This window comes from Strongylocentrotus purpuratus, unplaced genomic scaffold (genome assembly GCF_000002235.5).
Source record: "Strongylocentrotus purpuratus isolate Spur 01 unplaced genomic scaffold, Spur_5.0 spur5_scaffold_6, whole genome shotgun sequence".
In the NCBI taxonomy this organism is placed as follows: Eukaryota; Metazoa; Echinodermata; class Echinoidea; order Camarodonta; family Strongylocentrotidae; genus Strongylocentrotus; species Strongylocentrotus purpuratus.
The window spans coordinates 58,361,742-58,505,920 of record NW_022145612.1 but is presented as its reverse complement, the minus strand read 5'-3'; the positions used below and the strand labels follow the sequence as shown (position 1 = coordinate 58,505,920).

Below are 144,179 nucleotides of genomic sequence, written 5' to 3'. Positions count from 1 at the left end.
CAAATATTTACTATTTACACTTGTAATAAAACCTGTTTTATGATCCTTTTTTGTGTATAGCTGTGTGCTCCTTGTAATAGCTAGATTTTATGAGGTATTCAATCTAGGGGCACACGTGTAAATTTAGAAACTCCTAAATACTAAATATTTCAAACTATAATAGTAATAAGATAAAGAATGATCCTCTCAGTGAGACATACATTTCCTGTCAGCAAGATTTTATAGGATGATCAAGTAAGGCTAATGTGTTCATAAGCATTCTAATCCATTGATATCAAGGATATTTTTGTGTTTCAAATAATACACAATTACATGCAGAATTAGAGCGTGCGTAGTGTATTAATTGAAATGGTAACTTTTAAAAGATAATTGTCTTTTGAGAGCCAGAAGGCATTAACTCAATGTTAAAGCACACAAGTTAATAATGCCTGGTTAGCTCTCAGCAGATATCATAATACTGAATGATGTGAACGGCATAATATATCATGAATCTTTCATTTATTTGTTGTGACTCATCACGCTGATCCGTCTCAATGAAGGGAATGTGTCGGGGAAACGATTTCTAGCACACTCCGTCACCTATCATGCTGTGAGCATTGTGAATGAAGGTGAGCTTGGAGTATTTATTCTTTCCATTGATACATGAAATAAACAGAGATGATAAAGGGACGGAAAAATATAGATGATAATCATAGAAATAGTGAAAGTGGTAAAAATTGTAAAATGTTGAATAGCGTAATGGAAGTACGGTTTTTCACAATACAGTTTCACATCCATTATAAAGAAAAATTTACTTTAAGTAAATTATAATCAAATTCATAATCAAAATATAATTGAATTCATTCCAATGAAATACAATACAATACAGTTTCAAATCCATTATAACAAAAAATTCACCTCAAGTAAACATAATTGAATTCATTCCAACTCAATATTGATACTGTAAATTAACATACCGGTACTCTTATAAGTAACCTAGGAAGTGAAAATGGATTTGATCTCTTAAATTAAACCTGGGATTAAGGTACCTCTTTGGAAATTCCATGGTCAGACTGAGAGGCCTTTATCACCATGTTGTTACACACATTGCAACAATGACTGCAGTTCATATATCTAGTATCTAAAGGTCATACATTAAAAGTAATATGTGAACATATATTTATATATAATGAATGGTTGGCTCTGCATTGTGAAATCATGATTGTTTACATGTTGGTAAACAAGCTATGAATAATAAACTTCAACTCACTAGCTTTGCAATAACAAACACTAGCTTCATGCAAACAGCAAAGTGCGCATTTTAATGTACAGATGGCCTTAATGACTGCCATGACCCCATCTGCACTTTCGATTGTTTATTCAAGAGATACACTCTTCATCACATAAGCGATGATGAATAGTGATTGCAATATATGACGTATAACAACAATCAAATATTATAGTAAGAATTAAAATCCAAGGAATTGCAGACATTCTTTATACATGTTAAACCTTCTCCACAATTCTGAAATGATATTCAATTCAATGCCTATCTATGTTGATAATCTCAAAGCAAATCGAGGTGATCAGGATAACAATTGGGAATCATGGAAGATAAGTATGTTGTAGATGAGAACATTTGTCTTCATATAATTTTTTCAAAGCAGAATGATTGCAACGGATCCAAACATGCGTAAGCATGATTTCATCCATGATATAGATGCAGAGAGAGAGAGGGTGATAGAGAAAGAGAGAGAGAGAGAGAGAGAGAGAGACAGAGAGAGAGAGAGAGAGAGAGAGAGACAAACATAATTTTTTCAAAGCAGAATGATTGCAACAGATCCAAACATGCTTAAGCATGATTTCATCCATGATATAGATGCAGAGAAAGAGAGAGAGAGAGAGAGAGAGAGAGAGAGAGAGAGAGAGAGGGGAGAGAAAGAGAGGGAAGACAGAGAGAGAGAGAAGGAAAGATAAATAGATAGACAGACAGAGATGGAAAGTGAGGGCAAGAGAGAAAGCTTGAGTGAACTCTGAAGGCTTCCATGCTTCATTGGATCCTATATAGGCGAAGATGTAATCAAGAATTTAGCTTCATAAATAACCAGGTCCTGCTAGGTAGCAGCCTAAAAATATCTTGTCAGTAAATTCAAATTATTTATGATATTGCTCATGAAATAGTTCCCTTGGAAGTAAACATATCATAAAACAACGATTCAAAATTCATGTATATGAGTGCACTGTCATTTTTGGTTAAAAATATTGTACAATTCAGCCCCCCCCCCCCCCCATATCCATCATATCATTGCCATATTTTATGTAGAATTGCATTACATACAGTTAACTAAGTTATTCATACAGTTATCAAGTTTTGTACTTGTTTAAGTATGTGAAAAGTTGATTTGTCCCTACTTATGTTTCTTGAGCATGTGGCATATTGAAGCTTACATCTAAAAGTATTCAACAAAGGCTCTCATTCAACCAGTCCACCTTACAATCTTCAGTTACAAAAAACACCACCCCCCCAAAAAAAAATTAAAAAAAAATAAATAAATAAAAACAAAACAAAACAACAACAACAACAACAACAACAAAACAAATCAATCAAATTTATGAGGGGTATGAATGATTTAGTTGTTAGCTGTATATGTCAAACACCATATATTTTGTAATGGAAAGTGCAATCTCGTACTACCCATATACTCCTGCTGAAGAGTGTGTAATCTTGAAACGTGATCAGAAATGTTAATCTATTCCCTGCCTATCCTTGCATGTCTAATGGTTATACCGTGAGATTAAAATATTATCCAAGTCGAGAGATCCTTCACATTGCAAACCATCAGAGGCATATAAAAACACGAGTGTTCATTCACTTGCCCTTCATTGCTCATTCACTGACTGACATGAGAATGGTCCTGTGCTATTAGATTGTCATTTGAGCTGGAAACGTGAACTTAAAATTGTGAGATTGGTTTTGTGTCGTTTGATTTTAATGGTAATGGAAATAGATTGAATGACTGTGAGTGTTATCCATGCATTGCTAATCGGAATACATTCATTTATGTCTCAGTGAAGGCCTTGCTCCAATCAGATTATGATGAATTTAATCTCACGGATCGGACAATCTGCACAATTCACTTTGACAGGAGGATAATTCTTTTATATTTCACTAGCAGATGAAAAATAATTCTATTATAAATACTTATTGATTAAAATATTAACATTAACTCCAATTTTTATAATAGTGTACATATTTATCATTATAATTGTTATTATAATTTCAAGCAATTACTGTTTACCATGAAATACAGCTGTTATATCCAGCAAATTGTAGATAAGAAGAACTACAGTGTTATTTTGCTCTGATTCGTAAAGTCATATTCAATTGGTTTTCAACATTTGGGCAATATTTTTGATGCTCTTTCGAAAAATGAAGTTAAGATTGAGAAATTCTAAAAATAGATTTTTATGATGTCACAGCTTCATACTCTATAGAGGTGATCTCAATGAAATTGATTGAGACTGCAAATTCTAATAGTTCATGACATTTTAGCACTATATGCTCCTGCATGCTATAGTTTCTGAATTTATTATTTTTAAGATATTGTATATATACCATTAACTTGATCACCAAAAATATGTAAACTTTAAATAATGTTCTTTCCAACAACCTTGAGTCATACACGTAAAAAGTGATTAATTAATAACCTTTTAAACATCCTGTGTAATTTTGTTAGTCAATGGTAGTGTGGAGTCATGGTTTAAAATACTCCCTAACTGCATATGCTTCAAAAAGGCTACGAAATGCAAATACCTAGATATGTTACATCTAAAATGTGGAGTTTAATGCCTTTGTTTAAATAGTTCTCTAACGATGGGTATTTCCTTTCTGACAACCATTTAGTTTATTATGCTGCCGTCTACTAAAAAGTGAAATTCAAAGCCTTGACTCAACATACTTGCTCTCTAACAGCGGATAATGTTCTTCTTTGACAGCCTGGAGGCCGAGCGGGGCTCCCGAGAAAAAAAAGGCACAAATGTTCTCCCGGAAAAGATAAAATGTCTGCATCTTTTGGCGTGACCAATTTATTTTACGGGAGATATAAATGACAGGCACCATAGTATAGGTTCTTGTAATTTAGTTAAGTGCTTTGGGTTGAGTGATTGAATAAACTATTCTCTATCAACCTTTCATGGTGTCTGATGTTTGCTGTTACAGACAGCTCACATGTTTTGTTACAAACAACATGAAGACCACTCCCCAAACAATGCAAATTGATTAATTTGTTTTTATAGGTGAATGCTTTAAAAAAGAGTATGCACTTTTGTAGTATTCATACAAACACAAAAAAATGTAGACTTGATATATTTCTAAAGACCTGGTAATACTGTATTTGTAATAGGTTTTAATAGATTTAATGTCCTTTTCCAACATCAGACCATGTTATTCTTGCCAATATACATTTCAGTTTTGATGGAGTTTTGGCAAACATGTTTATAAAGCAAAAACACTTTGTGGTTCTTGCAACAATTCTATTTTTATTCTAAACGTTCTTGCAGAATAATGTTATTTATGCAAAATCAAAGTTCATGTTTCTATAAGAAGATTGTAAAGTGATAAAAGGAAAAAGAGAGAAAGAGATAAAAAGGAGAAACAGTTAGATAGAGAGAAAGAAAGGAGATACAGAGGGAGAGAGAGTGAGAGAGAGAGAGAGAGAGAGAGAGAGAGAGAGAGAGAGAGAGAGAGAGAGAGAGAGAGAGAGAGAGAGAGAGAGAGAGAGAGAGAGAAGGAGGAGGAAAACAGAGAAAGAGAGAGAGAGACAGTCGCACACCTGCCCCAGTGTATTATAAATTGTTTTCCTTAAGAATTACAAGGGTAAAAGTAATATGACATTGTAATTTTGTAACAAATTTTCTAATTTTTTGTTTCAGTGAAATTTTTACTCTTTGCTACATTATGATAGTTAGTTTCTGAAATGACAATTGTTACAACTGCAATTTTGGTTTCTTAGAGAATTTCTTTTTAGACAGCTTATATAGCCTGTAATTTGTGAAGAAGAATACTAGAGCAGCTAGACCAAGAATTCATCAAATTTAAACTTGTTTTTTCAATATAAAATGAAGTCAGTTCAATCTAAGGCTTCTTGTAGAAATCTTGTGTTGAAAACTGGTTTCTCTAATGTGATATTTCTAAATTGCCAGAACAAATACAATAGGCATGACCATAACACATTAACCTTTACATGAATAAACATTTCAAATAAACAAAGAGCCCTTTCGTGCTTGTAAGCAAAGTACCCCTATTATAGCATAGTCAAGGCTCATGACATGAGCTTAGAGGTAGAAGGTGTTAACTGAGCGCACTTAACACGGATTTAATGCCCTCCTAGATCTCATGGCAGACAATATCTCCCATGGAAGATAAACATACCCACTCATCTGCAAGCATATACATGTTTCTCTCACGACAAGCCAATATATATATCACAGCCTCAGCTCAGGTATATATATTACCGGTCTCCTCAAATCCAATTTGATTAAATCGCTTGACACGGTTTGGTCATCCTACGTGATCTGTCTGGTTGAAGTAAGCCAGCTCCCAGGAGACGAGAAGAGAATTAAATCACACCTACTGAAAGCCAGAAGGGCGTTAACTTGTGTATTTGAACATAAACTAAAGCCCTTCTTGCTCTTAACAGACAAATTGATGGAGAAGGGTTAATCCTATTAAAGCGTTCAGATTTATCTGTTTGTGAAAATACTATATTTTTTATTCATTTCTAAAACCTTCCAAATCGCAAATGGGAGTCCTGTTTTTCTGGGGAGTGGTGTATTGTGTTTGAGCTTTCCCCAGATTAATTTTCTGTAAAACTGCTTGCTCTTAAAATTAGAAATTTATTGATGAGCAAATGCTGACAGAGCATATTTATTACAATCCTATTTTGCTAGTATTTTATCTTTGTAAATCATATTATTAAGTCTGCAGGTTGTCTTTCTTTTCCTGTTTTGATAAGGCAATCTAAAGAGCAACAAGGATGTTGTTTATGCTGAAATTCCTTCATGAATGAATCTTCAGAAGTTGTGAATCAGAAAATGAAGGAGCATCCCCAAATTCTCCTCCCCCTCCCCTTCCACTTAAACATATTCCTGAGACACATCCGAGGACCCACTCCTGGTATCCATTCACAGGCTCATCGCATGAGGGCCACTTGTTATCCATGCAGATGCTAATATCTTGTTCCTCATGTCACACATATCCATGAAAATATCAATGGATTTGAAGTTTTTTGGGGGGCCCTCAATTTCAAGTGTTTTGGAGCCATGATGACAATGTTTCTCTTTTAATTCTCTGTTATTGATCATTTTCTGAATACTTTTTGCTGATACAATATCAGTTTCTATGCTACTTTAAAGGCGATCTATAGGTTGGTTAAATGCTTCAATTCCTTAATGATTGATACTCTACATGGTGTGACTGAAATGTCTCTTATGAATCAGGAAAAAAGAGAAGTATCTCCAAGTTCCATTTCAATGTGTCCTCCCTCCCTCCCTCCCCCCCCCCCTCTTGACACACACCAGACATCCATTCATGGATTTGTCACACGAAGGGCCTCTTCGTTATCCATTCAGACGCCAATATCCTGTTCTTTCTCTCACGCACGTCCTCTTCCATAGATCAGTCGATTTCTAGTTTTCTAGAGCCTTCAATGCCAAGTGCAAGCGTAGTTAAGAGCCACACTCACACTTTTTCTACTGATATGGCGTCATTTCACAGTAAGCTGGGGCCCTCTCACATATGGATTGCTTTGGAAAGTTAATCCAGAAGCAAGCTGTATGTACATCTTTTATTACTTAACTCTTTCAGTGCTGTAGGCGTTTTTGACCACCAAAACTTCTTTTACTATATCACATATTGTGCAAAAAAGCTTGTCTTCCTTCGTGAAAATTCAAAAATAGTTCATGAGTTTGATGTACATTGTAAATATCAAGAATAATGAGAAAATAGCACTAAGGTTGAAAACTTGTCCCATAAAATTGTACACATAGTATACATGATTATGTAAAACTTGAGAAAAGGAAAAGTGGAAATATGCTCCCATATCAGTTCTATTGTACTCATTTGTTATCATTGGTATTGCCCTCACACATTGATTATAATTGCAAGTCACCCTATCCAAGTTTCATTAGCTTATAAGTCTGGTACTGACAGTGTCATAGGGTTGCTCCAGCCTCCAGCCAATGAGGGAGTACTGGTGTGATGAAGGGATTGGGGAAGGGGGAGATGGGCCGGGCACCAGGAATATCAGGTACCGGTATATGAAATGAAATGCCAGAGAACATTAGTGAGGGAGGGTACACGAGGGGATCATGTTATCTTCATTTTAAATTTCATCCAGTCTTTCTCTCATTCTTTCTCGTTCTTTCTATTTCTATCTATCTTTTTCCAATTCTCTTTATTTGATTAGGGGGGGGGGGGTGACATGTGCCTCCCTGTCCCCTGAACCTCTTGTTCATGTAGGTATGCCACTGGTACTGACTAGAGATATCACACAGGAATGAGGCTCTCTCACAGGTCTTTAATAATTAATTATTGCTTTGTGCCCCATAGAGTGATGCAGTGATCTAATAAATACTGCATGTAATCAGACTGATCTAAATGAATAGGGGATCAATAATGGTTAATCTGACCTGCTCATAAGGCCCCATTCTCACATAAGGCAGTTTAACTGTTGAAAATACACTTTAGCAAAATAAACAAGATTCTTTGCCCCATAATCCATTGATGTGCAAATTGATGTTTGCAGACAATTTTTAAAAAATTCTCCTTGTGCATTAACTTACATCCAAAATTTTCCCAAGCTTTTTTTTTGGACTTTTTTTTTACTGCGTCATGCATGCCTGAATGGTGGTTATAAAGGGATATCGGTATTGGGTGTCTGTCTTTCATCATGTAAAGTACTGGTATGAGAGAATGTCTTTCTTTTGTTGAAATATCCCCTAATTAACTAAGCAATCAATATCATTCTAATGAGAGGGATGTAAAACCTGTGCAGAATTGATGGACATCACTATGAGAGTGGAAGTAATCAGGGCAGTTTTATGGAGAGAGATAATTACAGTGATCAAGAAAAAACTGATATTCTGTAATTTCCCTGTAGTGAATGTGAGATATAGCATTTGAAATACAGTAAACAGGATTTTTCCTCTTTTATGCACGAATATTAAATCTTGAAACTTTTTTTTTTTATTTGAAGACTAATATAATGATATGAACAATCTTAAGGTTGTCAACACAAGCTGTAAATGATATTATTTAAGGAGGATTTGAGCAGTAGCTAGATTTTAGTTACAAACTATTTGGCCCGAATTCACAAAGCAAGGTTTGAACTCAGACCAAGGTTTGAGCTCAAACCTTCTTTTGTTTCGCCAAACCTCCTTTTGTTATTTACAAACCAGGTTTGTGTCGTAATACGGATAAGGCAGCAATAAAGAATCTTTAGAGCAGCTTGATGGTAGGTTGGGTGATGAGCCCATTTATTTGCAGATCATCAGCATAATATCAGCGGTAAAAGAAAACCCTGTAAATCAATCAGATATGCCAAACATAAATACAAGACAAGTATTCTTATCAACATATATCTGATAGTATATATCAACATATATCTGATAGTATATAACAATGTGGGCGAGGTAAACAGACAGTAAATTATCACACTGTTGGTTTACATTATTACATAAACTGTGGCATTAATATATTCTTCATCAATGATAATATAATAATTAAGACAATATCATTGTCTTTAATTAACACATATTATATGAAAGTACATATTCAAAATGCATTAATAAACAACATTATACCAATTAAACAATGTGTGTATTAAATCATATCCTACCCAAGGTCTCTGAAGCAACAAGCCGGAGCAGCTCCCGGCTCCCAAAAGACAACACAGTCCCAGCTAGACCAAACTACAGCTTCCAGCAAACCTCGCTAGCATGTCGTCTATAACAAATCATTAAAACATCCTTATAGTATACTAATAACATATTATATAAAGTAACTCACCAATTAAATTATCATACAAAGATTCCATGGGCGCCGCCATCTTTATCACAATATTAACACCATTCGCCCTCAACGGCGAAATCATTACAATCAATTATTCACACACTAAAAACCACTAACCATTTAAAAGACAATTTATCTAAACATCATATAGAATAAATGTAATAACATTTATTTAAACGATCAACGTAATTTGATTAACTAGATACCATATCCCTATGAAGACATACTATTCTGACTAACGGAAGTTGTCAAGTACAAAATCAAATACATTCTCCTTCCAAAATAATCCTTATTTTCCTCTCCTGAAGGACATAAAAACATTTCATAGACATGTATCAAAGCTTACAATCTTTACTATCAAACTGACATTTAAAGAAAACAACTTACTTCTTTCAAAGGTGTAAAAACGTAACAAGGGCGTTGCACACTATATACGGCCCGACACATGCACAACCTCCTTCGCCCATGACAAGATGCAATGTGTCCCTATGTATCTGCTATGTCAGGCAGATTCCCGCGCCCACATATAAAGGCCTATCACAATTCTATAAACAAAATATCCTTCCTCTTTTTGCTATTCTTGTACAAACACCTTTTGAATGAAGTAAAAATTAGTTATTACACATTATATGCAATCTTATTCCTTTTTTACATAAACTCACAATATATCAATTCTTTCTCAAGATACCAAAACAAACTTATAAATCGAGGAACTACATTTCATTCACCGTATTTTTAAACGGCAGTTTTATGCAAATTATACAAATTCATTTGCATAAGAAAAACACGTATAAATCCAATTTCCTACATTTGTAAATAACAAAATGAGGTTTGGCGAAACAAAAGGAGGTTTGAGCTCAAACCTTGCTTGGTGAATTTGGGCCTTTCTGATGCAAGTCAGTGAGGATAAAATCAGTCAATGTATTATTGATGTTGTGAGCTTCATATTTCAGCAATTGAAGAATGTTAAAAAAATCATTAAAACTTCTGAACACCCTATATAATTGAAGCAGAGAGAAGAGAAGAAGTGATAAAGGGAAAAAAGCATCAAACATTAGAAAGAAATTTAGAAATCATAAGTGCTGATTTCACATTTCTATTATGTGATGAGAAAAGGGAAGTACAAAAAATGGTCTTGCTGAAGAATAGTCTTGCTGAAGAATAGTCTTGCTGAAGAATAGTCATCGGAAGCAAGTGCTAGTGTGGAAACCAAATGAAAAATCTCATGTAATTTGCTTCTTTTTTGTGGTCATAGCTATGCTCTCTCATGTCTCATATGTTGTTGCTTCATAGCCAGAAGACATTAACTCTATATAATGAAGGATATGACTAACGACCTTCTAGCTCTCAGCAGACAGTCTTTATCACTATGATGATATTACACCATAATGAGATTGCTAGCCTGAGGTGAAGGCAAAAATAATCATCTTTTGTTGTCATCCCTGTGTTTCTTATGCACCAATGCTAACTGTCAGACTTTTTCTAAGAAATGAGAATGTGGAATTCATCTCATATCTTCAAAGACATTATAAAGTTTCAACCGTAGGCTCAGTTCTAAACTGCTGTATAGCCTTTTTTTCTCACAAAGTGAAATTTAAAGCGAATGTGACAGACATATGTATGATTTTCTTTGTTTTTGAAAGCCATATATCTTTACATTGTTCCAAATAATCTGCGTATTTGGAGATTTTTAAAGATAACTCAGAACAAAATGTTGTACTTCGTTACTATCATGACTCTTTTTATTACTGTATATTGGATTTGATTGCTTAATGACTTAATATGTTGAAGATATTTTGTCTCATATATCCAGTTTGTAAAAGATAATATGGAGACATTGTGAATAACTATTGTGCACCCCTATCTCTATACAGGGAACAATCATCTTCACAATCCTCACATCATAAACCTCATATTCAAGAAAATAATTGTTACTCCTTGAGATGGCATTCCTGTATAAGCTGGAAATTTAATTCCTAACCTATATTAATTGTAAGAGATTTCTTCTGAAAATGACAGAAGGAAAAAACCTCCCATAATCAGCTGATTCACTGCATGAGAATGTTTCTCAAACCTGCAGAAGTCTTGTCCAAATTAGGTTAACAAATTGTGGGCAAACAATGGCTGAATTTTAAGTTACCATGCTGCATATCAAAGATACTGAAATGGAATTTATGCTCTGTGGTAGCATGTCAGGCAAGATTGGCTAAGCATATATGAAGCATCATGCCTGGATTAACAACTGTTGAAAAGGCACAAGCAATCAGTGGATGTTTGTATGTTCAAAACTTATGCATTGAAAAGTACAAATAACTGTAAATTAATTTTTGCTATAAGCCAAAGACATATGATATACATGTGTCTACCTATTATTGTGAACACAGCTTTATCTGTTGACCAGATCAAGACAATCCTGAAGTCCCATTTATTTTACGAGAGAACACTTGATTGTATTGGCTCATCTAGTCTTTTTTTAGTGATTTTGTTGTTGAAATGGCTCAAACATGTGGACGATATGTGCAGTGGCTTGTAACTGCAAGGAAAAGGCACTATATAATATACCATTTCCATTAGATTAAGGGAATTGGATTGGATACTATATATTTTTCATTAAGTAGCCTGCATAATGATGATATCCATTAATATTGATTGCTGTCGGAATAATATTTCATGATTGCTGGATTTAACGGTGATAATGGGATAATTCATACGTAGGACAATGAACTAGCAGTGTGATACATTTCAGCTTGTGCTCACATAAAATATTTGATGCATTCAAAAGATTTATCCTAAAGGCAACATGCCACAAATGGAACTATTCTCTATGATACAGACAAAATGGTGGAAGCTTTGGTAGTCTGCAGTCACAGGCCTTTTACGGTCACAGACCTTTTACAGTTGACATGCTTATCAGTGTTTGAACTGTGAGACTACTGCTTGTAGACTGCTGATCTTCTGCACTCCATAGGCCCTGTACTATCGCTGCACATGACACAGCGAGAGACTGACCAACTCGGGAGTTAGGCTAAGCTATAAGCTATATAGGTTTTTTTTAGATGTAAAACAGAGTCTTTGCCAGCAGCCTAGAGGTTTAGGGGCTTGGATATCAGATGATACCTTATTGCATGCCTCCTCCTCTGCTGTAGATTTAGGAGAAGGAATGTAATATCATTAGTATCGTTGTGTATCGATATTCATGTCTGTGCTTCCAATAATGGTATATTGATTATATTCTCTAACTAGACCATGAAGTCATATTACACACTGTAATGCTTGTAATGTTTTCCCTTCTCTTACTGACACAATTCTTGACACAATTCCTGATACAGTTCCTGATAAAATTTCAGACACAGTTCCTGAAACATATATTTGTGCCTCAAATGAGACACTTAGCATTTTGACATTTTCTTGATATTACTGGTTCTTTATACAAGTTGGGGGCATGCATTACTTCTTCTTGTTTTATGATGGGCCATCTAAATAACAGTTTTAAAAGTTCTGTGTATTTTTGCATGATCTCATATTTTTCATTGCAAGAATCCATAAATACCACAAGTAGTTGCCATGGTAGCTCACTGTTGGCAATTAAGATGCATAACGTAGGATGGAAAGTAGGATGGCTATTGGGCCCCAAAGACCAATAGACACATGAGTAATCTCTTCTTGTAAAAATTAGGAAGGTATAGGATTCTTAGTATAGAAATGTCTTCTTGGAGTGATGTAGTATCTGACAGTAACATTGAATACAATTCTGCTTCATCTCTTTAGGGTCATTAGAAGATATCTGAGATGTAGTTACAAAGTTTAAGAGGTCACACCTTGAAAATTTCATAGTATCATAATGGTTATCTAATACTTAGCTCTTTCACTCCCTGTGTCTGTCATGACCGAGGGAGGAGGGGGACTTTTAGAGTACTAGTACCAGTACCAAACTAATTTGTATATCATATATTGGATGTTATAGTTTAAAGTTAGCATGATGTATATTGCCTTATTGCATGAGGATTTATTACAATATTCATGTAATCATCGCCAATCATAATGTTTTAGGCCCCCAGTTGTTGGAGATATGAATGATACAGTATTCTTAAAAGCAGATTGATCTTTGGGATTCAGCCAGAAGTGTTTGAAGAAAGAGGGATAATGAAAGTAAACAGAAGATTGGAAGCTGAAAGTGATGCTTGGGGTGGAGGGAGTTTGAGGGTTGATTGCTTTAAATGTAAACTTTGATGAGGCAGAATCAACAGGTTGTTACAGATTCTCTAAATTAGCCATTGAGGAGGAGAGTATACAGACAATCTTCCCAGTCAAACATAGATCTAAAAACTAATAAGCTTGAAGGATTCTAGAACATTCTCCTCACACTTGAATACATAGCTAGATTAACACTAATCTGCAATCAGGTCTTGATGCAAACCTGATGCATCCAGAGCCCATATTTACCCAGTAATCTATACATGCTCTTTTCAGTAGCACCGATTCCTCATTGAGATATAACCACTGCTTCATTGTGCCGTCAGTTGATAAGAGCAAGACAATTATCTGCAGGAAGTCGGCCAGGAAATTGGATTGCACCGGAGTGAAAATCAGATATGATTTCAAGCCAGAAGCCTACTAGAATGGTATATACCATGAAATATTCAAGAAGGTTGTGTGGCCTGTATATCGCCCCCTGAGAGGTAGAAAGGTGTTATCTCCAATCCCTAAATAGACAGTTATGCCCTTTTAGCTTTTAACATGTGATATGAAGTTTGCACAAATTGTAACTGGTGTATGAGATCGTGCCAGTAATATAAGCTATATCCGTATCAATATAAAGGTTTCCTTGTGGAAAATTGACAGTTGTACATAGGTGGCCATGCAGTGAGCTGTTTTGAGTGTATGCTTTTCAAGAAGGTACCGTCTCTAGAAATGAAGATGGATCATGAAGATGATAGTAATTTAACATGGAATTCATACATTAGACAACTTTCCAAATTACTTATGTAACCTTTTCCTATAAATTTTGAATGTTTCTTTGATTAATACTCTTTGTTAAAGATAAAGATCGGTAGTGGTAAAATTGCGGTTCAAGGGTTTGGGGTGCAAAATATCCATTCGATATTGTTTAAATATTGCCTTCAGAGGTTTAGATGGCAATACTTAAACCTAAATTTGCAAAAAAGCAGAAATATATGCCCAAATGTTCAACGTTGAAGTGCATTTGCGATATCTATCCAGGCCGGATTGATATGATAATTTACCAAATATATTAATTAGTAGGCGGTTTCCCGGCAAAAATTGCATCATCACATATTAGTCAAATCATATTCTTTCACATGATTGTAATAAAAGCTTTCATTTCATTTTTTGAGAGGGGGGCGTTTCCAAAATTGGTCTATACCTTTCAACTAACATTCTTCCATGTAGAGATTATCTTACGGTATCTAAATTTGGAGAAATTGCATTGGTGTCCGAGCAGTATCACAATTGACCTGGGCCCCGTTGCACAAAAATTACCATTGATGGTAACTTTGCCCTCAATGGTAACTACCATGGAAACCTTGATTTTGATTGGCTGTTGAGCCCTGTTTCTATGGTAGTTGCCATGGATGGCAATTAGGTTACTATCAATGGTAAGTTTTATGCAACAAGGAGTAGATTATAAAAATGAGCTACATGCTATGTTACTGGTAACTTTGAATTTGAGGGGAGGGGGAGGACGAGGATGTTGTTAATGATGGTGGGGATGATGTAGTTGTTATGTGATGCAGGAAATCCATTATAATGAATGTCATTTTAACCTTATAATATTTCTGTGTAGGAAGATTGCAAATAACGAAATTATCAAATTCAGAATGGATATATTACTTTGGTTTGCTTGTTCCTTTCCCTATGATTAACTTTGTTATCCTGAGTGTTCAGACATGTATAATTTAATCATTATAGTTGGCCTACCAGAGTCCAAAGTGACACATAATTCAATACAGAAAGTCCAGCTATTGCATTTTTGCTTGCAACAAGGGGAGCTAATGTACTAGAAATACTCATTTGATCATTTTCTGCCTGGCTTGTGAATGGATGCAACTTTTTCCTGCATGGAGAGGTATTCGATATCAATCCATTAAAACCGCAGTCGGAGAGGTGGATCGAGGGCAGAAGTGGAGGGGAGGAGAAGTGGAGGGGAGGATACATAAGGGGTTGGATAAAATGTGGGAGGGGGTGGAGTGGGGTTGGTAGGGTAGAAGGAGGCATGTAGAGGTATTCAATATCAAGCAATCAAAATAGCAGTTAGTGAGGTGGAGGGCAGGAGAAGTGAAGGGGGTGGGTTGAAATGTTGATGGGGTAGGGGATTGAGCAGACTTCGGGGTTTATGGAGAGGTATTCAGTATCACTTTATTACAAAAAAAAACAGAGAGAGAGAGAGAGAGGATTGCTAGGAAAGGTGCTGATTCAAACTCCAAATTGAATTATAGTATACCAATTATAATTCAGTCAAAATGACAATAATCAGAAATAACAAGAATTACGTACTTACCTATGCTTTTTGGGGAATAATACAGAGATGAAAATAAATTACATTTCTTGTAATACAAGAAATGGTTTGGTTTTGAACAGGGTGTTGAATGAATTAGAAAGGGGGTATGGAGAGAGAATGGAGTTCTTCTTCAGTATTTTGCAGTACAGTTTATATATTGAGTTGTGGAGGTAGATAGGGCATGGAGAGGTATTCAATACCAATCAATTAAGAAAGCAGTCAGAAAGGCTAGTGGATCGACAGGAGAGGTGGAAAGGGTTGGGCTGAAGTGGATGGGGTGGGGGATTGTAGAAGGGGGTATGGCGAATCAATATTAATCCATTAAAATAGCAGTCAGAGAGCTGGGGGTACAGGAGAGAAGAAGGTGATTTGTGTGAAGTGCATGGATGGAGTGGGTTGGGGGATGATAGAAAGGGGTTTGGAGAGGAACCAGTTAAAGAGCAGCCAAAGAGATGGAGATCTAGAGAAGTGGAGGGGGAGGAGTTGAAGTGGGTGGGGTGTTGGGGGTATGGAGTGTTTTATTTCAACATCAATCAAAATCGTTCAATATACTCTAGCTGTACATATACACCAGGTATAAACAGAGTGAAGCTAGTAGAGATGGAAGGGGTTGGGTCGAAGTGGATGGGAGATATAGGGGATCTAAGAAGGTTTAGAAGGTTCGAGGGGGGAGGGAGAGGTACTTAATATCAATCAATGAAAAAAGTAGTCAGAGAGTTGGGGGAGGGGAGGGGTAGTAGAAGTGGAGGGTTTGGTTTAAAGTGTTTGGGGTGGGGGGCAATTGCATGGGTAGGGGATCTTTGAAAGGGGGGGGGGGGTATGTAGAGGTATTCAGCATCAATGAATGAAAATTGCAGTGTCTGGAAGGGAAGATCCCATGATAATAGGAGAGGTGGTTGGGTTGAATTGGTTGGGCTGGAAGAGGGGAATTGTGAGATTAGAGGATTGCAGGGAGGTATTCAATATCAGTCAATTAAACAGGAATCACAGAGATGGATGGAGAGAAGTTGGGAGAGTTGGAGGGGGTAGGTTGTACTAGATGTGGAGGGGAGTGGTATTGAGGAGTTTATAGAGTGAATGAAGAGGTATCAATAAAGAAAGCAGAATAACTAGAGGACGGGGTATGAGGGACCAATGAGATGGAGGGGATGTAACTGATTGGGATACCAGTGGATTGACAGGTTGGGGGGGGGGGGGGCAGCGGCTAGGAAGGAAAGACATATGATACAGACACATGTACGAAAGCTCTCTGCTGCCTCAATTTAGCGTGGATGTGCTCCAATGGGAGATGAGACAGCCAGACAGTATTCAATCAATGTTGAGATGGATTGAGGCTGTCTGAAAATCTGTTTAACAGATGAATACACTGGATGTGGAGATTTCTGCATTGAATACATCCAATAATTATCTTTGTGAATGGGTCACAGTCTCATATGAATGATTTTATTCAGACTGACAATGAAAAATCACAACTGGTATGCAACAATAGCCCAAATTCACAAAAGAAATGAATTTTAAGCCATCATTCAAATCACAGTTTAAATATACATAACTGTATGTTCTCATGTCTAACGTGAAATAATACTCTTTGTCTATATGCTTTTTGTCCCCACTGGAGGTTCATACAATGAATTAGATCTTTGGTTAAATTACTCCTCCTTGACTTCTGTACTTTGAGTGTGTTTATCTCTTTGGATAGCAAAATTTATTGCATGTTGCATAATATTCATATTGTCAAATACATTTGAATTAGAGAATTTATATCAGAATGTATGTTAACAATCGTCTAACATAATTATGCTCTGGTCTCTATTGGCCTGCGGTCATTTCATAACACTTTCCATTCTTCTAGCTTACACCAAGGGCCTAACACTATAATTTATCTAAACCTAAACTTAACCCAAAAAGAGAATCATAACTTTAATCTTAATCCTTATCCTGTAATTTGGACCCCCCCCCCCCCGAGTGGATCCTGAATTAACGGGTTAAGATGCAATAAAGCAGGAGAGATTATGTGTTAGAATGATATCTCAAGTATAAAGCTTGGGAGACCTGTCTCATTATTCTCTGCAGTATTCAAGAATTTTCTCTCGTGTCACTCGTCAACCACCTTTCTTCTGCACTGCACTGCTCTGATGAAATATGATATAAGGAACCTCTAATGATATATCTTCTGTTCCATTGATAGAAGTCTTGCAGTACGTATTTCATATGAAATGCATTGTCTGTTTGAGGTCAGAAGGAGGTTAAATCTGTAAAAGAATATAAGATATTGCCCTTCTGGCTCTACACAGATGGTATGATGATCATATTTCATTTCATTTCAGTCTTTGTCTGGATGAGGCAGCAAGTCATACTTATTCTGAGTGCTTGGAGAAAGAGCAATCATTCAATGATATATACAATCATTAGAATAGGGAATGGCTATATGACGAATGGCTTTATATAGAAAATCATGAACAGAATATCCTCTTTATATACATGTATTAACTGCTGAGAGCTAGAAGGGCATTAACTCAGTGTAAAGATGTACATGGGTTAATGCCTTTTAGGCTCTTAACAGACAATATATCTCTTTCCTTTTATCTATATATGCTTCTCTTTGTGGCATTTTATGGAAAATATGATATGAAACTTATTGTATGTATGAGTTTTCAACAATAAAGTCAGAGGTGCTTCGGTTGAAAAAAAAAGGTTGTCTTACAGAATTGCTGCATCGTGCAAGGCACACTGCAGTTATAAATGAAGGGAAGTGAGTTATGAATGTAAATATAGAGAAAACAGAGAGTTATGTTAAGATATATATATATAATATATATATATATATATATATATATATATATATATATATATATATATATATATACATATATATATATATATAAAGAGAGATAGAGAGGAAGAGAGAGGGAGAGAAAGAGAGAAAGAGAGAGAGAAAGAGAGAGAGAGAGAGAGAGAGAGAGAGAGAGAGGGAGGGAGAGTAAGAAAGTTCTGAAGGTGCAGTGGAAATTCAATAAAAGAACATACAAAGTCTCTGATGAAAGATCCTTTGCACATTAATACAGTCTATAATACAATTAAGAGCCAATTATTTCTTATAATGTTGAATTTTTTGCTTCTTAGATGTTCATAATTAATTACATATGTTTTATAATTGGGGAATATGTAGGATTCTAAAAGAAAGCAAGTACATTAGATAAGAAAGTGTAATGATCATAATGAACCATCTCCAGTAAGTTAGTTTTAAATGTCAAAGTTGCTGGCATCTTCCCTCATATCATACTCCATTAGTATACATCTTCTACAATACTTAATTTTTAATTTTGACATGGCCAGCTCTATTATGAATGCCTTAACCTTGAGTGCTTTAATTACAATTCGGAAATTAGAATGATATTTCATCTATCCATCCGTGTATCTGATGAAAATTGCCTGATTAATAATGGTTTGAAGTGTATTGCTCGTTACACTGCCATACTATTCACTTATTGCCAACATTGCCATCTTTACTGATTACATTTTTTATCTGTACACTTCTTGTAGGGATATATCCCCAAATATAGACAATCCTTAAAACTGAAGGCCAACAAGATTGGTGGACCATGAGACCATGTGCTGTCAGTGTCTCGACTGCAACCATAATTTGTACTTTACATGTTTGCATTTATTAAGATTACACTCCTTTTTTTGTACACTGTTGCACATTGAGTTGAAATAATCCTGACATAATGATTTATTCTTAATAGAAAAGTTTATATCTTTTCAGAAATTTATTGATCAATCTTTATAGATCATTAAAGTTCACAGGAGATATAAACTTTATATATCAAGAAAATCTTATAGTCACAATCATTTCATGAAAAGAGGTGAGGAAAATTAATTACAATATAATGGGCATTAGTGTATTTGTCAGTGGGAACACCATTTATTTCTTTGTTATATTGATGTCCTTGGTAGGTATTAATTATTTCAAATTGAATGAAAGTGAATATGTTGGAATCAAACTTCATATTCCTTAATGCAACAAGCATCTGATAGACAGGCACACAGCTTTTAATTATCATTACGCTAATGCTTTGTGATTTAAGAAGGCCCTAATCTAATGAGTGGGGGAGGGGTGGAGATCGAGTTATGATCGATGCTCATAACCTACTAACGACTCCCTGAAGTAATCTCTCCCCTGCTAATTTAGGTCATCATGATGATATTGGAATAGTCCATTAAGCACTCTAGATTCATTTTGGAATCACTCAATTATGGCAATCTTTATAATGAAAGCTTATGCCTGGATTACATTTGGCCTGCGATTAGTCTACGGAGCCCGTATCCTGCTCGTATCCCCTTTTCCGTGCGGCCTCTGTGCGGAGGCAGGAGGCAGCCTTGAGTTTTTCGTATGGATTCACGGGCTCCGCAGCCTTTACGATTTTGTTTCGCGAGAAGTTAAACAAATTTGAAAAATCGTAAGCCCGTAGCCCGTATACATGTCGTAGGTGGCATTGCACAATCCCCGCACGGGCATTGCCCGTAGGCCTCGCACTGATTGTGCAGCAAACGTACGATTTTTCGGTGAACATGGGGGCAAAAAAAATTGTACGGAGATTGTAGACTCATGGGGCATTCGCACTGCAATTGCACAGCTATCGCAAGGTTGCTGTATGGTCACCGGGCCTTCTCCGCGCAACCTTTGCACGGAAGCTGCACGGGCTCCGTACGATTTCCGTGCGGAGGCTGCGGAGACTGCACAGCTACTGCATGCAAATTGCACGATTTCTGTACAATCTCCGAGCAGCCTCTGTATGGATTTGCCCCGGCCTGCCCCCGTGGGCCAATACAATAAATTGCACGATGCTCGTAGATAATGTAAACACAAACACCGTAGCCCGTAGCCTTCTACGATGTCTACGAAAAATCGTAGATTAATTTATCGTACGGCGCCTGGGGCAAATGTAATCCAGGCATAAATAAATGAAATGACATTTCTAAATAGACCATCAATATCACAGATAATAACCAGCTTTATTGAATAGTAGACTAGTTCTATGCTGTAAAATTATTTCAAAAATACATTAATATAATGAAAGTAATAGTTTTCTTTTAAATGGATTTTACCCTTGCACACATGATTCGATGCTATCAATGGTAAAGTTGTGGGGAGCAAGACCGGCGTACCAGTCGAGTTGAACTGGTTGCAGTTGACAGTTCCTTGTAGTAACATTTTGATGTGTTTTAAAGACTCCAAGGAATTTTTGTGTGTGGAAAACCCAAGAAAGCTATCGGTATCTGGACCTACCTAATTACCAATTCACTCATCAGCCTCAGGTTGTAAATTTGTAATTTGGGCTTTACAAGTCTTGTGAAGTGGAGCAAGACCGGCATACTAGACAAGTAAAACTGGTTTCGGTTGACCAACCAAGGCCTCAGCTGGAAAAACATCTTCTTATTAAGGTGCAGTCTTGTCATGTTTATCATGGAAGATACACGTAGCTTGAATCAGCAATGACTCTGACACAGGAGTTTTAGGAGTGGGCTGTAAATGTTGACATATTTTATGTTTTGTTCCTTACTAGGAATCCATGGACTGACCAAATTAGGGCTGAAATAATAATGTAAGTGCTTCTTTTCATGTCAAGAGGAATTAGGCTTGTCCCAGAGGTCATTCCAGAAATAGCAATTTGGCAGTTATGAAAAGGTCAAGTTTTTTTCTGACTCACACTGTACTGCGACGTGATTATGCGTCCACAATATTGTAGAGGCATGGAGGTAGTGGCTATTTCATTTCATTTGTATTTGATTTTTTTTTTATTTGTATGTTGCAGAAGAAATAAATTCAATTCTATTCAATTTGTTTCCTACAGGGAGCTTAACATCATAGTGAAGTGTTGCATGCATGGGTGATCATCCTGTTCTCTTTTTTTAGGATGCTTTTAATTTGATGTTCATTCATTTAAGAAAGGGTCTAGCATGTTGATACAGTCAAACCTATAATGCCCCAGGGAGACACCAATAATTCTAGACCTTTTTCTTGAATCTTATCATACAGTGGATGAGGTACAATTGTGTTATTTTATAGTTCCAAATTCCAAATATCATTATTAATTATTCTCAAATTTCAATGGAAAGTAAAAGTTTATGCATCTGAATGGTTCCTTCCTAAAATTCTTCAAAAGGCACAGCATCAACGTCTGAAGATAACACCAAGCTTAACACACCTCTTGCTCTCCGGTAGGTCACTGGTAAACATTTATCCACACCATCACAGGATAATGTATATTACACATGGAGTTCAAATTGACCAATACCTCTTTATATCACCTTTGAAATTAGCTAGCTCACACAGATAAGTCCATATTTGCCAATGAATTGCAACATTTCCAGTAAGAGAGAGAGAGAGATGGAAAAGGTACTCAGGGACCAGATAGTAGAGACTGTTTATATATGTGCACTAAAATGTTCCAAAATTAACTGCTTATTTCATACACACTTTTTATTGACAGGCATTCAGTAATCATTATTGGTACAAGTACAACCCCTCCCTATTTTCCATTATCTCTTTCCAGAGATTTAATTTGACCCTGTTTCTAAAAAAAAATTAAGCACATAAAATCCAGCCTAACCCCCGATTTACCCACTGGTACTCGATAATGCAAAATGTTATAAACCTTCACTGTATTAATATTGATTTCACGATCATTGTTCATTTCAAAATTTGATTGATGGTATGGATATTAATAATAAATCTGGTTCACCTATTTCATTTAATCAAAAAGTGCAATACCTAATATTTGATTGAGGGAGAGCAAGAGAAAGATATATATATAGAGAGAGAGAGAGAGAGAGAGAGAGAGAAAGAGAGAAAGAGAGAGAAAGAGAGAGAGAGAGAGAGAGAGAGTGGGAGGGGAGAAGCCAATCGTAACAATTGGCATATTGTCATGTTTCCTGTTTTTTGTCAGAATGCCATAATATCAGGGCATCTTTAAGTTTTTTAATCACAGTGAGCCTATTTTACACAATAACCTTGGCCATGTTTTCAAATGTCCGTTACTCAAACTAACTATGCCAGTCAGCAATATAAATCAAGCCCTCATTTTTTTCATCATTCAAGCACAGCATTCTACAACTATAAAATCCATATTTGAGCCCTCTTAATTAGTATGCATTAAAGGCTACGGGTAAAGAGTGCCCTAGCTATTCTAATTGAGCAGAAATTATCAAGCAAATACTGGCGGCTCATGTCTGCCAATCTGTACCAATTAAGCAGCTTGAACATGCAGGATTTGGGAAGACTAATCAAAAGTCTGCTACTAGGTTAAATCCAGGATTGGTGGATGCAAATTTTAAAGTAGGATATTTTTTTTAATTTTTTTTATTTACTAATCAACTATAATATGTTGGCTCTTGTAAGCTTTGTATTGGATTCAGAGATTATACATAGCAATGGCAGATCTAAGATTCTTTGGTCAGGTTGGGGGAGGGGGAGGGGGTACAAACATGAGAAATCTCTGACCAGCAAAGCAGTTATTGCATGATCAGGTGCCTTTGTTTGAAAATGAGACGTTGGAACAATGTGACTTGCTATGTTCATATCTAATGTAGATGTATATAATTGAGTCATGAAATCTGCAGTTGCATTTTGGCTATTCTTTAAGAAATGATACAGTTTTCTAGCTATGTGTGCTTGCATGAGGTTCACTAGGCCTATCTACATGATTAAAGACTTAGAAAAAAAGAGCAAAAATAAAACTGATGGATGCCAATTTAAAGAAAGGAAGCTCATACCTGCCAAACCTTACAAATAATCCGGAATATTCTGTTTTTCTGGATTTTTAGGACCCCAAAATCCAGAATATTCTGTATTTTTTAGAGTTTCAATTTTTTTGTTTTTGTTTTGTTGTTGTTGCTTAAGCCAAATTAAGCTTGTTTTATCATGTGCCGTGATGTGAGAGTTTATGTATTGCGTGCGTTGAAGGGCTACATGATTGAGCAGCAAATTTGTATTTGCATTTTTTTGTACAGATTTATCGCGTATTGCCAGTTACACTGCCGCTGCATGTGCGAAAGGCTGTTAAGGGTACAAATTTCTTCTTTTCGAAGGCATACCGTGCTAAAAATTCCTAATTCTCATTTTCAAATGTTGGCAGTAACTCATGGCTTCCTAGATTCTAATATATGATGGGATGTTTGAATGCTGTGACTCAGTACATTCAGATCTCATGTAGATGTTGAATTGAGTTGTGAAAACAGCAGGTGTTCTGAAGCTACTCTGTGTTGAGGAATGATAGGGTTCACCACACATGTGCACTTTCATGAGATTCAATGGATATATGCATAGTCGAATAGCATCAACCTGCTAATTGCTAGGTCCTCATGCTTCTAACTTGAAACTGACTCTTACAAAGTGTTGGAGCATGGACTATCACCACTAAACTTAGTGAGATGTCATACTTTTATATGAGTCATATGAGTTAAGCAGGTGTTTTTTGGCTACTTTCATGCAGTGAATTGAGTTAGCCACTCATGTGCTTTTATGAGGTTCAATGGATATGTATAGCTATCAGATTAAACCATTGATTGCTAGCTTTTCTCATACGTTTAGTGTGATTCTCATAAGGAACAGAAATTTAATTACCGGAGATTCTATACAACATTTGATTTATTTTACCCCCCCCCCCCGATAGTATACCGCATCTTCTGCCATCTTGGCTTAAGACATACATAGTAAACCTGCCCTCTAAGGGTTCAGATGTGTTTATTAGGCAAAGTAGTTTGTGGTTTTGAATTCATTTGACCATTGACTAATGTGATAATGCAGGAATTGACTGGAGGCTTCTTTCTATTTAAACACATTTATCTGAAGATGCACCAACTGTGTAGTAAGTGAGAATGCATCTCTCTGTCTTCATCCCACCCGTTTTTGTGATGTTTTGATCGTAAGCAGCTGCAAACACACCGTTTTATTTCCTTCTCACCCTGTGGCAGTGGTTTAAAAGAACATAGAATGCTTAGCCTTGGGGATCTCCAGGTCTGTAGATGTCTTCTTGGAAGCTTTGTTCACACGTGATGATATCAACTGGTCAAAACACCGGTTGATGGGCACGTGATCCGGCGACAAGTGCTCCGCAGTGATTTCCTACACTATTACCAAATTCAGAACTGCAACCGTTGAACAAACATGAAACCTAACTCTTATCTTAATCATAAACTAATTCTCAAATGTTTACACCGTCCTTCTACTTTTGACAAAACAAACCCTGGAGTAATTGGTGCTGGAGAATGTGTCAGATCATCAAAACACTACCATAATTAAAGGAGGGGGGGGGGGGGAGAGTCGTGTAACTGAATAGCAAATGGATATGAAGAAAGTATCAAAGTAGAACAAGAGCCCCAACTCTTACTGACATATTTGCATGCTTTAAGATAACAACATATGAATGCTACTTCACCGACATGTAAACTTATCTTACTTTAGTTACTGTAGTATTTTAACAGGTTTGAGAGGTTTATTTCTGTTGTATGTGAACATGGATTTAGCTTGTTGAACATGATGGTCTAGTAATCAGTGTTACTAGGGCAGCTCTAATGTGAATGGAAACAAGTGAATAGTCGAGGGATTAAGGTGTTGGGAGAGCATACGTTGAGGATGGGGGAGGGGAAAGGGATGAGGGCATTGGAAGAGTTTATGGTGTGGACGGGAGAGGGATGAGGGATTAGTAGGAGAGTTTTTTGTGGGATTCTGGGGAGGGATGAGGGTATTGGGAGAGCTTATTGTGGGGTTAGTGAGAGGCTTAGATGTTTGATGGCTCAAGATGAGAATAGTTAAACCTTTACTCATGAGAATCTAGGTGGTTCCTGTGTTAAGCCTATGTTCTTAGGAAAGTTTGGTAGTCAACAGGTTTATATGAATTAAGATTACTTCACAATGGCATTAAATATTGATTTTGGGGTAGTAATAACCCAGGTGTAATTTGAAATGGGAATAGAAGATGGCAGGTGAAAGTGAGGGCAGAAGATTATAAACAAAAGCAGAATATGATAGGATATACGGAGGAAGCCTGGGGCTGAAGAGGAGGGAAGGACTGATGCTTAGAATTATTTTTATTGATAGAAAAACAGTTATTTCTAATTAACATGGAGTAAGATATTGTTGTACATTTATATTGAGCAGCCGTTGATATTCCCATCCCCTGTAAATTTAAATGTTAGGTGAAAGTATTTCAACATGAAGATAATGTGTGATCTACCCTTGGAAAAACACATGCCCAACTTTGGGGATTGTGTTCAACATATATTAAAATATGATTATGATTTGGTAAACCATCATTCAAATTGGGTATAAAATTATTTTAAAGTTGGTCAGACAAACACTATACTCTCATTTTCTGCATTTTTATACCCAACACTTTTCCCCCCGACAATCCAGTCATTAATGAAACACTATATACGAACATAGTTAACTAGTATGTAATGAATGAGGCTGGATGGCACTCCATCACAGAATGGTGCGAGACAAGAGGGAGGCGATGTCTTTCACCCTTTCAGTTCAAGCTCTAAGGGCTATCTAGGGAGGGATACGGGCAATATACAGTGAGCGAGGCACGTTGCATACTCACACTGCTCCTTCCTGGGCGCCTGCTATCGCCTCAGGCTTAGATCATGACCTGACATATCAAAACCTTGCCTCGGAATGTGAGTAGCATTGATTCAGGTTCGTAGAAAAGAAAGTCAAAGTTGAACATGTCTTGTAGGAAGAAGATTGTGTATCGTCTGCTGGGAGCCAGAAGGGTGTTAGCTCTTATCATTGATGCAGCATTAATGCCCTTCTTGCTCAAAACAAAGTGGTCTTCTGAGAACCAGATAGGCATACACTCATATATCCTAACATAGAGTTGATGCCCTTCTGTCTCTCAACAGATGATGATCTACCTGGAGCCACAAGGTATTAACTCTTATTCTTGAAAAAAGACATTCTATGAAAATCACAAATATGGCCAATAATTTATCACTAGAAACCAGGAGGCTTACAGATAACAATCCTAACAAACTTAACACAAATAAAAGCAACCCTCAAGTATCTTGATTTCTCAATAATAAGAATTAAATTGATTTTAAACATGAACACATTTCGTCGCTGTTTTCACGAAGGTGACGGTAGTGAAAAAAAATTGCATTCACTTTGCGTGACGATTTTCCTCACTACCGTCACTTCGTGAAAATAGGGACGATTTTACACTATTTTACACTATTTTAAAATGGAAGTGATGTTGGTAATTATAATCCCTTCTGGCTCTGAACTGATGATCTGCTGGGAGTCAAAGTAGTGTGAGCTTATATCACCTTGAACACAGAGCTAATGCCCTTCTAGTGCTCATCAGGTGAATTCTTCTCACAATGTCAGGTTGATTCTTTGTCACACCAACAGGACTGAAACATAAACGACAACACACTAAACGAAAATATTACATAACGTCTATGGTCAAGAATCGGTCGGTTTGGAGTTGATCTGAAGTCGGTGTGACTGAGTCATTAGTGATTCATTACATGTCAGGATAAATGTAGGGAGTGATTACATAACTCTATCCTTTTGGGAATGTAAAAAGCTGTCCCTAGATATCTCTCTTTGTCCTTCATAATTAAATCCTTGTTTCCATTGCTAATGTTATCTGTGAAGTTTTGAATTTGAACCACTACAATGCATTTGAAATGTAGCTTTTTCAAATGATTTTGATACCTTTCCTTCTTTTAAAGCTGCCAACAAATTGGATCAAGAACAATAACAATTCTGTGTTGATTTATTCATGAAATGCAGCAGACCCCCTCTGATATGTGTTCATAGTGATTGTACTATTTTTTTAAACTAGGAAATAGATCCATTTGGGGATTAGAATTTAAGTCTCCATTTATTCATTTATTCCATAGGGTGTTTTTCAAAGCAAGCATCAATTTCAAATTGTAAGGTTACAGAAACGCTATAATATTGCTGCCTTGAGCATGCCATTTGTATGTGGATTCTATACCAGTAGTGCCAATGGCAAGGAATTTAAGAAGTATGCATAACGAGAGAGGTGGAGCAAGATATTAGGTAGAGAATCCTAGATTTGTAAAGAGTGGCAGTGTGCATGCGTACATGTGTTTTATTGTTTGTGTATTAGAATCAAAATGAACTGTCAGTAAAACGTAAACGAGAAAACAGAGAGAGAAAGAAGTAGAGAAGATAGAGAGAGAAAGAAGGAGAGAAGACAGAGAGAGAAAGAAGTAGAGAAGACAGAGAGAGAAAGAAGTAGAGAAGATAGAGAGAAAGAAGACAGACAGAGAAAGAAGGAGAGAAGACAGAGAGAAAGAAGTAGAGAAGACAGAGAGAGAAAGAAGTAGAGAAGATAGAGAGAAAGAAGACAGACAGAGAAAGAAGGAGAGAAGACAGAGAGAAAGAAGTAGAGAAGACAGAGAGAGAAAGAAGTAGAGAAGATAGAGAGAAAGAAGACAGAGAGAGAAAGAAGTAGAGAAGACAGAGAAAGAAGGAGAGAAGACAGAGAGAGAAAGAAGACAGAGAGAGAAAGAAGTAGAGAAGACAGAGAGAGAAAGAAGTAGAGAAGATAGAGAGAAAGAAGACAGACAGAGAAAGAAGGAGAGAAGACAGAGAGAAAGAAGGAGAGAAGACAGAGAGAGAAAGAAGTAGAGAAGATAGAGAGAAAGAAGACAGACAGAGAAAGAAGTAGAGAAGACAGAGAGAAAGAAGGAGAGAAGACAGAGAGAGAAAGAAGACAGAGAGAGAAAGAAGTAGAGAAGACAGAGAGAGAAAGAAGTAGAGAAGATAGAGAGAAAGAAGACAGACAGAGAAAGAAGGAGAGAAGACAGAGAGAAAGAAGGAGAGAAGACAGAGAGAAAGAAGTAGAGAAGACAGAGAGAGAAAGAAGTAGAGAAGATAGAGAGAAAGAAGACAGACAGAGAAAGAAGGAGAGAAGACAGAGAGAAAGAAGTAGAGAAGACAGAGAGAGAAAGAAGTAGAGAAGATAGAGAGAAAGAAGACAGAGAGAGAAAGAAGTAGAGAAGACAGAGAGAAAGAAGGAGAGAAGACAGAGAGAGAAAGAAGGAGAGAAGACAGAGAGAGAAAGAAGTAGAGAAGACAGAGAGAGAAAGAAGTAGAGAAGATAGAGAGAGAAAGAAGGAGAGAAGACAGAGAGAGAAAGAAGTAGAGAAGACAGAGAGAGAAAGAAGTAGAGAAGATAGAGAGAAAGAAGACAGACAGAGAAAGAAGGAGAGAAGACAGAGAGAAAGAAGTAGAGAAGACAGAGAGAGAAAGAAGTAGAGAAGATAGAGAGAAAGAAGACAGACAGAGAAAGAAGGAGAGAAGACAGAGAGAAAGAAGTAGAGAAGACAGAGAGAGAAAGAAGTAGAGAAGATAGAGAGAAAGAAGACAGAGAGAGAAAGAAGTAGAGAAGACAGAGAGAAAGAAGGAGAGAAGACAGAGAGAGAAAGAAGACAGAGAGAGAAAGAAGTAGAGAAGACAGAGAGAGAAAGAAGTAGAGAAGATAGAGAGAAAGAAGACAGACAGAGAAAGAAGGAGAGAAGACAGAGAGAAAGAAGTAGAGAAGACAGAGAGAGAAAGAAGTAGAGAAGATAGAGAGAAAGAAGACAGAGAGAGAAAGAAGTAGAGAAGACAGAGAGAAAGAAGGAGAGAAGACAGAGAGAGAAAGAAGGAGAGAAGACAGAGAGAGAAAGAAGTAGAGAAGACAGAGAGAGAAAGAAGTAGAGAAGATAGAGAGAAAGAAGACAGACAGAGAAAGAAGGAGAGAAGACAGAGAGAAAGAAGGAGAGAAGACAGAGAAAGAAGGAGAGAAGACAGAGAGAGAAAGAAGTAGAGAAGACAGAGAGAGAAAGAAGGAGAGAAGACAGAGAGAAAGAAGGAGAGAAGACAGAGAAAGAAGGAGAGAAGACAGAGAGAGAAAGAAGGAGAGAAGATAGAGAGAAAGAAGGAGAGAAGACAGAGAAAGAAGGAGAGAAGACAGAGAGAGAAAGAAGTAGAGATAGAAGAAGAAAGAATAGAGAAGAAAGATATACTCACACTCACACCCACCCACTCACATACACTCACACCATGCACAGAGAGAGATAGAGAGAGGAGGAATAGAGATAGAAAAAGAGAAGTATTTTCATTTTAGAGTTAAGAATAGCAAGATGAGAAGGGGAAAGCAAAATAATTGGAAAGAGAGAAAGTGAGAAAGTGGAGATGAAGAAGAGAACGAGGAGACGGATCAGGAGGGACTAGGATGGAAAGAGAGGATTAAGGCACCGGAGAGGACGATCAAGGAAATGCCCCCTTTTAGAAAAGCAGAGGCCTTTTCCATTGTGTGTCCTGCATGCTGATGATGTTTTGCAGGTGGGTCGATACCATGTGCCCTTGTTTTTATTCTCCAACGGTGCGTCCGCTCCTGGGTGTTTGGTAAGTAAATGCCTCTCTGGACCGACGATAAGTAGGAAATCAATGCTGATTATCATGTCAGTCACCCTACCAAAGGCTTGCCACGAGATAACCACGCCATCCGAGATACTGCCCTAGCTAGCTTCCAATTTGCAGCTTTTCTCTTCTTTTTTTTACCTCGCATGATTTGATTGTTGGAGGGAAAAGAAGGATTTATTTACAATGTATACTGCCTAATGCATCATTTTAGTATACTCCACCACGCAAATTGGGCTTAAATTCAGTTTCAATAGTGATAATTTCACTGCAATTCACTCAAGAGCAAGTTAACCATCTCATGTGGAATTGGCATTTGTTTTAACTTTCAGAAGTTGTTACAAGGTAATGTGTGGGTTGAGAGAGTATTAACTTCTACTTACAGTTGTATTGTTCTACTGCTTCAATTGATATAATTTGGCCTTGCAATGGAAACATTTCAACAGCGGTAATTGCATTTCAATTCGCTGGACAGTTTAACCTTTTCATGTAGAATTGGCTTTAAGAACTTGATTTGAGGTAAATGATGGAGTTCATAAAGTATCAATATCTATCTACATTGAGATGCTTTGTTCTACTTCATCGACTGATTGAAATCTACCATGTGATATCAACATTTCATCAAAAATAACTGCATTGCAATTCACTTATGAGACCATTTGCCTGTATCATGTAGAGTTGTTGATAACTTGAAGGACTTATTTATTGGTAAAATGTAGGTGAAGAAAGTATTGATTTCTATGAAAATAGCATTGTTTTGGACTCTTGCACCAACTTATTGAATTTTACAAGCAATGTCTACACTTAAATAGCAGTAACTACACAGTAATTCACTCAAGACACCATTAGCGTGCATCGTGTAGAATCATTGATACCATCAAGGACATCACATGCAAACAATCTTTTTGTTTTGTACTCTTGTATCAATTTATTGAATTCTCCAAGCAATATATACACTTAAACAACCCTGATTCCATTTGATTGCATTCACAAGACTGTTTACCTGTATCATGCGGAATCGTTTCACATTAAGGACTTATTTTGAGATAAAATGTAAGGTTAGGAAGTGTCAATTCCTACTAAGGTTGTGATGTTTTGTTCTATTGCATCAATCTTTTGAATTTGGACATGCAATCTTTTGAACTTGGTGATGCAGTTCTGGGGGATCCACAAACTACAAGCACTGCTTTTTAGTGGATCCCCCCCCCCCCCATTTCCTCAGAAATTAATATTTCTTGTAATAATTTTATTATGTGTAAAGCATATTTGTATACTTGTCAAGATGAAAATTGAATACGTACATACAATTTGTTCATACTTTCTGTAATAATATCTGTAATACCTTAGTTTATCTTTCTGTTTGAAAGGAAATAAATATGTATTGAATTGAACTGGATACCACCATTTCAACAGCTATACTTGCATTTAAGTTCACTTACGAGATATTTACCCATATCATGGAAAATTGACTCATGCTATAATGTTAAGAACATGTGGGAGATAAAAGGAAAGGTTTACAAAGTTTCAGTTTTAATTAGATATGGTTGAATTCAGCCATGACATACCTTTCCATGACATTTATTTGCATCTTGAGCCATTTTTACTCAAGAAAAAGTTTAAGCTTATGCATAATTAGTTTATGTTATAGATAGATAGATCTATCAAATATCATATCCAGAAATATGAATTGCGATGATTTTACAATGATAGAGTGCATACCATCAAGGTTTATCAGCATTGACAGAAAATAACATATAAATTATGACAATATTTGGTATTACATGTCAACTTGTTTTGTCTAAACTAATATGAATTTTTATTCGCTTTTCTATATGATAATGTAAAAAATGAAATAAGGATTTATTTTGGGTTAAAATATACATTGTTAAAATGCCTATTTCTACTCATGGTCATTTTATTCTGCTACTATCTATTGTAGACATGTGTATTTGTCATCGCTATTCATGATGTCATGTTCTGCTTTCAAAAGATTTTTATACTATTGATGGAGAAAATAGTTGTGATACATCAAATATGGGACTTTCTCCTCGCTGCATAGCTCACCATTGTGTTTGGCCTTGCTATTGATGTTTTCACCTTGCTGCTTTTGAGGTTTGCGAAATCAAGATGGGACAAGGCACGCTTTATAACGTCTGTTTGGAGCAGAAAGGGCCTTAACTCATATACTTCAATACAGAGTGAATGCCCTTCTCGCTCTAAACAGATGACGAATACAACCAGTGTTCATTAAGGGCACCTTATGTATGTATATTCCTGAGTGCCTGTAACATCAATACCTGCTCAAGGTAATTTAATTTCCAGTCTTGTCATTTGATATTTAATCCCTTTCCTTTGGGAAGGGAATAGATCTTGTACTCTACCAAGGTGAATAAGAGACATAGGTTGTCAAAGGGTTAAGGGTAGTGCCACTGATTTGAGATCCATGCACAAAGCTAGCACTAGCACGCTACAAATGTTGAGAGTGTAGCAAGGTTACGGATACATATTCCAATTCCTCAAGATATTTGTATTATTGAACCTCGTTCAGATAAACAGTGGCAATCTGCAACATTAAAAAAGAATTATGATGATGTGAAGTGTAATATGCTTCATAATTTCTGTCTTATAACACAGAGCCTAGTGAATACACATATGACCTTCTTTGTTTTTGTTTTTTGTTGTTACATATTTGAATATGCCTTTAAGCTAGATTTTGAGAATTACTTGCTGAGAACAATGTTATAATGATTTAAACATGTTATCCCATTTTCAATTTTCAAAGTTTGTTTTCAGGAAACAGAAAATCCAGACACAAACTTTTGATATATTTGATGTGCGCAATATATTTGAACCTGTTTACAAAATCAGTTTCAATCTATCCACATTGGTGCTTAGGATATATTTGTTGGGGTGGGGTCTATACAAAGGTGTGTAATATACAATTAAATTGTTATTTGGAGGTCTCAAATGATGAAGCAGACAGCTTTCCAGCTTTTTGAAATGTGTTATTTTCAGCGTGATGGCTCTCGCTATATAGCGGACCATGGAGCTCCATTATGTTGACTACTAAAAAACCAGACTAACCTAAACAAGTTTGCCCACATGCTAATGAAATAGGAATTAATGGAAGTGTATTAGGCATTTGACAGGTAGCTGTGAAAAAAGAGATAGGATTGTTGTCTGGCAATTGTGACGTCTGTAATTTTAAGATGCATGCTCCAGGGACAATTGCTTTTGGGTCAATAATGGCCCGGTCCCACTGGCCGACGGACACAAAATGTATGCATAAAGGACACAGCGGACAAGCAAAATTTTTGGGGTGGCTCCATCCGTTTTCATCCGCTCCAGAAATGGACAAAAATTGCGAAAATTTGCGAAAACAGAACGGAAAATAACGGACGTGGGTAGTATGTAGCGGGGATGTTAAACGGATGTTCATCGGAAGCCTAGCGGATGGAAGTGGATGACAGCTTTGAATACTTTATATACGAGATGCATACGCTTACATCCTTTCTATGTACCTTATCTTTCCTCCCTCTTTCCGTTTTCAGCTGCAGCAGATGTGAGTTGCGATGGTGCCCAGAGGATGCAGAGAGGATACAGCGGACGTTTAACGGATGATAACGGACATAGAATGTTTGTTGCTCGTATTTGTCGCGGATTTACGTCGTACACGGCGGAAGTTCATCCGTTCTAAAAGTTTTGTGCAGCTCAAAACTTTTTGCGCGGATGAAATCACAATGGACGGATGCTCGATGGATAGAGCGTATAAAACACGTATGCAATGAGTGCACAACGGATGCAAAGCGTTTTCCAATGGATGGCAAGATTTTTTACGTTTTACATCCTCTTTGCATCCATAAGTGCAGTGGGACCGGGCCTTAACTTACACTAACTGAATTCTTAACTTCAACCATGGGCAAACAAAACACTAACCTCGCCATGAAGCTAAACCTTACCCTATACCTTGTCAAAAATAAAGTAAAGTCTAGATTTTACTAGAGCACATGATGGGTCTCCGGCATAGGTATGTCATTGATTTAGGCCATTTTTACATGACACCCCCCCCCCCCAATATAAATTGAAACATTGAATCTCCTTTAAAGTATTTGATTTTCAAATTTGATGTAACATATATGTGCTAACCACTGTCACTACATGAGAGTATTTCCCTTTCAGAAGCAGCTAGAGTAGACATATTTTCACCATGCCCAGATGTGGTATTTGCGTATGAAGGCCGGCTCTAGCTAGCATGTGGTTGTCCATGAAGCTCCATCATGTATTGACTGAGTAAACTAGGGTATCCTATATGAGGCCGCCTACAAGCTACATGCTAATGAGATTATGATTATTGGAAGCCCATGTCCCATTCATCACAGAGCTGTGAGAGGAGAGATAGAACAGTCTGATGATAGTGGCACCATTAGGTTATTCATGAAGTCCAATTCCCCCCCCCCACCCCACCCCACCCGTAAAAAAAAAGGACTTTGAAATGTTTTTGAATCGATCTCTATGAAACTCTTTAGTCTTTTAATACCGTAGTTCTTTTCCAGTCAATGATAATACCTTCAAAGATTTCCGTAATAAAGATATACCAAATTTGTTCTTCTTCAATGTGGTATATTACCGTATAAAGGCCTTAGGGTGTGGTAGAACATGGAGTTTAATGGGTTGAATTTGCAAACCAGGGAATCCTAAATGTGGCTGCTTTATACATACTATAAATTGTGATTATTGAAGGCATGTAAAGCTTTCACCATATAGTTGTGAGAAGAGAGATAGGGTAGTCTTTTTTAAATGGCGACCTAATTAGGACATTAATGAGGGCATGTTCCATTTAGGACAACCCCCCCCCTCCCCCAGAAAAAAAAATTAATTGAATATCTATGACATTTTTTGGTATAAGTTTTTAAGCTCTAATCTAGGCAATGACACTACATTGGAGCATTTCCCTTTAAAAGATCAAATAAATATGTTTTCACAATGTTGATATGTGGTAATACTCTATAGGAAGGCCCTAGCTTGTGGCTGACCATGCATGGAGCTACTTGTATTGATTTATCAAACTAGGGTAACGTAAATGAGGCCAGCCATATGTTAATGTGCTTATTTACCATATTGGTATAGCTGTGAGAGGAGGGATGGGACGGTTTGGTCACTGTGGCATAATTAAGTCATCGATGAAGATGCCTTAGTGGAAATTGTAAACTCTTTACATTTAGCTTGGAAAAATTTCTGCTGAGAACTCTTACAAATCATCTTCTCCAAAACCTCTGCATAATTTCAAACCCTTATGTATTTGAATTCCATAATTGTTAGAAATAATAAGCTACTAAGATTATTAGAATCTGCAATGGTTATAGTACTGAAACTAAAAGATTGTACTACGAGTAACATATTTTTAATTTTCCAAATTTCATTTTTCTTTCCCCCTTCTTATATAACTGACTTAAAAAACATTTTAAACATCCCCTCATTAAATACTAGAAATCACATATCATATGTGTTAGGCATAGGTTTTCCTATGACATTAACCCATTGGAGATGATATGTTTCTTGGGCTTAGTATTCAATCAGTTAAGCATTCAAAGTGGTGATCTGTGTTCCTCATTTCTTGTTCATAAATCCATTTTTATTTCCAAGGACACTTCACAATATCAATCAGACTTTTACATGGCACTTAACAAATCCCAGACGTCCCATTGCTCTGCCTGCAAACTGACCACACGAACCTGCATGCTCGGCAATCTCGACAATCTCGACAAAAGGCCAGAGCGTTTTGTAGATATGAGATTGAAGTGCGTTCAAGATCTGAATCAATATTTGCTTATCCCCAAATGAGGGAGCCATATCTTTAATGTGGCCTAGCTAGCCCACACACGGGAGACATTCTTTCAGTGCTGTTTATGAGGTTGTCAAATAGCAGATTTGACTGAAGAGGAATCTGTATTTTAGATCATGAGCAGCGCACTTTTTCCTCATACTACAGCTATTGCGTTCCAAGGGTATTTTATTCAGTGATTTCTTATTTGCCTGTTTTCTTAGTTTTAGTTGATGAAGAGTTGATAAGTAACATGAATGGAACCCATTATCTTTCCCCACTGCAATCAGTACACTTAATCAAGGATTAATGCTGTCTATTTGGAGCCTGAAGGGCATTCATTCATATATTCACAGAGTTAACACCCTTTTGATTCTGAACCAATGAAAGGCATACATGAAGATTAAAAGTAAACAAACTAGTATGGTGGATTAGGTTAAAGAATATATTTTTCACACATTAAGGTAATCTGAACAACTTGCATACATATCAGCTGCTAAATAACACTGGAAAGATTTCAAATCATTTTAGACAATGTATACTGCAGAAATACATAATCTGAAAGATTTTCTTAGTTTGTGGCTTTAAATTGTGAACCGTACCTGGTTTGAGTTTCTGTTTCATGTGCTGAGGGTCTAACAGTTAACTGCACTTTTTTAAGTCAAGTTAGTCTCATAAAGTATTAGCCACCTTTCCGTCTTCTGATATCTTCACATAAGTTCTTTAATTTGATTGACTTTCCCTTGCATCGTACACCTATAATAATAAGTCATCTCCAAATAGTATATGCTAACTGCACTTTTGTCATAACATGTCCAAGATTAGTGAAAAGATAAGTGTGTCTATTCTGGTATTCACCCAACCCCCCTTTCCAGTTTGCAATGGAGGTATGTCCATATCTTACATAGATAGAATGAGGTAACCTGCACATATTATCTCTTAACTTTAGATTTGGAAGATCTCTAATGTTTTGTTCATCAAAACTTCGCATTCCTCTTTGTTCCATTCCAAATCCCAGCTTAATATAACACCCAATATTTCGCTCTAGTTTTTGAAGTATTTTCAAAGTATGTTCACATCTCATATAGAAAGCATTCACATAGTATGTGAACTTCAATATTGTGAGATGATTAATGCTTGGGATTATCAGAAAGCTGACATATCCCTTTTAAAAGGCTGCAATGCATTGATTCTTAATTTATTTACTATTCATCAAGGACTGGGTACATAGTTCTAGTAGATCTATTTTTATCTAAATGCAGTTTTTGGTTGAGAGAAATGTATAATTTAGATTCAGGTATGCATTTTTCCTTGTTTTTTTTGCAAATACATTCATTTCCATTTAGCTTAATCTTAATACAAAATCTCTGAGCAATGAAAAACAAAATTCACTAACCCGCTTAATACTAATTTAGTGATAACTTACAGTAAGAGTACATGATTAAAGTACATGATGAAACTCATTTCCGTTAACTCAATATCACTTTTTCTTTTTGTAGAAAACTAAGCTTTGAAAGATCCTTCAAAGAAACAGTTTGATTTCAATGTAATTTGTATACGATGTATACATCAATAAACTTGTAGGTAAAGGAGCTAAGGATTTCTCATTTGAACTTTGGAAAAATGAATGTTATGAAAGGGCAATATATGTCTCTAAGGTTGAGTTTTGTGACCACCTGCGTGAAGTTATTGATTGAGAATCTCCGCTCAAGGCTCATTTCATTCTGCTAGACTAGAGTGGTGTTTTTGTTTCATGATGATGTTCTATGTTCAGGTTTCTCATGTCCTTGTGTTGATGTACCTGTCCAAGCTGTGTTGTAGTAATATTTATGTGTGTGTCAAATAAAGTGGCATTTACTTTGTGAGTTCACTGTATGTAGGGGAAAATTGAACATTGTTTGAATTTCAGTTGGAACTGCCTGTAGAAATTTATTGATTTCAAGGTTAAGCGTATGGGTTTGGCAACATATACTCTTCAACAATTGCTCTGTGTTCAGTGACCTTCATCCATTGAATTCCTAACGCCAACTCTGAACCAAACACTATACCTTACTCTAACCCTAAACCTACACATAATGAACCTAATCACAGCTCTAAACCTTTATCTATGATGATACAAAGCAGAGGGCAGTTCTTGCCAATTCATATGTCAGACACCACTATCTGGACAAGTTTTTCTATTTCAAAATTCTAAGGTAGCCCCCCAAAAATGTAGCGACACAATAAAACAAAAACATCAGGAACATTTTTTAAAAATCCTGAATGTGCAATCATTATGAAGGTATCCACATCATGCTTGCTTTTGACAAACAAGGCGGTAAATGATCAATCACAATAATGCTGAAACAAGGGTAGATTTTACCCTTAATAGAAATGGTTTTGTTTTGATAGATGACTGTTTCTGATCTTTCTACCGGTATCAGCCGAGTCCTATCTGTCATACTCCATCCTGTCATATCATCCACACAGCGAGTAAGATGTACACCTCTTATATAGTTGTCTACATCTAGTTTCACTATAAGAGGTAGATTCACACTTTTTAAGGATCTGTCATTTTAGATTTTATTTTCAAGAGTGAATTGATGATAATTTATCAAGTACATACAACATCATCCAAATATATACGTGTATACACTCTATGTATTCAATCTTGTCCAATGTGCATAGCAGTTATTAAGACATCTTTATATATTCACTAGATCTTGGCTTTGTTTGGCTGTGTTTGGGTGTGATATAAATTGTAGTGCTTTTGGGTTGTGTTGGGATGTTGTGTGAATTGTCAAACAGAAAAGCCATGTATTTGACAGATATAAAAACACTATTCACATGAGAAGACTAGTTGCCGAGCCTGTTTGAAATTTGAAACATCATATCCCCCTGGTATTTGCCTTAGGTGCTCCTGATGTGACTACAACATCATCCAAATATATAAATCATGGATAAAACTGTGTACATTATGTGTTATATAGCATATAATGATAACTTTGTATAGTTCTCCAGCCATGAATTCAGTATATAGATTATATCAATGGTATTGGGATGAGTAGATTAGTTGCTCTGCCTGCATGGACATCTGAAATGTCATCTACTATTGGTATTAGCCCAAGGTGTTTTTATTAAAGGGCGCACGAGGTGAGCTGGGTGAGCTTAGCTTAACCAATCGGCTGATATTGATCACCTGGTCAACCACAGTGCTTCGTATATAACCTCTTCAGAGCTAAACATAACATCATTTTTAAAGCCTATGTTGCTCTCAACAGACAATCAGAAATCTTGATGAGATATTTTTCCAATGAAGACCTTTCCCCTGTCCCCTGGCCACTTCTTATGTGGGTGCAGAAAAGTTGTATGTGGGATCATCATTTTGTATGTCTTAGACCTAATATTCTTTACAGTCTTTGTATAAATGATAACAATCAGAGCAATAATATTAAAGATAATGTCAGTTAACTATAAACTATCTTGATAATGGTCTTAATGATAATGATTATTATGATGATAATGATTATGATGGTATCTTATTTACCCATAGAAGCCTCTTCCTTAGGGCCCTGCAATCACTTAAACTGGTCAAAACAGTAAACCTCTGAAGAATAGCACTAATAGGGTTAAGTTGAAAGGTAGATGCACAGTGATGGATAGGTAGCTCAGGACAAAAAAGACCAACTCACTTAGATACCTGGGTATGACAGGCCTGGCACTGTGGCAGTGTTTCACTTTCAACTAAGTAATCCTAGCGACTCTAATGCCTTGTCCTCAAACCATGAGATGGATGGCCATCTTTGTGTTCTGTTCTTAGAAACCAGCTCAAGGTTCTTCTTGATATAGCTCCTCCAATGAACCCACTGTTGGCTTTGACGCATACGATCATACTTTCAATGGTTTTTCCGACTTCATTTGTATGTGTCGCTGCAAGAGGGTGATTCTGGATTATTAGTGAGGAGATGATTTTCAGATTTGAATGTGTTTTTCTATTTTGCTATATCGACACTTTCAATGAAACCGTCGATAGAGTCACAGTTCATTGATGATAAAGAAAAAACCTGTATATAAAGACTGCTCAAGGTAGACAAGAAAACTGATCTTTACAGGCATATTTTCAATATGTAGAGGTTTTTATGGGAAACTAGTGTGTAAGGGAGATTAATGCGATCTTGTGGTCTGTCTGTACTGTTGGTCACTAAAACAGTTTTGACTGAATGTAATTTCAAATAGCCAAACTTGCTTTATACTTCTTTAAATATTGAATGATTTAATTACCTTAATGATGGCATTTACGTGGTTAAACAGAAAGGTTAGATCTACCATGATGGATAGCTGTGGACGAAAAAACAAAGATGGTTAGAGTAGTGGGTATGAAAGGTAGTTTACGTCCATCTCTTAGATCGGCCGGATGCCCTCCTCCTCAACTCTGTGATGAATGACCATCTTCCTGTCCTGTTCTTAAAGATCATCTCTAGAGTCTCTCTTAAAATGCTTTTAGCTAGGTTCTGTGCGGAGATAGTTTCATTTGTCTTGCTTTATTTGCCAAGCAATGCAGAGGCTGGTTCTGATTTTTAGAGTGAGATTCACTCTCGAAAGTAGAAGGCAGCCTGACTAACATAAATTTCTTTGCTGGATATGATTTTGTCACCACAGTTTAAAAAGAAAAGGACAAAAGTTACTAAGTGCAATTCTCATTATCAATATAGGCAAACACTTAGATTACACGACCCCCTTCAGCCCCAGCCCCAGCCCCTCAAAAAATAGGTGGAAATGCATGAATGGCTATGGGGTGATTGCTTTGTATGTTAAATTGCTCTCCTGAGTTTTAGGAAAATGGTAGATTTTTTCAAAAAACAACTTAAAACCTACCTGTACCACTCTTCTTAAATTGTTGACAGTCTAAAAGACAGCGCCTTGTATCCTTTGGAAAAGACGCCATATAAATCCAATTATTATTATTATAAATACTAGTTGATATAAAATTAAATAAATTTGATTCAAAACCACTTACATTTGATTAGTAACCCATTATTGTATTGTTGTATATAAAGGGGGATGTACGTCATCAGGGTAACCATCATTCCTACTTGTGACAGCCTAAATGTTTGTCCACACACTTTATCTTGCATTATGGTTGCAGAGGTAATGTGGTCTTGCGTAAAATCATTCTGATTGGATTTCTTACATGTCTTCTTACATGGAATTATCTTGAAGCGTGATTCAAATTCTGAGAGCTACCCTACTAAGTATACTTCAAGGCATTAGGAGATTCTAAGTAATGTATCTTAAATATTAAGGAATCCTTCCAACAATCCTTGACACATTTCTTACAGTTTCATGCAAGCTGAATACTAATGCATCAGAATTAAAAGAGGTGCACTAGAAAATTTCTTATAGATTATTCACACAAGAACGCCCAGAGGGACCTAATTGCTCGGTCAAGTTTGTGGTCTCAATATAGCACCCCAGACCCTGTTAGGATACAAATTGTATCCAGTGATTGATGCATAGACAAACGTTGACAGAACCTACTATACCTATGTATGGTATGTCAGTCTTTGTTTAACCTATGTATACCTTGTATACCAAAATCAGAGATGATTATGGTGATCATAGATTGGGTTAGGCTTGCATGTTAAGGACTTGTCCAGAAGACGAGGTGCTCTAATAAGACATTTCATATGTGTACATGTATATGTTACGACAGGCTAGGAATTACTTTTTTTTATGGGGGCGACTTTTCAAAAAACCAAGGGGCTACTTTAAGAAATGTGGGGGCTACTCTTGACAAAAAGGGGGCTACTTTCTTAAAGCCATATTGTAAGCCGTAACAAATTTTACAATAAGTTGTGTTTTTCCTTAGCCATCATACCACTAGCGACTAAATTGGTACTTAATATGTTATTTAGTATTTTTTCTGTTCCAAATTTTTATCAAGGACAATGCAATCCCATCAAAAAGATATATCTAATTCCATTTAAAATTGTGTAATTTACAATTTAAAACCATTAAATGTGAGTGATTATTTTTTACTGTTGTCTCACATACCGATATATTTGTTATAACAAACAATAAAATCGGAGAACAATAATAGAAATAGAAATATATATATTTTTTTTGTTAATTGAAGAAGAGATTTTAAGTCATTAAGCACCTCCATATGAATTTTTAAAGGAGCTAGTGGGGAGTGGACAAACACTTTGATCCCCCTTATACATTTTTCATATGTTGAAAGTCAGAAGAGCTTTGACTCTTAGACTTGAACAAAAATTAAAAGCATATCATGCTCACAGCTGACATTTCATGAACTTAGTGGCGCCATAGGGTCATACACAGAGAAGCCTCAGACAGTATCAACACTATTTATCTTCTTGAACATGGGAGAAAACTTTTATTGATCCCTCTAAATAGATGCAGAAACCAATAAATATTTAGAGGCATATAATTGGAAGACGCAAAGAGAAAGTTTAACAAGCTCCTGTCCATTGATGTAGCATGGCACCCAAAGGGGCGCCCTATCTACATGATGCATTGCCGGTTGAAGCATTGATTAAAAATTGAGAGAAGGGCATGGACTGAGATAGACAGATTGCGTCTACTTCGTCAGACGGTAATGAGATGATGGCTTTTCGGATGAAACTCATTTGCGATCAGTCTTAATAAAAACCGGTGTGGAATCCCAGAAGAGTGTAGCTTCACACCATACATGAGTACATTTGATGAGGTACTTTTTGAAATGTCTCGACAGTTTACTTGCGTAATGTCTGAAGCAAGCCTCACTTTCGTTATGTCCTGCTGTTGTATTTTATCTTTTGAATAAATCTTTTAATTTCAAATTTCTTACTTTAATCATTTAGAGCATATTGCATTAGGTAGCTTGGTAAGAACCAGTCATGAGTTAGGAAGTTAACAACATTTGTATTGTTTTTTACGTAAAGAAAACAACAAGGGTGCAGTGGTTTGATCGCTCAACTACTCATGCACAATTTCTGAAATTTGATAGTTTTTTCATATGATGTCAGACAACTATATAATCAAAGATTTGAAGGACATCAAAAATGATATCAAGTCATAAGGCACGTTTCAATTATTATAACATATAACAAGACAGACTGTCTCGGGATATGTTATGGTAATTGAAATGTGTCTTATAAAGTGTTGATGCGAAGTATAAGCTGAGAAAGAAATTCTCAGCAAATACAAATCATGAGTTTCTTGGTGAAAGTTATGGAGTATATGGTTTAATTAGTATACTTAAAAGGGGAATAATGAATCATATGCCTTCAATCATTCTTTGATCACCATTTTCTCTGTGAAATTTTACAAGGTATGCGAAGGTATCGGTCTTTGTAAGTGAGCAATGCTGGATCATATGACTTTCTTGGTGAAATTCATGAGGTGTGGGGATCCATACATATACATGTTTTTTATTGAGAGGAACATATAAATAATTGGCCTTCAATCATTCCTTAATCATGTTTCGTGTGTGAATTTGAGCTATTAGGGGTCGATTTTTATCCAATTCAGAGAGATATGATAGATCGTTCACCTTCAATCATTCATGCCTTCATCAACATAGTGTTTATCTTCTCAACATTCCTGTGAACAAACATTGTTGATTAAAAGCACACTTGAACAACTTCACCAGGGAAGTCACTGTGAAGAAGAAAACGGCCAGCTGAGAAAACCTGCAATAATCACACCTCTTTTTATTTGACAGTCTTCAGAGGGAGCCGGTCTTTGGGATCCCGCTGGCTCTTGAATTATAAAATGTGGTTGCTGGCGTTGTGTCATACAGGTGTTGGATGAATATTTCTCCTTGATTTTCTTTTTTTTTCTTTCTGTTACTGTGCTTCACTTGTGATTAAGCTGAAATTGTTTTAAAACGGGACTGTACAACTTTTGCAGCTTAAAACCGTCATGAATTGTTTAATGTCAGCTATGGCAAGGAACTGCCTAAACTTTCAAAAGTTCTGTGCGAATAAAGATTCATGGTTTTGCAGTTGTCTCATTGATTTGCAGATATGTTGTTGTTGTTGCACTTGGGATTTAGGACATGGAAATTTAACTTGTTTGACTACATAAGATGAAAATGTTGATAACTATATGGAACTTAGATAGCTGTCTGTTAAAAGCCAGAAGGTCCTCACCTTGTTTACCTCAACACAGAGTTAAAGTCTTTCCAGCTCTGTAGATATAATATATTCATTTGAAAATTGCATAAATGTCAATTTGTATAAAGGCAGAGAAAAGTCTTTGGTGGAAGAGTTTAACATCTTAGTTAGATAACACCAATGTCTGTATGGTTCACCTGGTGCAGACTGTCATGTCTCCACAGTCCATTGCTTCATCTTAATGCCCATTCACACTTGACACTGTAAACTCACTTTGGCTAATCCTGCAGCAGAATAAAATGATGTAAGCATAGTTGGTTATTCATGTCGTGAAGTTTTTGTCACATGGTATCTCCTGACTATGGATCACAAGGCACTGGGTTGAAGCGAGGCACTGACATCCTTTGGCGAGACATTAATCTACATTTGCCTGTTTTCACCAAGGTGATGTAAATGGGTACCCTGTAGGAAGAAATTCTTTGAATGCCAGAGGATTATATCTTGATAGCGTTGTTGGTATATACAGCTAGGGGTAGTAGCAGTAGTACTAGACTTAGAAACATTAGAATTAGAATCACACCACATACATATCACAAAATATGTGTAGGTGCCTTTATTGTGTACATCTATGTTCTTTTAATATCCACTTACCATTCATTTACATATAAAGTGGTTTTTAATTTCCTGCGCAAAGTTTTTCCATTGGTTTCCTGCACCAAGTCTGAATAGGGCCATAGTGCTGGTAATTTTGAGGAACCCATAGGTGACAAATTACCGCATGCCTTATTGGTTGGAGAGACAAAAACCAATGGTCCATGGCAAGTTACGTGTCATATAAACATTCCAAGGCTGTAATGCGCTGGTATGTGGACACTATCACACTATGTCAGCTCGTTACTTTGTACAACAAAACATGAACCTTGAGGTGAAAGAGTGAGGAGTCCTGAAGAAGAGCATGTTCTCTCTCGCCATTAAGCTGTACACTGTGTATTGTTAAAACATTGGAAGGGGGACTTGCTTTAAGACTCTTGATGACTGCATATTGGGCCTTTAATATATATATTTTTAAAATAAATTTTGGTATTTCCTAGATATATTCCAAAGAAAACATAAATGTAGCAAATATGGAAGGTATAAAACGAATTTAGAATCTATTTGTATAGATGTAATTTGCAATGTGATTTGCTATAGAATTTAGTTTAAGTACATGTGAGGAGACAGTGAGCTTAAGACTTAGAGAAAAGACACAAGGCGAGGATAAGTAATTGGTATCCATATCAGAGAAAGAAAAAAATATTCGCTTGCAGAGCTTCAATTACAGATGATAAACAACTCCTGATATGAACATACATTCCTGTAAAGTGTTTGATTGCTCCCCTAACAAAAATACTCCCCATTAATTACTTGGTTTCTTCTCAGTAAGTCAGTATACTAATGCTTTTATTTTTTTACTCCAAAACTCGTGTAATCCATCTCCTTTTTAAAAGGAGAATATGGGCTAATGGCCATTTGTTGTGGATGCATTGCGCAATTATTGTGTCATTTGAGAGGCTGTAGAGAAGGAGGGTGTATTGGTCAAGTGGGAAAGTGAGATGCATGCTACATGGTTTTGTATTTTACAAACCAAACTCACAAGGTAATCTGTGAGGATTTGATTATATTCTTGGTTCGTGGTAATATGCCATAAAAAGGTAAAAGGCAAAGTCATGATAGCTGCTGCCTGGAGTAATGAATCATCTACCTCATCACCTGACCAGTTCTGATATGTATTCAGAGAAGTGTGCTTATTGAATTCACTCTCTTTATGCCAAATCAAGATTCTGTCTTGTGAGATTCACATGACTGTATAGTCTGTACAAAATCATAAAATGGTATTAGGAGGGTTTACAACTAATGGTTTCTTATATTGAACTCTCTTTGTTCAAAATTCTTTCAGTCAAAACAGCATTTTAATTTATTTAAAATTCTTTCATTGCCAGTGCATTTCATAATAAAATGTCTATTATTGTAAAAGGTAATGACAGTTTAACTCATCCTGCATGTAGTGATTATGTATATTTTGTGCCTTCTCAATATCAGTTTTTGTTACTCCATATTGGAACATTCATAGCACCTGACAAATCATATTTATTCTTTTGCCTACAGGTATCTCAGCACCTTTAGGAAGGAGAACATTCAATGTGATACTTCCCCAGGGTAATAATCACCAGACAACACTAAATTGGCAACACGTCTGACTTATGTTTCTACTAGAGCTCATCTAGGAGACACATTCTATGGCATAACATAGCTAGGCGATGAACTGGCGATGACACACCTGTATACAACCTAAATGCAGCGATATTGAATGATCCAGCGCCTCTCAAACAGAACTCTACAGTGCAGGTTGGGTCTTAATTTGATCTGAATACACCCAGATTTGTGGATTTATTGATGAGCGTTTCATGTTACAAAGAGTCCAGATATTTGATTTAACCATCTGATGAATCAGTGTTGATTTCTTGCTCAGTGAAATCGCTCCAGCTTCACTCGCAGTCAATAGTACACTCACATCTGAGATGAGAGGAGGAGAGGAAAATATTCCTTTTGAATTAAGCTGAAAACCTTGAGAGGGTCTGACTGCAAGCTGTCTCCAGGGACCAAAACGTCACAGACAGACAGAGAGAGATCATTGTATGTCTACCAAGTACTTTGGATGGGAATACTTACTGAGCAGTAAAGCACTTCAGTCAGTACGTCCCAAAGAGAATTCTATATTTTAGCTGAAAACCTGGACATGTACTCCAGGAAGCCTACTTCATGTTTGTTTCTGTTTGAACAGCAACAATAGGATCACATGATTGAAATCGATACTTCTTTGTTACAAATGTTTAAATGGATTAGTTACGTAAAGAGCCAAACCTTAATACGTTTGCAAAATTCATGAAAACATCTCAGTGATACAATCAGATAATTTTACGTCGGATACAAAGCTTATTGCCACTGTCTTGCTTTACAATGAAAACAGTCTGCGCGACAACGAATCGTATGTTGAGCCATTAGCATCTTTAAGATTCAAGTGTCTCTTCGATTGATTGGAAATAAACCCGTTCGTCTCGTCGCTCTCCCACGCCTTACCCATTCCCCAAAGGATCTTTTGGATTTACCAGGATCTATAATTTGGATATATCACAAATTTTACACCACAGCTGCAAGACAATCAATACCTGTTTTCTTTTGAGGTGCAGACAGTGATAAGTTATCACTTATATCAAGTTAGAAGAGAAAAAGCGTTATCTTACTGTTCGTGACCAACAATCGCATTTGAAAACCTTCTGATTGATGTTTTCGTTGCTGGAAGGTGATTAGGAATAAACGTAGGTGAGCTTGGATTTAGTTGTCTATTTGATTGATTCAAAGAGAACTCTTTACGTCGTAGGGTTCTGATCATTGTATACATCAGACCCCTGGCATCAGTTGTAAGGAAGCCTCCGACAACGATCCCGAGCAGTGCATTGTGGGATCAAGTTTCTTGATTGACATCTTGCAGTTTAAATCACAGAGGTGAGTTTTGGCCATTGCTTTTTTGCTTTTGTAGGTAATGAGTCATCGTCTAGAGGATCGGAATATTAAATGCTCCTCAGAATATTTCTCTAGATAAATGGCACACAAAACATGCTGTTTATTTAGGCATTTAATGACAATAAATATTGAACTATTTTAATGCATTTTTATGCCTCCGCCACCGAAGGTGGTGCCGGAGGCATCATGTTTTCGGGTTGTCCGTCCGTACGTCCGTCCGTACGTCCGTCCCGTTTGACCGTTATCACAATATCTCAAGAACCATTTAAGATTTAAACTTAAGACTCGGGAATAGTATTTATCACCATAGGAAGACGATCTGATTAGATTTTGGAGTACGTAGGTCAAAGGTCACACTTCACAGAGGTCAACTTATGAAATTCCTTGTATTGAGTTTGTTAGCGCGATATCTCAAGAACCATTTAAGATTTAAACTTCAAACTTAAGGATAGTATGTATCACCATAGGAAGACGATCTGATTAGATTTTGGAGCACGTAGGTCAAAGGTCAAGGGTCACAGAGGTCAACTTATGAAATTCCATACATTGAGATTGTTATGATATCTCAAGAACCACTGGAGATGTAAAAACTTCAAACTTAAGGATAGTATGTATCACCATAGGAAGACGATCTGATTAGATTTTGGAGCACGTAGGTCAAAGGTCAAGGGTCACAGAGGTCAACTTATGAAATTCCATACATTGAGATTGTTATCATAATATCTCAAGAACCACTGGAGATTTAAACTTCAAACTTAATGATAGTGTGTATCACCATAGGAAGACAATCTGATTAGATTTTGGAGCACGTAGGTCAAAGGTCAAGGGTCACAGAGGTCAACTTATGAAATTCCATACATTGAGATTGTTATCATAATATCTCAAGAACCACTGGAGATTTAAACTTCAAACTTAATGATAGTGTGTATCACCATAGGAAGACAATCTGATTAGATTTTGGAGCACGTAGGTCAAAGGTCAAGGGTCACAGAGGTCAACTTATGAAATTCCATACATTGAGATCGTTATCGCGATATCTCAAGAACCACTGGAGAATTTTCACTTCAAACTTAATGATAGTATGTATCACCATATCATAATATCTCAAGAACCACTGGAGATTTAAACTTCAAACTTAATGATAGTGTGTATCACCATAGGAAGACAATCTAATTAGATTTTGGAGCACGTAGGTCAAAGGTCAAGGGTCACAGAGGTCAACTTATGAAATTCCATACATTGAGATTGTTATCATGATATCTCAAGAACCACTGGAGATTTAAACTCCAAACTTGTTTAAATTGCTCTATGGCGGAGGCATCATTTTCGACTGCGCGCAGTCAAAATTCCATCTAGTTCCATTTGAGTTGGATTTTACAAATTTTAATGGAAGGTACATTCTTGTGATATATATGTTTATGACTAAATGTCAAGCAGAGGAGAGAGAGAGGGAGGGAGAGAGAGAGAGAGAGAGAGAGAGAGTGTGAGAGATAGAGAGAGAGAGTGAAGAAGGGAGAGAGAGAGAGTACGGAGGGAGAGATAGGGAGAAAGAGAGAGGAAGAGAGGAAGAGAGATAGAGAGAGAGAGAGAGAGATGGGAGGGAGAGTAGATGACAGAGGAAATAAAAGATATAACAGAAAATTATAGAAAGAAGAGGTGGAATCAAAAGTGAGGAATAGATACAGCTTTAAGAAGAAATAAGAAAATTGATTGTAGAAACTCGAGAAAAATGAAAAAAAGGGAAGAGAGATTATTGGAGACCTAAGATTATGGTGAAAAGAGGGAGAAAGGGAGGTATGTAGAAATATACTAGAAAAATAATGTAGAGAATGATAATAGCATGTGCTTAAAGGGTACTGGAGAACATTGACACTTTTTCACATTCTAAAAGGTGGGAGTGAGCCAGAAATGCATCATGAGATATGTGTTTATTGATCAAGCACTAGATTTTGGACAAAAATAGAACCCCTCCCTTGAGGCATTTATCCAGTAAGTTCACATCTTCCCCTGAAGTACAGTGTACTATATGTGTTTTTCAGATCACCGTCCATTAAACATGTCATTGCTTAGTTGATACCTTTACATGTTCATATTTTATTGAACGGTTTAGCTCTGACTTTTTATAGAAATTTGAAATTGTTTGAAGGTGTTGGAATTATAAGCTCAGTGACATCAGTGTGTTTGGCTTCTATTGAATGACTACAATTTTATTTCTGAATTGAATCAAAATGCTTCACGATAAATGTGATGATATTCTTTCATCATAAAATTTGGATTAATGATTTTAGCGGGGTTCTTTTAAAGAAAAGAAATATGTATGAATATTCCTATATTGCCGGTTATGATTACATTTTGGATTGACACATAGCATGCATGAACAACAAATTCTGATTGTTTAAACATATTTGTTGTTGGAGATAAGAAAGGTGCTTGCTTTGGTACATGGCCTGTGATAAGCTTTGATATTGGCTGTAAGCTAGATTATCACCAGTGTCCTATGTTACTAAATACTTCTGTCTGTACAGATAAGAGACTGTGAACTGTGCAAGAAGCTTTACCATTAGTAGGTAGAATATAGGGAGTTTGTTAAATGCCGAGGACCTAATAGCATGATGTGCTGTATTGTTTTGAGCATGCACAGTTTAGTTGGATTGTCTGTTCATTTTACTCAAGTGACTGCAGTTTATTTTTCTTCGCACTTCTTTTTGGACTGTGTAGTTCTAATAAATACCTCTCTTAATTTTCAATGTAACATAAAGGAAAACTTCAATAAATCTTTGTATATTTTTTTTTTTTACTTCTTCCATGCTTGCCATAGATATAAAGCTTGAGGTATTTTAGAGCACTTGTTAAAAGAATCCTTTATGTGCTATTTTATGATAGGATGTGAACATTTCTAATCATGCTCAAGACAAAAAGTAAGGCTCTTCATAACTTGATTGATTTCAACTCTGACCTTGCACTTTACAGACCCCATTTTGAGACAAACCTAGTAACAGCCAGACAACAATGATGAATTACCTTCGCCGAAGATTCTCTGATCCCAACGCGATGACCGGCCTGCCCGACGGCTACTTCCAGAACATTGGCCAGGAGGAGGTTGTTGAGAAGCGGACGGCCATCAGCACCTCCAACAGCCCCACCATGCCAAGGAGAGACAACAGCATGGGGTTCCTGAGCTCCTTGGCTCCACGTCAAGAGAAGGGCAACCAGAAGACATTGTTGGTTATCGATGACCTCCACACAGACTGGTGAGTAACCTGATCTTAGGTGCAGTGCAGCCTTGAGAATGTGCAGTTGTAGCAGGGAAGAAGTCACTTCATTCTTTGTATATTAAAAAAGAAGAAATTGAGCAATAAGATCAGATAAACCACCCAGCCCCCAGAAAACAAGAATGTCTTTTATAAACAGTATGATTAGAAGTAGCTGAGACTGTTACCTTTCAAAATATCATTCCAATCCTCTCTTCCAAAAACAGAGACTGATAAAAAAAAGTATTATATACTTGCATTGCTCAAAATCAAATGTTAGATTCCAATAAATTCGGCAAATTGACCCACCCCAACCCCCCCCCCCCAAAAAAAAAAAGAAAAGCAAAACAAAACAACAACAACAACAACAACAACAGAGGGATATGTTGAGAAAATGCAAGGAATAAGAGTGTAATTTTAATTCTAGAAAAGACTTGCTAATTAGTGTTGTATTATTGGGTACTTTAATTGCAATCTGTCTATGTGTATTGTCACTCAAAAATGCCTGAGCTAGGTTGCATGTTTCTAACCTAAGATTTTCACCCAGAATGTCATAGTGATAATGCTTGTTCATGTGTAGGCAGACTAGTGTTTTGAAAAAAGGTGTTTCCAAAAGCATTCAATATTTTCTTTTGTGATATACATTTTAAGGTTTTGTAAAAGTGTTAAGTGATTTCTTATAAAGACATTAACTTTTAGGTAAAAGTGACATGAATTAAGAACACATATTGTTGTACAACACATTATATATTAGATGACTTCCATTTGTCAGTGTAGCTTGCAACAGGGAACAAAATCCAACAACAAAAAAAGAAGAAGAAAGAACAATGCTTAAAATCTTTGTAATCGTCTTTAGGGAGATTACACAGAAACTCTGCAGAATCATCAAATTGATCAAATTGCTCTAAACCACCGTAAGCACTTTAGTTTCTCCTGAATGTATTAAAGATCATCTCCCAAAATACACATCATGAGCTATTCTTGTGATGAAAAGCTGAAGATTAAATCCTTGGGCAGTGTTTTTGAAAATTCTGTTCACATATGCCGTAGAAACAATGTTGTTTTTGTAGGATTTCTGTGTACTAAATGGATGGCAAGTGAGGATGAAAAAGGAGCTGCGTCGCTACATACTGTAGGTTCTATGCGTACTCACTCATCCGTAGGTTAGACAATATAAAAATGTGAAGCGATGTACAAGGTGTAGGCTTTAAAAATTCATGGTAAACCACTGGAAATGTGAACAAGCCTTAAGGTGGTCTCAATTTCTTGTTTTCCAAAGCCTACAGCATGTTCTATTTTAAAAACGTATTATGAGAATATTGATGATAGAAGGATCGTATGTCTGTTTTCGTAATATAAATAGCCATGAGCTGGTTAATTCCATTGCATGTCAACTATCTTTTACGCACTCATTATGACAAACTGATTGCTTTGTACAGCTAAAAGGGAATGACAATCATTTTTGAGTGGAGTAATATGTTGGTGTTTTTTGTTTTGTTAAACAATTGTATTAGTCCTTCTCCACATGTATGGTGACCTGTCACATATATATAACAAGAATGAAAACTTGTATAAAATTGTGACATATTACTCATTTCATAATCGTACTGAATAATAGTTGCCAAAGAAAGTATATATGACTTGAGGGCTATTCCATATATCCTTGAAAACGAAATAAAAATGCTGCAAGCTTTGCTTTATTTGATGTTTGACTATTTTAATGGGGACATCGCTTTTTATATCAGTGCTGCACAATTATTTTAAAACTAGATATTGAAGTAATAATAAATACAAAGTTTTGTGATAAATAAAGTAAAAAGTGGACCATTTTCTCATTTTGAAAATGATGTTCCCTAAGGTAGGTAAGCATTTCACTGAATAAACCTAAAGAATGAAATGTGCCGACCAAATCAGATCTAAACAATGTTTTAGGTCTAGTTTGTGCAGATTAGGGTCACATGATCCGCAAATCCCTTTACATAAGACATTTGGGGTTCCATCACAAGTTGTGTTTTATGCATTGGATCGTATAACACGATCGACTACGCTTGTTTTCCTTCCCAAAAGCCCACTCCGTAATGTGATTTAGGCCAGAAAGTAGGGTAAAGGGTAAACAAGAATGGAAAGGAGAGAAGCAGCAAAAAGAAGAGAATCTACAGGAACAGAAAGTGATTTAGTTTGGAAAATTTCAAAAAGAGCGCACCAAAACTAGAAGCTTTAAGCGTATGTGTCAAAAATTGCAGACAAGTGCCATTTTAATTGAAATAAAGACACCTTATCTAATTTTGTTTCAGGGGCACACAAACATATTTTAAATCTACTGTGTATTTTACAGGTAAAGCAACCCCCCCCCCCTCCTATTCTGCCAATACAGCTCCCAACTATAAGAAGGTAAACATTACTTTCTGAAGGGAAAGAAAAACTACTTGATGCCAAAATAAAGTTCTACCTCAAGAAGCAGAAACAAAATCTTCTTAGTGTAATAAGTAATTCTTCTAGATATTTGAGCCAAGATTCCATGATATCACAATGCAGACATTCCACATAAGATAAGCTAAGAAATGTTCAATACTTTGAACAAACAAAATATAGATATTTCTGTCCAAATATCTTCAGGTTACACTTTTTTCTTCCTATTTTGTGATGGTATAGGCTGGAGGGAAGATATCTGAGAATGATATTGAATTTCCTAACATTGCTTGAACCTGATTTCCAATGTAACTTCTTCATATTGACTTTTCTCTTTGCTACAGGGCCAAATATTTCAGGGGGAAACTAATCCATGGAGAATATGAGATAAGAGTTGAACAGGTAAGAAGATTTTGATTTCATCTGCAGGTCAAAGGTCAGAGGGATGGTAACCCTTTGCCTATGGGTACTGGGTGGATTCTGTATTGAATATATGGGAAGGAGAGAATTCAGTATTCAGTGGCTTAAATATCAAAAAAAAAAATTGTACTAGTCCTGTGATTGCATTGTGAAAGGAGTTGTTTATAAGTTTCTTGGGAAAGGGTGATTATGTAGTGCATGAACATGATTGTATATTTGGTTTTAGTATGATTAAAATTACAAATTGAGCTGATCTTGCTGAAAATTGCATGCAGTGGAAAGCACTGCACACGTAATGTGGGATCTTATAGGACATCAAGCACATTCAGCATCAAAATCAGGTCCAAATTATAAAAAATCAATCATTATTAGTTTTATGTGAAATATATTTGGGATATTAAAACCTTTTAAGAGCATTATCTGCTACTATGATGTTCATCTATTCAGGAATCACAAGAATTAGTAAACCCACAACTCATTTCCCAGCTCCACCAGAACTCAACTTATGTAATTTATCAGAGTGAACCACCCTTCTGCCTGCTATTAGGCAATTTCTTGGTATTTTAAATATATTCTAATCATTATTTCATTTAGCCATAGATAGTTTCCGTTTTATTTGATGCACTCTTTCAGTTTTTTCCCTAGACCCAAGTCTTGCCGTCCATTGGGGCTCAATCCTTAACTAGGTGAATCGGCTCTTTGTGAAGCAAAAGCCATGTCTTTAAAGAGTTGCGATTGATGTGGATTGATCGCAAGTTCTCTAATCAATCTCAAACATTCAAACTCCTGTCTCTTTACAGACATGCCAACCGTTCCGATTTTAACGGAACTGTTCCGTTTTTGAAGTTTTTATAGCCCTAAAAAACGGAACGTTCCGATTTTGGGGAATTTGGCTTTCCATACATAGTATTGATCCGATCGAGTGCTGAACGGATTGCATTGCGCAAGGTGCGTGCAGCGTGCACTGATATGTACGTACAGTGGCAGCGTGTTGCTGCGCGCCACGTGCACTCTGATATATGTTTCCGTACGTAACATTTCCGTACGTAAATACTTGCGCTGGCAAATCTCGTAAGCATAATTTCTATACGTTTGCACGCGTATCAGCGCAGCAGCATGCATTGGCTATCGCGGCTAGGGTCCCCATGCAAAGTACGTGTTTCGAGGTACCGTATACTTTGTGATTTGTGATTTGTCTCGGAAGAAAATCTGTCAAAGTGAGCGGAACAGCAGCAAGACGAATTCAGAAGTACAAACAGGAATACAAGGAACGATGGCAAAAAGCTAGCCCGCCACCTTCCCACCTCGAACCTTTCGAGTTCCGCTAAAATTGTGCGCTGCGGAGCTCCGAGGGTGCGTTGGTATCGCTGGCAAACTCTCGGGCGGCTAGCTCCCCACGACGGACCATTCGCGGTATGGCGAGAGTGTGTGTGTGAGATACGATTTTGGATTCGAGAACGCACGTACCACAACCGTGCGCATCATTTTCAGCTGTCAAATGTACGATTTTTAGTACAGATACTTTGTCAGTTTTCTTCTAATATCTTTGGTTTTACAACATTTAAAAATATAATTTCTTCAAATTTGCTCCTGACTCGGTTCAGACTAATTGTCTGATGTGTTTTCAAGTCAATTTCTTGAATATATTTTTTTGCATGAATTTGCCTAGACCTAGTCTAGACCTATGACACAAAAATTACCCATAAACTTGGGTTGAATTTTAGGGGAAATGGTCCCTAAAATAGGCTCAGATTGCACCAGAGAGCATCTGGAAACCCAGAGCTTCCAGGGCCCTAAAGCGGGCCCTGGACCCCGGCTAAAAAGACTTCGCGCTCGTGATGTGCGCTTTGCGCACATAGTGTACAGATTTCTGATTTTCAAATGTTGGCATGTATGTCTTTAGTACAGAATTGTGATTGATATTCAGTTGTGATCAATTTCAGATGGGCCCTCAATATGTCACACTCGATGAATATGGCATCTAATCTAAAGAGCTTTTACATAAACAGGTTGTCAGCATTGGAAAGCTTTTGATCGGTTTCTTTTTGAAGTACGGTGCTAAAAAATGTTTCTTATTTGGTGCTCACACCTGCAATAAGCCAGCATTGTCTGCTTATGCAAGTGCAATACATTTTCCAGTTCATCTTTCCCCTTACTGGAGCCTCTGTATCGATGAGTATTGATCAATAGTCTTGATGCAATGGATGAATTGCCTTGGTGGATCTGTGGAAAAAACTTATGAGTCATAGATTACTTCGGACTAAATATAGAAGATCATATTACTCTGTATGTTAGCAAACTTAATTCACTAGTTCTTGTTCCATATATCTATAAACACATTTTGTTTTATTGTACATTTCATAAGAAACCAAATTTAGAAAATCCTCTATTAATAATGATGACAATGATTTTGGTGATGATGATTGTAATTTTGATGAAGGTGATGATGCTGATGATATTGATGATGATGATACCGATGATGACAGCGCGGATGATGATGATGATGATGATGATGATGATGGTAATTGTGATGATGGCGTTATGGTGATGATGATGATGATGATGATGATGATGATGATAATGATGATAATGATGATGATGATGGTAATGATGATGATGATAAAGATGATTATGATAATCCATTCCGGTATACCACATGGAACATTAACAATCCCTAATCATTTCCTAAGAGCTTTTACCCTAGTTTTAGCTCCTGTAACCATTATCAGTGCACAGTGCATTTAAAGGAATAATCCTACCAGGTACCCACTTATATTACCTCACCTGCACGGCTCAACTATAGCAAATGTAGATTAATGTCTTGTCAAAGACAGAAATCTTTTTTTTTTTATATCTATAGGGTTGGACAGAAGACAGATACTCTGTTAGTATTACTGTTCTTACTTAGATTTATGTTGTTGACGGTTACCACACAGTCTTTGTACACCTTGGATCTTGGAATTAGAAGTGACTGGTTGACATTTATTTTAGATGACAATAATATTTCTGTGCTGGGATGTTGTGACAAAATTGTCAGAACAACATGCTAATAAAAATTATACATGAGGTAAACAGATTTTATTCAATGTTCTGAACACTCAGAAAGATATTTATTATTCATCATGAATCTATCATTTTGATTAAATTCCAATACTTCTGTGATTGGAAGAATATTTTAGTCACCCATTCCGTATTCTTCTATTTGAAAAAAGAAGGGGAGAAAAGCAGACATGGTATTGAAAAAATAAAAAATTTGTAATAGTTTACAGGCTTGAATGAAGCCTCTAAGTACATGTAAAATAGAGAAAAGTTCTGAGCTTTTTAAATCATAAGATTAATTGATTCTAGACAAAATTAGGTGTCACTCTCTAAAAGCAGATGATATATCTTTTCAGCAGATATGTAATTTTTCTCTTTTTCAAATAGCTATTTTGAGCGATTATTTCCTCCAAAAAAATGAAGAAAAAAAATATAATAAAATCAATGAAATTCCATGCCATTTTAAGATGGATTTCTGATCTATCATTTTCTGATAAAAACAGGTGATGAAAAGATTCAGTCAGTTGAATGATTCTACACCTTTGAAAGTCCCTGTCTATCTTTCAGTGAAAGTGATTTGTAAAGGCCCCAAGGATCATTGCACTAAATGCATCTGTGCCCCCATCTGGGTTATAGAAGCGTTCTCATTGGAAGAGCCTGTATGAGAAATGGTACATTGACCATTCCAAGAAAATATCTATGTTCACATATTTCTGACTTCTATTTTCAAATGGAGCACTCTGACTTGTCAGTGGGTTTAGATATACAAGTACAGTACCTGTGAATGTGAACATTTGTTCTTATGGCATATCTGGTGGAATTGGTGTGTGACTGATTTAACCTAGCTCTTACCTATTGATTTCTTTTTGATAATATTAAATAATTCAGAATGAAACCATACCTGGTTCGTTAATCCTCATTAGCATAATTGAAAATCAGTGCTAAGTGTTGGGAATCAGCAGAACGGGCCTTAGCAGATCAGGTGCTGTTTTGATGACATTCTGGAGATTGGTGCAGGGACACGTAAATCACCTCCTCATTTGTTTATTCAGGGACATTCAAGATGAGGAACCGTTGGATGGGACAGCCTAATGAAAATTCAACGCGAGCTTAACCGGATCATGTTTAGGATAATTTACCAACTTATCAGCAAGCATGTTATTCTCTGTTTACTGTCTTGATGGGGTGGTAGTAGAGGTGTCAGAAGATAGGAGTCAGCAAGGGGGGGGGGGGAGGGACTTGGGGAACGACAGGTAGATTGGTAGAATAGACACTGATTGCATCTGTATGACAAAGTAATGTACTCTTTCCAGATCTGGATTTAGGTAAGAGCATCATGGTATATAGTGGTTTGTTCACTTGATTCTTAGTCAGGAGATTGAGGGTTGAAATCTCAGCTTGCTGCATATGTCATTGGTCAATGAATTTTAACTCCAATTGGCTGTTTCCATCCAGATATGAAATGAGAACCTGGCAGTTTTATTCCTTGAAAGCAACATCTTAATTGGCGCTAACTCTAGGGTATTTGTGTTAAAATCCCCCTTAGAATTGCCTCGGAAACCATGTCATTATGAATATGTGATATTCAATGTACAAAATATTTTTGATCATCACCATGTTATCTTAGGGAGTAGTAGAGATGGTAGATAAGAGCAAATCAAAGTTTGAGTTAATAGCGCCCCTTTTGACTCTCAACGGATGATCTTGTATAAGATATATGAGACAGATAGAAGACAAGATGATTGGAATAGGAGAACTTTTAGGATTATGCTTCAGATGATTTAATGGCTTATTGGAGAGGATCATGTACTTACTATCCAGGGTCCTAAGCTAGCAGAGAGGTCCATGGTAGGATATAGGAGAGAGGAGGATAGAGACTGGAAGAAGTAGGCAAGGTTGAAGAGTATTAGTGACTACTTGTCTGCATTTCCTTCAGATAATCTACCTATTTCATGGAACAAGTTGGTGAACTTCATTTGGAGACCTGATTGGGTTTTAATAGAGACAGAAGAAAAGGAGAGTATTATGTTTAATAAGAACAACAGAAGAAGTCAAGGTAGAACAGATACAAGAGTGAAAGTGATAGTCTTTTGGATTTTATTTGGATATCATCTTTTTCAAGATTTATTAGGGTCTAGGTAAGTGTGGAATAAGAAAAAGTAGAGCAGATATTCAACTTTGTCTTGTCCATGCCCCCCCCCCCCCTCTCCTCAAATAATGGCTTGTTCAATTATGACTAGAACCAGAAGTGTCAAGCAAATGGGACATGAAGGTACAAACAATTAGCTAATACATGTGCAATATTGGTCCTACACATGCTCACTGTCTGTGTATGTGTTTAAGATACTGAAATAAAATAAAAAGCGTGTTGTATTATCATATCGTTAAAATATGATGCTGTTTACCACGTTGTATATAAACAAGTCTTGATAGTTAGAAGGAAGAGCGAGAGAGGGGGAGGAGAAGAGAGGGAGAGAGAAAATACACATAGACAGAGACAAATACAGGAAGAAACTAAGGCAAACATGCAGACAAAAAGCAAGAAAGAGGAAATTATGAGTGATAAGTGGTCAACCAATAAATTGATCATGATTAATAACCTGAAAGCTTTTTTTGATGAAAGCTTTCCCATGATGGCAATTCCTTGATACTTCCTGCCATTCCATTTTCTCTTTTCCCAACGAAAGGTGGGTGCCTCTCTCCTTCATAAGTTTTGCCATATACTATCACGATGACTTGTGGCATGTCGCACAGTTTTATCTGGCAAAGTGATTCATATGATATTGATTGAAGAGTAATTAAGTCTTCTTATTGAGAACTTTCAGAATTTAAGGCTGGTAATCATATTTTTGTATATTAAAGCATCAGCCGATTAATGTCGTCATATTTTTTTTTATTAAATATAAAAAATTGTTTCAATTGCTACGGATTGAACTATTCTTTTTTGTGGATAGGATGAACTAAATTAATTTCTCCATGTATAGAAGGAACAGAATTGACCAAAATGTTGATGGGAGTCAATTTGACCATTTTTTCTAGTGTCAAGAAACATTTTGAAAGAGAATAGGCCCATCAAAACTCCTTTCCTGATAACAATGATTGGAAAAATTATCCCTGACCAAAATGGTCAGTTTGGGCAAAAAAGTGGCCAAAATGACCATAGCATCATGTGTAGGGTCAATAAGACTACAAGTAAGCCATTCAAACCTCCCCAATCAAAATTTGAGGGTTAAATCTCATCTCTGAGGATATATATATGGCTCGACTGATATTTTGTAGATATTTTTTCCCATAATGCATGACATGAAATTTACTAAACATTGGTGTTGCTTTATGTCACTGTGGACTGTGAATCGGCCGTTATTGTTTCCCCTGCTACTCTGGACAGTTAATTTCGTCAGTTAAAAATCTGTTTGAACAACATGCTAGTGAGCTAACACAGTGATGAGGTAGGACTCCTTTCTTCCCAGGAGCTTGTGCTTAATCATATTAATATCTCATATTTCATGTTTTCTGAATCTGCCAGCACTCCCTATATCTTACCTACTGTCATATTAAGACTCTCCTCTTGGTTGGTATAAAAAGGTCTAGAGTTAAAAAACCAAGACCCCAAGCTGTCGCGAGTAGATATCACTTTGTGAAAAGTAATCCCCAGATCGTGCTATATAGCTGTGCTTGAGAATACTCTCTGTTCATAATGGATGTTAATTCAATGTGATTTAATCCTTTGGAAATGGCTGAGCTGACATCAAGCCCATTCTCTTGATGCATGATGGAAAGATATCTGGTTGTCCATCGATCATGTTAAGGATATTTTAAGAATGATTGCGATGAGTCTTTGTCTGGTTTCGTAAAATGAGAATCATTCTGAACAGGATTATAAAGACTTTCTAAAGGGACATTAAAATATAATTACATTAGCCTCGTGTATCATATTTTGATATGTTAGAACATTACGATGACATTTGATGACAAACCCAAGCAGGATCTCTATTGGCATTACAAAAGCATATTGAGATTGCCCTTCTGCTAATTTCTTGAAAGCATTGTTGTTCATGTTTCCAGTTTAGTAATCTTTAAAATATTTAGTTTGCACAAGATTTTGTTTTTTTCTGATTTTACACTCTTATAAAACATTAAAAAAAAGATTTAGCTAAAAATTGCTGTATGTGTCATATTAAAAAAACAGTTATCATGTGTTATGTTGTAGTCTGATAAAAATGATTGAGCTTCTTTTTATATCTTTATGAAATTGAAAATGTAGATGTGAATTGTAGTGAATTATCTCTTGGAGTATACTTACTTTACTATAGGTGATTGGAAATTTGGGGGTAACTGATTGAAAATTCTGGATAAGTGATTGAGAGTTTGGAACAGTACTAAAAACAATGATCTCATCAAATCTTTTTCAATTTATGTTTGATTACCAATTGGTGTTCAATATGTTTGCCATCAATGAGTAGTTATATAATATTGGATGGCTTTGAGTGTGATACAAGAATATATTGCTAGAGCTATAATATTGAATGAGTCAGAGACGAGTACAATATTGTCATAGCGATCGAGAGCAATATATTCTTGTATCATACGAAAAACAAAGCCATACAATATTATTATTATTATTATCTATATCAAGTTGACTATCAAAATTACAAAATTTGAATTACCTTGGCAAATATGGCTTTGTTTTCGTGTGATATCGATATGATATCGATATCGATAGTTGAAGTTCCGGATATGACTGAGCGCTAAAGATACACTGATTTATTGTACTACTTGGAAGCCTTGTATAGATAATAATTGACTATATTCTGCTGAGGTCCATACTAGTGCTAATACATATCCTTTAACATAGTATTATTGTCCTTATGGCTCTGAACATCTGAACATAATTTGTTGTGATCCTTTTATCGGCTGTCAGATTTAACCCTATTGAATGAAATTTAAAATATGGGAATGGAAAATGTATACCTTCGCTTAATTGTCACTCATTTCTTCCCCTCTCCTTTACATTTCTATACAGTGTGAGTTTTCTGAGTTGAACCTTGCCTCCTACAGCGATGCTGGGGTGACCGTAGACATGCGTGGCATCAGACAAGGACAAAGAGTTGTCAGGTAACCATAGCAACCAATTCAATTATAATCACAACTTCTGAGTTTAACAACCTCATAAAAATGAAAGAATCTTGCAATCACTGCCTTTAACATGTCAGCAGTAAATTAAGGTGAAAAGGAGATTTGAGTAAGAGGAAAACACTTCTTTCGCTTGATTAATTGACAATCAAAAATCTGCCGTCTAGGTTCATAATCAAGTCCTAGATTACGTCCATCTTGTATTTGCATGCCAGGTAAATGTGCCAACGTTTTGAAATGGCACGTACTCTCTCTCTGCCCAAGGCCAGAGGTATTTCTGAAGAAAGCGATTAATCTTCAAATGCCATTATGCATTCACCACTCTGCAGGGGAGAAAACAATTATGGGAGAATTCCCACTTGTTTATTTCTATAAATACAGGAGGACTTCAGAAAGTATGCTGAAGCATTAAGGAGAAATGGATTGTGGTTGGCAAGAGAGGGCAGTATATTACCATTGAGGGTGTCAATCATTGAATGTACTCTAATACTATATAGCTTCTGTTTTTGTACATTTATGGAGGTTGCAGCCAAAATGTGCATGTCTTCATTAGAAATTCAGTAATTCATATTCTATATTTTAAAATATTTAGATGACATATTTGGGATTATGTTACTCAATATTTGTTAAGTTTTCTCTCTCTGTTTCTCTATCTCGTGCTCTTTTTCTATCTATTTTTCCCTGTCTGTGTATATATCGAACTGTCAATCAATCTATCATTCTTTCAGTCTATCTCTCTCTCCCTCTTTCTCTGTTGTTAACATTCTTATTTTGTTCTATTCTTTTTACTGAAAAGTGTGGCAGTATCAATAATTCTTAAATAACTTCACTTTTTGATAATTAAAAGGATTTTGCTTTTCCCACATTCATTTCATTTCATTTCTTATATTGGAATTCAGGAATTTCACAGTATATCAACTCATTTCCAGTATTTTGAATGATTACATACCATCATAAGGTGGTTCATTAAAAGGTTAAACATTTGTATGTAAGAGCAAAACAAAATCAAAGCGCAGGCAAAAACCATATTTATTTTTTTGCTCTTTCAGAACATTCAAGCCTGATTACGTGTTGGTACGCCAGCATGCACGCAGTATGGAGGTACAGGAGGATTGGCGTAACCTTGTCATAGGGTTCCAGTACGGTAATGTACCGAGCTTGAACTCCTGGCAAGTAGTCTACAACTTCATGGACAAACCATGGGTGGTAAGTTTTATGGATACAGAGAGAAGATTGTAGCCAACTTATGATTTTTTTTAATTTTGTAATTGAATAAAAAGGGATTACATTCTGCCTTCTAAAGTCTTGGATAATTGTGTAAAAATTATGGCAAGTAATTGTTTTCTTTTCCTTCATTTTTTAGTAAAACTTAAAATTGTTTTAGCTACCATCTGGATAAAAAAAACATATCAATTTCACCCTTGATAAGTTTTCATTGCAATGTATCATGAAGGAATGGGTATATAAGGGAAACCTGCTTATCAAGACCACTTTTCTTGTCTCCATTGACTAGCCGTTATAGACAGGTCTCACTTTATTCTCTAAAGGCCTTTTTTTTTGGTTCTTACTATTTCAGCAGAGGATTGCGTAAACTGATAGTGGTCTATAATTTCCTTTTTTTTTCTGATACTTTATATAAAATAATTTGGATATAAAGACTACCTGCCTGAAAAAGGTTGCTTTTCTTGTCTCCCTTGAATGGTCTTTATAGACAGGCTTCACTCTCTTATCAAAACTCTTTCCTTTTGTTGTACAGTGTTCTTATGCATTTGCATTTGTCAAATCGAAGTACTCGTCCGAAAGGAGAATGGCAAGGAGAAATTTCCTCTCATTTACCAAATCTGTATATTAAGATAACCTGACTGTAGAGACAGAATTTCTTGTCCCTCTTGAGTGGTCTTCGTTAAAAAAAAATACACTTAAAACTCTTCCTTTTCTTTCTTGCACAGTTTTCACAGCTGACTACTCGCCAGGAGAAGTTGGGCAAGGAGAAGTTCCCCCTCGTTGACCAAGCTTTCTTTCCTAATCATCGGGAAATGGTAAGTGATGACACTGTCATGGAGGAGAGATATATATATAATGAGAAGATGGAAATGATGAAGAAAGAGGAATAGATAGTAGTTAGGAATGGGGTCAAGAGTCTGGTTCACAGAGAGAGAGAGAGAGAGAGAGAGAGAGAGAGAGAGAGAGAGAGAGATTGTGAAAAATGAGAGATGTAACAAATAGATGTATTAAGAAGGGAGAAATATATGTAGAGAGGTCCGACTTCAACTTTTTTTTAGATATGATCATTTACAGTATTAAGATGGTCATTACTTATTATCATAGTTAGCAACATGATGCAAACAGATAACACAGGTTTTCAACTTATCTTGGAGATGTTTTGTTGCTATGAAAAATGTGACCATCAACAGAGGGCGATCTGTAGCAAGAAAGAATGGTAGCGTGAGGTGCGTGCATCCCAACAACACACTCTCCTTGAAACGCCGGCAAAGCAGGAGCTGGCCATCCATTATCTTGCTTTACTCTTTGACATTACTCGCCAATTATGAGGGGTTGATGACAAGGCCTGGTGCAGAGAGCCGTGGCATCACGTCACTGTCATGCCCTGCCCTGCTACGCCAGCCAATCAATGAACGGACGGACATTGCTTCCCGGCCCTCTGCTTGATGGAATGAGGTCAGGAGATTGCTCTTTGCTGATTGGTTGGATTTCCTAACTAGGACTCTGATTGGTCTGTGAGGCTGTAAGGGAAGTTCATAATGATAGAACCTTCATTCATGCCAATTTCCTCCATTTCTTTCCTTCAGTCTACCTTCTTTACGTTTGTGCATGTGCTCCTTAGTTTTGTCTGTCTCTCTATTTTTCTAACATCCAGGCTTATGCCAACCTCTGTTTAGTTAAAATAAGCTTACTTTCTTTATATTGTCAATTTCATTTATCACATTTTTCTTTGTTTTTTCCTTTCCTGGATCTTATACCTCTTACACCTTACATCTTTTTTATTTTCATACATTTGTTAGTTCTCCCTTGTCTCCCTTTCTTGCTCTCTGTTTCTCTGTCTGTATGTTTGTCTGTGTATGTTTGTCTTTTTTTTTCTCTCTCTCTATCTTTCTCTTTCTCTTTCTCTATCTCTCATTATACAATCTTGCTGTTGCTGTGTATTCTTCATGATCAGAACCATCTCAGTTTTTCTCTTGTGCTTTTATCTTTCTCTTTCCCTCTCTCTCTCTCTCTCTTTCTCTCTCTCTCTCTCTCCCTCTGTCTCTCTGTCTCACTCTATGTTTCTCTCTGCCTTGCTCTCCCCCTCGTATTCAACCTGCATCCTTAGAGCCTTTGTTTCTCTGTTAGGTTAGCTGCATTCATTGCCTTGTGCCAGACCATATGCAGTCAGCCAACCAATTCCTTATTACCACACTCCATTGCACCCACTTCCTCAAACACCACAGCCATGCTTTCATCATATCCAATCGCTATTTCTGTTTCATTTATCCCTCATTAAATCTACGTGCCCACATATGAATTTTTCTATAAATATATCCTTATTCATCTCTTGTAATATTTTGTTAATACCATGCGAGAAATGGTAGGCTTATATGTTTCTGGTACTGCCCTTTCCAAATGTCCGTATCCCCCTTGACAAAGGTCTTTGATTAATTGCCACCAAATGTTTCACAATATATTATTTTGTTTCAGTCCCATTCTTATCAAGGAAAAATCCAGCTTTAGTTATTAGTTAATCATTAATCATCGTAATCTATTTACAGTGTTCATTTAAAGCTCATATGATTTAAAAAGTCAAAACAAACTAGTTACCATTTTGTTGTGGTGCAAATACCTCTAATGATGTTTCATGATTTTCACCATAATTAAGCTTTTATGCTCAGTACTTTTTGAGCTTTTAAATTGATGCTTCCAGTTTCTATTAATGAAATTAGAACAATTGATATTTGTACTGGTATAAATTTTTCTGTTTATAATTTGTTTCCATCTCATTGACTTCTAATGAAAGCTTTATACCCAAGCTAATATAATAATGATACTCATATTAATCTAAAAATATTCAAATCGCTTTGCTAGTATACCCCTATCTTTTGCAATCTTAAAACCAATTGTGCTCTCCCCATATTACCAATTATTGCGACACAATAACAGATTTGCAATATTTACCTTTTTCTCTGCCTCATTTAAGCTTCATGCCCAACTTATTTCTGAGTTAATATAATATTTCTATTTATATTAATCTACTAATGATGAATAAGCCCCAATTTTTGCTATATTTTGCTGGTTTACCCCTTCTGTTATCTTTTTCTGATATCCCCTTTGCTTTACCCTCCAACATCTTTTGTTGGACCCATTGAATAAAGAAGCCCAAAGTAACTGGCGAAGAGTCTGCAAAAACCATGTTACACTAAAATCAGATCCAATGGATTAATATCACGTTGGCAATGATTTTGGTATAATATTATACTGCTGATCTACCCTTGAATATGCAAGTGGTGGGTTTGCATGGAGATTAATTAGTTATTGTGGGAGGGAAGGAAAGTGCTTTAGAGCTGTTGAGGTAGCGTTAGTAGCCCATCAATCAACGGAAGAAGCACTTGGTCGTCTTTAAGCACTAACCAACACATGCTCAGATCACCAGAGTTGATAATTAATCTAGTGTCGTTAATCATTGAAGAGACGGCAAGTGTCACTGACATTCAATATGAGAATGAGAGATGCGGAGATGGAGATTGAGAGGGGAAGGGGAGGGGAGGTAAAGAAAGAGGTGGAGAAAATCGGGTGGAGGGAAAGAGAGATGGGGATGTGGGTGAGTGGGAGAGAGAGAGAGAGAGAGAGAGAGAGAGAGAGAGATATGACTGATGGTGACGAGGAGGAGATGGACGAGGAGAAAGAGAAGAGAGGAATGGGTAAGAGAGAGATAATGTAAGGGAGGGAATGAAATAAATATAAAAATTCAAGATGGAGGGGAGGGAGAGAGAGAGAGAGAGAGAGAGACATAAGGAGAGCTGCATGCAGATGCAGACAAAGAGGTAGAGATGGAAGAGCATGAGAAAATGCTAGACACATAATGTGATTTTCTAGTTATGTGAACAAATGGTTATTGTATGTATGTGCAAAAAGGTTGATAGTTAGAAGGAACTATATGTATTTTGTGTTCTTTTCTTTTACAGAAAATAGAAGGAAAAATGAATTTTGAGTGATACAAGGGAAAGAGAAATCAAAAGAAAGGGAGGGAAAATAGGAGGCATATTAGGCACAATCAGACAAAGACCAGTGTACCTCAAATACAATTAGGAAAATAAATGCAACAATGGTATAGTATTACTTCTGTGATGGGTACAAGTACATTGGCATTTTCTTAAATCAACTATTGTGTAAGATATATACATTATTCCCCCATTATTAATCCAGCATTCAGTTTAGTGATTCTATCTTTAAAACTCTCCATTTTCGATGTAGAGCCTCTTAAGAATAAGGAGCACATTAATGTCCACAGCACCCTTTTAATTAATTACATAGCACTGTAGTCCCTCGCTGAAAATGGGCTGCTTTTTAGGACTCCTAATAGTCGGTGAGTCATTTTTCACCATTGATTTATGTTAGGCTGTCAGCTTTGTTCTTCAGTCTCATTCAGTTTGTTAGTGATTTATACTCATGGTTAGATATTAGCTTGAACCAATCAGAAAAGAGCACCCTATTCTCCCCCCTCCCCCCAAACACTGGGATGCCAGAACCAGATGATAACAGAGTAATGATGTATGTTGCTAATGTGAAAATTACTTCCTCTTTTCTGATATTTACATATATGCAGTGTCCCTATTATAGTGTTACACTGTAGATATATGATACAGTGGATGTGCTTTTTTGCACATGTGTTCAAACCAGGAGGTTTCACTATTTATCTTCTTTGCTCTCTGAGAATTTTATGTTAGACATCGGCATTGTATATGATTGTGTATTATATTGTACAATATAACTTGACACTTTAAAAATTAATTTGATTAAGTTACTTTGTCTTGCTATGTGTGCCTATGTGTGTTGGGAGTACTTTCATGTGAGCCAATAAGCAAAGACACACACCCCCACACACACATCTTTCTTACATACCCCAAATCAAAATATCTGCAAAATTTCTCATGAGACAAAAACAAACATCAACACAAGAATATAGTTACTTTTACAAAATGTTTATTTCTTTAGAAAAGAAGAAGGCTTCTTATAGTGACACACTCATATACGGTGTGAAAGACGAAATGAATGTTACAGATAAGTGCATAAAGCAAACTATACAACATATAGAAATCATTGGTGAATGAAAATACATACATTGACTTAGTTCAAGCATGTAAATTCAGCATCAGAAATATTTCTTTTGTCCTTCAACTTACAGACCAAACTTTCTCATCACAATGTCATTATCTTTCAAAGCAAATTTGTATGTATGCTTCTATGTAGTAGAGCATGTTACATACCATTCTACACAAGATTCTTACTTTACTTTTCCCTTGCACTTTTCAAGAAATCACAGTTGGAAAATAATAGCTCTATGAAACATTGTATACTTTTGTATATTTTAGTATGATTACCACATGGTTAAATATATTTCTTATAATCTTTTGATTCTCATCGTGCATTATTGTAGAAGAGTAATTTCATGCAGGCAATAGATTCAAGAATAAATCATAAATGATGAGCCTTGAATCAATGTCACAGAGAGGAAGAGAGACACTCAGACTTTATAAAGCTACTAATTGTAGTTCCCTTCTTGCACTTAAGTAGTGAAATTATGAAATGATAATGATTTTGTGTCTGGAATACAATAACTTTGTTATGTATGATAGAGCTATTCTAAAGTAAAGTAGTAGATATGGTATGTTACTGTTAATTCTACCGTTTACATTCATGATTTACTTTGTTACCATACAAAATGTATAATTAGAAATAACTTGCAAGTGACAGGTTTGTACACCATCAATCTTTCTTTCCCTGTTGATTTGTGACTATAATGCTATTTTCATAATTCCTTCTTCCTTCCTTCCTTCTTCCTTCCTTCCTTCCTTCTTTCATTCATTTATTCATAAACATAGACATTCATCAAGTAAAATACAACAAACATAACACTGCAAAATAATGATGATACAATATTTAGCACATTGCACAAGGTAACATTAAAAATGAGAAGAATCAGAAATGAAAGAAACATGAAGAAGATTATTTGACTATTAAACAGACTATTCTTAGTTCTGTCTCGTAAGTGATATTACTGTTGATTCTTGTTTCAGTCCCCTAAAAATCCAGTTTTACATTCAAAGAATGCAATCAGGGACAGAAATAAAAAGCCTTTTGTTGTGAAAATCCTGATATAATGAACTGAAAGTATTTTTCAATTTAGTTGAATAAAGATTATTCAGAACAAGTGCTATTAACATATTTTATATGGAAAACATATGATAGATGAGCAAAGATTTCATAAGAAAAAGAGCTGAAATGGATGGAGAAAGTTTATAGACATATAGACAGCATTTTAAACAAACATTTTACATTATACGTGTATATATAAAAAGACAAGCACATAACATATTTTTTGCATTTCTTATGTACAAATTTTTATACAAAATTTAAAGATTCAATCAAGGCATGTTCACATTTTCATATATTTTCAAACATATCTAAATTCAAATCTTGACCATTCATGCATATGATTATAATTATTTGTAGCAAATATTGCTACCTTCAAAATAAGATACAGTGGTGGATATAGTCATTTATAATGCTGATTTTGATTTCAAGTACTTGTAATTCTTAAATCTGAAACTTAAACAAATATTGGAATTACAGTCTTATTCTTCATTATTATTTTATGTTTATAAATGCTACATTTGTAATGCATTATCGGGACTGACTGGTGACTTCTTTAAGTGAGATATTATTAATTTAAACAGAAATTTGGGTCAAGAAATCACTTTCTGTCATATAAAAGTAAATAAACATAAAGGATTCTATTGGAATGGTGTTGTGTAGCCTAAAATGATTGAATATAAAAATGCACTGCTTTGAGCCAATACTGATTTGGGGGAAAATACTCAATTTTTCATTTCATTTGTTCTTCTATTTTTGCCAACATCCTGCAAAAAGGTCACTCTTAACGCTTACAGTGCTAGTGGCAAAACAAACTTGCACCCTTTGACACTTTCAGTGCTCTCGTTGAAAAACTTCACTGCTTGATATTGTTGGTGCTGTGGGTGCAAACTAGCACCCTTTAACACTTTCAGTGCTACCAGTGAAACCTTGCACCACAAAGTGTTCATAGTTGCACAAGGAGCTTAGCAAGCTGCACTGTGAGTGGCAGTCAAGATGTTATTAAAGGCAAAACTTTATCTTGAAGTGCTGTGTTCAATCTCTAGATCCATATCAGGGTGCTTTCAAACATTGCTTCAAGTCCTTTGATTGGTGCCATTGGCAGCCCTGTGCCGTCATCACGCACGCTGTGTGCTGATTGGTGCATCTACTGTGCCACGCGTCCCACTCACACCCTGTAGGTGAAGCCTCTGGTTGTGCCTCCCCGCATGGATGCCGCAATCCACATGTATCAATCTGAGAAAAAGACCAAAAAGAAAGAATGAAATGTTATCATTAATTATTTGTTGAGTGCATATTTACCTTATTTGCATACATTTGTGTTGTACCGACTCGGTTAGTATGAAGGTAATAATATCATTACAGCTCATTTTGTCAGAGGAATCAGGGAGCTGCTGAAAATAACAAAACGCAAACGATAGTAAACTAGAATATCAAGTAATGAATCTATTGGGAATTTGTCTTTTTCCAATTCAAGGAGGCTTTTCCCCATGGTCTGTGCATTAATATCTGTCAATACATTTGACAAATGCATGTCACCACACCTCTTTATCTCTCTTTTTAAACAAACAATTCTTCCCTGCCCAAACATTCTAGATATGATATCTCCTCTCAATAGTACAGATGTCTTACATTCTCATGAACCATACAGTCTAGCCTTGCAGCAAGGCAGAATCAGTTCCTGCTCTCAGAGCAAAATGGAGAGGGTATAGTCTACATGTATAATTGTTCAGACTCCAGTGAACTTGAGTTTATAGATAGCAGAGTAAAGACTACTTCGGCCTGAGATATAATCAACTTGTGAGTCAAGTAACCCTCTATAAATGCCATCTAGGAATGTCCATCAATATAGCTTAGGGTTTGTATGATATCAGAACTGGCGATGAAAGTGGAGCAGAGTAATGGTATAAGAAATATTGTCCCATTCAGAACTCAATAATGTCAATATTCCAAATCATGATGGCCAAAACACTTCCACTTTGATTATCTATTACTCAGTTTAGTACAAGTTTCACAATAAGGAAGCATATAGCAAATGTTTCTGTATAGCTTACAGATGAGAAAATGTCTTATTTTCTCTATCACCTAATTAAACTGCAACTTCATGATGCTTTATAAGAAATGAATAATTTCTGGAAGCATGGCAAATTGATTGTTTGGAGTCAGAAGGGCGTTAACTCATATACTTTCATACAGAGTTAATATCTTTCTGGCTCCAAACATACAAAATTGTTTTATTTCTTTCAGCTTACAGATGATATAAAATGAATTCTACGAGACAGAAATTTCTGTGTACTTTTTAAATCCTGGCAGTGTAATTGAAACAATGATGGGAGAAATATGGTAAGATATTTTGACATCTCAAGTGACGAAGTCTCATTCCATAGTACTCTCAATGGAAATTGGTTTATCATTCCCTGAGAGCCAAAAGGGCAGCAACATTATAACACCCCTCCAGCTCTCAGTATGACGGTATAAACTTGGTGAGTCTGGTCAAGTTATTTTCTTTGAGACTCATGATTAAGCTGTCACGATAATGATATAGGCAGATGTTATGCCATTATCCAATCAAGTTTTGAGACAAGTTGACCTCAGTGTCAACTATTTTACATTCTGCCTTATACTTTGTAGCAAATGGAAACATTATTCTATAGCCAAGTCGGCTCCACATTTTGTGGAATTTTGTCTATAACATATGTGTTCATTTTACTTTTTTTTAAGAGACGGTAGAGGGGAAATATTTGTTTTATCTGCATCTGACAATGCAGTAGCTGATCACTATTGTGAAAATTCTAAAGTTTGTTGTAAAAGTAGTTGATGATTTAGTTCAGCTCAGTTGCATTTATCAGTGGTAGATGTAGAGATAGTAGTGCAATTTTGTAACACATACAATATCAGTCTTCTTTTGCAAAAGAAAAAAATATGAAAGACTAGGGAAGAACAAAGAGTAGTTGACATATAAAACCCCCCAAATGTATGCAATATAGGCCAGCATGACAGGAATCGGGGTGTTTCAATACGCAGATGCAGTACATCTGCTGTGTCATATCTTAGGCAGGCAAAGCTGCTGAAACTTTGATGTAACTACCAGACATAGTATCTACCAGGTTTGACAAACTATGATATTAAAAGAAAAAGCAGACAAACAAACTAGAAACTCACCTGACAACTGCAGTTTTCAGCATACCAGTATTTGAGACCTCTCCTCTGCTTTGATGTGACCGTTTTCCATGAATGATGCCAATCACAGAAATCAAAGTTAAGTCCTCCATGGCCAAATGTACCTGTGAACAAAACATGGACATGATGGATATTATATTTCACATCGAGGGAGTTAAAAAATATACATGAAATTTGAAAAGACAATGTTTTTTCTTGATAGAGGTAGATTTGGTGGAATTTTCTTGCTCTTGCATGAGAAGAGACAGTTTTGAAGTATTTCAATATCTACTTCTGATTCGCTGAGTTCATACATGCACAGCTTAAAGCAGATTTGCTTGTAATTCAGTTTGGTAGAGGAATACAAAAATTTGTTTTTTGTTTTTGTTGGGGGGGGGGGGGGGTAATGCTCTTATTTGAAATATATTGTCCCTGCTATTCTAATCATTATATAACTCATATTTTTGATAGATATCGCTCTTTCAAAGATTTGGTAGCAATCAAATTTATATCATTTTTGAAAAGCTATCATCTGCTCAAAGCCAGAAGTTTTTTTACTCTGTTTGAAAGTAAATTTGATAATTCTCCTCAGGCTCCAAACAGATGATATGTTTACAGGAATACAAATAATAAGATGTTCAACTTCTTCATTGTATATTAGAGGAACCTCTTGGCTACTTACCCATGATAACATAGCTTTCATCATTCATCAGTGTTCCTACTCCACACATTGAATCGTAGAAAGGTGAATAGATATTAACGGTCGTGGTGTGTTTTAGTTTTTCAAACCCCTTGTAGACTTTCTGAATCACCCCAGACCATTCCCTGTGTGACTGGCTGAGTACTTCGATGGGTAGGTCAGGTATCTCAGGGTCGTTTATCTCATACCGTTGTCCATTAGGCAGCTTCAGCTTTTGCTTGAAGATTTTGACTCGGATTGCTATTTAAAAAAAGAGAAAAATGAAACCAAAGGAGAGTGGTTTAGTCATGGAGACTACACAAACATACAAAATCTATTGTATGGTTTTAATCAAGTGACATGAAATTCTACTAAACATTAAGATATTTAGAAAAGAACCTAAGGATATTCCGTAAGAATCTCCATGTATTCTTTTATCGATTGCAACCCCTCGACTTATCCTGTTTTGGTAAAGTAATCATTTTCTTATAGAAAACCCTCGTTAAAGATTCATTTGAATATCAACTAAAAGTCTGTTCATAGTCATTGTATTACAAATATTCCACACCCTCTTGTATGTAAGAAAATGAAAATCATAATACAAAAACACCACCAAGAGTTTTCAGTCTTTGAAAACATATTGCATGAAATGAAACAAAAATAATGAGAATGACTTCTAGCCTCTCATGCAATTAGAGTCCCACTAATTGTAAGTAAGATCTTTGCCTCCAGGCATGCACACCCCTTTAAAGCATTATTTTGGTCTCTTAATTGCCGTCCCATGCTGAGATTCGCTTCACTTGTCAAGAGCTTAAAGTCACACTGCATTCATATTTGTATCGCTGCCTTAGAGTTGCAGTAATCACAGCATGACGTAAATCTTAACACATGGGACTGTTATTATTCCCCACAGGGTCAAGCAGAGAAAATAGAGAACAGTAAATAAAGGCTAATGAGGGGGATATTTCTAGAAATTTCAAATTTACTTTTGTACTTGTAGCGTCCTCCAGTTTCCTAGAGCATTGAATACTTATGAGTCAAGATTTTATTTTCACATCTTTACTTCCATATGTATGTATATTGATATTTATAATTAGTTTGCCTCTTTGTACTAAAAAAAATTGCACTGTATTGCAATATATTGTCAGTTGTAGCAAAATAAACTGCTTACAGCCCTTAATGAGTGTGGCAGAAAAGAATGGAAATTTTGTATATGTTGCTGGGTGCTTATGAATAAAGATATTAATTTCTGAGTCTGTTGAGACTTATCAACATCTCTAATGAACAGGGGATCTTTTGTGTGAAAATTGAGATGTGTGAATTTGTAGTTGGCCTGATCACGAGTGCAGCTCATTTGTATCCAACTTTGGAAGAAAAAAAGTATTTCCCTGGGCCTTTCATAATATTTTGTCTGCATATGATTTGTTATTAGCTATTGCCACTTTCATTTTTGCTACACCATTTGTGGTGGAATGGAAAAATATTTCCTGAAATGTGTTGACAACATGTCCATCAGGAAGTTCAAGCTGGTAATTTTAATCATGTAAAAGTATTTTATCTTTTTTAGTGTATTATCTTTATTAGTATGTTATGTTTATTAGTATATTATCTTTATTAGTATGTTATGTTTATTAGTATATTATCTTTATTAGTATTTACCTTCATTAGTATGTTATCTTTATTTATTTAGTATATTTTTGTTAAAACTTTGCCTAATTCTCTAAGGGGTTGTGATCAGAGAGAGAGAGAGAGAGAGAGAGAGAGAGAGAGAGAGAGAGAGAGAGAGAGAGAGAGAGAGAGAGAGAGAGAGAGAGAGAGAGAGAGAGAGAGAGAGAGAGAGCAAGCACCATTATATATGCCAAATTTGGTAGATAATATAGGACCCCTGTTCAGACCTTCCACCTGACCATATATGGTATCACTCCTTGGTTTTCAGTGCAGTCTTTTGTCGGGATTCTTGTCTGGGAACTCTTATAGTTCACCGACCCTCGATCTGGTCATATAAATACCCTTTTATGCCTGAAGGTAGAAAGTATTTTGAGGGTGCTGAACGACCATATTGTTATGTAGTTTTTCTTTTTACCTTGCCTTAGTAGTGATATAAAGAACTGCATATCAACTGAATTAGTATACTGAAACATATCACATAAGCTTAATGACTGAATTGTGACATTTTTCAAACGTTAAGAATCTTACAAATATGCAATGTATATAAACTAAAATTGACAGAATTTGTCATTTATATATATAGAATCATGTTAAATGCTTGTTTCTTCTGACTTACAGTATTCTTCGTTTCTAATATATTGATCAGTTTCATGTGTTTTTTCCTTTTTGTAACCCCCTCTACAAGTGAAGGACGCTATGTTCTGCTTTACGATGGTAATAGTGCCCTATCAGGTTTCATTTTTTGTATTTTCCTTTGTACCTCAATATGTACAGCTCTAACAAGCCAAAGTTGACAAATGTCATTGTCAGAAAGTCCAAAATCCATTTTTCATAGTCTCCCTCTGTTTACTTCTACCCAGATTTTCTCTTTCAACACTATTGACTCCCAAGTCTAATCCGACCAATAAATTCCTATCTACCAGGTGCACCCTTCTACTCCTATTCAATTCTTTTTGCCTCATGATTTTTTTTAAACACAAGGACATGAATCATTTAGCTCAATCTTCCAAAATCTGTCATCTGTGACAAGCTCCATGGAAGATAAATGAGATCAAAGCGGGCTCTATTCTCAGACCTGACAATAGTGAAAACGATTTTTCCTGCTTTTAATTGTTGAAATCAAAGTTATGATTTGATTTGTTATTGGTTCTTTATAGATTCAATGATGCATGTGCCTTGAAGCGTTCTTAATTGATGATCGCATGCTGGAACTATATCCTGTCTTACTTGAATATTCTTTGTATTCAAATAATTACTCTTTTTTGTGAAAAGATTTTTAGTCTAGTGGTAAGTCAGTTATATACAACGCAACATGAATCAACATTTCTAACTTTGAAAATTCTAAGTTAGATATTTTGAAAATTCAACTAAAACTAGCAAACAATTGTAGGGATTTCTCATACCAACTTTTACCCTTTAGAAATTACTTTGGTAACTTTTATATTTCCAACTCTCAGTCTTGGGAGCTCACATGCTTTTTTCTACCCTCTATATCTGTTTCTATGAGAAAAAAATTAAGTGTTGAACAAACATTCTTAGACGTAACTATTTTATGCTGAGCCCAGGATAACTTGGGCTAGAGTTTATAGAAGATGTGTGTTTTATCATGCAACTACCGGTACTACGAATTCAGATCGTATCCAGTGAGATACTATATTGAGCACGATTTCCTCACGACACTGGCACAGAGAAGATCAACTTGACAATGGCACGTTGGGTCAGGGGTCGTAGCGGTCAAGAGCACCGATGATGTCATGAGAGGGGTGGATTGTGGGTAAAGTATTACTGGAATGTAAGAGATAGCAACAATTGCCGCAGGTCACTCTGCCTGTTGATAGATCACTTGATTAAGAAAGAAATCGAGGATATGATGTTGCCTTCTCACTTTCTTCGAGATAATAATAATAATAAAATGGTGCTTATAAAGCATTTTCCATTGAAGTCTCTTAGTGTATGATCTAATTTATGCTTTTATCTTAAACTTTTAAATCCAATTTAAAGTACATTTGAATTGTGCAACACATTTCATAATTTGGGGGCCTTGTTCAGGCATTTCTCATTTATGAATGAGGGAATCTTGAAGTTTACAAGTTAAAACTATGTCTTTTGCAGATGATTTCATAATCTTTGCTTATGGTTTCAGTGATTAGTAAATTTTCACTACGTAAGTCAGTTTTAGGTTTCCTCGTTTTATTCTCTTTAACTTCTATTTCAGGGTACACTCACCAAATATTCCAAAAATATTTATATCTCCTTTGTAATATATCATTTAAAATCTATGGATCGTGACTTCAATCACTAGAAGGAATGGTCATCCCATCACTGCATTCTTGGATTTAGGATTGAGTGTCGCAAGGGAATCTTGCTGAGGTATGTGGACGTCACGGTACACCTTTAGGTCAGTGAGGGAGAGCCAGCCGAACTGCACGCTAGCTCTTCCCTGATTGATGGTTTCAAACTCACGTGTATGATGAATCCCAATATTGCATTTCAATCGGCCGAGGCTTTGCAGGGGATTACTGGGAAATCAGTAGGATTGAAGTGTTAAAGGTGATAGGTTTTTCTGGGAAAGTTAGCAAAATTAAATGAAATGGCTATTTTGGTATTTATCTGACTGATTGAAACACTACCAGCAGGTTTCTGAAAACTTAAAAACTGACACTTCCCAAGAAATCATCAAACAAGATACTTTGTACTGATCAAATTTTACAGACAAAGATTACACATCATTTTAGGAGGGATAATCCTGAAGCATTTTAAAAGTTGAATTTTTTTTGGGTGCATAAAATCACTAGTTTCTCTCACAAATTACTTTCATCATACTAGTGCCCATGTTCCCATTGGTCTTTAAAACTAATAATAGTTACAACATAATGAGTGGTGGTTCAATGTTGAATAAAGGAACATAACTTGTGATGCTGATTTGGGATGATGAGTTGAGAATAGATGATTTAATGAAAGCCTTCTTCACTAGAGTATCACATGGTATTGTCTTTAGGAATAAGGTTTTGTTGTCCTGATCTGAATTGTGCATCCTTTTTCAAGAAACCATCGATCAATAGAATCTTCACAGTCTAGTTATGAAAGGCATTATGTTTCTGGAATATTTTACATCAGATAGTTTAGATTCTTTAAGCACCTGCACTGTACATGTACTAGTAACACTTTTCTACTCATCCTAATGGTTTCACATCAGGTTGTGTGCAGTAAAATATTTTTCAGATGTAAGCTATGTTTCAGATATGATTCTATAAGCACTACTTCTAAGACTTTTCCATTAATCCGGATCAAATGTTTTATTCAGGATAAATTAATCGAGACATGAATTCTGAAAAATATCTTAACCCATGGGATACTACTTCATTTTGATAAAACACATATTTACCATAGACTTTTACCCAAGATATCCAAGGCTTGATATTAAACAGATTAAAGCTCTGGTTTCAATTAGCAACAACCCCCCCCCCCCCCTCATCAGTAACAACTTCAGCTGTTCATTTACTCTCATAGAGCATACCACCAATGATGGTCATACTAGCAGACTGTAATTAGGAGATGGCAATTAGTTAGTTTACACCTTGGTGGTATCATCTGTTGCATGTTCTTGAAGACATAGACCAGGCCCTCTTCAATAGGACCAATTCACACCTCTTTGTGATGTCATCTATTGTGTCACAAACCTTTTCTTGAAGAAAATTGACATTACCCAAGCACCCAAACCTCCCTTTTCATTCAAGCATCTTTGGTGTCATCTGTTGCTTCCCTAAGCTCTCTTTGAAGACTTAGCCCATGACCAATTCTCACCAAACCATTAGTTCACACTGACCTCACAAAGACCCCTAAGTCATCTTCTCTGAATGAGTCGATTCTTTAGTAGAAATACACAAAAGATGCTCCCTTCTTTGTTCCTGAATGTTAGCACAAAGTCCCTAGTGCCTTTATGTCATGTTTGCCCTCAGTAATTAGACTGTGTCAGTGGGAGAGTCCTATTATCATGGCAAGACACAAAGAGTGTGATACCCAAACTATTATACCAATTCTGCTTCCCATCCCTGAAATCCTCCTTAATCCTATCTTTTATTGTCATTAATGACAAACATCAATGCACTATTAGTTTCTGTCTGATAATAGGAATTGGTTAGTTATTAATATCTCAATTCAATAATCCCCCATCTGCAGTCTGTGATCATTCCTATTTCATCCAATTACATCCCTTTCTGTTTCACTCACCAAATAGATCCAAGCTGCCCCAACCTACCCTCACAATGTATAAGTCTTGATTAGGAAATTAATTTGAAAAATCATAGAAAATCATGTGATGGCTTAAATTTTTATTCGAGTGCAAACTTTTAGTTTGAAAGGGAATGAAGGCAAAGGATTAAAGCTTAAAAGCGATGAAACATCTGTCTGGACATTAGCAAATGAAAGAACTTATGAAAACAATATTTTTTTCAGCCTTAAAATGGAATTAAAAGAGACTGCAATAAAAATGTACCTAAGATGCAAAGATAATTTTTTTGTACTTCAAAGTTATCGATGAAAATAAAGGGAAATTTTATTTTATTATGTGACTTATCAAAATTCAACGACATTCATATCTTGAAAGCTAAGTTGTGTATAAAAGGGGTTACTTTGTACAGTACTTTAGATTTACCAAAATGAAAGCTTCATTTACTCTTATTATATATTCCTCTTTTAATTCAAAGCGCCTTAAACCAACAGTTGTTTTCTCAAGTCTATGATTCCCTCCAAAATGATATTTACTCTCTCCATCTGGTCCTAGTCTTGTCAATAAGTCTTATATGTCAAAGACACTTTATCCTCTTTACCCATCCCTTGGCTAAACAAACTCCAGCTGTCTACAGCAAACATAGTGCCATATACGCAGCCTTCAATTTTGTTTAGTTTAACACCAGAAGAACCAATATCAAGAAGCAATTTTGATATTCTTTAGTAGGATAGCAACAATAGGAAACCTGAAAGCTGTTCCAATTAGACCCAAAGTTTGCTTTGTGTATTCCATGGGAGACATTTAACATCTGACTACTGAATTCTCTTCCTTCTGTAGGTTTAATACATGGATCACCCGGTTTCGATGGGGTAATATTTAGCAGTGCAAAGTAGTTATGATAATCAGAGTTGAAAATTCTCAAATAGATTCTTTCTCTCCTCTTCCCATTTCTGGAGTAATTACTTAATTTCACCATTTGGTTTAGTCATATGAATCTTCTTCTTTTTAATTTATTAGAAATGGGCTTTTAATAAGTTTATATGAGAGGGAGCCAGTAGAATTGAGTTCATTATCTTCCTAGCCACCTTTGAGAGGCATCTTCCTATGGATGTGTGCGGTTAGATTGGTTTTAGATGGGACCTTTGTACTGTCTGCTTTCCTTTGTTTGGGATGATAGATAAAAGATGGGCTGTCACAACACCAGCGCACGACCGTCAACCGATGTGCGGATAGCATCAGGGCGGAATGAATAGATGCCCTCCTACCACCGCAGGGTAGACCAATAATGATGTCCTATTTAGTCCGCCTTATAGATTCATTCATGGAAATTTGAGAGATGAGAGCCAGAAGGACCCAAAACATGTTTAGTATATTACTTTGAGCCCTTTTGACCCTTGACAGACTGTTCATGCTTTGGGGGAATGAACAGTGAAACATCCAAACTAGACTTAATGAACTGGTACCATTTGGGGGCAGAAGTCTATATCTTGAGTAGATGTCTCACACAGGCAGTCAGTGTTGATGAAGCATTTCACCTCAGAAAGACAATATGATTTTAGTACAACACTCATTTTTCATAGATTTCATCCCAAGTTATCTTGGCTTCAGTATTCAAAGGGTTAAGTGTAAAAGTGGATGTGGTCACAATATGAAGAAAATACCAGCTTTTGAATAACTATATAAGTAACCCCCTGCTATTTTTCCATCCCACCAGCAAAAAAAGAAACTTGTACAAAGCCAAAAGAAATTGTGGTTTTATGCTCTACAAGAGTTGGGAGTAACCAAAAGGGGAAGTGAAATATCACTTTAAAGTGATTAACTCTTATCCTATATTCTGAAGCCATATAACCTAATATGATTATCCAACAAGGGTACTTGTTACACTCGATGACCGAAACAAATTTGCTACAATTTGGTGAAGCCTTACAAGCGTTCATTGAGTTAATAGGATAAAAGTACTTGTTGCAACCACAAGATGAATTCTGTTACACAGGCGAGGACCATCTGGGATGTCTTGGCTCAATAAATAGGTTAACTGCAACACAATTAAGACCATGCTGTTTGCTCAAATTGGCCACCAGTATGACATCACACCTTAGCCCACGTTTGAAATGCTTCACCTTCACTTCACCAGCTGCTCACTAACATTCTAATCCACTCCCAAATAGGACCTGAGTGAGTGAACATCTGCTTAGCAACCTAGCCCTAGCTATAATGAAATGGAGTGTCTTTTCACCAATCAACCTCTACACATCCCAGTTAGGAGAAGAATAGAAAAGAGAGAAAGAAAGATAGATTTCTCCCCTTCTAAGCTCCCAAACTTCTTTTCATTCCTCAGCACACTGTTTGTTGTCTATTGTATTATGTTGGCTTTGGTAGAGGCGCGTGCCAAGCCCTGGCTGCATCCTGAAGCCCGCCCGCCCACCCACCCCACGCTACCCCTAAACAATAGCTCATGCCAAGCGTCAATTGTTTGGCTTTGGTGACTCCTAAGCTCCGGATGAAAGGATGCAAAAAATCATTAAAAGACTGGCGTTAGAGGCGCATGCTGGCCACAAGACCAACTCACAATCTACACAAAATACATAATGATTGCATGGTGTTCCATGCCTTATTAGTGTCTGTAATTTACCTTAATGGAATTTTTTGTTTTTATAAGATCTGCATGATAATTGTTGATAGTGAAGCAAAGGCTGCCGCTGTTTTTTTTGTAACTCAGAAACTGATGCAAGTTGTTCTTACATGGTTTTACCTGGGGATTACTCTTGTACTCCTTAAGGCAAGATTGAGACTGAGAGAGAAATGATAGAGAGGAGGAGAGAGAGAGAGAGAGAGAGAGAGAGAGAGAGAGTGGAAGAGAAAGAGAGAGAAAGAAAAAATAAAGAGGTAGAAAGAGAGAGATGCATTTGTTGAAAGATAGAAAAATGAAGGGAGATAGATGAGAGACAAAATAAGAGAGAGAGAGAGAGAGAGAGAGAGAGAGAGAAGAGAGGGGGGGGGGGGCAAAAGGACAAACAAAAGTTGAGTTGTTTTTCATATTCAGAATTTTGAACTGGTCCCATGCCTGAGGGCATCATAAGAACTGAAAAGAACCTCATTATCACAGCTCAAGAAAGAACCTTAGAACCTGGCCAATGAAGGAAAATCAGAAACCTGCAAAGTGTTTGTGAAAAAGTCAATTGTGCTGAAAATTCAGACATGTCAGATTATCCCAAGTCAGAGAACGAGAGAGAGCAAGGGAGAGGGAAAAAAAAGGCATGAATCAGAGAATTTCCATACAGTAACTTATCTTTTATTTCATAACAAAACATATAGCTGCCTGAAAATACTTATTGGGAGTTGCCTGCAGGGAATAATCACACTTTCAATCACTGACTGGCAAAGTTAGGAAATTGTAAAGTTTCCCTTGTCACTTCATTGAAAACAGAAGTTTTGTCACAAAGTTACAGCTGAGGTTCTGTGTTGTTTTGTAATATGAAAATGGTCAAAGAAAATTCAGAAAGCTGGGCTTGTCCATGAAAGACACAAAGAGTTAAAAGTCTAACAAAGGCATCCTGACCATAGTCTTTTCTTACAACTAAATGGTCAGGTCAAGACATTATTTGAAATGGTCATTGAAACAAATTACTAGGTACTAAATATGGTAATTTAAAAAAATGAAAAAAGAGTCTTTTTGAGGCTGGAAGGGGCAATTAATTTGCAAATTATATTTAATTTCGGCTACGTTAACCCATATTATATAGCACATGAAAATACCCTTCAATGTAATCTTATGCTTTTCGGCAGAAAGTCATTAAAATGGAAAATAATTCAAGATGGATAACCAATTATTATTCCCAATCAGGCGATATATTGTATATGCAAACAATATCCCTCAATATTGCCCCACTCCCGAAGGCTCAAGCCCCAGGCGATTTATTGGATAATCTACCCTCAAGAAAAACTCCCCTAATTTGAGCAATTGTCCTGCGATATTCTTGTTTTAACAATAACTTCACCATAGGCATCCATCTGCCCAGCTCCAGCTAATGACTCCATGTTTGTGTCAGAGGGATATGTGAAAGACACAGAGGGGAGGGAAACCTTTGTGAGTAAGACCATCAACTGAAACCTAAGCAGTGTTAAGAAGGGGTGAGGTGAAAGGATTTGAGAGACTCTGCAAACATAGTTGGGAACAGGCACAGTGGAGCACCCCAATTACCGTGCGATCGACTCTCGTCCAGTAAACATCATTTGCATAAAATCAACAATTGTGTACCGTCGATGCGAAAAAAAGTAAACAAATTTCGAAGACAAATTCTTCATTAATGTGATGAATATCACCAATCAAAGCTACTAAATCGAGTATTGAATAAATTTGCAAGACACTCATGTGTATAAAAAGAGTTATTGATGCACAGAAAATGTGAAATTTAAGGGATAGTTTTGACGAACAAAAACGAAAAAAATGAGATACAAAATCACCGTAAAATTCACCATTTCTTTTAGAGCGAGAAAGAATTGCCTCGTATGAACAGAAAGAAAATTTAATAATCTCAATCCTTGTGAAATATCTCTTTTCATAGTTGCTTGATAGGGTCGCAACAGAGAAAAACATACCCCAATGTCCGAATCTCATCGAACAAAAATAATCCTTCGTTGTCGCAAAATTGTTTGACCAGTCCCATACATTCAAATGTGTGTCATGTCTGAACCTCGCGTGTGCGTTGGCTATACATGTCTTGCCAGCCGACTGCACACGTGCACGCTAATGGCTCAGCTGTTTCGATCTGGCCTGCACCGGGCCTAAGACGCATGCGCAGTACATCGCTGAGATCGATGACGTCATGTTCAATGAGTTCGCTGACTACAACTTTTAAAAATGAAGCCCCATGAAAAAGAACGTTATAACCAAAAAAAATACAGCGGAGAAGCGAAAATTTCGCCCATGTATGGATTCAACCCTAATGAATATTCATACCAAGTCTCTTCTTCGTGCATTGCTTGATAGGGTCAAAAACTTAAAAAGTAGACGTCGTGTTTTTCGAGGGGCGAAGCTCAAAACACATTAATATCTCGAGTTTTATTCCATGGAATTTCGTATTTATTTCAATGACATCAAATTCATAATAATTTTAGTTAGTATGGAAAGTTTCATAGCGATATTGGCAGTAATAAAGGCGCAACGCGAATTTTAAGATTTGACATTCTAGCACACACATGTTCGGATTCACGCAGATGTCCGTTGGTTATTCAAATAGAACGGGCCGCTAATGATATGCAAATTGGGGTGCTCCGCCGTGCCTGGGAAGGAATCTCAAAATCAAACATCATTTTGAATAGTGGAAGACTGAGGTTGGGGACTGTGAAAGATTTTGAAGGATGGAAGTGTACAATGACCTTTGCTCTCCATGCAGATTGCTAGATTTTTACCTTAGTTAATTTATACTTTACTTGCAAATTAACTTTCATCAATAAAAAGTTGATGGTTCCTAACGGGATGTTGAGGAGTATTCCAGAAGAAGAAGATGATTGGTATTGTAACATTTTGATCTTCGAACAGAGCCATCTTTTACTTTAAATTTTAGAGAGCCAATTTTATGAGTCTTTCCATCTCCTCCTTTCATAATTTATGACTTAAAATATATGTTTTGTGTGACTAATTCAAAAATGACAATCCATGCTTGTTTTGTGATAACATTAGATTAATGTTTATAACCCATCCTCGAAAAATAAGCAGAAACAGAAACAAAACTAGACAAACTTAAACCTTTAGTTAAGAAATAAACACTGAACTTTAAGACACTGGGCCACTTTTAAACAGGAATCTTCAGCAACTTGGTGTAATTTCCCCACCTTTTATTTAAAAAGGATATGTACATGTAATTCTCATTCTCATAAAAATTGCAATTTTGATGTATAATCAAACTTTATTAAGCCAAGTTGACGAGGCAAAAACCTGATAACGATCAATATCCAGCAAGAATTGATGAGAAATTTACATGCATGAGTTATCTATTTCAAATTCAATAATTCAATAATCAAGCCTGTTTTGCATAGCATAGGCGAACATTGTAGCGAGTTTGTATTGATTTAAGCCTACTGGTTTCTGTTCTATTTAATGCAGGTCAAGTACATTCAAATGTCAGATTGACAGAGATAACCTCCCATCTTTCAATTGAAATATGAAGTAAATCTACAAATTTAGTCAAACAACAAGAAGATTTGATTTGGGGAAGAGGCAATCATATTCTTGATTATGTAATGAATTCAGAACGTTTATGAACCTGATTCATTAGCTTTGCAAAAAAGTAATTGGTTTGGTATTCATATAAATTAGTTGATACTTGATATATTGTCAAAGTTTTAAAATATTTTTGATGAGAGTGTATTGCTACAACAATGTAAAATACAAGAAAATTATCAAGTCTTTAATCATAGTCCGACTATTATTAATAATTCAAACCAAGAAAGCAAAAAATAAATGAGCTTGGTCTACTTTACATTATATACATTTTGAGAGGGATGTTTCTAAAATATAGTTTCTTTACACTTGAAAACATCATTGTATTGTTGAAAGTTGGTACACCACTGAAAACACTACAATGGAATTGGAAGGAACTTTATGCAAAGTTGAAGAGAAGATGTTTTACTCACCATAATCTGAGTCACAGTAATGCTGCTGAGGATGTTTAGGCAAGCAGGTACAGGCCTGGACAAAGTCAGCCTCCAACAGAAAACAGCTCAGGAGTAAGACCATGAACATCAGCATCATCATCATAGTCCTTCTCAATGCCTGACATAGCATCTCCATCTTCAATCAGACTTGTTGTTTACGAGTGAGAAGAGTCAGCTTGGATGCGGATAATGTAACTCTGGATATGCTCTTCAACGGAGTGTAACTTTAGGCGTGGAATTCCTCTGGCGTAAGACTACACCTGATTGGCATCTCATTCAAGATTTGATGAGAGAGAGAGAAGATCGTGCTACAACCTCCTTAGCTGACGTTTTCAAACCGTACTGAAGGAGGTGGAAGGAAGACAAGTGTTATGATTGTCCAAATGTTGATCCTAAATCCTGCTAACTTGGCTGGAGATGGCTTATTAGGGGATGAATGAAGCCAAAATACAAACAATGCACTGGATTCACTTCAGGATGAAGTCACAGCATGCATTCACCAACAAATAGGCAGGATGTTTGTGGCTGTTTTATAACAAAGTTTGGCTGTTCAGAATAACATGTAGCCTTTTGAGCTCTAAAGTTGTACTCCTGGTAGACTTATAGAGATGTTGACTGTATGAAGTTCAGACTTGCACTGGCTGACTGCTCACAGTCCCTGAAAGCCAAAGTTGTTTTCCTTCATCTACTCCAGCCAGACTATCCCAATGAGAAGAAGAATAGAAGGATGATGGTAGCTTGGCTGAGTTCTGCCAGTCAAGACAATTGATTCGGCCGGCACGCGAGGGCACGTGGGACTTTTGATAGCTCTTTCATGAACAATTCTTCTACCGCAGCTACACTTCAAACAAAAGTCTCGCCAACGCGTGGAAGTAGAGAAAAAAGAGGATAGAATCACTTGAATTGATGCTGCTGCACCCCCCTGAAACAAGTTGTGGTACAGAGTGAGCCAGAGAGAAAGAGAGAGAGATAGAGAGAGAGAGAGAATATAATGCTAGTACTTAGCACAAGAGCCAACCTGGTAAATAAGCACCCCGCTCCCAAAGTATGTGCTCTATACCAACCCCCATGCACACATGAGAACAAAAGAAGTCGCGTGGCTGCAAGAGCGAAGGGCACGCACTCATGCACCCATGCGATCAGACCCGGGCCTCAGCACAATGAACTTCCAGTCTCGCTTGGTTGGCTGGCTGGCTGGCTGGCTGGCTGGCTGGCTTGTGCTGTGGTAGTAGTCCATTAAACATTAAACCTTGCTGCTACTGCTACTATACCATGGTCTTTAGTATGCATTATCGATGCAGGGGGTGTATACATGCATATTTAGTAGAGTTTTAATAGGCTTTGGGCACGCGCCTATAGCACCTGGTGCTGGTCTTTGTTTACTCACGCACTCATGCCTGCCTGCTCAACCAAATAGACCCCCCCCCCTCCCTTCTCTCTTTATCGTTTTATGTCCACATAGACCCCATAAATGGAGATAACATAGGAGATGAAACCAAGCAGATAGGGACCCTTTGAGGGAGATGCATAACTATAGTGTTGTGGCTGCAGGTGCAGGTTTCGATCTGTGATGAACTATTTTTCTCTCTTACGGACCAAGTTTGATTCAATTAAACTTGACATGTACTAGTATCTTGTCCTGTCCTTACAAATAATTATCATTATGATTAAATTACATTTATGGAAGGGTAATGGAGGTTGGGAAGAAATGACAGCTAGGAGAGTGGAGGTAGCACAAATATCTGTTTAAATGATAAAAAGAAGTGTATCAGAAAGTAAGAAATTATTCAGAAATACCCTTTTCCACTTGTTTAATATGGAACTAAGTTGAAGTTATTAACATTTGTTAACTCTACCAAAATATACTATTCTTGATTTCTTTGAATATAAAGTAAGGAAGGCAGTAGTAAAAACCCATTGCAATTTAAAAGAAAAATAGTCCCCTTTTCAGAAGATTAATATGTTATTTTGGTAAATTGTTATTAATTTGTTAGAAAATCATGTTTCTTATCTCTACTTAGGAATTCTGTTTCTCTTTCATCTTCATTTGCCATCATTAGATTAATTTCATTTTCATTCCTTTCCCTTTGTGCATTTTTTGACATTGTTATTTAATCATCTCTCTAGTTCTTTTTATTATTGGGCTATTGTCATTATCTCCATATATTGTGAATTATGTTTAATTAATCATTCTGTTACGTATTATCCTTCATTTTCTGTTAGTCTATTTGTATCTAAATATTTTGTCTATCCCTTTTCTTCCAACATCCCCGCATCTCCTCTTGCTCTCTATCTTTCCCTCCCCCTCTCCCCCCCCCCCTCTCTCTCTCTCTCTCTCTCTCTCTCACTCTCTCCCTCTCTCTCTCTCCCTCTCTCTCCCTTTCTCCCCCTTTCCCTCCCTTTCCCCGTTCACCCTTTCTCTGTATTCCAATTCTCTTGCACTCTTTCTCTTACTCATCCCTCTCCCCTCTCTCTCTCTCTCTCTCTCTCTCTCCCCCTCCCTCCTCTCTCTCTGTCATTCTCTCTCTCTGTCTCTCTGTCTCTCCCTCCCTCCTCTCTCTCTGTCATTCTCTCTCTCTGTCTCTCTGTCTCTCCCTCCCTCCTCTCTCTCTGTCATTCTCTCTCTCTGTCTCTCTGTCTCTCCCTCCCTCCTCTCTCTCTGTCATTCTCTCTCTCTCTCTCTCTCTCTCTTGCTTAATATCTTTCCTTTTTATCTCTATTTCTCTCCCTTCTGTTTTGCTCTCTCCTTCAGCGATGTGTTGAAACAATTTTTTGGCATTTATTTGTAATAATTTTCAGCTCATTTTAGCTAACATATTATCAACATTATTTAATTATGTACCATACCATTCCCTTCCTTTTCTCTCTGTATGTCTGCATCACTGTGTCCCCCCCCCCCCTTGCCCCCCCCCCCCCTCTCTCTCTCTCTCTCTCTACACCTCTATCCAGATCTTTAGACCTACTGTAGATATGAACTCATTAGCCTTCATTGCTAGACCTATTGAATAAACATTCTTATCTCCAGCTGTGAAATCTTCCCTGCTTATCTGCTTATCATTGGGTTTACTGGCTTAGCTTCATTTCAACTTGAGTCTACTTAGCAATTGATCTCTCTTATTATAACTGTGGCTGTTTAGCAAACAATGCTCTATGCTAGACACAATAGGAATTAAAAGTAGAGTGAGCCATTTGCAAGCTAATCAAATCCAAATGTATATATCTTAACATTTGAGTACATAATATTATGATGAGATAGAATTTGTCATTTTACTGGTATTTAGCTTGAGGTACGCCAGTTTTGGGATTGTGCTGATTTATAATCTATCAAATTCTTAAAGTCTGTACACTATCACAACATCCCCTCTTTAGCACTATATTAGGGCAGCTGTAGCAGTATGGTCAATTTTAACTCAATGTCAACATTGTAGTTATGGTTATGGTTCTATAACTTTGAAAGAAAGAAACTCATGTATACTCTAAAGATGTATCAAAGAACATTTACTTTAATTTATTATTCTGAAAGCAAGCAAGACATTGACTAAAATGAATAAAACAAAAATAGACACATCAGTTATTCATTTGCAAACCTTCAGTAATCTTTCTTCTGTAGTCTATTGAAAGCCTGCAATTCTAGAGATGGAAGACAATTGGGAGATGTCCACTGGAGCTTATTAGAAATACATATTCACCTTCAAGTGTTTTCATTGATGTACCAACCAGATTTAAATTACTTTATTCTGCCAGCTTAAAATCGAATAGCAAATTAATATATTGTAGTAAAAATAAATGTAGGAGCAAAGGGAAGAGTAGCAGAGAAGCGGTTGTAGAAGAGGAAGGATGGTAATTGGAAGAAGTATGAGTCCTCATCATAGTAGTAGTAGTAGAAGCAGTAGCAGTAGCAGTTGTAGTAGAGGTAATAGCACTATTGATGGTATAAGTAGTAGAAATAACGCGAGTTCATATAAAGAATGCAGGAGAAGCGACATGATTGAGGAACAACAAAAAACAAAAACAAAAGGATGCATTTTTTTTCTCACAAAGAGTGATATTATATAGAGGTAGGTATGAAGAAATGTTAGTATGATTTATACAAGATGAACCTTCAGCAAAACCATTTTGAGGAATTTTAGAATATAAGCATCAATTATTGTCTTTTATCAGCAGAACGAAGGTTATAGATATTTATCCTAACATTATATACAATTACACATGATACAAACAAGCACTGGTTTGTCAAAATATTGGTTATTCATCTGAAATATATGAATTACTATTAACATCACAAATGATTTAAAATATTTACATGTGCTACCTTTCATATAGTGCTCTTCAACCTCACTTGTATCATTTTTCTTTTCTCACTCTCAATCTTTTATAAATCGGTGACGGAACAAAGTTATAGTTATGGAAGACAAAAGATGATAATGTAGACTAATTATAAGTAATAGATTAACAAAACACACTGAATTTGTTCAAAGAATATTAAATAAACATACCGAGGGAATTAAGTCAGCAATATTTACAAAAAATAGAAGACTTGCAGAAAAAAATCGAACAAAAAAAGTCAAGTACTAGATGCAGACCAACCAAAATCCAATTCAATTTGGCTGGTTTTTATGAAATGGCCTCAGCTTAAAGCTACTAATTTTGATAGGGAGTGGAAATCAATGCTGCTCTTTCAATGAATATAATAAGAATTAATTTTGTAATTTGGTATCTATGACTTTAAAGTCATACATACCATGATAACATTTTCAGTAATTTCAAAGAAATTCCTTGATTTTCATCATCTATATAATCATTTTGTAAAACCAGCAAGATATTGCTTTACAATTAATCCTCATCTAGAATCTTGTTTTTGTGGACCTTGTTTAGAAAATAGGGATTTAACAGTATACAATATATCTACATAATTATACCTTTATACACTATTTGAATAATGACCCTTAAAAGTTCTTAAACATTAGTTAAAAGACTATTTGTCAAGTTCAAACATATCAATATGCCTGCATCTTTGCATTTTTTGAAGTTTTTAGAAATTGTCATGATCCTATATTTTGCACATGTTTTGCGTATTTGTGCGGAGACCGAGGGCAATAAATAAGAATTTTAAAACAGGATAGAATGATGTCAAATATCCTTAGGATATCAATACAGAAAATGGATTTTATTTCATGTTGAAACAAAAGTTTATCTTGAGATATGTGATGTGGCAATTTCTTTCTGAAGGTAAACACTTTTACATTGTAGAATAGCAGTAAGAATTATTGATGCAATATAAACTTAATTTAAACGGACAAATTATGAATGCATGGATAAGCTCTACTAAATATTACATTGAGCTGAATATTTCATCAAATCTAATGAACTTTTTTGTTTGTTTTGCTTGTTCTTCTTAAAGTCTGTACAAATTAAATTAAATCAATAAAATATCAAATAACAATTACTTATGAAATCTATACATTAAAATCTAATAATACCTTTACACAAAATATACAGTACCTTTAATGATTAAAATAACTAATCGCATTCCAATGATTCCCTGTAAATGTGGTCTTGAAGATGTAAATACGATGTCAAGTTTTTTCAGTTTATCTGTTTCGAGGCAAAGGGTGTTAACGCTGAATATTCTTAAGTATAAGAGTTAACATCCTTCTAGCTCCACACAGACCATTTATCCATTTCCTTTTTTTTTTAAATCATTTAAAATTGTTTGATTTCATCTTTTACTAAATGTTTGTCTCCTGGTGGCCCTCCTTCTTTCTTGTTTAGAAATAAAGTGGGTATTTTGAATGTTTGGTAATTATTCAGAAAATAATAGATTAGTTTGATAGATTATGGATGATGTCAAACACTGAAGTCTTCAAAGGAGAGTGTCCATGATTAGTAAGTTATGTACATTGTACACAAAGAGCACTTCACTCCAACAGGAAGAAGAGAATCAGGCATGATGGGTAAAGGGAGGACACCCTCTGTTGGTGGCTCATGGCATGAAGCCTCCTCGGCTCTGTGCCCTTCCCTTAGCTCGTCTGCGGATGCACCGGCGCATGTCCGTCTTTCCGTTCCAGAAGCACTGTCCGCTACCGTCTCTGGAGCAGTAGGCATATTGGCTCTCACAGTCATCCCTCAAGTGAGAGAGGTCCCACATGCAGACATCAGGCACGGGTTCCGTTGGGCAGTAGCGCCCGTAGCAGGGGGAGATCTGACCAAAGAAACAAAATGAATATCATAAGAAGGCATTTCAATGATGAGATGAAGATTAGAAGTCAAAATATATGTATCTCAAACTTGGTAAATCAATTTGAGTCATTGATTTAATTCTTTACTTTAAAAAACAGACAAATAGAGTAATGATGGATTGGTGCACTATTCAGCAAGGTAGTCACAAGACGTTGTTGCATGCTATTTTTTGAGGGACTTGACCAGTTACAACTTTGCTTGCCTCAATCTTGACATTAATAATGCTTTGCAAGGTCAACCTTGGCAAGCATGACATTAATTAACTTGTCTTTCAGCAAGAATCAATTGCTTGATGAAATTTTTGATGTAGCAACCTGTTTCAAGCATATCTAAGAAATCTCCCTGTAGGAGATGAATGAATAAAGAAGGAGAGGGGAGGGGGCTAAGAGGATCTGGCAACAAATGTGGTGAAGAAGATATCATTTCTTGAGGGCCAGAAGGCATTAACTCCTATAGTTCAACAGAAAACTAACGCCCTTCTAGGGATGATGCCATGTCAAAGATTTTGTCAAAGATTTATCAAAGATTAATAAAAAATGTCTATTTCAGTCAGCTGAATGTATCTTTCATTTCCTTCTCACCCCCCACCCACCGCATGACATCTTGATGATCTAAGATGAGAGATAGGGTTTCAGAGTAGACTCCCTCAGGATTCAGGTCAGGATATAATTAGTGTATCATTAATAATGACTTCCTTAAGATCAAGTCTCTGGACAACCTGTCCTTGACACAGAGTTCTATGACATCTCTACCTACCAAAGATAGCCCACATAGGATCAAGACCATCATTTGATGTGCCATATTTAGCTACCTGTACTTATTCCTTTTAGAGGCCTTTACGCCAAGCTGATCTTACCGAGTCAAATTTTCATGAAAATTCTGAAGGTCCTTACAAAGGAATTACTCATCAATGTATTCTAAGATGATTTGGGTCATTTGAAAAGGAGAATTTAGAGATCCAGAAATGATGTATTTAGTTGATTTTGTTTCCCTTTTTGTTCCCTTCTGAATGGTATTTGTTTACTGTTTCAAACTGTATAACATTCTCAAAATATCAACAACTTGGTTCAATTTCAAATACCTCATAAGATTATGTGTCACCGATATTTTTGAATATTTATTTCCTTACAGTGTGCTCTATTAAGTATTTGCTTTCATCATGGTACCATAATCTGTTTCAAGAGAAGGAGAGCTATGGTGAATGAGTGGCAGTAATGCCTTCTCAGTTGATAGAGTGGGTTAGATCAATGAGGGCCACTCAGAGAGAGGACATACTCCCTCTTGTGGTGGAGGCAGTACATTGTGGTTTCTTTCATTCTAACACAAAGAGGCGTGTAGTAAAATAATTCATGGAAACTGTCAGCCAAAATTGAAAGTTTTGTTGATATTTATGTATTGTTATGATACTCAAACCAGCATGTGGAAAAGTCATATAACTCATGATATAATGTTGAATAATGTGAAATGAATGTGTCAGCAATTATTTCCTATATGATAAAGATAGTGGGGATGATGATGATGAATAATGTGATGAATATGGTGATGATTGATATGCCGCCATGAAGATCATAATGATGGTTAAATGTGATAGAGATGGTGGTACATTTAATGAACCAAGAAAATAGTGACATGTGTAATAATTTATCAGAATTGATTGAATGGTCAAATTAATGAAGAATAGACCTTGGAATTAACAATGAAAATTGGGATTTAGAATTGAAAGGAATAGTACTTACTTCACATTTTCCACACTGTAATTTGTAGGTATGTTTGATGCCTTGTCTTTGTCTCTTAGTGATGTTCTTGTACCCCTCCTTCCAGTTACAAGATGAAATCCTCAGCTCAGCATTGTAAAATGTTCCTGTAATGAGTTATAGAAAGAAATAAGGGTAATAGTGGTTCAATTGAATATTCATAATAATGTGATTGTCCTAAAGAAATTAGAGTGAACACTGTTGTAAAACTAAACTTTTTTACACATTGTTGAGGATGCTGGCCATCTTCACGATAAGTTTTGTCAATTGGATTCAATTATTTCAAGGCATGAATCTTTTGGAAATCTGAACTTCTTGGATATTCTTGAACATTTCATGCATATGGAAGTCTCTGGTTATACAGTATCATTTAGCATCAAACAATTATTCCATCTTATTGTCTGCTGGGAGCCAGAAAGGTATTCATTCATATCGTTTTGCTTGGAGTTAATGCACTCTTTCCTTTCAGCAGATGATATCTATCCACATTCATATTCTACTTTTTGTGTAGCCGGGCTTGATCAGACCAGCTGACATTTTGAGGGTTATTATTTTTAGGTAACGGAGGATCTGGAGTTTTCTGGCTCCGTGCCTGAAGAGTGTGTCCCAGTGCATGACGCAAGTTGCGCTTTACGGCCAGGTATGCCAATGGCCGACGCCCTTTCTAGTAAAGGTGAATCGAACTTGTAATATGCGAAACTAACAGCATAGAAGGCATTTCATGAAAGTCATCAATTGTCAATTGCAATAGAGTGTATTGACATCAACATTCAAGGTATTCATGGGAACATGGTATATTCATTATTCCCTGATGTCAATAGATACTGTTTATATGATAATTTCCTGTTTCTATAGGTTTAAATCAATTGTCAATATGCATTGATAATTAAAATGTTGGTAAATGAACTCTCAGTTCTTTGTTATCCGATCATATTTTCTGGAGGCAAAATAACAAAGTGTAGACAGGATTCATGAGAAGATACTTTTTATAAGTGTTTGCAACCACCTAAAGTTTAGTTAAGTTTTATAACAAAATAAGGTGCTTCATTAAATGTGATTGCTTCTTTAAAATAAGATACTTTTTTACTATTAAATATAATTGAGATTGATAAGATTGATATCCAGACTAGACCAACATAGTCCCAGTGCTCAGGGTTGGTTTGACTGAATCTTCAGACTTTAATCTACTATTTCATAATGGGATCGGTATGCACCTTGTACATATGTGGAGAGGCAGAAGGGCATTAAGCCTAATTAAATGAACTTAATACCCTCTGGCTCTCAGCAGACAGTGTCCTTTCTCTACTTATAGAGGTTGGATGTCATTAATTCTCATCTATGGTATAATACGCCTCGTCATTGTCCGATGTTATCTGTTCCATGGATTCTGCCATTGGTTTGAACTTTGATGAAGGTCTTGTACCCATGTTTCTTGAGGTGGTTCAATCTCGGGTCGCTCTTCCTCCTCCATGTGCACCTCTTTGCTTAACAACTAACCTGTTTAAGTTTTAAAGGTTGCTGTTCGATCTTATCAGCTGAGATTTGTATTCATTTATTGGTAGAATTTGTGGAGATTGATTGATTTCAACATGAATTTGATGTTGTTTTTTTTTCTTGTTGAAATTTAACAATCTTCTTATAGTGCAATTGTTATATACACAAGGCCTATCCAACCCCTTGCCCCTATGGAGAGAAGGGTAAGGGATGTTTTGAGCAAATGTTTATATACTGATGAAAATTGCAGTAGATTTATAAATGTTTGTTCTTTCTTCAGTATTAGGAGGCATGATGGCTCAGTAGTAGTGCAGTGATCATGTAACTAAAGGTCCGGAGTTTGTATACTATGATTATCATAGTATACAAGTATTTATGTCTAGGTTTCTTATTATCTTTCAGACATATAATTTATCTTACAAGTATCAGAAAAAACCTTTAATTTTCTTCCTTTCCTTTATTGGGGGGGGGGGGGGGGGTATTCATAAGAGCTGCACACCTGACAAGCATTCATTTCAAATTCCATTTCTTCTCTCCGTTCTCTTGATAGTCTATCAGCAAATGTCAGAATGACAAATTGGCAGACCATGATGGGCAATCTCTCTCTCTCTCTCTCTCTCTCTCTCTCTCTCTATCTCTCTCTCTTTCTCTCTCTCTCTCTCTCTCTTTCTCTCTCTTGGCTGAGATCTTTTGAGAGGTGTAACCATCTGTTTATGATATGAATATGATCCAATCAAGAACAGCTGGCCATGATGATGAAATGACCATCCCTCCTGCTTGAGATAGTGTTCAATGTGGAGGGATGAGGGGGGAGAGGGGGGGGGGGGGGGGGGGTTGGAGGGGGAAGGGGAAAGGGGGAAAAGAGAGGGGAGAAAGAGGGGAGGACAGTCAGAGAAGTAGATGGAGAATGACAGAAAATATGATACAGGGGAGAATAATTAAAGGAAATGTAGGTAGGTCAGGAGAATTAGAATGGGGGTTTGGAGGGGAAATCAGGGACCCAGAGTTTTTTCCTTGTTTCCCCATTTTCTTTAGAAAGTTGAAAACAAAAATATATAAATATTTTAAACCTTATAAGTATTCATGAACCTTTTAAGAAATCTCTTTGCCTCTGAAATCATCTTCATATTCTTTCAAACATGAAATGAAACTTGATATTAAATTCATAGTCAAATGCAAATTCCATATCAAATATTTAATCTCAAATATGCTGAGGTCACTAATGTTATTTCTTCAACTCTTCTGCATTTTCTTTAGTGAAACATTTCGGGTAAAAACATTCTTGATTTATCGGGCATCAGATTCTGTATCAAGCAAAGGTGACACCACAAGAGAGGAAATTTATGAGACATTGTGATTAGGAGGGTGCAGCTGGTTAACGAATAGGCTGGTGTCACATTATTCTATATGATAGCAGGCCTCCCGTTAAAGGTACATATCAATTGTTATGGGTGTAGTTGTTTTGTGCATTACCTTGACTCAGAAAGTAAAACACAGCAAACAAATATACTTGAAATTACTAAGAAAGATGATTAAAATTTAATGCAGGAAAAGATAATGTTTCTTTTCAATTTCAATCAGAATATAATCTGCACCATGCTATAGATCACCCTGAATCCTAGATATCATCATGACTGCATGAGTAATTTCAAAGCATTTCCATACCACCTTGCTTTCCCATAAACTTTTAGACAGAATTTTATAAATCTTTTTATTGAACAAAACATGTGTAGTCATTGCAATCATATTTCAGCAGTAGACTGTTTAATCACCTGCTTAGGTCTACAGTAGATGGTCATCAGGTTTTTTTTCTGGAATTGAACATTAAATCACTCCTCTCCAACGATCATTGCTTTGCTAGAGGATAAAAAGGAAGTGTTTTATTTGATGATGTTTTCAACCAAATCTCCTACTTAGTACTTAGTGATGATGTTTCCATGTAAAAGGACTGATAAAAACCCTATCCTGTCTAGCCAGTGTCCAGCCATGGTCCAGCCATGCTTGTGTTGTCTCAGAAATACTGTTCCCTTTCTCAAAATAATAGTTCAGCACTTATATGGAGAGTATGTATGGTCGGTGCAACAGTAGTTGGAATATTTCAGTCCTTCCATTAGTTCCAAACCTGTACATTTTGCATGTGTATTACCTTATTCACCTTTTGTGCCCCAATGTGCAAAATTTTGATTGACACTGCTCTGTTTTATTCATAAAATATCTTTCATTGATAGAAATTGTATGATTAAGTTAAACTTATCATGTTTCTGCAAGAAAAGATATGCACCCTCTAAGTCCAAACACTGTTCAACTTTCAAGCTCTTTGAAGGGATTTGCAACCCATTGCATAAAGAGATTTCTTCTGTAAGAAAACTTTAGAATGTAGCTCCATAAATTCCCTCAGACACTTCACTTTTATCAAAATCATAGTTTCATTAAATTCAGATGAGAATTTCATCCTACGCTAAGGAATTAATTAGATATCATTGGACAGACATCCACCTTTTTTTGGCGCAACTTCACTATCGGGACAGATATGTCCACACCAACCACAAGAAGGTCAAACGAAGGAAGTTTCTACGCTTCTCTGACCGGCGGTCGCCAATGAAGTAGGACACTGAGCATGATGGGTAGATGACGGATTAGGAATCTTATTTAAAAGAATATCCCCGGTCAGATGATTGATAAAGGAAGAACCGTGTACCAGCTAGCTAGAAATGTTCATGTCTTTTCAACATGTCTTACTCAACCTTTAGCCGGGGGAAGAGACATGCAAGGATAAGGTGCAGGTAAAAGGGTCAGTGGAGTTCCAAACTGACCTCAGATGCACTTGTCATCTTACAGAACTGAGAGTGATTTAAACGTCAGAGAGTTTGGTAGCAAGTTATGGCCTACTTTGATTTGTTCTACTTTTTTATTTATAGTTTCAACTTAAAAATAATGAAAAATATATGACAGTATTTGCAACAGGAGAGGTTATTGTGGAAACAGTAACACCAGCACCATACCACTGCTATCACTATTCTACTGCTCCCGGTTATTTGCTATGGAAGTATTTACTGTGGTTTTACCGGAAATGCTTTGAATACCAATACCACTTCTATTACTACCCCTATTTGTAATAACAGTAATGGCTCTAATGTCTGAATGATAATATTTGACATACTTGGTATGATTTGATTGCTGCATGACATCCTTTTTTTAATAGTCTCTAGTCTGAGTTATTTTGGTCTTTATTTACCATGCTATCTGTTAAATGGCCAAACTATTTGGTAAAGATTGATGAGAAAATTAAAAAGTAGAAGAAAAAAAATAACATATCTTGCTGAGGGACAGTAGCACAGCATAGAAGAGAGAGAGAGAGAGAGAGAGATAGCGAGAGAGATAGAGATAGAAAGAGAAAGACAGACAGACAAACAGAGAGAGAGAGAGAGAGAGACAGGGAGAGAGAGACTGAGAGTAGGAGAGAAAAATAAAAGCAAAAAAAATATGGGGAGAGAGAAAGAGAGATTGACAAAAGGAGAGAAGAGAGAAAGAGAGATTGACAAAAGGAGAGAGGAGAGAAAGAGAGAGAGAAAGACAGAAAGAGATGGACGTAGTAAGGGTTCATGCACTTTCAGACCGATACACCATCGTCATCTGCAAATGCCATATTTACATTTCAGAAATGCATACGGTCTGACTGTACTGGTATGTGCCCCTCAGCCATGCGCATCACTCTAACCATACTCTATGTGTTACGTTGTACTTCATTAATACCAGATTAAAGGAAGGCGCATGATGTTGATCTTCTGCACTGAAATTTGAACTTTATAAATGTTTGTGTATTCAATGATGGTACATATCTCATATTAAACCACTTCATTTTTTAAATGGAGAGGGGAGTTTGCGGAGAACCGAGTTTGCGGAGAACCATTTCCATGATTTCACTACCCAATCCTTTGTTCTCTTAACTAATCTAATCGAGCCAATGGTGTCCATTCCATATCTAAATTAGGGGTTTGAACTTAATTTGCTTTCACCAGGAATCACATAGAGTTTATACATTCATGTATCAACATTCTTTGAATTTCCTGCTTAGATGCATGTCTTAATAATCATGGAGATTAAAATATCATTGCACCTCCCACTGATTCCACCTCCCTCTTACCCCCACTCCTATTCCGACACCACTGGTGTCACTGTACATCTCATGTGGTCCACCAATCCTTCCATCACCATCCCCACCCCCAACCCTTCCCCGTTCTCCCCCTCCCTTCCCCACTCTCCCCCTCCCCACCAACCCCCACTCCAAAATAGACTTGGACGTAACACCTCAGAAAGTTGGTCTTGCTTAACTAGGTTTAAATGTCAGGGACATGCCAGTGAAGAGCCCCCATCCATCATCTCAGGGATAACTGGTCTGGACTCAACATCACCATCACCCCAGCCCAGCTCATATAGGCTGTATGCCAGCTCCAAGCTAGCCTTGCTTGGCAGCGGGAAAAGCAATGACCAAGAACAATAGAATTCTTACCCCACTTTTTCCGGTGTATATTTAGTGCCGGGTTTTAAAGCATAAGGTGTTACTGGAATGGGTGTCAATGATCTCTCTATGCATGAACTCAGCTTGTGCAGAGGCCCACAACTTTTTTTGATGTAGGATGAGAGTGAGTAGGAGTTGCAAGGTTTGATTAAAGAGTTAAGCCGATTTGACTTTGTCACTCTATTTGATTTGATTTTCAGTTGCTTCAAACATCTTGATTAAATAATAATGTTCCGTAAAACGGTCATACTAAAACAGATGGAACTTATAAGAAGTTGATTCAAGGATATATTGATGTTGTAAACCCTATGGCAACTCTCCATTACTGTTTTGACTGAGCTGAGAAACAAACTCATTTTTAGATTGAATTTGATTTGATTTGATTATTTTTTTAAATCAAAGAAAGACAAAACGATTAGGCCTATAAAACTTTTTAAACCATTTGTCATGAAGCCAAACACAAAAATCACATTTTCAATGTTTGTAATGAACCGACAATTTGATATCTTATGTAGATATGAGCTCATTAACGAAACATACCTGCTAGAACATAGACCTGTCCCACTTCTAAGTCAGTGACTCCGCACGCTGCATCAATGGCTGCTGTGGCGATCTTGGCGGTAGACTTAGGCATCAAGAGATCATCTCCCTTATAGATCTTCTCAACCTTGACGGTATATTCCAGTTTGATTGGGCGGTTCTCCTCCATGTACTGAGGTGCCTGAAGACCAGCGGGTACCCTCACCTAAGAAAATGGGTTTTTAGTAGAAATAAGGGATTATTATGAGACAAACAAATTCTTGACGTCAAGAAGTACTTTCTCTTATTGAAGTATTGATTTGCAAAATTGTAAGATTAGTCAATGTACGGTATTGCCCAAGGGTGTACAAATGGGTATTATTTTGGGATTAAGAGAAGCTACTTTCTTTTGAATCTTCATAACCTAGACATACCAACAAACTGACACCAGACCAAATGAAAAGGTAACATTACCCCTAATGATTCGGAGTCAATTTGGAGTTGGTTTGGTGCTGTGAATAAAGGTATCATTGACCGAAGTGTAACCTACCAATTCTCAGAAAATAGTGTTCAGGCTTGTATGTAACATTGTTTGCAAGGTAAGGCTATTTCTCAAAAGTCAAAACCAAAAACAACTCCCTCAGAACCCAAATAAAAACAAGAAATTCTAAGACAATCTGGGGAATGCTGGCGGTGTTTACCTGAGGTAATCTTGGCATAGCAGCAAGATTCATTGAAGCAGCCAATAATCCTTCACTCTGGTCCATGATCGGTCCCTCGTTATCTATACCCCAGTCAGAATCTGAGAATGAGACTTCACTGAATGAGGAGGACTCTGCCATTGGCTCAGGTTGTGGCTCTGGATATATCAGCTCCTTTGTTGTAACTCTTGCTCTGATCACTGTAAGATAATAGAAAAATAGATGCTTCATGAAAATCTTGAAATTTAAATGTGAAATTCAAATTTCACAGTGATAAACTAGATATATAGTGAATGTTAAGATTAAGGTCCTGAGTAAATCAGCTCCTTAATAGTTTGTGGTAACTCTCGCTCTGACCACTGTAAAACAATGAAGAAAAGAGTTGCTCCATTAAAATATATAGTATCTAAAAGTAAGATGAAAAAGCAAACGTGTAACATCTATAACAAGATTGATGCATTTAGTAATGACCTGTTATTGTAACTATAAAATAGTTGAGAAAAGATATACTTTTATCGAAACAAACAATAATAGAGTTTAGATAAAAGTGAAGAGACTCTGAGAAATGTAAATTGAGATATGTTACAATTTAAATAAATAACATATGTTAAAATATAAGTTAAGAACAGAAAATCAAAACGTTTAAACATTTCTTCATTATTACTTAAGAGTCAAGAAGGATAGAGCATTACCGAGGTACTACAGACTTATAGGTTTAGCCAGCTCTCAAGATCGTCAATAAACTCTGAAATTTTATAGAAAGAAGCTTTTGACCTGGAGAGGTATGAGGTCTCGGAAACAGTTGCTGAATACGATGCCTTAAAAAAAAAAACTTTTTGTTATACAAAAGAAAAATGTAACATGGGCTTCATCAAGAGTTTGATGAACTTGCCCCATGAGATGATGTGTTGTGTATAGATATCATCTTTATGACATGATAAATGAGAAGCATGTGGTTTTTATTCTCTCTTTCTCTTTCTCTCTCTCTCTCTCTCTCTCTCTCTCTCTCTATGTCTCTCTCTGTCGTCTTCCTCTTTGTATCAGTATGTGTCTTTCTCTCTCTTTGTCTTAGTGTTTCTCACTATCTCTTTTCCTCTTTGTCTGTCCATCTCTCTTTTTCTTTCCCTGGTGAACTTTACTTCTCTAGAAGAGCAATCTTTATTAGCTTCCTACAGTGTAATTGCAAGACAAAGTAGTGATAAAACAATACAGGAAAAATTGCTCACAAGCTCATATATCTATCAATCCAACATCTTTTAAATATCAACATTGAGCCCTTTTGTGGCTTAATCATCCATTTCAGTCTGTTTCCTTAATGGCCATTCATATGTCACAAATGAAAATTACACTGGTCAGTTTAGAAATCATTTCATATGTTCCTAATAAGGGTTTTATAATTGTTAAGGGAAAATGCCAAATCTGGTTTCCTTGTTTGTGATGATATTGCCCCCATTTTAGTTTGATAAGCCTCAATGAATGTCCACTGACTTCTTCTCAATGATTACTTATTCATTTCAGTGTCATAGGTAGATTAAAATGTCAAAAGTGTGATATTCAATATTTTTGTAGATGAAGAACAGATTTCCTCCTTAAAAAATTTGGAATAGTGTCATGTATTGAAATGATGGATATCATTGCATAATTTTCTGTATCCACAGGAAAAGTGAAAAACTCCTCCCTAGGTTCTTATGAGACATGTTTTGGCCATGACTGCCCCAGGATTGAGTTCTATACTAAACAAACTCCCATACAACCCAGGAGCAGACATTTAACCCAACCCTAGCCCTAAAGCTTTGACACCTAAAACACATTTGCAGCACTATTCTCACCCTTTACATTAAACAAAGTAAAGCCCAAAACAAAATGTCGCTGGAGCAAATGCAACAATTAGGAACCATAAATAATATGATCCCAAAGACTTTAAAACATCAATATACGGCAATTGTCCATCGCATTCTGGGATAAACAGTACAGTGTTTAAAATATGGTCGATGACTCGATTCTCCATGTTTTGATCGTCTAAAATCCTGGCAATTGTGTTGAGTAAAGACTTGTCTCATAAAACTTATTTTGTGCTTGAACTTGGTGGCACTCTTAGGGTTAATGTGCGAATGAGACTTGAAATTATTTTTGTTTTTTTATCATTTTTAGTACTTTACACATGTCAACTCTATAAAGCACCCTGTTCGTTCGCATCGGACATACCAGTGCTTTAGTTGTGGATGCCATGGGCATAATTCACAAATTATATTAGCCCCATTAAAAACTGAACGATCAGGGGAAAAGCTGTCAAAATGTGTATCCTTTGGAAAGTGCTTTGCACCTCTTAAAGGATGTATAGATTACAGAATTAAGCACTGATTCATTTACTATTTCCATGCCTTATTGTTATCAGGACCTTGACTGTGCTGTGAATAGCCAAGACAATTCCTCTTTCAAGTGAGATTCCATCTTTCTAAATCTGACATTCATCATACAAGTTCATTTCTTACTTTTTATGAAGTGTGACAAATCTGTTCTGATGTACTTTACAACAAGACACTTTCACATGCATGATATGCAGTGGAAATTTAATGAGTGATTTAGATTCATGAAAGTTTCATGCCAGAAAATAATCAAATCACAGCTGACACAACTCTAAATTTCTGTGATTTGATAAAAAATTTTGATGCAGAAGTTTCTAGTTTAATAATAATAATAATGATAATGAAAACGTCAAAACAACATCAACAAAACTGGTAATGGTGCTGGTTGTGATGGTGATAGTGATGATGACGATGGTTATGATGATGATGATAATGATAACATGACGTCTTGTTTACCCATTATTACAGGTATTCCCCCTCTCCCTCCACAAGAATTCATTATCTCATTACAGTAATTAATGATGTATGAAACACTAGCTAGGTGCCTTAACATCTATGAAAAGGCCAATTTAACGACAAATGAGACAAAAACAATGGCAAATACTTTTCAATTTCCTTTCATGACGTCAATGGTGACATCAGAACTATAACTCTCCTTCCGCTTGACCAAACTGAGTGATTTAAAGTGATGATTAATTTAAAGACCTGTATTTGTCTCCCTCCCATTAACGCTTTTCCTATTACAATAATTGAATTGCTTTGAAATCACGTTATAAATAGGTCTTCTATTGGAACTGAAATTCAGTGCTATTTTGAGTGGGAGTCTGCATGCTTATAGAAAAGCCTGTTCACATTCTGACAGATTTTTTAAACAACAAAAGAACAACATTAAACCTTTGTTCACACAACAGATACATGAATCAAGACCATAACCCCTTTTAAAAGTTTTGTTAAAACCTTACAAAACTTGTTGTTTTGTGCTAATTTTATTGTGGAGAGTGATAAAGAGAATACCTTTCCAAACTTGCATATGAATATATCTCTGATACATTTTCCCATTGGATGATGCTATATCATATTAGTATGCATTTTCCACAAATTGATTTGAAGATTACCTTTAGAATTTATCTCACTTTGATCTATTTATCTTCAAATTTCTTTTTTTAAGCTCACAAAATTATCAATAGTTTTTTTGTTTTTTTATTAATTTGCTATTGTATCAGAAATCATAATGCATCTTTTCTAGCTGTCATGTTCCACATGCTTGAAGTTAAATCAGGAAACAAGCTCTCCATTTGTGAACAGGTCTATTGACAGGATTATGACGATGTGGGTGTTGGAGCGGTCCTCCCCTCTCTCATCGCGTGGCAATAAACCCAAATGTCAGGTTAAAAATACCCGCCACAACCCACCACCATCACTACCACCAGTTCCTCATCAAACTTCTATTCTTGGACTCTTCATCCTCAAACTTAGAGAAATTCAGTCATTTTAGGTTTACCAACAAATAACAGAGACCAAAAAGTTTGAATCAAAGTTTTTTTTGGAGTCTCTCTCTCTTCAATTTCAATTTCTATTTATTTCTGAAGAAACAGAAAAGACAAATTGTTTGAAAATATAGAAAACAGGTTGTTCTTTGGCATCCATAACATTTAAAGTGTTTGCAAAACATTGTTGATAATGCTCTCATGTAGGTTCTCTTCCTTTGCCAAAAAATAGAATCACATCTCGTCACAGGAACAACGAAAGTGAAGAGAAATTAGAACATTGAAGAGATTAAAATCTAACATGATTTTCATGCTTCCTTTTAGAATCCATAGGTAGCCAAGATAGCAGTTGAAAGTGTTTGTGCAAATTTCCTGCTTATCCTACCTCAAAAGTTTCTTTGTTTATCCTACACAAGCAAAAATATACTGCCCAAGTGCATCTATGACAGGTTTAAAACATGATCATGACATGGTGATAACACACGTTGATATCAATTCAATATTTTTGACATGATGATAAATAAACAAAGATGTTGTTGATTTATGTAAAGTTTTCAAATGTCTGTATATCTCTACATTTTAGATATTTGTTTTCCTTCTATACAAATATATACTTCTTTTTCTCTCATGTTGACCTGTAAATTGTTTTTATGTCATCTGATCCTTTAAAAACTATGCACCAAGGACATAGAGTGTTTCAGATATTTTTTCCACTACCAACAGAGATATGGAAATAGATGGATACTTAAAAGAAATTGATACCAAAACAATAGCCTAATTTATAGAGAGAGCGTTTCTGCACGTTTCTCATCTACAAGATAATATGTACCTCTCCCAATGAGTAATTTGCTTTGGAATTTTGTTCCCATTAATATAGCTGCATTTACACTTCAATAAAAAAAAAAAACATTGGTTTTTCTCACATTCCGGTGTTTCGTCGGAAGAGGTAACTACCAATACACACCTCTGGAGTGTGGTCTTTTTAAACGCTGGCAGAAGCTTCACCGGGTTCGCAGTGTAAATGCTCGCTCACAAAACACCAGTGAATCATTCCTTTTTTTAATAATGTGACTTCCATGCTAGGGCGATGACAATTGCCTCATGCACACAAAAAACAACCAGAATTTTCAAAATGTTTTTGGGGCTGTGTAAATGGACCTAAAATGAAAGAATTATTTGATATTTGTTTTTAGCCTGCAGCCATGAAAGGAAATAAGGCCATTACATCCCAAATTGGGTAAATATTTGTTGGTGTTTGAGGTGTATGATCGGAGTTGCTTGAGGAGTAGAATGCATGCATGCCAAGTTTTTATCCTCCCCAACGGAACTCCCGTTTCTCAATGTGCAGATTGTCAGATCTGATTACAGATCACAAATATGATGACTTTGGGTTGAAAAGAGAAGTTTGCTGTCAGAAATCTTGACTCTCTAAGTTTTCAGAAAGATAAAAGTCTTTTTCACAACTTTGTGAGGTTTCTGAAACCAAGGTGTGAAATCATGAACACTTTAGCAGGTCTTCAATCATTTTGATAAATTATGTCATGAAAGAATTCAGCCGTCTCTAGATTACATGATGAGGTCTATACATTCAAGATACCGCCAAGAAATACATACTTTTTGGAGATATCAACCATTCTACAATCATCTTTGTAGAGTATATCACATATGGGGACTGTATTTAGTGTTAGATCTACAAGCTTGCAACAGAACTCCAAATATAAAAACTAAGAAAGAAAAATGCATTGCTTATTTTACCCTTTTTATGCATGAGCATTACAATGAAGTGAATGTTACTGCTCTCTCCTTGAAATTGATGAAGTTGTGTAAAGAATTCATTTGGGGAGAAGTGTCATGCATATATAATAAATAAAATATCGTAGCTCATGACATTTACCCAATCCACACTCTAATTCAAAACATTTGGCTAAACTACATGTTTTGCCATTCAATTTATGTTTTTCTGTAAGGTTCTCAGATAATGAAAGTATTTTATGAGTTATTATATAGCTCTAATGAATTCTTAAGAAACTGCATACAATGATGTACCTCCCCCTCCCTATTTTTGTCAATCAATAACCTAATAGTCTCATACCATAGCATTTCCTCTGCATTCTAAGAGAGGTGCCCCTCCCAATATCACCAGAGCCCCTCACAGAGCGGATACACAGTTTCCCTTGTCTTAATTGTAATGTGAGGGGGGGGGGGGGGTCGTAATTAGTGCTGTAGTCAAACGTTTAACCGTCCGGTATCCGACCGCCTATGGCGGATTCCGTTTTCAATTGGACGGTTTCGTTTTCCCGATTTTTTTTTTTTTTTTTTTTTTTTTTTTAATATTTTTTATTTTTATTTTTTTTTATTATTTTTTATTATTATTATTTTTTTTTAAAGTTTCGATTTATGCCCCTCCACCTGGCACTATGCCTGGCAATGTCTCCTAGCTCAGTAATCTGTGTGTTGACTCACCACTCTAAAACTAGAACAACACTCCAATTTGTCTGTCATCTTGGTTTGAAAGTAATCTTTGTAATAGATCTCATCATCTCAATATGTAGTTTATAATAATAATTCATCCAACTTTTACACAAGGTTCTGTCCTAGGTTCTCTACTGTTTTTAATTTATATTAATGATCTTACACTTTCTTCTAAAAACAACATTGTTACTATTATTTGTGACAAGTTCACAAGCACAAATCGGCCCCTTTAAATGCACCTCGCAGTTAAATGAAAGTTGCCAACAGAGTCGGTAAAAAAAAAAAAAAAAAAACGATTTTTTTTTTTTTTTTTTTTTTTTTTTTTTTTTTTTTTTTTAATTATTTAAAAAAAAAAAATCGTTTAACCGAAAACCGTCCGGTTTTGACTGGCGGTTAAACGGAATTGGAGATATCCGTGATGTTACAGCACTAGTCGTAATAGAAGCTTAGTGGGCTTCTACCACTCTTTCATCTTCCTCCATCATCATGAGATAACTCTGGCCTCATATTAATTTCCTCCTATACGTTCAGCACAGTTGATAATGTCTTCACACCATGATTGCATCCTATGGGGCCCTTCAAGCAATGCAATTTAGTGCGGTACAGTGTTTAGGATTCCCTCTCTACAATTTTGAGATTAACTATTATTAATTTACAAACTGCTTTCATATTGATAATAGCTGTTCAAAAATATCTTGCCCATTGCTCATAACAATAAAAAAATTGAACATATTTTGTGTTATCATTGTTACAAATACATTTTCACAACTTTGGTTAAATTATCTTAAAAGAAGTTTGGTTTTAAAGTTTCATATCATGAAAGTGAGGGGGAGGGTTAACAAATATAAACAATATATAAAATTGAAAGATCTTGGAGTGATCCATCAAAAATTTGTTTGCCACATTTGTCTGTCTAAATTTTGTGTCTGAAATTATTTAATTGCTTAGTGTAGCATAACAAATGCAATACAAACATTAATCAGATTTCTAAAACCTTCTACTGTATACATTTGATTGTATCTAGATGTCTTTTCTACATGATACCTGGTGTAGTATCTGTACCATGGTAGTTAAAGAGGAAATACCAGAGAGCCAATTTTTGATATTTACAAACAGATTTTAACAAAATTGAATTTCTTAAAAGCAGAAACTTCAGCAATATCGTTAGTGACCCTCGTTTTTCAGCAAGAAAACTTGCTTAATGCAATCATTTAGTGTTGTGATTCGTTTATTCTGCTGTATGCAGTTTTTGCAATTCTCGACCCCTTCCAAATTTTCGAAAGTGTCGGCTTTGACAGATTTTTCTTCTTCAAACTTCATGGTCAGTGATTGATCCAGGGGGCACAGGGGCAGATGCCCCAACCCCCTCCTTAGCTGTTTTACTTTTATGCATAATTATTTATATTGTATCCCCCCCAGCAAATGACAAAAAATCATGTTTTTTGTCAGTGAACATTGTTCTATTGAATCAATACAACTTGATGCAAAAAAGTGAGGAATGCATTGGGCATGTGGCCCCCCCCCCACCCCCACATCTGCTCCAGAGCTTCTACCCATCTATACCCACTTTGTCACTGTGTGTCTCCCCTAAACTTAATGGCTAACAATCCTGTACCTGCCATTGATTGTTGTAATATTGAATCAATCCGGCGAGACAAATGTGTTCACTTATCCAAGACATTTTTGTCATTCCTCTTATCCTTGATAACTTTTGTGAAAAGCCAAAATAAACAGAAAACACATTTTAAACAACTTTTTGACAATTCTTTTGTCACTCTTGTATGGTCTGCTATCTGTCAATCAAACTCTGCTGTCAGAATGTCATTGTCTTCTTTACCTTCTGATGTTTTTTCTGACATCTTTCTCGTCATATGAAGGCCTGTCTATCATCAAAATTGAAACTACTACAAATAGAAATATTCACATTTTACTCGTAGTCCTAAGACTCATGTGTTAAGCATTTGAGTTCAATTTTCAATGTCAGAGAAGCGTCTCCATTAGCTTGAATAATCTTGAGATATAAGGCTGTTAAGTGGCTCCTTGAGAACAACAAAATTAAAACTTGAGTTTTATAAAAAGCTCTTTGTTTCTATTAGCCAAATCAAGTCATTTCTGCTTGCTTGAGGAATTAGCCGGTGTTTAATTCAAAAGCTTATCATAGTTTGAGTGCATAGAATGGGCTATTTCATGAACAAGCCCTAGAATCTCAAATGTATTGGTGCTAGCCCACTGTTTGCATCTCTAGTGTGATTAGCTTGAGTAAGATGTAGTTGGGCTAATTAATACCCTGGATCAGAATAAGTTAGATTTGTTGAAAACTTTGGCTAATGGCAACAGCTCTCTGATCAGGAGGAGTTAATGGTGGTGGTGGTGGTGGTGGTGGTGGTAAAGAGGATTGGAAAGGGGAGCTAGGAGGGAGCTTCCTACATCACGCCTGGCCTGCCTGCAGCATTCCTTCATGTTTCTTACGGATTAACCTGGTATGCAATAACATAAACCACATGCAGATTTGAAAGGTGTTATCTTTTACCATCTTGTTTCATTTAAGATTTGGATTATTTCATTTTTAGGGCATCAGTGTTTGAACCCTTCAAGTCACCCCCTTCCACACCTCCCCCTCCCATCATCACTTTCTTTATCCTATCTACCTCCTCCCTCCTCATATTTGTAAACATTGGATATGATTTAGTTTTGAGTGTGATATACATTTTCCATTGACTTTTAGCCTGAGTGGCCACATCTAAGTATTCAACATCTAAGTGTTCAACAGGTTAAATTTCACCGGCATCATTTTACACATTGAATTTGGATTAATTCATCATAATTTTGGAGGTTATGATGATTGAGTCAAAACTATCATCCCTCTTTCCATCTCCCTCGATCCTTCAGCACCTTTCCTCCCCCTTCTACAGCTCCCCTCTTCTATACCCCTTTCAAAGGATTACCAGCTATACTAAAAACCGGGGGGGGGGGGGGGGGTTGCGGGGCACCTGGAGAAATAAGTACCCTTCTTCCAGTTGTGAAAAAGTCATGGAATATGGGAAAAATCACACAAATTAGGAAAAATATGATTTTTCTTGGCCCCGGCCAAAGAAGGTCATCAGTCTCTTAGATATACGCTGGATGATTTGCTAGTATGCTGCCAGCCTGATCTCACTGTTTAGATACCGTTACACACATCTGCCGACAATGGTTTGTTCCTGCAAACTAATTCTTGGCTTTCATTCAAACTGATAATAATGATTAATGAATTTTGAAACCCCATCAGAGAAAATTCAGGGAATTTCATTTCCATGAACCAGAAACCATGTTACATTCTAAATCAAGATAATAAAAAGTGTGCACTGAAGTAGCGTGAAAATCACATTCTAACTTGTTAAATACTAAATCTGAATTAAATTAAATCAACAAATTCTAAAGGAAGTATTTGTTACACCAAAATTAAACTGCAACTTCACGAAGTACAAGTAAAATGGAAATGCACATTTAAACGCCCTCCTATAATTTATCTTGTATGTGCATACTTCATTGTACAAAAGAGAATATCATAACCTTGAACATAATCATGCATAATATCATTATTCACTTTTAAATAAATATTAACACAGGCTTAAAATTATAATTTTTTATTTCAGAAGAAAAATGTCCCAATGGCCTTGAAATATACACATCATTCTGAATCGCCTGATGGCCACATAACTTGTCATTGTATGTATGTCACTTTGGTGAAAGAACTAGAACATCACAACCGTCAAAAAATGACATGTGTATTGTCCTTGGAGAAAATCTAGTTAGTTATCAGAAAATAGATTGGATCATTAAATGGGAGTAACTGTTTGAGTTATGAAGTTGCCTCTTAGTTTTGAAACACAGTATAAAGAAAGGGTGAAATGAGCCATTGTGGTGCACCCATGAGAGGGTGTGTCAAAAGTAATTCCTTCGCAATTTAACTTGGGGGATATTGAAAACAATCAAGATCAAAATTTCTTCTTAGACAACGTTTATCATGTCAGTCTCCCTAGATGACGACAATTGCCTGAAACGATTTTGACCAAATGAAACCTGTGATTTAGGGAGCAATCCATAAAACTCAGGTGCCAATAAAGGTATTAGAATTTTTTTGCAAACTTGTACCTAATTGTGAACTTAAGTACGGAGGAATAATTGTATACCCTAAAGGTTGGTTCAGGTATGACACGGCAAAACCGCAACAGTTATTTTCTGTGAAATAAAGTGTAATTTGTAATCAGCGTCACATTTCTCTATCTAATTCAATTCAAAACTTTTTCCTAATATATTCTGCTGTGTATATATAATTCATTTTGTATAAATGCAAAAGTTGTACCGCCTGTAATAGTTGAAGCCATGACACTGGACTGCACTCACCTACTTGCAAAACTCTGTAATTTGATACTTTTTGTTACATCATAAATATTATGTTTTTAGCTATTTCCAAAGAGGTAGTTGTATTTCATGACTGGCAGCTGTTCTTTATGATGTTTTAATACCCTCTGCAATATGAATTGGATTTTTTAGAGGACTTCTGACCTTAAAGTTGGCCTCCAGCAGACTCTTAATGTCCCAAATTCACTGTTATATCTCAAAATCTGCTTTGCAGAAAGGAGATACCAGGTGCTGACCTTCATGACATTCTCAAATGCAAATAGTGTGTTGGCATTCATCGATCATCGAGGGAGGAAGAGGAACTCTTAAACACTCACATTAAATGTAGAGAAAGGGAAAAATGAAATATTCATTTGGATTGTAGAAATGATAGCTTTCATTAATATTTATATTTAGTATTGTATTTCTGTTCGATTCTATGAAAATATGCATATAAAGAAAACATCAGTAAATACAAAAAATATTGTTCTATGTTGATTTTGTCTTGGCAATCAACCTCATGAATTACATTTAAACATCATACAGAGCTGCCAACTAGTACGGATTTTCCGTAATTGGTACGGAAATCAACGGCAATTACGGAAGCACGGAAACCCCTTCAAAAATTACGGATTCCCCGATTTCTGGACATGCCTATGTATTAACACATGCATTATGCATATGCGAGTGTTTTAGCGGTAATGATCGCGATACTTCCCGGGCCTCGGCCCGGTGGTTAACTTTTGAGCGCACGGAAATATCATCCGCGCCTCAGCCACGACCACTGCACACACATGTAGCTACCATCGAAAGATATGCACACCGCCCTGCCTATATGGGCTGCGTGTGCTAGCTTTCAGCATGCAATATCGGGGAGACGGCAAACTCGTCACAAGTCCATTTAGCCACCTTGCAAACCAACCCGTACGGTACCATGTCCATGTGTAGTTTATAGCAGGTCTCCAATTTTTTCCCCTTAGTGATGGGTTCTCATTGTTATGATAATAAAAGTACGACTCGACTAATGATGAAGATGATGATGATGATGATGATGATGATGATGATGATAATTGTCATAAGGAAAATGAATGTACTTCCTTGATTAAACTTGAATTTATATTCAACAATTATTGTCATTGTGTTTTATTTCACATTATTTGTTGGATCATGTTTATTCATTTCATTTTATTCATATACCCCTTTTCATTGTTGATAACAAAATATGATACACGAATAAATTTTGAATGAGCTGACACACAAAGTTTTGACCGATACGAAAGCGCATGCATGGTGGATGTGCTGAAACAAGTGGCACGATATTTATCTGGGCGAAATATGCATTGGCCGAATGTTACACTACCGCATGTGCAGCAGGTCGGCCGTGGTCGCGTCAAACTTCGAGTAACCGACGGAGAAAAATGACTTCAACTTCATCGAAGAAGCGTTCTAAAAAACTGCAAACCTTCTCAGGTGAAATGGTCATGCATTGTTCCGTCGAAAAGGAATACAAACAGTGCCTGTTGTACACATTGCTCATCCGATTTTGGAATTGGTCATGGCGGTTCGAACGATATCCAGGTACATCTGAAGTCGGTGAAGCACCGGACTGCAGCGGCGGAGGCAAGTTCCAATTCCCGCAGTCATGACATCGCCCAGTTTTTCGTCGCAAAGGACAATTCTGTCACGAACGCCGAAGTGAAGTTTACTCAATTTTTGATAGAGCACAACATCGCGTTTTCAGCAGCAGACCACCTTTCACAACTTGTCAAAAATGCCTTCCCTGACAGTAAAATTGCAATTGTAAAAACCTGAAGTGAATATACACACGTAAGTGAAACAGGGTAATGATACATCAATCCTCTAATAACCATTGTTTTTTTTATAGCACTTAAAATGATGTTATAAACAGAATGTTCTTGTTTTTACTTCAAGTCCTGTCATTCAGAGTGATGCTATTACCATGGTACTAGTAGTTTGTGTTGTGGTGTTGTGTGCAGCTCTACAATGTATGTACGTGCAAATGCAGTCTTCTTGATGTTGAAAGCGCCGCGCTTGAAATTACTGATTTCCATCCAAAATTACTGATTTTTAGCTTTCAGATTACTGATTTTGGTTTCAGAGGTTGGCAGCTCTGATCATATGTCTCTCATAGGAATACTGCAAGAAATCTATCATGTGCCAGCGATGGCTGTTTGTGTGTGGCCTAGAAGTCAGAAGATTGACCTAAAAAAAAAGGGTCCTTCAATAGACCAGGGAGCAACATGGGTATCTTTTAGGAACTGAACTCCAACAACATTTAACCTTCCTCATCTTTCAAAACCAATAGATCTCTGACAAATTGCCGTCCTCTCCTCTCACTCCTACCTCATCGCTTCTAAGCCTCTTCTCTTTACATCAATTTGGACCAATTTGCTGCGGTCAATGGCGCTGAATGGCGGGGAGCTGGGAGTTCAGTGGCGGTGCGCGTGGCCCCCAATTACAGGAGTCTTGAACCCTATCACAGAGTCGAGCATTCCACCCCTCTCATGGGGGATGGTAGGGGTGTGACAAAGTGCCCTAGCTAACAGCTCGATCCTTCCCTAGCTGCAACTCGGTTAATGTGCTTAGAGATTTGTAACAAGGAGGAGGAGAATTAAGGCATTGATATTTTGAATGTGTATTGATAATTACTTTTATGGCTGGCGTTCAACATGATGATTGTAATGAGGATAGACTAATGAGGATAATTAGGCAAGTGTATAGTTTATATGAGATTGAAAGTCTACATGAAAAGATTAAGTAGAAAAGATAGTCCATAGTACTAGTAGGAGTAATAGTATATTGTTGAAGGAGAAATTGTATATAGTGGTAGAAGAAATAGTCTACAGACTACAGTAGTAGAAAAAATTGCCTCTATTGGTTGAAAATATAGTGTCTTGGTAATAGCAATATAAGAAATAGTCTGTGGTAGTTGGAGATTTAGTCTACAATAAAAGAAGCAATAGTCTATAGTAATAGAAGACAATCTATGTTTAGTAGAAGAAATAGTCTACTATAATGGCATTAATAGTTAAAAATGGTAGAAGAAATAATCTATAGTAGTGTAAGAAATAGGCTTTAGCTATAGTAGATGTGGAAGTAGTCTTATCAACAGACTTGGCTGTAAAATTGAATATATTTGATATCATTTAAATTTCATCTAAAATTCCTAAAGTACAGTTATCTGTGGGTGTTCCTTGGTACATTAAATGTCTCATCTCTTGAGCTTTTCAGTCACGTTTCAAATCCCAATGGGAACTCAACGTTCCTGGTAGCGATAGGTCAATGTGCCCGTAAAACCATTGCTTCCATTTCACAAAGCAGCTCAACAGAAGGAAAAATTATCTGAATGGTATCAGACAATTTGAAACTAATCCTAGAAAGTTGTTCTTTTCTCATTTTACCAAGCATGACACTTCCTCGTGGGAGTAAGGCAGAGCTAAACATGCCATGTTTCCTATAACCATATGTTACAGGATGATGCGGTTCAATGTTGTGTTTACATTGTCACATTCTATATACTTTGTACACATCCCGAGGCAGGTTCAGTCAGGCTCGTTCACATGTTGTAAATCGCAGCAGTTTTTGTAAAAACATGAAATTAGATGGCAAGTGGGGATTTTGGCCCAAACCAGCCGCTACCCCAGTCTTTCCCAGGTGAATTATGAATGACATATTCCATAGTTACAAATTCTTAAACTCACTTATCTGTGTGTTATAACAAAGAAATGTAAAGCCCACTTCACTAATTGTTGCCCTGGCTTTACCGGAGCATATGTGAACAAGGTTTGGTACCTCAAGACTCGACCAGCTTGGTCTAATCCTTGCCGACTACGCCAAGATGCGTGTCCGTGAAGAACTCACTCCACACCAACCTATTTCTCCCTCTACCTATACCATGACCCTCTTTCGCCGCTCGCGCTCTCGCCGAAGATTGGTGCTGGAGAGCGTATTTTGGCTGCCCACGGTATTTAGGGATACAGAACTACAGCAATTAAAAATGTGATATGACCTAAATATCAGACAACCTGTAAAATTATTAGCAGAGCTAGTAAATATATTTGATGCTTGTTTTTATAACTTGATTCGACAGGGGAAGGAGATATAAATAGAATTGAAGAAGTAGCAGTTATGTCTTCACTGAAAACAAAGTAAACTTACCAGACATGTCGGTATTTTGCATTTGTATAAGATTGATATACAGGACAAAGCAAGTAGAAATTACTGCCATACATGTTTATCATATCAATATTTTTGTATTAGTTTTGCTTGAAGTATCATCATAATACATTTTTATTTATTGTTTGTTTGGATAGTAAAATACCCCTAATATTATTAATTTTCGATTCATTTTTTTTTTCTCTCTCAAAAGAGATAACTCTTTTTTTAATGACATCTTCTCATCTGGTACTTTCACATGCCCCAGTATAGTATTTTTGCTACACATACTGATAAGGTTAAACTATGGGAAACTTCACAAACTACAGCTTCCCCATAGCCTCTTATAGCTTAAACTTTCCAATCTACCTCTTGAAATTTCCTGATAACCAGGTTTATTTTTAGGCTTTTTCCAACCTTGTGACTATATTAAAGGATACTTGGTGAATTTATAATGAGGTAAAAGATAATTGCAGGAAGTTTTGAGTTTAAACACTCTTAAAATGAAACATGTTAGAGGGAGTACATATTCTTCAACTTCTCTAATTTCACAGAAATGTATGATTTCATCCCAAGAAGTAAATAAGATGGGAGAAATGCTCAGGGCATAATAACGCAACAGATGTTCAGTGAGAAAAGTATGTTAGATCATGGATCTCCGTGGTTAAGAGCAAGGGTGTGGAAACTACTCAGTAATATAAGGGCTAGACAGGGAACATTTTTTGGTAACATGTACAGGGATTGTTTATTGAGGTGGTGCACCTTTGGAACATTTATGGCCTCTCGAAACTGAAACAGGGAAGCAATCATTTTACGAGACTAAAACATAACATACAAGGAAGAGAGAAAACATACAATGAAAATATGAAAAGGATGGAAAGAGATAGATAGAGAGAAAGAGAGAGAGAGAGAGAGAGAGAGAGAGAGAGAGAGAGAGGGATGGAGAGGGAGAGGGAGAGGGTGGGTGGGTGGGGCAAAGAGATTAAAACAAAATAGAGTGTATCGAAAGTAAACAGGCCAACTAAAGGAGAAAAACAGAGGTCTAATATTGATGTACTGTACAACCAATTTTTTAATTTCATCTTTCTCCGAAGTCATAACATTCAAAATAACACTACTAGAAAGAGGGGCAATGACATGTCTTATATACGCATTTACAGAAATGGAACTTGAGATTATTGGTTTCATATGATGAAAGGAAAACAATTTAAATGCTTAACGTCAACATTAAAGCCTCTCTGAAGTGTTGGAAGCACAAAAATTGGCTCAAAATTTCAATTAAGTTGTACCATAATATGAATGTTGGATGTCATTAATCAACACTTCTGGAATGTTTCCTAAAAAAAAAATTGTGTTTGTTTGATAAAAGAAGACATAATTTGGTTGTTCTGTTGTATGCAGAAAAAGTAAAATATGTATTCTTTCATCAATATTCGACTTAAAACACATTTGTTTTGAAAATCCTTGCAGAAATGTACATCCCCTTTCACATTATGATACAATTTAAGTGAAATTTTGCTATCAAATTTTCGGGGCTCCCATAACTTTAGAGGGAGGGGCTTTAGATAAAATCTGCATACTAGCATTCCTTTTTTCTTATGCAATTTGTAAGAGTGTTAAACACACTTATATTAATAAGCAGGTAAAACTAGAAATGGCAAGCTAATTTGACCAGTGGGTTGTAAAAAAGAAAACTTTCTGGATATTTATTTTTTATTTTTGTTATGGCGGGGGGGGGGGGGGGGGGGGGCTTAGGCATACATGTTTATAATTGCTACAGTCTTTAGTCTGCTCTCAATTGTTGCAATTTATCTTGATATTTATCACACTGGACATACTCAAAAATCTGTCATTGAAATACCAGCTCCAGGCATCCAAGCTTGGACTAACTGTAAAAATGTGTCAAACATGTGTTGCATGAAATTCAAAACATAGAGCCCCTTTGGGAAAAACAAATTTTGTTAATTGTAACAGGATGCCCTATAAATGGATATGTCATAAAAAATTGGAATACCATGATTTCTTTATAGCCTTGAGGATCATATGTTACAGGTGCTCAGGTGTTTTGTGGAAAGCTCACACTACATTCTCCAGGAAAAGCATTGACATTTACAACAAAATGTTTGTACTGTAAGTGGAACATGAAGGACTTTGCTCGTCATAAATCTGCGGTGAATTGTGTATCAATTGATGAAACTAGATGTTTGGTTTGATTTTTATTTGTAAGATTGGATGTTGGTAAAACCTAGAAGTGGACTAGAATTGGGATATATCCCATTCCTTGAAAGGATCGAAGCTGACTATGCTAAATACAGTAAATACCTTTCCTGTTAGAAGGACACTAGAGCTGTTGGAAAAGTTGCAATAAAGACCTTCTGCCCCTAAACACTCTTTCTGACTATGGTTTCATTTATAACAGTTGGTCAGTCCTGGAAATGAGGCATGTCATCATTCCTTGCATTGCCAGGTACCCAATACACCTGGGTTCAGAGAGACAAATGTGGGCAAAATACTTTATCCAAGGATATAAACACTGAGTGAGGGTTGAACAGGGGAACTGTTGTATGATAGTCAAGAGCCTTCTCCAATATACCACAGAGAAACGAGAAAGATGCAAATCACCTGTTCAGAGCCAGAAGGATGTTAACTCTGTGTATGAGTTAACATCCTTCTGGCTCCAAACAGTCACAATGTTGTTGCATGCATGGTGCCAAATAGAAACGGGTGAAAGAGCGCCCATACCATGTCATCGTAAAGTAAAAAGGCAATAAATAATGAGAAATTGATAGAAAAATAACATTAGGCTTCAGCGAAATCAGGAACCAGTTAACACTTGACCCCAATTTTTACAAGCTGTCAGATATACAGGACCTCTTATTCCTGGTATGCTTGACCTACATGTTTCTAGAATGCTATATTCTACACCCAGTGCACTTCATATCGTAATAGCTTGTAGAAGTAGTGTTTTAATGTTGTTGTTATTCTGTAAGAACTTTTTATTTCAAATTACTTTCAAACATGTCACAGGTCATATCACAAATTGAATTAATTTTATATAGGTCACAATTGGATGTTTGTCATCAATTTTCATCATCCATTGAAAACAATTAGAGCTGGGATTTCTTTCCTCCAATCCCATTTTCTTTGGTGGTCACACTTTGAGGTAGCGTTGATCAATTTGCTCTTTCTTTTTTTATATAGATTCATGTAGATCAAATGGAAAGTAAACAATCTGAATATATACCTTTGTAAATAACTTTGTAACATTCTCTTATTGCTGCAGCATATCCTCTCCAGTGCCCTCTAAGTTTTGCACTTTAGAGGTTCGTCAGTTGAAACCAACCATCAAATCGAGGAAATTGGGAGTAATTTGGCATTGTTTTCTTTAGGAAATTCACTAGGAAATGTTGTGGAAGCTATGAGGTTATTTTAACGAGTTTCAATGTCAAGATTTCCAAGTGTTTTGAAAGGGATGTCGAGTTTCCTTTATGGTTTAGGGTTCGTTGAAGCGTGACAAAATTTCACCTCATTCCCGGATATGGTAAAAGAAAGGAAAAAAAGAGAATGTGTGGAAGATATAAAGGACAAGAACGAACGTGGAAACGCAGTATTTTTCGTTGACTTTTGAGCAGTCGGATAGCACAGAAATGAACGACTTGTTATGATATGCCTGATCATGCTAACAAAACAGTTATAAATCTGCAATTTACATCATGTTGTAGTTTTTTGGGGACCCCGAAGAAGAACAGATTAAATATTGGTTGATCTGAAGTGGGTTATCCCACGATCTTTACTTTCATTTTAACTTTCTTTGGTTCTTTGGTCCATGTAAAATACTTTAGTGCTCTGTTTCTTTATGTGTTTTTATATTTTTATTTCATATTTTATAATCATAAAAATGAACTACTAACCAACCAACCAACATCATATTCTTGTGAATCATCACTCAGGGATGTGAGAGTTCCGCGTTTCCGCGAATTTCCGCGTTTTTAGATCGCCCCGTCGCGTTTTTATTTTCTCCATTGAAAAAATCCGCGTTTTGCCCCAAGACAACTTATTACTTTAAGGGTCTGCGAATGCGAGACTAATACAAAAGCAAAAGCGCGCGCGCGCGCCTGCTTCAAAGATAGTACAGCGCCTGCATCGAGTATTGCTAGCTCAGCGCGCCGCGTGCGCCGGGCGTACCGTGCATTTCGATCGCTATACTATCTACGGTACGGTGTTTGCATTGATTCACATGTCTTCGTGCAGTGTGCTATTGATTTTTGTTACGATATTTCAATCAGAATCGGCGTTCTCTTTTGGAAATATGTATTACTTTCAAAGAAAATCTGTGAAATATGAGACAACATGGCAACTCGAGATCGGAATTTTATTGAGCGAGGAACGAAATTGGACTCGGAATCATTGGAGGAAGATAAGCGGGATCCACTGGTTAAAAATCCATGGAAATGGTCTTGGATGGACTTCACGCACAAAGATCAAAAACTTTCTCACTCTTTCCGTCTTGTAAAAAAAGCTGGCTACGCCGTGTGCGTAGTGTGTGATAAGGAGTGCAAATATGGTTCTCGTGGACGAGTTTCATTGACTGATCATTTGGACTCTGTTGCACACCAAAAAGTTTTGAAACTGAGAGCAGCAAATACTTTACTTCCAGGTGAGTTTACAATTGTATTTTAGAAATTAGAATCGCGGACCCCTCAAAATCCTTTAACTGATCAAATTGTTTTCTTGTGTGTGTGTGTGTTTTTTGTTGTTGTTTGTTTGTGCTGTAGGCCTATGCATTTTTATAATTATACTGGAAAGTTTTATTAATAAGACTGGTACATTCAAGTTACATGTGTCAAATCATGTCATTTGAATGGCATCAGTGATTTTGCTGGCCAGTGCCTAGGGGGGTGTTATGCTGCCCAAATTTTCATGTGATGGGTGTGTGTGTGTGTGTGTGGGCAGGAATTTGATTTGTTCATTTCTACATATAAATGTTGGCATATATTGTCATGCATTATTTCGTACAGAACATACTTATTTTCAAAGAATTTGGGGTGAGTACAGTGATACTTGGGCAGGTGCATGTATATGAATGTAACCTTGTTCATGAGTTTGCCTTTTTTGTATTTATTCATTTATTTATATATTTTTTTTTTGTTTGTCTTGTAGGTCAAAAACAACCAATGACTACTACATCAACATATGGAATTCACCCCATGTTCAAAAAACAATTGGATAAGCATGAACAACAGTTGAAAGGTGGACTCTCTGAGCCAAATGTGTCATTGCCCGACAGACAGGCATATGCAGAAGCAACCATACTTGCGTTTACAGCTGAACATTCCCTGCCATTTTCAATCGTGAATGATCTTATTCATCTTAACCAAGAACTTGCCAAAGATAAACAAGTGCTCGAAAATTTATCAATGGACAGAACTACAGCTTCGTATAAGATGACCCATGGATTATCAAAAACATTTCATGAAGAACTCATTGAGGATTTGAAATCCTCTCACTTCTCACTGAATATTGATGAATGCACAAGTGAGACAAATCAACGCGTTGTAACTGTCCTAGTCAGTTATTTTTCAGAGAAGGAGAACAAAGTAGTCACAAAACATCTGTCATCTTTTAAAGTAGTGACCGTAAACAGCGAGACTCTGTACAATCATTTAGTAGCTCTATTTGATAAGTATTCCCTTAAATGGGAGAACTTGGTTTCTATTTTGATGGACTCTTGTGCCGTCATGCGCGGTTCAAAAAGTGGACTTGAAACACGCATTAGAAGTAAGAAAGCTCCTCAGTTGCTTGACATAGATGGAGACTCATGCCACCACGCACATAATGCTGCAAAAGCCTTCTGCCATGGATTTGATAACTACATCGAGGGACTTCTCAATGACATCTATACTGATTTCAAGTGGTCCAGTGACCAAAAAGAGGTCTTGCGTTTCATCTGTGATGCACTGGGCATCAAAGCAACAATTCCAGAGCGATATGTGCCCCATAGGTGGCTTTCTGTATACGATGTTTGTGTAGATACATCTCGATTGCTAGATGCTCTGATACTTTTTTACTATCCCTTTTTGTCTGGATCAGACAGTTCAACTTATCTCCCAGTTGTTGATAGCATGTATCAAAAACATTCAATCAGTGAATCAGTAAAGAAGGAAATCTGTAAACATCAGTCTAAAATGTCAAATAAGACAAAAACAATGACCCAGGCTGGAAAAGACCGTAAGAAGAGGATTGTGAAGAAGCTGTTCCATACCCCGAGTAAAACCAAAGTACTTCTCCACATTTACACCTCCATTCTTCCTATGCTCAAGAAGTATGTCCTGTATTTTCAGTCTGTGACACCACTTGTCCACAAACTCAATGACAAACAGCAGGATTTACTGAAGGACTTTCTTGTATGTTTCATTAAACCTGAAATCTTGAACACACAAGCCTTGCATAAAGTAAATGTGAGTGAGGAGAACATACTACCTGACAATGCGGTGTTCCTCGTCAGGTACATCAAGGAGAATTTACAGGGACCTGCTGCAAGTGAACTAGTGAACAAGCTAAAGACTGCATATCTGAAATGTGGTCAAACCTTACAGAGAAAGATGCCAGTGAACAACAAACTGCTGAGGTGTGCTTCAGCTATTGATCCAGCATGTAGAGGCCACACAATCACACTCCAGCGCTTACTCCAGCTACCACAATTAGTGGCATTTGCTCTGAAAGATGTGCAAACTCATGAATATGAGAAGGAAGCAAGGCAGTATAATACAGACAAAGAAATTGTTAATACAGAAGAGAGAATAGACATATTCTGGAGTTCATTACGAGAGAAATATCCAGTTATGACAAGAGTGGCACTGGCACTGGTTAGTTGCTTTCATGGACCACAGGTGGAGTCATCTTTCAGTATAATGGGGAATGTTCTAAACACTGAAAGGCCCAACTTGCACATTGAAACATTTTCATCCATACAAACAGTGAAGTATGAGTTAACAGCAAGTGGAAAATCAGGAATCAGATATTTCAGAAGAAAAAATTACCTGAAAGATCAGGTAAATCCCAAACTCTGCAAGAATATGAGATCAGCATACAAGTCATATGTACAGGAAAAGGAACACAAGTCTGGAATGTCACAAACTGTACCCAGAAAGTCTGCTTGTCCTTCAAAGAAACAAACTAAGGAGAAAGCAATTGAAGATGCTGACAAGGCACGGGTGGAGCACACACATAAACTGATGAAGAAAGTGGAGAAAAGGAAATCTGAAATGCATGAACTACCTTCTAGTAGCAAAAAAGTACTGAAAAAAAAATGACTGGAGTAAAGAACTAGCAAATGAGAAATACTTAGAGCATCAAATACTTAACTTTAGGTACGTTAATCATTTTTTATTGTAGACCATAATAGAAGATGTTTCTGGATTTGGTATCATATGGAATGGTGAAGAAATTTAGTAAATGATGCTCTATGTACTCTATTATGTATATTGTAAATAATATGGAAAATTAAATGTTTAAAACATTGTAAAATTATAATCTTACCCCTATGAAATAGTGTTTTCTCTACATTTTAAAATGCAAAAACCTCTGGTTTCGGGGGGCTTTGCCCCCTCGACCCCCATTAGGGGCTTTGTTCCTGGACCCCCAGCCATTGGGTATGAGTCTGCTCGCTACGCTTTGCAAATCTCCTCTTTTTTTAGTTTGCTGCACTCACATCCCTGATCACTATCTAGTAGAATGGTCAAATTTTTGTTGGATTTTTATATACCTCACTTTAAAAGAGGAAAAGCAGCTCCATTTTGTTGTATATTATTACGGTGGATTTGTGGAGGTATCCCTAGTACAGTTTTGCTTTTACAGAATGATGTCCTACTTATGTTATGAATATAAAGTACGCAAGATAAATTTAAATAGAATTTAATCTATGTTGGGAATTAACATGCTGGTAACATGGAATTATTGATATAAAGCCTTTGTGTTCCATATATGTCATATTACATCCAATAAGTAATGCATTCATTCTGTAATAATCATAGACAAAATTGATGTCAGAGAGAGAGAGAGAGAGAGAGAGAGAGAGAGGGAGAAAGAAAGAAAGAAGAGAGATAAAGAATCCTGAACCCTGAAAAATGAAAATTTAAAAGCACCTTCTTGAAAACAACATGTTTTCTGACATCACACCTTGATGTGAAATCTGTTAATCTAGTCATGGTAGTCTCATCCAATGAGGAGCTACGCCCTTCCTGGCGGCCGGCCGTGGCCCCCTTCATCCTGTCTCATATACCAATAATGGCTTCTACAGCTAGCAGGATCATTCCAGAAACCAACCTCTCCCTCTATTTAAGTCATGGATATTATACACAAATTGTAAGTTTTACAGAAACACAAAAGCTGTTAATTATTATTTAGAGATTTCATTCATAATAAATATAATAATTCAGCAATTCTGCCTGGAAGTGATGATTGCTCCTCCTTTTTTTTATTAATTTCTCAGAAAGTTGTCAGTTTTAGGAGCAGTTACAATTGCCATTAAGAATACAGCACATACATTTGGATTCATCTACCTGTATCTCCCCCCCCCCCCTCTCCCCTCCCCTCCCCTCAATTTGTCCTGCTGTCCTGCTTTCCATTAGTCATTCTCTAAACCAACTTTCATCTCCAAATTTCCTCTCCAAATTTCCTAAAATCAAAGACAAAAATCTTAAGTGACTTCACTGTTCAGATTTTATTATCCAACCTAAGACAAATCTTAACATCACGAACCACCTTATCACAATTTGCAAATCATCTCATTACTTAAATAGATTACTTCTTATGATGCTTGCTGAAATCGTTTTCAAACAAAATTGGTTAGAAATTATATTTCCATGAAATAACTATGATTTGAACTTCAACTATGTAGCTCTCAAAGATTTCCTGACATAAGTGTGAAAAGTGTAGATAAGTTTATAGAATGACTGTGCATTCTGCTTCTACTTCTCGGCTTATCATTCACAGAAAGATGCTTCAGAAATCATTCTATCTTTCTGTGCATAGAAAAGATTGTTGAAACATCCTTTCAACATATTGATCAAAACTTCCTAGATTATTTATATTCATTCATTCTTGATGCATTGAGATTTTTTTATCTTTAAGAAACTATCTTTCACTTTGATTGTTAAACTGTGCATTAAGATAGAAAGAGAAAGAGGGAATAAGATATGAAAGTGAAAGAGGAGGGAAGGAGACTGGGGAGAGAGGAATAAATAAACAGAGATGAGAAGAGGAAAGGAAAAGAAAGTGCAAGAGAAGGACAGAGAGGGACATACTGCTGGTGGGGGGGGGGAGAGAGAGAGAGAGAGAGAGAGAGAGAGAGAGAGAGAGAGAGAGAGAGAGAGAGAGAGAGAATAAAGAATAAAGAAGGAGAGAACAAAAAAAAAGAGATAAAGTGAAGGGGAGGCCGGGAGGGGGAGGGGTATATTGGTGAGATTGTGAATTAGAGATATAGATGATATAAAGAGACACATATATCATAGACCTTTTGGAGACAGTCGGGTATCAGGACAAAACAAAACTAATACCATTTATTCACCACCCCCATGAGGTTGTCAACTCTTGAAGATTGATTCAGATTTGCACACTCGCTATTGAAAGCAAATAATACTGGACAGAGATTTAGGGTATTGATTCAAACGGATGGAAGAACAATAAAGATGACCACAGCAGTTCTATTCATTGCTTCAAACTTAAAATACCACTATTTAAAGAATAAAGATGGAAGATTTCATTCTATTTATACCAAGTCTGTTTTCTTTCCATATGTTTTTTTCTTTATACATCAATGCAGGGGAAATAATAATGATAATACAGATTATTTTCATGTATACACCCCTTACTCCGATATTAATTAATGTTCTCAAGGCAGGTAGAGAAGAAAATTAACAAACGCAACAATACACAAAATGAAATACATTCCAACATAAAACTAATTCAACTGGAAAGCAAATCTTAACAAACGAGTTTTGAGAGCATTTTTGAGTATCTACACATGAAGTAGTACTAATATCTTGTAGCAAAAATATCATCTATTTGGAGCCAGAAGAGCATTCACTTATAAATCACACAGAGTAAATGGCCTTCTGGCTCTCAATAAACCAAAAACTTTTTCTTTGAAACAGGGAATGTCACTTAATTTTGTCTTTCTCTTCATAAAAAAAAAAAAAAACCCTGAATATTCACAAAATATGGACTGTGATTAAATGTTTTAAATTAATGTTGAGTCTTTTTTGGATTTTATAAGTGTATCTATTGAAAAAGTTAGCATGGATGGTTTGCTTAAAATCAAATTCTACTTCTTCTTTTTGTCTACTTCAAAAGAAGCAGGAAAATATGTAACCTTAAAAGTTTGATTTTCTGAGACCAGTCAGAAAGGAATCTGGTCAATTATGGCTAGAGCCTTCTGGAGCCTGCAGATTTGGATTGTTTCCGCAATAAAAGGGTTTTATCTTTTTTTATTGGATATTTTATGTCCTATGATGATGCATCACGGCCAACTGTGTGTTGCACACTTCCCCCCAAAAAACACAAGATGGGTTTATACCATTATATCAAAATCAAAGTAAACATTAGGGGCAGTTACACTGTCATCCAAACACGCCAAAAAATGCCAAACCGGAGCCTGGCCGCGATGTTACCAAGGGCAACTACGCTTTACCGGCAGACATGCCAAGCCCCAAACATTCCAAAACGAAGTGTGATCTTTTGGCGTGTTTTGGCGTGTTTTGGCGTGTTTGGCAAGTATAACCGCTCGCAGTTGTAACATCGCGATGTTAGGCACGTGACTTCCGGCACTTCCGGATTGTTACCCGCGCTCTTTTAAACCACGTTCTTCCCGTGTGATATTTATAGCATTTCCATCGTCGCGCGTGTTATCCGTTCATTCAGCTCCGTTTGTTCCAATTCCGTTAACTCATCCTTTATTCAATCTTCGTTATTCCCGTCTGGCCATATCTGTCTAGTAGTAGTATTTGAGTGTTTTGTTAGATTAATTAATATGGAAGTGAACAATTCCCATTGGACTGATGATGAGATGAAGTTCTTGATTTCGATGTGGAGGCAGGGAGAGCTCCTCCACCAGACTTCCAAGCGTCCCTGCAAACGTGGGGAAAAGGGCTTCAGAGAAATCGAGTGAAAGCATGAAATTAACAATTAACAACGATGATTTTCTTAACCTTCCCATATCGTTTTTACTACTAGATTTCGATTGAATTTGGGTAAACTGAATCAGCAGCCGTAGTCCGTACTTCGTAACTTATCCACTCTTGCCTCAAATACTACACGCGAGATAAACAAAACATATCGCATGCATGCGCATGGGATGTATCGCTATTTAGCTAGCTATAGCGCTAGCTGGAAATTGCGCGCGCTAAAAATCTTATAGCAGGCCGAGGTCAAAGGTCGGGAAGACTGCACATGCGCATTACCAACCGGAACACGCCAAAACATCGCTGAACAGCTCCGTCGGTGATGTTTCAGCACAAGTGTAACCGGGTGCACGAAACATCGCGACTTTTCAAAATGAGGTATTTGACAGTATAAATGCGCCTAGTGATTATATTCCAGCTAAGGGTTTTGAGGGTACTTGAAATCACCCCTTCCTGTTTCTCAGTAGTAAGACTAATTTTAATGGAGTCTTAAATCTTTTTGAATGTCTCTACAAATTTAATGACTGATGAATGTTTACACTTTATTTTAAATTCGACACCATTATACTGTAATAGATATTGTTAGGCATTCAATGTGACTTTGATTGTGTGATTGAAAGAACGCCTATGTATTTTTGACTACTAGTTTTTGACTACACATAACAGCATTAGGAAGTGTCATGCATGTTCAAGTTTTTGGCAGCGATATAAATGTATAGCACCACTGACGAGTAGCAATCATGCCAAAGGGATGTCAGCTTAGGCAGGCCAGGGGCGGGGGAGCATCTTCCAAAGTGGGGGGGGGGGGGCACCAAAGCAAAACGGCAAAACTTGCTAGAAAAAAGGGGGCACCTATACATATATATAACTTTAAGAAATTGCTACATACTCCTACATAGTGATTAATGCAATCTCAGGGATGATTTTTAAATATTTTTCTCTCCTTACATGGTCCAAGATATTGCTTAAGCATTATACTTTGCAGTTGGGTGAGATGGTCTGAATATTGATTTGCGAGCGTGCAATATTTGGGCTTAGCTCCCACAAGGATAACTTGGAATAGATAGAAGGTGCGTGGGGGTATCTTCAAATTACTCCCATTTATTGCCAATTTGCTCTCATCGTCTGCTGAAATACCTGTAATGACCTTGTCTTGACCATGTGCTTCAGTTTTGATAAAGAAGAAACGCACCCCAAACCACAGTCCAACGCTGACAAGATATATGTCAGGAGTAATGACCAATTTCCCCTCTAATTTATGGCTGCGTTCATATAACTTTTCAAAGGCAGAATCAGAACCTGAAACGAGCGTCAAAATTTGCTGATTTGAAAAATACTTTGCACCCGTCAATTATCCATACAATAAGTTTAGGAATATGATGTTTCAAAATGTACCCTATTCTATGTTTGATATTGGAGATCTTACATACATGTAAATTCAAGGCAGGTAAAAAAATATATATTTACACAAATTTGTGTTTAAAAGTAAGTGTTTTAAAAACTGTGATTCTGAGCTGAAAATATGCTTTTTTTATACAGACTTCTACTAAAATACCTCTCACCATTGTTTAGAGTGCCAATAAATACTCATTGGAATGAAATTAGGAAGGAATTACTGCTCTGAAGAGCCAATTGATGTGTCCATCAGACAAGTTTAAAATTGTTCAATTACATGAGTTAGGCTGATCAGGAAACGGACCAGGAAACAGATACATGAGATATTATGTAAGAGGCTGATTTGAGGATGTTTTTTTCTTCTAGTATTCTTGTATTAAAATGGACAATGAAAATTCATTGCTGGAAAGAAATATGCCTATGCAGTGACTGACTGAGGTGCCTACAGTAAGTATTTGGGAATATTTTTTGATGCAAAATTATTACCCGGTTTCACTTTTAAATACTCTATAAAACAATTTTTTGAAATCTTATATTTCATATATCTATTTGAATCATGTGTATTAGAATTATGTTGAATACTAGATAGTTGAAAATAGAGTAATCTCTTATAAATCTGATATCTGATGAAATCCCCCATGAATTACTATTCTAAACTATGAGTGTGTTCACTGTTGCAGAAATGTAGTATTCTTTAGAAATCATAAATGGACATTCTCTGTAACATCCTGTTAGGTTAATGTGAAGGCTAAATTTTGCACTTTACTGACAAACATTGGTCTAATATTGATGAACAGATGAAGTGGAAAAAGTACACATCATAGTCTGTATATTCAATTGACACACAATTGGATTACATGGAACATTCTTTTTTAATGGATTCAATGAAATGTTTAGACAAATTAGATTACAGTTTGGCGACCTTGAACCCATATACAGATGTGTTCCTGCAATGACATTCAAAAGTCATGTTTTGCAATGCTCCCTGTGTTAGTTCCCTTGGAAAGAAGGATGTGAGATATATTTACAGCACCAGGTATTGGCCAGCTATAGCAGATAAATCAGTCATGTGACCACATATCACATGACCACCATAAAAGGGATATGCTAATGAGTTGAGTTATGTAATGCCAATCAAGCCTAAGTAGCCAGAAATTATCAAGAAAGGTCTAGACCTTCCTCAGTAATCTTCTATATAATTATTTCAAAAGCAGAAGGATATTAGTGCAAGGCCTTTGTGCTGGGGTTAACGCCTTTGTAGCAATCAACCTTTGGCTTGTAGCCTCGGCATCATTTGCACCGAAGGAAGCCTGCTAATTATCCATTGCTACTCCAGCCCATGTCCATCAATCTGCTAATTACTCCCCTGCGATTTCATATGACTATGTAAAGTCAGTTATATTTACAACTACTTGTATCATAGAGGTCAAGACTAAAATACATTTGTTATTGTTTTGAAAGTAGTATATAAATATATTTATTGTTGCAAAACTTCATTTATATGAGACAAATATAAAGTAAAGCGATGCATTGAATTATTAAAGATCATCATAAGGAAACGCAAGATAATAATTGATGTATTGAAATGGTTGTTTGACACTTGCTCCTTTGACAATTGCTCTGCGGTAATTTCCTAAACTAACCAAATTTTGGATTTCATGATCAGACTCAAAACCATGCCTAATCCTAATCCTAGAACTAACCTAAAACCTGCTTGCAACCCCAGCTTACCCTAACCCTAACCATATCATTATGACCCCTAAAAAGCCCTGAGCCATTGTCACCGTAGCTAATGTCAGATCACCAATGATGTATTGGAATTGCACTATTACAGGATGAGGTATATCAAAAAGAAATTAGACAATGTATTTGAAAATTACTTAAATAAGAGTCCCCCCATCCCACACAATGCGAGTATTTATATTTACATGTGTAAATTATTGTAGCAGTATGTAGAACTTTTTATGTATGCTTGTATTTGTGGTTGGGATGAATGTTTAACTTATTGCGGCAGTATGGAAATATTCCTATTTTATGTTTACTACTATTTTGTTTGAGGGGATATTGAAGTAAGGTCGAGTTTGGTAAATACTCCCGGAAAAGAGATTTTAATCGTAGAGTGCCTTTCCTGCGACAGGAAAACTATCTGCCATGATTGAGGTGATCTCACAGCGAGAAGCATTGGCAAAGGGCTTTCTCTTTTGGTTCACTAGCTCCCTTCCAATCTGTACTGAAGTGAACTTTTTTTTTTGTAAGTCAGGGGTCTGTTGATGCATCGTCGGTGTGCCCAGCAAAATGGATACACGCCCAGTAATATTAATTTCTATAAATTTCTTCACAACACATTTTAGTCTGTTCATCAGTAACAGCAAAAATGTATTTCTCTAGCATTTTATTTTTTTTTTAAATGTAAAAAAAGAATTGCAGATCTGACAACATTTGTGTGTTCATTTCCTGTTTCCTCCTGGCAAGCACACAGTGGTATTTATTTCTACTCAATGTATTTACTGTATGATTATTTTATTTTATTGTGGACTAATAGAGTTGATGATGCAGATCACATGAAGCTTAAAAACTAAAAAGGAAAAAAGGAATTTAGTAGGAGCAAAAACAAAATACTAAACTATGACTGAAACCAAATAAACAAGGAAATGGAGAAAAACAAACAGAGAGAGAGAGTGAAGGGAGAGATAAACAGAAATAGGAAAGAATACATTTGAATGTTCCAATCTGAATTTGAATGTTCCAATCTGAATTTGTTTTTGTTTAAAAATCCAATAAATTGTTTGTATGACAACAAGCATTTTTTGAAGCAAAAAGAAATCTTCTGTCTTTGTCATGCAACTCAAACAGTTTGAATTAAAAATTGGAGGCACCAGGGGTCTTGCTTGGGGACATCTTGTTGAAACACGTGTTGTTAAATTAACACTCTATGATATGTCCATGAATATTTTGATGGTTTACAGAAACTGACCACAGGTACCTACCATTAGGTAGCTTGTATGAAATTTGCTTTCTGTTTTTAGGTTGGAACTATAGTATTATTAGGCCACACTAATTGCTTTTATATTAGGTCAGTGAGATTAGCTAATAGTTTTTGTGGTGAAAAAGTTAAAGGACATATCTCAATGATAATTGCAAACTAAAATGACTTTGTCTTTTACTTTCCAATGGTATTTCCTTGATTTGGGTAGCAATGTCATGTGCAACCTTGCATTTACGTTTTTTTCAGTTCTTCTGTGGTCAGCTTTAGGAGCCACCATTTCCTTCTTCTACATTCTTGTTCCTCCTTTTATTCCATAATAAAACAGTTTGGGGAATAATGATTTCAATGATGAAAAAACAAATAATGTACAAATTTGGAATTACTGTGTAGCTGCATCTTTGGTGGGGTTGTTGTTGTTTTCTCATCTCAGAGAAAATCAAAGAGGGAGTTAGTTTTGCTTTCAGCCTTGGGGTGGATCAATCCTTCCCCATAAATAGATCAATACCCCTTCACACTCACAGGAAGGAACCTGCTGTTTGGGTCATATGACCATGTCTCTCTATATCCCCTTTCCCCCATCATCTCACTACATGCAATGTCCCCCTTGTTGACATCCTCCAGCCCCCTTATCCCACTCCTGACACCAATTTTAGGAGTGTTTCTCAATTTTTGGGATGTGAAGGCTTAATGCAAGAGACAGGATGATTTGCAGTATTGTGGATAGCCAGGTTGGTTCTAGGGTTGGAATTTAGGAATTGCAGTCTAAGATGAGATAATAGGATATAATATATCATATGATATATAATGTACCGGACCGGACATCAAAATTACAACCAAAATGTTATAGATCTTTGATTTTTCTGCATTGACTTCGCCTTACAGTTTCTTTGAAATGATTTTTACTGTGAGAATATTTTATCTTGCTGCGTAATGCATTGAATTATACATTTTTCAATTTGGTTATAGTTCTTTCTTTTGATGTCTGAAAATTGAAAGTAATACTATTCCAATGTATCATTATTCATTGTCAGAATCTTGTTGCCCTTGGATAGCCTGTCCCCTGTACATGGTTTACACAAAGTACAGTAACCTTTTCATTGCAAAATGTCAGATCTGTGCATGCATTGGATTGTTAAAACTATTGCCATACAGATACCTGCATTGTGAATAATCTGATTGATACACATCTGCTCAATGATTAGCTCATAACCACAGACATGCATCTTGTAGGTCAAAACCATTATGATTTTCACTGAAGGCTTTCAGCTTTGATCCCTTTTTCAAAAATAGTACAAGTTTCAGCATTAATTTGCTGTGAATGGTGTAACAAATCCCTCATTTTCTTTTATAATCCCTCATCTTTTATAATCCTCTAACAAACCCACAACTCTGTTGTGCCACCTACACCTGGGTGGAGAGTGGCAGCTGTAGAATAATGTCTTGCCACAGGACCTTAGGGCCAGACTGGGATTCAAACCCCCTATCTTGTGATCTTCGGTCCAGTAATAAAGTTTGATTATAAATTAGCCAGGAATTTTGTTTGTTCTGATAAAGTAAACCGGCAATAGCTAGGTCAGACTTTCATACTATTATAATTGCCTTTAGGATTCTTATTAAGATGAATATCATTTGAATACTTAGAAGGATAAGAACCATACACTACCTTGAATCAATAAGGATAAGAGCTTGAATTTGGTGAGTAAAATGCAGAATTAGACCAATTAAGCATGCTAATTCATCTTTGGAGGAGCTATTAGGCTTGTTTATCTAGGAGAAACTTTAAGTGTTCAATTATATTTCCAACTAGCATTGGCAATCACTTTTTCCCGTTGCTAATAATTGCAGAAGGAAATATCAAAACATGCTCTACACAGACAGGGGGTGACTGAGACTTCATCAAGTTTTTAGTTTCTATTTTTATCGACCCAGACCAGTAAAGAATTATCAAGGGATGTATTACAATCCATGTCATCCAAGTCATGTCTGATGCTGGATTTGCTAGAATTTCCCTTCTGAAACAAATAGATTTTGTCCAGTCAACTTTGCCACTTGTAGAATGCATCCTGGAAGACTAACAAATGTGACATATAAATGTTTTCAAGGATTTACATTTGTTTCAACATTTAGAGAGATCTGTTCAAAGTTTTGTCGTAGATTCTAGGTCAGCATCTCCCAAGACGGTCTGTGTTTTCTTGAAGTAATGTCGATATGAGGCATTGAACTAGATAGATAGTGATCATACAGGGCTCAAATATATGCAGCTACTAAGATATGAATCTAGACATAGAGATTATATCCTACTTTAAAAGACAATAACATAACTTCTGGTATGATGAGGAAAGATTGAAAGTCAGTTTGCTTGATGGACAATATGAATATAATACATTGATAACATTTGAAATGCGAGTGCTAGCTGACTACTGGTTACATTTTCATCTCATGGTAAAAGGTAGAACAAGAAATATGAAGACTTTCATGTGAAGTTATATCTTGTATCATAATACTGTTGGAACTATTGGATTGTTTCGTTTACATGCATTCTAAATCACATTCTGCATGACATATACCAATGGAGGATCAGTTCATTGAACTGTAAGCCCTGTATCTTTCCTTTTTACACAGTGTAAATTTAGGGTCTATTTTAAGACTCGAAAATGAAATAATGCACATAGTGCTTTATAGAAATTATGCAAACACAAATGGGAAATACATGTTTGTCAAAATAGAACTTAATCTATCAATCAGGAAGTAATTCTTATTTGGAAATATTAGTGTATTCATTTTATTGATACACATTGGGAGTTAAGTATACCTTCCATAGAACCAATTTTACAATGCATAGTCCCATTTTTTACAAAGGAAATAGTTGAATTTCCTAATTAAAACTAACATTGTTACATTATCAACGATCCAATCATTGGGCTGAATTTACCACTGGTAGCAAGCAAAGGGTTAAACTAAGGAATGTTTATGGGAATAATGGATGATTAGTGGGGAGTCCTACTGCGCTCAATGTAAATACAATATGATTATCCGCCTCTCATATGACATTAACCCAGCATAATTGGAGCATGGGATACATGAATGAAGGCCTAATGGTGATGTGACGTTGTGTGTGGAATGGTGTCAGAGCCAGTTGGAGGAGGAAAGTAAACCCATCATTTTGTTTGCCAAGTTCTAGTTTTGGTTATAAACATGATAATGCAATATGGAATGTCTGATTTTAGAATAATAACACTAACAAAATAATTTGTTTGTTTTCTTCTTTTTGCTTTTGTTTGAGTGTTTAGCTTGAAGTTGAGGATACTGATTTAACGAAATATAAAAGAGTTAAACATTATAATGATATTGTTTTTGTAAGGAGTTAATTTGAGAGAAAATATAATACATGTGTGAACAAACTCTTTTGTAGTCCTCATGGCTATACAGAATGTTTCCTTTTTTAAACTCGTGAGTGTACTACAGTCTTGCTTTCAATTGCCAACAATTTATAAAGTCATCTTGACAAAATTAAGGGGATAAGTCTCAGTTCTGACAGCCGATGTGCATCAGCCCTCTCCTCTTTCTTGGACCACTCTTGAGTTTGGACATGACTGTCCGCATGTAGACAGTCACGGAAAAACTAATCAGTGTCGCTCCTTATCAGAATTCGGACAATGTCAGTCAAGAGTCGAGTCAAGTCCATATTGAATTTTTGTAAGACATGAATAACAAGTATTTATACGAAGTTGTTTCCGATCGCTGGATGTATCGCGTGACAGTTTTCCTCGTGATGCTACAAGCATGTGTTTGGTATTAAAGGTTCTTTTGTGCCACCAATGACTATCTAACAAGCCCATCAGGAATGACTAAGTCACGCTATTTCCACTTTATCCCACAATTTGTCACGTTTAAAGGTGACTAAAAAGAAACTAGCGTAATGTTCACTGTTAGGATAATGAGTTTTGATTGATAAGACAACTGACGAGAAATTAAAGTGGATCCTTTCCAGGTTTAAGGTAATAACGAGAGGCTTTACAGAGTCATGGATAGGGAAGCTAGCCATGGATAAGAACAGGTGGATAGGGGCAAAACTTGGTGAGTAACCATTCTAAAACCCTGTTTCCGGGAGCAGAGTCAAGAAGACTTGCACTGGCCAAGACCAAGGGGAGGGAAATTAAGTGCAAATGTGTCATTCATGAATTCAGCCAAACTGTTTTACATTGTTTTTTCATTGGGACTTTTATGTAGTTATTGGATTGTTAGACAATGACTTCACTTAATAGATATGAACTCTATTCAGAACAGTAGAGTCAACAGATTCATCTGTACTGGAAACAAGTTAACCCATTCACTTTTAAATTCTCTCATTTCCCCAGGCTAATTAGAGGAACCACCCAGTTCTTAGGGGCAATAAGTCATTCATTGAATGCAATATATGGTCGAATATTGTAATCTAACAGTGTTAAAATCTTGTTAAAATTCTGTAAAGATAAACAGCTTTGGGGATCTACAGGAACTGAAATAATTGCGGATGAGCGTTTGAAGTATTTCAGAGGTCTCTAGAGGTCACTAGGAGACACCCGTAGACACCAGCTAGAGGGTAAGGTGTCGCCCATTCTAGTCAGATTACAAGAAGGTATGAAGAAATCACCAACCACCAATTAGATAATGAGGACTCCTTTTACAACCAAAGCTATGATAGAGCCAGAAGGGTGTTAACCCTGTTAAACTTATACAAGTTAAACCCCTTCTGGCTTTGAGCAGAGGCTCTGTAACGTCCTATCTGCATCAATTGCTAAGAAGATAGAGCACATCGGCCAGGAAAGAGTTGATCCTGTTACTCTGGTTAATGACCCTTGCTCCAGGAAGTCATAGATACTCTGGATTTTCCTCCTGAAGATTGTCATCACAACGTTTTTAATCCAAAAAGGTGTTAAATCCTTCACTGAAAAATATGGTATTATTTGGCATGATGCCTGGTCCTTGGATAGCTAGAAGAATTAATCAGAGAAATTACAAGAATGGTTGATTATACTGATCTCCATGTTCTAGGAACCCCTATAGAGAAGCAGGATGGGAAACCAAACAGGAATTAGAATCAATGTTAATAAAACTTTACCATAGTCAAATTTGTTGCCTTTTAGAATTGAGGTGATCATTTCATGAAATGAAGAAGAAAAAAAAACGTGTGAGGGAAAGCACTCCTCCCAAAGTGCTTGGAGCCAAGCAAAATACTCCCTTCTCCTCCAAGAATTTCTGATACTTAGCTTCCTGCTTCTTGAAATTTAACCCTGAATCAAAGGCCATCTTCTGAAAACTGGATTGATATTATTCATAAGTAATTTGTGGCAATTTTCATTGAATATTACTAGACAATTCACAGACTGATCAAAGTGCTGATATTACCAGATTACCAAGTAGAGTCATTCATGATGAAATAATTGAGTAATTTGGTTGTACTGTAGGGAGCTGACTAGTCGTTGCATGGTGAGGTTGTGTTTGTTGTCCTGAGGCGTTCTAAGTCTCACCACACTCACGCAACGCTTCGCTTGGACACTGGTGGTCATGTAGGTGCAGTTCAACGCTTCCCCCGGTCCTAACTAACTCTTTCCCCTCCCATCTCTCATCAGATTGGTCCAAGGGCAAAGGCAGTTGTAACTTCTTCTTTTTTCCCTGTCTAATTTCAAAGTTCATAGTTTTTACGCTACACGTTTTTTCCCTGGAAACCTAATTTGAACCAAATCTTGGAGTTGAGAAGTAGTTCAGTCCATGCCAACGGCTCTCTGGGATTGCATTTTACCATTAGTGAATGAACTTTGACAGTCAATTCACAACGGTGATGATCACAAGCGTGTAAGACAGCAAGATTAACACAAGATTGATTGCGTTTCTAGGCAGGCAATAGGGGTCACGGGCACCTTTTTTTTTGTATTGTAAAAAAAAAATTATATTTTAGTCACTACCACAAGAAAGAATTCAATCTCTGGCTTATTAAAGCAAAATATTTTGATACAAAATGAATGGCAATTGTATTTTAAGAATATATTTTCAACTTTTAAATTTAATTTTCAGGGTCATTTTTGGAGTTAGAGTACAGCTTTATGAAAAGTGGAAAGTCAGTGCACTACACTACTATAAAGTTATAAATGCGGTAATTTCAATATTTTGACATGGAATGAAAGAAAATTATGTTTTAAAATGCAGTTTGGGGTCAGCTCTTTTAAGTGCTACACTCAGCTATTAAGCATTGGAATGTTGGTGTATTGCTTTTAAGTTTGTTTTTAACAACACAAAGAATGAAATAAATCTATTCTGGTTCTTGTCAAATTTATGGGGTTTCCTTATAAACACAAGAATAGGGATAACAAAAGCTAGAGGGAAAGGGACAATTACATTGGCTATACCATGCATGGTCAAACAAACTATGTCAAGTCATTATGCAAGTAATTGAAATAATGGGCTTTTCCAGGGTAATCTTTCCCTCTTCACTAAAATATAGCCTTTTCACTTAGTTTTCTTGTTGGAAAGTACAACAAAATAATGCATGATCACCCCCCTTCCAACCCCATGAACAAAAAAGCAGAGCAGTGTTTCCAAGAACTTTCCCTCCTTGTGCACTGCAGGAATGCCAAACCTATTGTGAATAGATTACTGGTAATAAGTAGAAATTAGATGTAACACTCCCATTGCGTCCCTTAAAGTATGAACTCAGCAACAATTGTATCATCTTTCTTTCTTTTGTCTCTTCATCTCTCTTTAGTTTGTAATTTTTAAGCTGATGGGGCTCAGTACCAATTTGTGGTGGGTTGAATGGATGATAGCAAGGGGTGGTTATGGTCTAGGGCTGGTGTGGGCCTCCTGCCTGTGTTGGTAGCCCCCATACCAATTCATCACACACATGATGGTATTTCTTGGACCGCTGCTTGGATCATCTTCACGTGGGAGACTTCTTATAATGCATTTTACTATTCAACTGATATCATATAGCTGGACAGTTATGATTATCACAGTTAAGATTGAAACTGAACAAGTATACAATAAAAGTGTAATAATTCAGTCTACAATACAGACCACATATAAAGAGAAAGTAGTTCTTCATTTTCAATTCATGATATACCGGTACTTTCTTGAAAATTGCATTTCTGGTCTGCAACACTAACATTTTTTTCATTTTTTATTATCTTCATATAACACATCCTATTTGGACATAAAGGCCTTTTGTGACATTTGATCTAAAGCTGGAAATGTACAGCTTTTGAAGATACATTGCTTAACACGTTATTAAAGGGTATAATGTAAAAAAACAAAACATTACAGATATCCAAACTGCTCCTCCAAACATGTGTAAACGGTGTCAAAATGTGTAGTTTTGGGATGCCAGACTCCCCTGTGGGTTTCTTTAGATTTACCAATACCCAAAAGAGTCAACTCTCGGATCCTCGCACATCAGTGATGAGTCCCAAATATCAAATCCATGGGGGTCACTTCTACACAACCAGCTTTCCTCCTAATCCTTTATAGAAGTCAACCAAAGGGACATGTGGTTTCGACCACCGAGGAATATGAAGAAAAAAGGAAAGAGGGATAGGAGGAATTGAGAGTTCTGCCAACCTCCTAAACTAATTTTGGAAAAGTGGTATCTATTTCAGAAACGATGAGGCGGAATACTATTTTCGATGGGAGATTGATGAAAAATGTTATTTGTCGCCCAGGAACTAAATCTGTTCCGCATTGGCGGGGCTGTTTACTTGTTTGTGCACCCAAAAAAACTTTCGGAAATGATACAAATTGAGTTAGAAGCGTCCCAACCCTCCGATGAAAAGAGAATCTCTTGATAGCGAGATGGATTTGTAGAAAATCAAAGACTTGTATTGATGATATGTGATCGTTTAGTAATTGGATTGGGATTAAGATTCATCTGATTGAATGATGAATTGAATAAAGCTATCTTTATGTAGGTTAATTGGATGTACAGGAGATAGATTGATAAGCATGAGAGGAACTAAAATGATCCATTTCACTTGACCTGCAATCATAAGGCTCATCATGTGAGGGATGGATGGATTAATATGGTTCTTATCTTTCTAATACTTGTATGTCATTTGATGAGTAAAAGAGACAATTATTTGTTCCTCTTTAACATAACTTCTGTATTTCAGGATTAAATATTATGCCTGTAGATAATGATAGGCTTCAGATCTTGTTCAAATGTGACATTCAGGCTCTATATGTGATTTTATGAACCAAAAAACTTGTTATAAATCATCTCAAACTTGACTACAGATTGAGGCTTTTGTCTTTTGAGGATATACACATATATAATATAAAACTCTTTTGAAATAAACCCTTTTGGTTCGCTGGTGGGATTGTACCACTGGTGTGAGCATATTATTGGCATTTATTTTGATATTTGAAAAACACTGATTTACTACTAGATATTTTGAATTAAGTGTACATCATTAAAATCTCTTATTGGGGAAAACAAAGATAATTCAGGATAATTGTGTATTTAAAAGTGGCATTAAAGATTTTACTTAGAGAAGCACTGTGATATAACAGAGTACTTCTGCGTTGAGAAGTTTTCATTTTCCATCAGTTATATACCTCAGACATATAAAATCCTAATTCAATTGCTTATAATTTATTGCAGTGGTTGATAAGACAATGCAAATGATTTGCATTTTTGGCACAAAAGTTCTATTGTTACCAATTTACCCTTTTCCCCCTTTTTGTTCTTCTTTAATAAAAAAAAACAAACTCTATCTTGTAAAATGAAAAGCATACTTTGTACCCTAACCTACATAAGAGTTTAAGAGTTTGTACAAGTCTACACCTTCAAAAAGCCAAGTAGTAATTTATTCAATGATATTCTTTTAACCATGTAAATACTTTCAACAGAATATATTGTATGAAATAGATATCAGATTATGTTTCTGGTAACAAGGAGGTTAAGAGGGATGGAAACTCACCATAGGCTGATCTACAGAAGTGATCCTGTGGATGTGAAGGTTGACAGCTACAGGAGATACTATCTTGAACCAAACAGACCAACATGGCTACCAGGAGGCACACCAATCCTGAAAGATGCATCTTGAAGATTGTACAATTATCCACTGCAACAGAGATTAAATACTTCACCAACTCAATATCACTAACTTGGTCAAGTTGAGAACCACTTTACAATTCTTGTAAATGCTCCGTTTCCTTGTTCTGTGTCTCCTTTTCAAGGCAACGCTCTAGAAAAGCTTCTCCCTCTTGAGTTAGAAAAAATCCTTAGAATCAGACCATAACCAAAAGAGTCTAAATCAGCTCTTCAATGGTAAAAAGCCTTTCTTTTCCTAAACCTGACAGGTTTTGATCCAACTTTTAAAAAGCACAGCCAATAAAGTATTCAGAAAAGAAGCCAGCAATGATACAAACAAATATCCTCTTCTTTTATATGTTCGCCTAACAGAGTGAGACAGAGAGAGAAAAGAGACAGCCAGTCGAGCAGTGGCATGTGCGCTAGCTATTGTGATGCAACTGATACTAGTTGACTTGTAGCGGGGATGTCATATACACTTGTAAAGTTAGAGGGAAAAAATCAGAGTGAGCTGGTTGACATGTATGAGTGACTCACACGTTTGGACGGAGAGGGGAAGCTAGCTTTGTATTGGTTGAGGTGTAGTGAGACTAACCTCCAAGCTACCACTTGATGGCACTCTATAGGGTGTGATGATCAACCACCAGCTATGCATGTACAGGAATCTAGATTATTTAATTGAGAGGTGATAGGCATGATTATATTAAAACAATCAGGAATGTTTCATTAATAGTTTGGTGCCATTTTTGGCAATATTGGCTGATTGATTAATTGATTGGTTTTTATTTTACCTAACTGATATGAAGACAAGAGTATGCATGTAGACAAACATCTAGTGGAAATGGAACTTTTACAAATAAAGCCCCTTGAATATGACTTAAAATTAGTCCTCTTATCCAAGGGAATTGGTAAGTGATGGTTGAAGGCTTACCAGATGACGTGACTTTTTAGGAGTGTTTCATGTATTGGAAATCATATAGTATTTATCTATTTTCATGAAAGCAAGGGTATGCTTGTAGATAAGCAGCCAATGGAGATGCACGTTTAAGTTCTATCAAGTAGACTTGGTTATTAAGGATGAATTCCTTACCAAAGGACAGTGCATCAATTTGGATTTGAACCTAAGACCTCCTCCCTACAAGACCACTGCTCTACCTTGTTAGCAATCATACATTTGTTTATAGTAATCAGACTAAAGTGCTTACTATTTTTCCTTTGAAGGTGGTAGAAGAAAATTACCCTAGAATAAACTTGATTTTGCCATATTTCAGGTGATTTTAGAATAAATGTGGTTGACTTTGAAAGTAAATATCTTGTTTTCATATTGTTCATATGTCCCTTTTCCTTGTTTTTCTCTTCTGGTTGCCTGTTCACCTCTCTGTATCTCTCTACGTCTCAGTTGGGAATTATGTATGACTTTGAACCTGCACCCCACTTTCTTTGATGTTGCCCTCACTTTCTTTGATTTTGCCCTCTGTACCAAGTGTTTGATTTCAGAACACTTCAAAATATTTGTAGTTTATGGTGAATTATGGAGCTATTTCCCTTCCAGGCAGTCACACACGTAGGTAATAAAATATGACCTGCATTTTTTTGCTAGCTTTGATGGAAGCATTGTTACAAAAAAGCACAGAGACCCTGTAAGATGGGAGGTGGGGACAGAGAGGAAGAGAGAGAGAGAGAGAGAGAGAGAGAGAGAGAGAGAGAGAGAGAGAGAGAGAGAGAAAGAGAGAGAGATAGAGAGAGAAGGGATGGTGAAATCAACTTTGTTTTTTATGTCTCATTTATTGAGATAAAAATATTTTATTTTTTCTTAGTACTCAAGATGGTGATTTCTGACATTTAATCTGGGCGTAAAGTTGTCTGCATTCTTTGCATGCCAAATCCTAAATGAAATTCTAATTTTATGGTTACTCTCGAATTCCTAGCAAATGACTAAAAATAATGTTAATCTTTTTTTTCTCTTGCTTTTTCATGGCTGAACTCTTCATGTTTGGTTCAAATCTCCCTGACAGTTTGCCAAATAGTAAAGTTAAAGTCTCTAAAAAAAATTCCAGACCAAGAAAAGGTGTCAGCCCCAGTTTGGGAATATACTTGTAGATTCATGCCATTGCCGATGATTGCAAAAGCTGTGAAATTGTGATCAAAATAATTTTCTTGTTTTGTTCGTACATTAACTGTATGGATTGACTGTCATATAATCCAACAGGTTATATTGTCTCATTTTGGTTACCTTTTTTTTTAATGTACTTATGAAACATTTGAAAGGGGAAATAGGTTAAGACCTTATACTTCAGTAACTAAAGATTTTGTTTATCACTGCAAATAAATATTATTATGTTCTTCACAGTCCCTCCAGTCAATTAAAAAATAATAATAAGAGTATTCTAAATCAGTATTAATGTATAATGAGATTCAGTAGAACTATACTTTATAAAATACAATCACAGGGTGGTCGACATTAATAATGTAAATATAAAACAACAAAGGATTCATTTGATTTATTTTTGAGAGTTATATTTGCTTTTTTGCTGTCGGAATAATCTTGATATAAATCTATTGACAATGTTTATCTTTTCTTTTTCTTTCCATGCATGGATGCCACTTCTTGACTCCTTCAACTTGCCCTACCTTCTGCAGGTGAGTTCATATACAGATTATATCTTTACTTTTCTCCAAGGTTATAAAATTTTGTCAAAATCCCATTTGTCGCTAGATCTAACATACACGGAAAGGTGGGACATAGCTAGGTAGCGAACATAGGAAACATATTTTTATCAAACCTTCATCATTCTCACCTTCTACTTAAAGGGAATCATGAGGCTACTTTAATAGAGGTTTGAATTGTTTTATTGGGATTATGTGATTTTATATACAATGAATTAAACAACATCATTTGTTCTAAAAAACTACAACCTTTGTTCTTCTTGTTGTGCATAAATCAAGCCTTCTTGTAATTGTTTATTTTTGAAAGAAAATCTGGAAAGAAGATATTATCTTGCATACATCAAATGTGTGATATTTCTGCACATTACTTCTGCTCACAATTTCTTACACTACCTCACAATTTCTTACACTACCTCAAAGGCATGGTGAGAACAAAGATATGAATTAACTGGTAATGGGTGGTTACCACCAGTTTGAATAATATCTGTTTGGAACCAGAAGGATGTTAACTCTATGTAAGATGATAATATTTAATGTACTTCTGGCTCCAAGCAGAGGGTATGGCTTTGGTGATATGGAAGAGCTTCAACGGCCGACTTTACTTTTGTGAGATCATCTTTTAGTATACCTTCATGGTATCTGATCTATTGGCTAAATCATGCTTGTTCTTGCATTCGTCTTTATGTTATCTTGGCAAAAGAACTATCTCTCACAGGATCTCATGTGATATATCCATGTGTTCAAGTTCATTTCTTTTAGATCATCATATTTTTTAGGAGTTTGATAATATTTTGGAATTGTGCTTCATATGTATGGCACTTCATATATGTATGGCACTGAAAGGGTTTGAGTTTAATGACCTTACCACAAAGTCAGTATGAGTCATTCATAAAAAGATCATTTCACAATGTAAACATTTATGATTGTTGAATCCTGATGAGAATAATAGGATTTGGGTTGTATTTACTGGGCTGACGTATTTAAATCCTCGTGGGCAGGTACTTTTTCAGAGAAAAGGTGCAGAGAGATAGAGAGAGGGGGGGGGGGGGGATAGGGAACAATGAGATAAAGAAGAAAGAGAGAGATATTGTGAGAAAAGAAGAAGGGGAGTGAGAGAAAGATAGATTAATAGTAAGGGGAACCTGAGATAGAGGGGGGGGGGGGGGGGGGAGAGAAAGAGAACAAATATTTTCCAGTTATGATTGTACTATTAAAGTAAAGTATGAGTTATCCAATGCATGGATTAACATAGCTGTCTGATCTATTAAT

The 144,179-nt window shown here is 36.3% G+C and overlaps 4 protein-coding genes across 4 annotated transcripts; 2 read left to right on the top strand and 2 right to left on the bottom strand.

Annotated features, from left to right (window-relative positions):
• Positions 1–50,620: 50,620 nt before the first annotated feature.
• On the top strand, positions 50,621–63,862 carry LOC115929938 (synapsin-3-like). The gene is made up of 5 exons (XM_031000096.1): positions 50,621–50,747; positions 53,501–53,558; positions 61,639–61,730; positions 62,798–62,954; positions 63,698–63,862. Exons 1-5 carry the CDS (start codon positions 50,641–50,643, stop codon positions 63,860–63,862), a joined length of 579 nt encoding a protein of 192 aa, XP_030855956.1. The 5' UTR covers positions 50,621–50,640.
• Positions 63,863–68,813: 4,951 nt separating this feature from the next.
• On the bottom strand, positions 68,814–86,796 carry LOC575539 (metalloproteinase inhibitor 3). Its single transcript, XM_775934.5, has 4 exons — positions 85,487–86,796; positions 72,955–73,212; positions 72,276–72,397; positions 68,814–70,349 (listed from the first exon to the last, which is right to left on the bottom strand). Exons 1-4 carry the CDS (start codon positions 85,641–85,643, stop codon positions 70,167–70,169), a joined length of 720 nt encoding a protein of 239 aa, XP_781027.1. The 5' UTR covers positions 85,644–86,796; the 3' UTR covers positions 68,814–70,166.
• Positions 86,797–89,531: 2,735 nt separating this feature from the next.
• Positions 89,532–100,930, bottom strand: LOC115919326 (metalloproteinase inhibitor 3-like). The gene is made up of 4 exons (XM_030972826.1): positions 100,735–100,930; positions 100,055–100,259; positions 93,484–93,608; positions 89,532–91,709 (listed from the first exon to the last, which is right to left on the bottom strand). The coding sequence occupies exons 1-4, from the start codon at positions 100,873–100,875 to the stop codon at positions 91,491–91,493; spliced, it is 690 nt and encodes a 229-aa protein (XP_030828686.1). The 5' UTR covers positions 100,876–100,930; the 3' UTR covers positions 89,532–91,490.
• An 18,629-nt stretch (positions 100,931–119,559) lies between these two features.
• LOC115919179 lies at positions 119,560–123,151 on the top strand. The gene is made up of 2 exons (XM_030972293.1): positions 119,560–120,275; positions 120,779–123,151. Exons 1-2 carry the CDS (start codon positions 119,969–119,971, stop codon positions 122,929–122,931), a joined length of 2,460 nt encoding a protein of 819 aa, XP_030828153.1. The 5' UTR covers positions 119,560–119,968; the 3' UTR covers positions 122,932–123,151.
• The last annotated feature ends 21,028 nt before the right edge of the window (positions 123,152–144,179 follow it).

Coding starts and splice junctions, on each gene's coding strand:
- LOC115919326 (XM_030972826.1), bottom strand. CDS start 100,875: ATGGCAGAGTCCTCCTCATTCAGTGAAGTCTCATTCTCAGATTCTGAC. Junction 93,609..100,054: donor ACAGGTCTATGTTCTAGCAG/GTATGTTTCGTT, acceptor AACTCATTACAG/GAACATTTTACAATGCTGAG. Junction 91,710..93,483: donor TACAGTGTGGAAAATGTGAA/GTAAGTACTATT, acceptor TTCTTTGGTCAG/ATCTCCCCCTGCTACGGGCG.
- LOC575539 (XM_775934.5), bottom strand. CDS start 85,643: ATGGAGATGCTATGTCAGGCATTGAGAAGGACTATGATGATGATGCTG. Junction 73,213..85,486: donor TTACTGTGACTCAGATTATG/GTGAGTAAAACA, acceptor TTTTTTAAATAG/CAATCCGAGTCAAAATCTTC. Junction 72,398..72,954: donor TGAAAGCTATGTTATCATGG/GTAAGTAGCCAA, acceptor TTTTGTTCACAG/GTACATTTGGCCATGGAGGA.
- LOC115929938 (XM_031000096.1), top strand. CDS start 50,641: ATGCCAAGGAGAGACAACAGCATGGGGTTCCTGAGCTCCTTGGCTCCA. Junction 50,748..53,500: donor GATGACCTCCACACAGACTG/GTGAGTAACCTG, acceptor TCTTTGCTACAG/GGCCAAATATTTCAGGGGGA. Junction 62,955..63,697: donor TCATGGACAAACCATGGGTG/GTAAGTTTTATG, acceptor TTTCTTGCACAG/TTTTCACAGCTGACTACTCG.
- LOC115919179 (XM_030972293.1), top strand. CDS start 119,969: ATGGCAACTCGAGATCGGAATTTTATTGAGCGAGGAACGAAATTGGAC. Junction 120,276..120,778: donor AGCAAATACTTTACTTCCAG/GTGAGTTTACAA, acceptor TTTGTCTTGTAG/GTCAAAAACAACCAATGACT.